Consider the following 144,179-nt stretch of genomic DNA (forward strand, 5'->3'; position numbering starts at 1 on the left):
TGCCCCTCTGCTATCAAATAAACTTGATTATACTTTATTGTCAAATTATCCATATTAGATCGGTATTACTTGGCAAATCCAAAAAGGTTAACTCAAAATGAATCAGAGTTTGAAATATCAGCTATGAAGCCATAGAACTTCTAGAAGTCAACAGGAAATTTTCTTGACTTTGGTCCTGGTCATTACTTTTGGATGTGTTATCATAAAAACAGGGCATGGAAGAATCAAAAATAGAAGGAATTACATTAGACGAGCTAAAAGTTTCTGTACCCCAAAGGTAACACTCAACAAAGTGAAAAGACCATTCACTGAGTGAGAAAATTAGTTGCAAAGCACATGCTATGTTAGGATGGAGGTGGAATATATGTTCTCTAAGAGTTTGTGTGCTGGAAGCTTTGCCTCCAGTGCAAGTGGCATGGAAGTGACAGGAACTAAGACTCGAAGTCTAGGCATTATTGCCTTTGTTAAGGCATAGAGCTATTTTTATGGAGTAAGGGAGCTCTCACGAAAGTGAGTTATCAGGGAAAGAAGTACCTGACTACTGGACCCTTTTGTTGGCTCATCTTGTCCTTAGTGTTTTCATATGTACTCCAGTCATTTGATGTCATCTGCCAGGAAGTCCTGACTAGAGTCAGTCAGGGCCAGTGCCACACTCTGCAACCTCTAGACATGTGAGCTTCATAAATCTCTTGTTTTTTCACCACCCATATTTTGTTTTGTTATGCATCAGAAAATAAAACACTGCACTGTATTTCATAAAGAATCAATGTTTAAGCATACTGTGAGCTCTTTTAACTTGATAGCAGAAAGTCAAATAACCTTATGCAAATGGATGACACCGAATACAGATATTTACAGATAAGGAATTGCACTGGTAGAGGGTATGAAAAGGTGCCCAATGCCTACAAGACTATCAAGATGCAAAGCAATACAGTGGTAAAATATCAACTCATCCTTGGGTGCCTGCTATGTTCACAAAACCAAAAGGAAAACGTTGGTAAAGATGCACCAGTGAACAAATTAGGATGTTATTGGTAGGAATTTCAATTGTTTCTACAACTATGAGAAATAGTACAAAAATCTTTAAATAGACAAACTATTTGATCCACATATCTATCTCCAAGGTATATGTACAAAGGAAGTAAACTAAGACCTTGAGCAAATGTCTGCAAGCTTTTGTTAATAAAGCATCACTCACAACAAGCAAGGTATAGGAGCAGTCTAGATATCCCTTGACTGATGGGAGAAGACATGAGGCATATTTATATGATAGGTCAGTATTCACCCAGACAAAGAAAGAAATCCTGCCACTTAGAACAACATAGAGGAACCTAGAGGGCACTGGGATAACTGAAATGAACCAGACAGAGACAAATTCTGCATAATGAACCCAAAGTTGTCAAACTTACCAAAGTAGAGGGATGATGCTGGTTTCCAGGAGCAGAGTGCAGTAGGGATAGGGAGGTGTGATCAAAGGGCTTGCTTTGGTTACACAAGAGAAGTAAGCAATTGTGCAGGAGATCCACCATTTAACCCGGCTCCCGTAGATAAAAGCATGTGCTTAAAATTTGATAAGATGAGAGATTCTGTACTAAGCATTTTTTCTTATCCTACAAATAATATTCAAGTAAGGTAGGAAGCAACTTTTGTGATTTATGTCACAGATAATCACGATTCCTATGTTGAAACTGAAACTCACCCAGTTGCTTTTCTTCTTTTCTTTTCTGAGATAGAGTTTTCTATAACCCAGGTTGTCCTTGAACATGCTCTAGCGGCTGAAGGTAATCTTGAACTCTTGATCCTTCTGCTTCCACCTCCTCAAATGCAGAATTCTGCAGGGATGGGACCAACTTACTTTTCCTCACACCCTAATAAAGCACTTTAAAATAGTGCTTCACTAATACAGAATTTGCTTATCTTGGGAGATGGGTATGATTGCTGTTTTACATTCACGGATGATAAATAACTTTCTATGTATCACAAAACTGTAAAAAGAAAAAAAAAAGAGTGGAGTTTTAAACTAAAATCTCCCTGTAAAACCCTCTACAGCTTGTCGTGCAATATAAGGGAAGCAATCCCTATAAATGGTCATTTGAAGCAATCACTCACTCACTGGCTTCTGACTGAAAGCTTAGGCAATTTTAAAAAAAAAGTATACAAAAACAAATGAGCCCAGTGTTTTCAATTCTTTGCTTGTTCTTTGGCCTCTAGATTCATGGGTCCTTTGAGAGCCTATAGCATACACAGTCTGTTGCATTAGTGGGTCTGCCATTCAGACTGCATCTGGCAAGTGCTTCTGCCAAAGGGAATTTGAACTCATGGGGGTTGCTGCAGGCTGTTAAGCTACCTATTTGTAAGAGCTTTCTGAAGTCATTTTCGTTTCATCCACATTGCCAGAGGCGGGTAATCCTTTAGTTTCTGTATTGTTTTTCTAGTCTTAGAATGACACCTTCACACTATGGCTGCCCCAAAATATCGCAATCTCCTGTGATTTTAACTCTGACTGTTCCTTGGTGATGTTGCAAGAGAAGCTGACACATGGGAAGCCGACCTACTAACATATGAGCTAGCTTAGGTGGAGTTTGTTTCAAACAAGTGTCCCATAGTCTTTTAAGAATTATTATATCATCCATAGTTGTTTTCTCTAGTTTAGTAACAAAAACTGAACTCATGTCATTTTTCTAAGAATATTTTATTTTATTGCATTTAACTTATTTTATGTATGCTCTCTCACACACAGAGGAGAAGTTGAAGAAGTTGATTTTTCCTTTCACTGTGAGGGGTAGAGTACAGGTCTCTTACTTTATCAGCAGGTGCTTTTACACATTGACCCATCTCTCTAGCCCTCATCTTTAGTCATTTTTGTATATATTCACTAAGCACCCATCAACATTTCAATTTTTCTTTACTTCTTTCCTCTATTCTGGATGCTTCATTCTATAAATGATAAGCTGTTAACTGCCTTTTTCAGTGCAAGATGTCTGTGGCTTCTTATAGTGAAAACCTATGTAGTGGAGAAGGCACTTCAAATAATGATTACTCAATGAGGGATAAGGTTATACAACATATTATGATTAGTGTGAATATTGCTACTTTGTGGCAAAAGGAAAGGACCACCTGTATCCTAACAAGAACTGCTTCCCAAACTTTCTTGGATGTCTGAGTTACCCAGGGACTTGTTAAAGCACTGGCTTTAAGAGGTAGGGCAGGGCTGGAACTCAGTGTACTAATGAGCCCCTGAACTGTGTTCACTGCTGTTTCCCATGCTGAAGCAACCAATCATTGTAAACCTGTCACACAGCTATTAATAGCTTAACTGGCCTTCCATCGGTGACTCATTAAGCCATCTCCGAACAACACATTTTTGTGTCTATTCAGCATGGGGCACATAGCATGGGTACTTCTCTGAGAAACAGCTCAATTGTAAGTTATCGCCTTCAGTTTAGAGGACCTGTCCTTGTGACTTCTGATTTAGGGCTCATCACTGATATCCCCATTTATTTTCTTTGTGTCATCCTCTTAATACAAATGGTACATCTCTCCTGTCAGCAGGCACTCGAGTCTGGCATTTTACATTATTGTCAGCTGTTTTGAAGGACTTTCCAAAATAAAACTTGTGAGTGTCTGACACAGCTCATGTTTTAGGTCAGATGATTCTTGAAATATTCTGCTAGATGTCAAAAAAAATGTGTGTAGATATTTTATAGTAATGTGAACATGATCAAAGGGACTCATAGAGGCAAATCTCATATGTAGGGAGGTTCCTAGCTCTCGGGACAGATGTGCCAAATCTGTAGCTATCTTCAGAGCTTACTATGAGGAACTGGGAGAAAGTGCAGGGGAAGGAGTTAGCTTAGCTGTAGGAAAAGAGCTCACAAAGGAAGTAACAGAATACTTGAATTATAGGTACTTATATTACTTTCACCTTAAAGTGAACCTAGTACCACACAATTTGGACATTTACAGATTCCAATTAGGCAAAAGAATCCTTTTAATTGTGGATTATGAACCAATTGGAAGTCTGAGTTTTATCACTAACCCCTTCCCTAATTTAGGCTATTTACTGATTACTTTTAGTTTTATTTTTTTTATTAAAGCCATTTTCATGTGTATGAGTGTTTTACCTGTATGTATGTCTATACACCACACACATTCAGTGCCTAAAAAGGCCAGTAGAGGATGGCAAATCCTTGGGACAGGAGTTATAGAGAATTGTGAAACATATTGTGGGTTCTGGGAGTCAAATTAGTGTTCTCTGGTAGAAAGGTCAGCACTCTTAACCACTGAGCCATTTATAATTTAATTTTAATAGAACAAAAGCTCCCATCGTGGACCTCCACTGAGGCTTTTGTTAGCTTTAAAAAATAATTAAGTATTTTCTAACTTCTATCAACCCTCTTTTCACAGCTATCTACTCTTTAGACAGTTTTAATCTTTTCTTGTTTTGATATTTACTTCACTTTCATCATCTTTACTTACCTTAATTTACCTATCTTGTACTTAATGTTAGGTTATAATTTTTCTTTTTTTAAAAAACATTTCATCATTGAATAGCATTAAATCAGGATGTTCTCTTTTCTTTTCTTACTATAAAACCCATGAGATTGGATAATAAGTGTGTGTGTGTGTGTGTGTGTGTGTGTGTGTGTGTGTGTGTGTGTGTGTGTGTTTCATAAGCTTGGATTCATTGTCTTGCATCCACAGGAGCAAGCAAGTTTTTGCACAGTGAATGTGGAGGACAAAGCTGTAGTTTTCTTTACTGTTTGAGGGCTTTCTCTAATGCTAGAACCAAATATAGGAAATATGGCCTTTCTCTGTGTACATGCCCTCAATCTGAGAACCCATCATTAGACTTGTTTGATTTGGACAGTTTCCAGCAGACATCTGCCTGCTGTGAATTCCTGTGGTTTGAAAGGAGACTGTTGCTGACATTTCTGTCATGCTCCAAGTCTTGTACTGCCCCCCAACACGCTCTCCTTCTGCAGACCCTCCAGTATGCTTACTAATTACTTCACTGGGAAGATCAGTGAAGCTTGGGAAGCTCTTAAAACCACTGTAGTTCCCCTTGTCTCACTACTTTTGAAGGCTGCAAACCTATGCAGGTTTGGAATTCTTTGTTCATATTCTAGATACTCTGTCAGTCTTTTGTTTTTAAGGATGTTTATTTATTTTGGTGTGTGTGCATGTTTGTGTACATGTGTGTGTGCGTGTATGTGCATGTACACACATGTGCATGAACATGTGCCTGTGGAGGCCAGAAGGGGGCGATAAATCCCTGAAGATGAAGTTACAGCTACTGTGAACCTTCTAATGTGGGTCCCGGGAACTAAATTCCTTGTCTGCAAGACCAGCAAGTACTCTCAACTGTTCAATCATCTCCTGATCCCTTCTGTATTTACTAAAGCACATAGTTATTTAGTATATATGCGATGTTTAGAAGTTAAATTTACCTTCTATTAGATTCCAGCTACTCTACAACTGAGGAAATGTGGTTAAATTGCATAGATTTTACAGACAAAATCAAGAAAAAATTGTGCATCAAAGAAGCAAAAATTTAAAGGTTTATGAAAAAAATTAAAAATTCAAGAACATGCAGAAATTAGTGGGATTCTTCGGAGAGTGTGCTTTACTGTCCAGCATTCAGTGCACTGTTCAGACTGCTGTGACCTTCCAATATTAACTAACTGGTAAACTTTTACCTCTTTATCTGGATTAGTATATGTAAAGATGCAAATTTGTGTATAAATGTATGCATAGCTGTGATATAAATATCCTCATAAATTGTATATTGGGAGATAAGTTGTAGAGGAACCAGTATGCGTCACACTTCCAGCCTTGCTTTAAGGCACAGTACAATGGCATCTTTCAGTTAGTCAAATAGTTCTCCGTTTCTTGTGAGGTTCAATAATCAAGACCAAATGAACTGACCCATCTGGAAAAGTGAAAATACATTTAGCATTTAGGAAGCATTATTTACTTTGAAATAGGAGGCAACACACCAGCTTTTCAGAAGGCTTTAGTACTCTAAACCTCATGGAAGGAAGCATTTCGACTTGATGAATAGTCTTTCAGTATGAAATAAATCCTCTCGAGTTGATAGAGGATGGTGACTGTATACATTCACAGGGATGAGGAAACATCACTCAGATTGTGTATCATTTTTGCGAACCATGAGTTTAAATGCCATATCAATATACGTAGGTTTTTATTGCATAACTATAAATGGGGACAGTTTAAGTGGGGATGGGAGGGTATTCAGGACAGAGGAGGGAATGAGGAAGGGACAATTAACACTAAGGATGTCTGAAAAGGCTATATTGAAACCTAACTTATAAGCTTTCTAAAATATGCATATATGTATTTACAATTTAATATACAGATTTAAAAAAAAAAACAAAACAAAACGTTGAATTCCCTTACATGGGGTGATGTCCCTCCGAAGCCTTATGTTGCCAAATGAAAAGCTCAGTGCCTGGTAAGGAATACTTCTTGAGTTGTTGGTCAGGGATGTCCTGGAGACCTCCAAACAATATGGGCTGATGGTTGCTCAAAATTTGGCAGGAGTATCCTATTGCTGGAGGCACCACACACTCTGGTCACAGGATATGGAGAAGTCAAACTGGTACTGACCTGAAAGTTTCCTCTCTGCTGGATATCTTTCATAGTCCCAGAAAGTGGTATTAAATGTACTTGGGGACTAATGTCATCAGGAGTCTTACCCAGCTGTGAACTCTGTGAACTCTGAACTGCAATAACAACTAGCTTAACAAGCTAAGCCTACTGCACAGACATTGTGTTACCAACCACTTTCTGATTGAATTTAAGAAGTACTCCACAGAAGTGAACTCATAAATCAGGCCAGGTCGTGTGGCTGGGGAGTTCATAGGCCCTAGGGCCTACTAATATTCTTTTGCCAAATAAACTCAATGTCAAACTACCTTCTGAGTCTGTGTTTTTATACTCATAGATTAATGCTACTCTCACTCTTCAAAGAAGCTTCTTTGTGCAGTGCTTGGCAGTTAATGTAGAGACTCAAGCTTGTCAACAGTACAGACAATAAGTCATAATTGGGTCATCAAAGCTACATCTGCATTGCCTTGTCTGGCATCAATGGGAAAGGAGGCCCTGGGTCCTGTGGAGGCTTGATACACCAGAGTAAGGAGGATGATAGAGTGGTGAAGTGGGAATGGGGGTGGGGTGGGGCACCCTCATAGAGGCAAAGGGAAGGGAGGGAAGGGGTGGGGGAGCTGTGGAGGGAAACAGGGAAGGGGGACATTTGAAATGTAAATAAATAAAATACCCAACCAACCAACCAACAAACCAACAAATCCCATATTGGCTACCTCTAAGTTTCAGGAACATCTCAGCAGGGAGGGAGAGGGAAGATTGAAGAAATTGGGAAAGACTGGGTGAAACAATTCCTGGACTGCACTCATGACCTCAAAGCACCTATGACTGCTGTAATATGATCTGTACAAGATCAACCATTTAACATTTCAGCATGGGTTGGCGTGAGGCTCACTTTTAGCAGAAGAGAAAATGACAGTTGATGGCTACCTGCAGAGGGAGAGAGTCAATTTTCTTTAGGGATATGGCCCATGTCAGGTTGACCAAGCTTCAGTGGATAGCCTCAGAACTCCGTATAGATGGATATCATTAATTGGACCCAATGAGAACAAGAATTTGAGAGGATGACCTGGAGTATACAGAAGGGCATAGGTGGGGGGCAGTGAAGGTTAAAATGTCCAAAATATATTGCATTCATGTATGAAATTCTCAAAGAATAATACTTTTAAAAGGGCACGGAGTTTATCTTTACATATTTTTAAAATAGTGTGTAAATAGGCCTTCTGCATAATTTAGATTTTGGCTCAGTACATAACAGGTGAGGTGCCAGAGGATTGGAGCAGTTCGTTATTGAAGAGTGGCCTTCTGTGCTGGTATAGAGTGTGAAGCTGTCCTCTTCCTCTTCCACACAGGGCTTAACAGAGAGCACCCACACTGGGAGTGCTGTGTTTAAGGAAATGCTAAAGGGACCTTTACTAAAACTTCAGAACACTGTATTAGAATTGATCATTCCAATGATTTTAAACACAAGATGCCTGGCAGAGGCCCCGGCAAGCCACAGAATTTATCAGAAAACAAGCAAATCACACAGATCTGCAGCAGTGAGGTCTGGTCTTCTGCAGGGGAGAGATAAGATTGATTGCTACAACCTTTCACACCTGTTCTGAGGAAGAGACGGACAAAAGGCAGCGTGTGGGGGAGCTGGCGTGCATGTGCAGGTGGGGACTTTCACTGAGAAGGGAAATCAGTGAGAGGACTCTAGGGAGGAGGACGTGGCAGATGGCATACTGAGTAAACAAGACCTCTTGTCACTTGTCACAGCCTCCATGATTATCTCCATGCCTTGCTTGCCATAATTAGAAAAGAAAAAGAAAAGAGGCTTTTTCTCCTTTCTGGAAAAACGTTCTTATTTCTCAAACACCTGCCGTATCAAGCAGGTTGTACTTATTGATTAACATCGCATGTGTTTCCCTTTCACTTCTTTTTCTGGGAGATCTTCATCATAGTTATGTTTGTCAATTGATCACACACTCACTCAAAAATTTGACTCAATCAATCTAAATTGAGCAGAATGCTACAGTATATATTTTGATTAAACCACTTGAGGAATAAAGGGGAGCATGGGAATATACTTTTAAAATACTACTTAAAAAAAAACACCCTCTAAACACTGCAGAACATGGCATCTTAAAGCTATAAAAGGAACCAGTCAGGATTTGTGTGTAGCCAGAGGACTTTGCCCTCTGGAGGAAGAATAATCTATGCACCCTAAAATTGCAATTCCTCGAAGCAAGGTGATCATAAAGTTACCTGAATTGAATCAATATTTTAATTTTCAAATACATTATAAATGTCTAGGAGATATATGTTTAGGGAAATTATTTTAAAGACATATTTGTAATGCAGTCCCAAAGACATCTATCAGAGTTGTCACATAAATTGTTAGATGGAAAGGTGATGATTAAATCTAGTTCAGACACTTCTTTCCATTAAATAAAATAGGAAACATCAATTCTCGAAGCGCATTTACTCACATTACTTAGGAAAACTGCTGAGAGGCACATCACATAGCAGATAACAACCTGAGCCTGGGATTCTGGTGAACTTTGGGCCAAATTACAGCCTAGTCATTGCACAGCTGAGTGACTTTGTGCAGTTGTTAAGTTGCACAGTCCCTGCATTCTCTGAAAAACTGGCACAGGCAATTCCAGCCTCATGAAGCTTAACTGGGCTAATGCATGTGATGTATTTAATACAATACCTGGTCATAGTAGCTCTTAAATAATTGCTTTGTCCCTAATATATTATCTAATAGTGTTATGGACAGTTTACTTGCTATGCAGCATAGCTTTTGTATCTTCCAAAATTGAAGCTCTACATAGGGAAGATAAATTGTGCATTTCTTTTATTTTTTGAGCTTATAATTGTATCATTTCCTCCTTCCCTTCCCTCCCTCCAAATCCTTCCATGTAAACCTCTTTCAAATTCACAGACTCTTGTTTCATTAATTGTTGTTACACATGTATATACATATATATTTTAAAAATGCAGAAATATACCGTGTTCCATCTGTAAAATGTTACTTGTATGTATGTTTTTAGGGATGGATATTTGGTATTAAATAACCAATTGGTGTTTTCTTCCTGGGGAGGACTATTTCTTCAACTCTCAGTATTCCTCAGTGACCTGTAGTTCTTTATGTAGGATTGAGGCTTTGTGCTCTTTTCTCTCATCCATTTGGGAATGGCCACTATTGTTTTAGTTGTTTAGGTTGTGTTTAATTAGTCCTGTTAGTGATACTTTCTGGGGTTAGTGTTTGTCTTTCTTAGGAGACTGTGGTGGTTTGAGTATGTATGGCCCAGGGAGTGGCATTATTAGGAGGTGTGGTCTCCTTGGAGTATGTGTGGCCTTGTTGAAGGAAGTGTGTCACTGTGGGGGTGGGCTTTGAGACCCTCCTCTTAGCTGTCTATGAAACAGTCTTCTGTTGGCCTTTGGAAGATGTAGAACTCTTAACTCCTCTAACACTATGCCATGCTTTCCACCATGATGGTAATAGACTGAACCTGTAAATCAGGCTCAATTAAATGTTGTCCTTCATAAGAGTTGCCTTGGTCATGGTGTCTGTTCCCAGCAATGGAAACCCTACCTAAGACAGAAGTTGGTACCAGTGATTGGGATGTTGCTGTGATAGATGAGCCTGACCATGCTTTTTGTTAGGAGGAGTATGGATTTTGGGACTTTGGATTTTGGAAGGAGTACAGTGCTTTAAGTGGGGCTTAATGGACAATCCTGGTAGGACTATGAAGACATTGGTGCTGAGTGTGATTTGAACTATGGAGGCCTAGCCCAAGAGGTTTCAGAGGAGAAGATTGTTAGTATGTGGACTAGAAAAAGTTTTTGTGATATTTTGGTGAAGAATATGGCTGTTTTTTGCCCTTGTCTGAAGAGTCTGTCTAAGGCTAAGGCTAGGTAAAGTGAAGAGAGTCAGATTAATTGCATTGACAAAAAGTCTCAGGAAAGACTAGTGAGATGCTAAATCTTTTAACTTCAGATTCCATTATAGAGAACCTGATCTAAGTTTAAACTCAGGTAAACTAACAGGTTGGTACCTAGCATTAGTTTCCAAGTTGCCTCTACCAACAAAACTTGAGCATAGCTCTAGTCTCTAGGCTAATCCCCAACAAGACTAGCATTTCCAGTTTGCACGCTCAACAAGACCAAAGTCTCTAGGTTATTCCCCCAACAAACTTGCACTCCTAGGTTGCAAGCCCACCCCTGCCTAACAACCACCAAAAGCAGAGGAGAAGAGAAATTAAGTTTATGTTATGACTCCTAGCACCGGCCAGTTATATTTAAAGGCCACAGTAACTTTCCAATTAGGTACTTGCTCATATACTCCCTGCTTGCTGTTTACCATAAAGCCTTGCTCTGATAGACATTCAGGGCTCCCACACCACCAAAACCATCCTGCATGATCTCACTGGGGGAAGGGGTAGTAGCTTGAATAGGATAAAGACCTGCTGTGAGTTGCATCAGATAGGATCCTGTCTTTTTTTTTTTTTGGCGGGGGTTCATTAACATTTCCCTGGTATTACACTAGCATAGACTTTGTCCTCTGGTTTACTGTCACAAAGAACATTTTGATCAAGCATAGAGAGCATAAAAAGAAAAAAGTACAAAAATGTGTGGTTCAAGTATTAAAGGGGTTAGAATGAAGTTAAATCCTGTGTTCAAGGATATTAAGTGGAATTAAGGGAGTGGTGACTTTGGGACAAGATCCCACCCAGCTAAACATTGTTTATGCCTTTGTAGTTGAATAAGGGATAACTATATTTAGATGTTATTATTACCTAGTTATTGTTATCATTTGGACTTTTAATCTGGAATGAACTACAATCTAGAAATGGAGGTCATATCTGTAATTTAGATTTGAGGCTGGAAGACACAGACTTTTGGTGCAGATCTTGTGGAATAGTGGCCATGAAAAGCTTCCAGTATGATAGCACACACCTTTAATCCCAGGAGACAAAGGCCAGGAGACCTCTGAGTTCAAAGCCAGCCTGGGGCAGAACAAATTCTTGGTGAAGAAAAATCTTAAATCCAGGCATGGTGGTACATGGTTTTAATTCCAGCATTCAGGAAACAGAGCCATGCACATCTCTGAGTTCAAGGTGTGCTTGGTCTACAGAGCAAGTTCCAGGTCATCCAAGCTTAGGCAATGAAGGATATCATCAAACCCAGAAAGGTAGTGAAGATGTAATAGAACAAGGGGAACAGGGGGCATATTCCAGCCCCAGCAATCAGCAGAACTCAGCATTTTGGTCATGTGGCTCTGGCTTTAAAGTCAAGAGTAGAAGTGGTTACTAGGACAATTGATGCTGGTTAGCTGGAACTAAGGAAATGAGCTGTGAGTTAGAAGATTGATTCTTCTGGAAAGTGTTTTCGGAGAGCACAAAGAAGCTGTATTCCAGAGATAGCAAAGTTTGCAGATTATGTTGCAACTCGATTTGGTCATGTGTAAGAATAACCCAGGTGGTATTTGTTTTGAAAGTATGATGGGGTCATAGGGAGCAGTGAGAGGCCAGGAAAGTTCATTGGTGAAGGTGCAGCCTCAGCTGTAGTTGACAGCCTAGGACTCAAGAAGTCATGCAAAGAAATTGAGGTTTGACACCATGAAGAGCACCTGTGAAAGGGTATTAGTGAAACCTAGTTGTAGCAGAAGATCCCAGTATATTGGAGATGCCAGTATCATGGGATGATCACTAATAGCAGCAGCAATTGAGTGGAATCAATCAGACCCTGGAGTGTTACAGAGCTGTAGATGTGACCCAAGCCTTTTCGAGCATCCTCGAAGATCATGTGTAGATCTCAGACAATGGAACAAGAAGCTGTAAAGTTGAAGTTGCCTTAGACACCCTAAGATGTTCAAGATACAAGAGCTATAAAATACCTGCTGCGTAAAGCTGCTAACAGGGAGTGTAACCAGCACAGGAGAAAGAATTGTGCTGTAATCAACAAAGCTGAAAGAAGTGGACATTACAAATGGAGATGCAGAGTTTGTAGTTTGACCAGCTGGCTTTTGGTCTTGCTTTTGTCTAGGATTTCCTCACTATGTTATTCAGAATGGTAATGTATATCCTATGATATTAGAAGCATGTGATCTGCTTTTTGAATTTGATTTTATAGGGGATTACAGTTAAGTGATTGGATGAGTCTCAGAAGAGACTTTGAATTTTGGGCTTTTAAACATTGTGATAGAGTATGGGGATTTTTGAAGTTGGACTAAATATATTTTGCATTATGCTATGGCTAGGCATGATCCCCATAGATTCATGTGTTTGAACAAGCCTGTGAGTGCCAGGGAATAGAATTTAGTTGTTTGAATATGCTTGGACCAGGGAGTGACTGTTAGGAGGTGTGGTCTTTTTGAAGTAGGTGTGGCCTTGTTGGAAAAAATACGGCACTGTGTGTGTGTGTGTGTGTGTGTGTGTGTGTGGGTGGGGGTGGTTGAGACCCTCCTCCTAACTGCCCATAAGACAGACTTCTGTTGGCCTTTAGAACAAGATGTAGAACTCTTATTTCCTCTAGCACTATGTTTGCCTGGATGCTACCATGCTTCCTGCCATGATAGTAGACTGAACCTCTGACCTGTAAGCTATCCCCAATTAAGTGTAGTCCTGTGAAGTCCAAATCAAGACTTCCCAAATCTTCTGGGACCCCTTGAATGAGACTCATGGAGGCCACGATAGAGGAGCTTTATTGTTCCAACGCACTGGAGTTGCCCCACTTTGGGAGAGAGATGACCCCAGGCAGACTCTAACAGGAAGTTATATACCTTTGATAGAGGCAGATTTCAAACAATAGGGCAGAATTTGAACAACGGTAACTATGCAGGGTACTATTGGTGGGGCAAAGCAACCTTCAAACTGACTTGTGGTCAGTGGACCATCCAGGACTTTCCAAGGGGATTGGTTGGGGAGTCACAGGTGGCTTTGTCCCATAGTTGGCTTGCAGTTGTTCCAGGAACTAAGTTGGCTCTACTCCTCCTGGATGGGAGGGTGTTGTTGTTGTTTTTGTTGTTGTTGTTGTTGTTGTCGATGATGATGATGATGATGATGATGATGATGGTAACTTTGTGCGTGTGCTCAGAACTTTGTGATGGAATTTTCCCACTGGCATTAGATTGACCCCCAACTCTGGCTCTTCCTTTCCCCACTTTTCTTTTAGCATAGCATCAATCCTGAAGCGTATCGTCCTCTAGCTGTACTCTTAATTCTTTGCTCCCAGTCGCATATAGTGTTGCCTTAAGATCATTAACTGAACTGTATTGATTCGCCCTTTTATAAAAGCTACTAAGTAGGGCCCAACAGTCAGAAATAGAAGTAAAATTATGAAGGGTTCCAGCAAGGTGGAAATCAAAGTGTTAAACCAGGGGAAGCTTTTAAACCAGGACTCAAACCATCCTTGGACCTGTTCTTTTTCTCTTTTTCTCTTGGAAAGTCCTTCTCTAATTTTGGCCATGGAATCTTTAACTGCTCCTGAGTGGTCTACACAAAAATAGCATTCTTCCCGGAGGGCTGCACAGAAACCTCTTTACTTGAGGAACAAGAGGTCTAGACAACATCACTTTTATAAGACCACTTCAGAGAGAGAGGTCAATGACTCTTGTAAATGAGAGATGGAAGTTTCAATTCCTTAAATATCTGCATCTATAGCTATTCTGAATTCTTGATATCGCTATCCCTGGAGTACTAAGGAGGTGGTCCCAGAGGCCACACCTGTTGCACCCAGACCCAGCACCAGTAGCAAAGACACAGTTATAGCTGTAGGTTCTGTTTTGACTCAGTGGTCTCCATCTCATCTATCTAGCATTTCTTTAAAAGGGTGGTTTATAACCCTGAGATTTCACCTCACACCAGTGAGAATGGCTAAGATCAAAAACTCAGGTGACAGTAGATGCTGGCGAGGATGTGGAGAAAGAGGAACTCCTCCATTGTTGGTGGGATTGCAGACTGGTACAACCATTCTGGAAATCAGTCTGGGAGGTTTCTCAGAAAATTGGACATTGAACATCTATACCTCTCTTGGGCATATACCCAAAGATGCCCCAACATATAAAAAAAAGACACGTGCTCACTATGTTAAAAGGCCTTATTTATAATAGCCAGAAGCTGGAAAGAACCCAGATGCCCAACAGAGGAATGGATGCAGAAAATGTGGTACATCTACATAATGGAATATTACTCAGCTATCAAAACAACGACTTTATGAAATTCTGAGGCAAATGGTTGAACTGGAAAATACCATCCTGGTGAGCTAACCCAATCACAGAAAGACATACATGGTATGCACTCATTGATAAGTGGCTATTAGCCCAAATGCTTGAATTACCCTAGATGCCTAGAACAAATGAAACTCAAGACGGATGATCAAAATGTGAATGCTTCACTCCTTCTTTAAATGGGGAAAAAGAATACCCTTGGCAGGGAAGAGAGAGGCAAAGATTAAAACAGAGACTGAAGGAACACCCATTCAGAGCCTGCCCCACATGTGGCCCATACATATACAGCCACCCAACTAGACAAGATGGATGAAGCAAAAGTGCAGACTGACAGGGCCGGATGTAGATCGCTCCTGAGACACAGCCAGAATACAGCAAATACAGAGGCGAATGCCAGCAGCAAACCACTGAACTGAGAATAGGACCCCGTTGAAGGAATCAGAGAAAAGAACTCCGAGACCCCCCATATGTACAGCAATGCCAAGCAACCAGAGCTTCCAGGGACTAAGCCACTACCCAAAGACTATACATGGACTGACCCTGGACTCTGACCTCGTAGGTAGCAATGAATATCCTAGTAAGAGCACCAGTGGAAGGGAAGCCTGGGTCCTACTAGACTGAAAAAACTAGACTGTGGTGGGGGGGGGCAATAGGGGAGGTTGGGAGGAACACCCATAAGGAAGGGGGGGGGGAGGGGATGTTTGCGAGCAGGAAAGGAATAACACTCAAAATGTATATAAGAAATACTCAAGTTAATAAAAAAAAAAAAAAAAAAAAGAAAAAGAAAAAAAAAGGGTGGTTTATCAGCATTGGGATTAGTAGTACTAGGACGCAAGAAATCTTTTGTCTGGTCTAATACTTGTGTGTGAACTCAGGGCATGAGCAAACCCACCATACATTTTGGGGCAGTATAATATATAAAGCTTGGTAACCTGGGGAATAGGTAGAGTTGCACAAAGACTGGTAGGACCGTGGGACCTTCCCTAGGCAGAGTCCAGGCCCTTTCACTACCTGTAAGGTAAGACCTTTTCCCGATTTCTGAGCCCACCAGCAGGAAAATGATGCATTAGACAGGGTGATATTTGAGGAGGTAAAAGCAATGCCCTCCTAATAAGGGGGTGCTATCTCATAGCAGAGCAAGAGTTAGTGGCCCCAGGGTTAGATTCATTCAGCACATGGAGGGTTTTCTTGATGAGATCAGTTAAGGGACCGGGTTAGTTGGATATAGAGTCAGTTTCTCTAAAGTATGAGGGATACCGTATGAGCTGACTGAATCATCAGTGGAGGGGGAGCTCAAGCGCTTTTGGTGGCACAGTGGCCATTTCTCTGTTGGGTGCCATTGAAGTAGTGGGAACTTCTATCAGGAACTGGACAGTGAAAAAGAGGCCATCATCATACCACATTTGTAGAGTCTAAGACCCCAGGTTTTTCCCTTGAGTCAGCTACTATTATCCTGCTTCCCTGGTTCAGTGAAGTCTACAAGTAGGGGATTGCAGGCCCTGGATTGACAGGGAGAGGTTGTTAGACCTGAGTTGCAGTTAGTGGCCTTGGTTAGGTTCCTCCTGATTGTAATCAGGTCCCAGAAGGAGGATGGGCCTCAGTAAGTATCTCCAGTAGTATTGTATCTCCACTGTCATAGTAGAAGGAGTCAGCTCCCTTACCCCTAAACACACCTGTGCTAGTATCTTCTGGTAGGCTTGTCCTGGGGGTGGGGGCAGACATAGATAGACTGGGGTATTGTGAAGGCAGCATCGGGTGTTGGGTTGAGTACAGCAAGCTCCCAATCTCCCAGACCCCGGATTGCCCTTGGTGTATTTAAGGGCACAGGAAGGCCATTTAATGCAGTCCCATCGGCAATGGGTATATCCCAAAAGTCTAGTCCCACAGCCAACTGACACAGGTCAAAGGCAAGCATTGGCCACTGAGTGTAGTGGGGTGCTTCTCAGTTATCATAACCACCTTATTTCCCGTGAGGGTGGAAATCACACTCCAGGTCAGCTTGCTCAGCTGATGGGGGCTTGTCCCTCTGGCCATCCCCTTGGCTGAGAGCAGGATCAGGATGAGGATGATTCTTGGCAGATAAAAGAGTTCCATTTTTCATAGGCCATCGAGTGAGCTTGATCTTTAGAGGGTTCTTTGTTCGGGAAATGCTCCAATCTTTGTTCCAGGAGGGATGGTCAACCAGGAATGGGCAGGTAACTGGCTTTACATGAGAGGCTATATCCAGGCTACAACTCCATCTACCTTTATGGCTGTTGGTGTGGTTAGGAAGACTATATAGGGGCCCTTCTACTGAGGTTCTAAAGACTGGGACCAGTGCCAGCAGATGTATACAGCATCTTTAGTTTGAATCCAATGGGGGTACTACAGTAGTCCCTGGAGCATAAAGAGCAGACAAATCTCCCTCTGGGACCAGATCTCCCTCTGAACTGTCTGAAGAGCTATCATATCCACCTTTTTATGAGTTCATGGTTGCCTCAGTTGGTAATTTCAAGGTCAGGTCCAGAAGGCCCGCAAATAGAGAATTTCAAAGGGGTAAAATTCAGCTGGTAAGGGGTGTTCTGGGCTCAGAATATGACCAGGGGAAGAAGCACCACCCAGTCACTGGCAGTCTCTAAGGTCAATTTTGTCAAAGTCTCTTTTAGATTTCTATTTATCCTTTCTACCTATCCTGAACTCTGGGGATGCATACAATGGAATTTCCAATTAGTTCCCAAGACTTTAGAAGCCCCTGACTTACCTGAGATATGAAGTCAGGCCCATTATCTGATCCTATTACCTTAGGTGCTCCAAACCTGGGAAAAATCTTCTCTAGTATCACCTTTGCCACCATTGTGGTGGTCTCTTTTTTGGTGGGGGAAGGCCTCCACCCATTCTGAAAATGTATCTATAAAAACTAGTAAGTATTTGTAGCTATATTTTCCAGGATTGACCTTAGTAAAGTCTACTTCCCAAAAGACATCTGACCTGTTTCCTCTGGGTCTTTCCCTTTTCCCCACATTGGTGTGGTAGGCATTTACTTGTTGACAAACCTGGCATCTTTCTACTACTTCTTCTGCCAAGTACCTCAGGTTTATGATAAACACTCCAGAAAATTTGACTGATTGCATTAGTTTCTTGGCACCCAGATGAGTCCATTGGTGCATCTGGGAAAGCAAGTCTCTTGCTTGGACCTGAGGCAAGATAACTTTTCTTTCTTGTGTCTTCCATTGACCATTTTTTAAAAGGTAATAGAGGGGTAACCAGAGATTTGAATTATTTCCTCTGGGGAGTACTGTAGAAAGGGTCAGCCCTTAGTCCAGTCATTTACCCCCCACCCTTTTCTTTGTTTATTGGTTGGACCATAACTGTGGCTGGGTCTTTAGTAGCAGCCTCTTTCACTGTTTTATCCACAAAGTTGTTTTCGCTAGCTTTGAAAGTCTCTCCTTTTTGGTGGCCTGGGCAATGGATGATGCTCACCTTTAGTGGTTTAAGGAGAGCTTCCAAGAGTGCCTTGATCTTAACTTTGTTCTTAATTTCCTTGCCTCTGGATGTCAGGAGCCCTTACTGCTGGGATATTGCTCCCTGCATGTGAGCAGTGGTGAAAGCATACCTGTTATTGTTGTAGATGTTGATCTTTTTGCCAGCTCCCAGATCTAAGGCCTTGGTGAATGCAATCAGTTCTGTTCTTTTGGCTGACGTTCCAGGGGGCAGTTATTCTGCTCAGAGCACTCGTTGCCTGTCTACCATGGATACTCTGACCTTGCACTGTCCATCTAGGAGATAGCTGCTGCCATCAGTGAACCAGAAGACCTCAGTATCAGGCAGTGGCTGGTTGGAGAGATCTTTCTGCCACCCCTGTTCCTCTGCCAGGACCTGCAAATAGTCATGGGCAGGTACCTCAGGATCAGGGTCAGGTAATGGAGTAGCCAGGGTGAGGGTCACCAGAGATGTGAAAGTGACTCGATCTGAGACCAGCAACAATGTCTGGTAGTGGGTCATACAGGTATTAGTGAGCCACCAGTCAGGGGGCTGGCATACCACATTTTCAAGGGTATGGGGGCTGTCACAGTCAAATCCAGTCCCAAGGTCAGCTTATCTGTATTCTTGACAAGGACTGCCACCACTGCTATTATCCTTATACAGGCAGGCCATCTAGCCACTACTGGGTCTAGTTTCTTTGACAGGTAATCAATGGGGCATTTCCATGGGCCCAATAATTGGGTTAGCAACCCCTTAGCCATCCCTCAGTTCTTGGCCACAAAGGGATGAAAAGACTTGCTGATGTTAGGCAGCCTGAGCACAGGTGATTCCAAGAGAGCCCTCTTAATGGCACCAAATGCTTGTCGTTCCTCTTTACTTCAGTAAAAGGGTGTTCAGTTTAAGTCAAGGGGTAGAGGGGGACAGCCAGCTAGGCAAACCTGGGAATCCAAAGCCTACAAAAGCCAGCTGTCCTCAAAAATTCTTGCACTTGTTTGGGGGTCTTAGGGGCAAGGATATGAAGGATGGTTTCTTTCCTGGCCTTTGATAACCAGCACCTTCTCTCCTCTAACAGGTACCTCAGGTAGTTTACCTTATGTTGATAGATTTGTGTTTTCTTGACTGAGGCTCAATAACCCAACTCACTTAGTTCTATCAGTGGCTGATTAGTGCCCCCGAGACAGTCTTCCTCAGTCTATGCTGCAATTAAAAGGTCATCTACATATTGCAGAAGGGTCACTTGCAGTTTAGACTTATGATAGATGTCAAGGTCATGATGTAGGGCCTCTTCAGAGAGGGTTGGCGAATTCTTGAAGCCCTGGGCAGCCTGGTCCAGGTGAGCTGTCTTGTGATCCCTCTCTTGGGATCTTTCCATTCAAAAGCAAAGTACTCCTGGCTTTGGGGAGTCAAGGTTAGACTGAAGAAGGTATCTTTGAGGTTCAAAACTATGTACCAGGTCTTGGTAGGTGGTAATGATCTCAGTAGGGTGTAAGGATTAGGTACTGTGGGGTGTATATTAGTTGTTCACAGATTTACTTCACAGAAGTCCTGTACCGGACTATAGTCTGGGTGTCAGGTTTCTTGATGGGTAGGAGAGGTGTGTTCCACGCTGACCAACATCTCCTCAGGATCCCCAAGTCCAGGATCATGTTCATGTGAGGCCAGATCCTTTTCCGGGCTTCCTGAGACGTGGGGTACTGGCACACAGATATTGGGGTAGCCGAGGCCTTCAGGTCTACATGAATGGAGGGCCTTCCCCATGCCTGCTGTTTCAACCCAGGCCTGGGAGTGCATTTGGAGCCACTAGCCCATGTTTTGGGGCATCTCTTTGATATCCTTAAATAGTTTGTATTCATGTTCAAATCTTATGGTCACTACCTGTATAGGTTCTTGGGACCCATGATGGTAGGGCCCTCTGGGAGGAAGCAGATCTGAGTGCCTATTTTAGAAAGTAAGTTTTGGCTAAGGAGGGGTAAAGGCATTCAGGTATGACCATAAAAGAGTGGGATACCCAGCCCACTCCTAGATCAACAGATCTTTGAGTAGTCCATGAATATTGTTTAGTCCCTGTGGCTCCTTGGACCCAAGACTTTTTCTTGGAGAGGGGCCCCTCTGTTTGGAGGAGGACAGTGTTGTACCCTTATGTCCACCAGAAACTGGGTGGGTTTCTCATCCACTTGTAGAGTTCCCCTGGTTTCGGGGAGGGGCTCCAAACTCCATTCTCCCTAGTCACTCTCTTCTCCCAGAGTTAAAACTCTTCAGGTCTGTGAGCCATCTTCCTTCCTTCTTGTCCCTTCTGCCTGCTTTTTCTTGTTGGGACAATTTCTAGTCAGTGGCCACATTCTTTGCAATAGGCACACTGGTCTTTCTCAAGTGGAGCTCTCTGTCTCCTTACTTGCGGTGGAGGCTCAGGTCCCCTCCTGTTTTCTTTAACCATCACTGTCAGGATCCTTTCTAAGTTTCTATCCTGGCACTTTTCTCTTTGCAGTTCCCTTTCCTCCTCTTCTTTCTGTTTTCTCTCTTTATTTTGTTCCTCTGTTTCTCCATTATGGTAAACTTTCTCAGCTACCTGTACTAACTCTCTCAAAGATTTATCTTGTAATCTTTCTAGCTTCTTGAGCTAACTCTTTATGTCCCTTGCAGTCTGATCTATAAATGCCATAGTCAGTGTAGCCCTATGCTCCTCAGTGCTAGGATCATAGCGTATATATTGGTGGAAAGCTTCCATAAGTTGTTCTAGGAAGGCTGAAGGAATCTCATCAGGACCCTGCTTTACCTCTCGTACCCTAGTAAAATTACTGGGTCATTTTGCTGCACCCTTGAGACCTGCTGAAAGAGTCTGGCAATAGACTTTTAAGCACTCCTACTTGCTACCTCATTGTAGTCTCAATCAGGTCTGGGGGGAAAGGGGGTGGGGGGATTCTTTGTTTCTGTCAGCAGGATTCAGGGTTGGGACCCCATTATTCCTGACGTTCTTCCTGGCCTCTAGGAGAATTCATTCAGCTGCTGTCAGTCATCCCAAGTAGGCTGGTGTGTGAAAAGAATGGACTCTAGTGAGGCCCTTGAGGTTATCTTAGAAGGGTGGATGCTGAGCTTTCCAGTTATAGAGGTCAGAGGTGGAGAAAGTCCAGTATTGCATGGCCTGATTCCCTGTTGCATCTACAGGCCCGATGGTCTGCAGGGGGAGGGCCACAGTAACTTCAGGGAACGAACCTCTCCGACTTTGTGTCCCCATGTCAGGATCTGTGTCCTCCTCCAGGGAGCATGGGTAAAGGGGCTCAGGGACCAAAGCCAGTTGAGCCTCAGCCCCTACTTGGGGCTCCCGTGGTGCACTCAGGACAAGAGCAGGTGAATATGGGGGAAGGCAAGTAAGAGAAGGTCTGCAGCCCCTAATTCCTGGAGAACCTCAGTCTTCTTTCTGGAGCCAGTCAGAGGCTCAGACTGAGCCTTGAAAGTCAGAACCCTGCTAGAAAGAAAAGGGCAGACCCAAGCAGTAGGATTAGTTATGATCTCTTTCCAAACAGTTATATAGATTTGGTCTGGGTGACTGGCAGATCCAGATTCAAGTCTCAGGATCTTACATTTGACTGCCATGGTTATGGGGAGGTCGAATGTCCCTTCCTGGGGCCAATTGACCCCAAAAGCTGGCCACTTAGGTGTGCACAGGATCTGGAGTTTCTTTTTCTTTATATCTACTGACAAATTGTGTGCGTATCCCTGGACTTCATCCCAATGCTCTAGGACCAGGCCCCGAGGGGTGGTGGAAAGTTTCTGTCCCATGTCCAAAAGTTTCATAACGAAGAAACACAAGGACACAAAGAAAAACAAGAACACAAGAAAGAACAAGTAGCACACAAACCAAGTGCCCTTTCTGTGGGCATTGTACACAGACCAGTTCCTCCCTGCCATGGATGGAATGACTCAGAACATCTGCCACTGCCACAGGCAAGATACATACAGTTCTGCCCCTGCCATGGGCAAGATAACATAGATTCTGGTGACCTTGCTGGCTCATGCCAGAACCAAAGTCCTGGTGACCTTGCTGACATCAAGCCGGAACCAGTCTAGTTACCAAGGTCCTCGGAGCCCTACTGATGTTTGCAAGCATGAATCAAACCAAAAGTAGAACACAAAGAAAGAAGCTAGATGGAGGAAACACAGATAACTGTGGTACCTGTTGGAGTCGCCATTCCTCTGATCCACTGCTTCCCACTGGCCTTAGATTGACCCCAACTCTGGCTCTTTCAGCCCTTTATAAGAGTTGCCTTGGTCATGGCATCTCTTTACAGCAATAGAAACCCTAACTAAGACAGAAGCACAGGCTCACAGCAAACTCCCTGATGCTCTGGGTCTTACATCATTTCCTTTTGAAAACTGCAAATATATCTTTTTCTATACAACATATTCTGATTGCGGTTTTTCCCCTCTCATTTTCTCCAGAGTACTTCCCACTTCCCCACTGACCCAAATCCTTATACTTTCCTTTTCTCCCCTCCTCATTAGAAGACAGACACACATCAAAAATAATGAAATAAAATAAGAAGTCAGAAAAGGACAAAATATACATATCAAAGTAAAGAAAAAGATCAAGAATCAGGCACACACATAAAAACTTATAAAAAACAAAATTGAAAACATAATATATAAGTAAAGAACCCATAATGTTAATAAAAAGGTACACAGACAAAGCATTATGAGATACAAAAACAAAATTAAAAAAAAGTACCATTAAGTTTGTTTTCTGTTGGCCATCTACTCCTGGGTATGGGGACTGCTCTTAAGTGCAGTTTGTATACTCAGTGTGACACCATTGGAAAACATCAATTTTTAATTTGCAAGTGGTAATAAATTAGAGAAAGCTTCTGGGTGATGGATGGGAGCTTGTAACTACTTTCTCTCAGGAATGGGACCCTATCTGGCTTAGACCTTTGCAGGTCATGTACATGCTTTCAGTATCTATGAATTTCTATAGGCAACATTCATTTTGTGTCTACTTTTATTTCTTGGTGTCTTCAATGCTCATTCACTATGACAATCTGCTTCCTTTTCTGCAGAGTTCCCTAAAGTCTGGGGATAGGGATTTGATGGATGCATCTCATTTAGGATTAAGTGTACTAAGTTCTCTTACTATACATACACCATCAATTTGTGCATCTCTGTATTTATCCCATCTGTTGCTTAAGAAAGCTTCTCTGATGACAACTAAGCAAGCACTAATCTATGTCAGATTGTCCTAACGAGTCATTTTGTTGCCACAATTCTTTAGTAAAATAATGCTATTATCTTTCCTTCTAGATCCATGACCTATCTAGCCCTAGGTTCTAAGCCACCTGGGAAGTACAGGTATAGGCTCCATTTCATGAAGTGAGCCTTAATTTCCACCAGGTAGTACTTGGTTACATCTATTACTATTCTACCAGTGTACCTTGCAGGCAGGTCAACATTGTAGACCAGAATATGTAGTTTGGCTGTCATTAACATTTTTCTTCTGATAGCATTCAGAGTACCTTTAAGTAACATGAACACTAGTTAGTAGGGGTGAAGGCTACACATAGGTAATAGCTTGACTTCTCCATGTTTAGTGAGTTATGTAGGTGTTGTCTTTAGCAATAGGGTTTACTATCAGTTTGTGGAACCAAGCAATCACCTTGGCAATACCTTGGTTTTAGAGGTGGGATTTCCATAATGTCTCGTTGGACAACAATTCTATTAGATGTAACTCATTTTCTGCATTGACGATCTCATTTGGTTGTGAGAGATGCCTAGTTGGGGTTTTGTTTTCCTCTGAATTGGTGATACCATTAGGCTTTCTTTCATAAATGTGTATTTTTAAAGTTTTTACTGCATTGTTTCCATATAACCCTCAATGGCTTTTGGTTTTAGTTATATCTCTACATATGCACTTCCTCAACACCCTTTTCTCCTCTCTTACATTTTATCCTCTTATTCCTCCCTACCACCATACCATCCATCCATGTTTTATGATTTCTATTTTTGTGAATAGATGCCATGACCACATCAACTCTTATGAAGGAAAATACTTAATTTGGGGTGGCTTACAGTTCAGAGGTTCAAGCTATTGTTATCATGGTAGGAAACATGGTGGCATGTAGGCAGATGTGGTGCTGGAAAAGTAGCTGAGAGTTCTACTTGTCATTGGCAAATAGCAGGAAGAGAGAGTGATACTGGGCCTGGCTTGGTTTTCTGAGACCCCAAAGCCTACTACTAGTGACAAACTTCCCCTAACAAAGCCATACTTACTCCAACAAGGCCATACTTTCTAATTGTTCCACTCTCTATGGGCCTGTTGGGTCATTTTCATTAAAGCCACTATACTCCATAACCATTTATTTGATTTTCCTTCCCTAGGAAGATCTTTTCCTTCCTATAGTCCCTTATTTTATATCTAGCCTCTGTAATTATGCAGATTATAGCCTGCTTATGGAAGACTTATCAAGATCCATTTCTAAGCAAAAACATGCCATTTTTGTTTGGGCTGAATCTATGGTCTCTTAGAGATTGTATTACATTCTTCACTCAGTCCCTTTTGGGTTTTAGAGCTCTATTTAGACGTTGGGTGTTAGTCTACAGGATCTTTCTATATGTATTACTTGGTCTTTTTTCAATTTTATCTTTTAATATTCTATTTTTGTTCTATCCATTTAGTGTCCTGCTTATTATGAATTATGAGGTATAGCTTATTTGGTGTTCTGTGTGCTTCCTGTGCCTTTATAGGGACCGCCTCTAGGTTAGGTAGATGATTTATGATTTTTTTTTGAAAAACTTTTCTGTAACTTTGAGCTAGGTTTTTTGTCCTTCTTCTAATCTTATCCATAGATTTAGTTTTTCCATAGTTTTTCAGATTCCTTGCATGTTTTGTTCCTGATTTTTTCTTCTTATATATTTCAACTGTTGTATCCATTTCTTCTATCTTGTCTTCAATGCCCGAGTTCATTCTTTCATATTTTGTACCCTGTATGCTTTTTTGTTGGACTTTTAAAGATTTTTCACTTCCAGACTTATTTCAGCTTATTATTTGTTTTAATTAATAAATAAATGAATCAATTTACTCTATATCCTGACTGAAACTGCAGTTTCCCTTCCCTCTTCTCCTCCCAGTACTTCTCCTTGTCTCTCACAACTTCCATTCCTTTTCCCTTTCTGGAGAAACCTTCCATGAATAACAACCACCTTGACATTTTAAGTTGCAGTAAGGCTAGGCACATCCATTAAGGCTAGATGAGGTAGGGAGAAGGGTTCCAAAAGCAGGCAACAAAATCAGAGACAGCTCCTGTACCCGCTGTTAGAAGTTCCACTTGAAGGCCAAGCTATCTACATCTGTAACTTACATATAGAGGGCCCAGGTTTGACCCATACATACTCTTGGTTGGTTATTGAGTCTCTGTGAGCCCCTATCTGCCAGGGTTCATTCTATATGTTTTCTTGTGGTGTCTTTGACACTTCTGACTCCTACAATTCTTCCTTCCCCCTTTCTACAGGACCCAAAACCCCACCTACTTTTTAGCTGTGGCTTTCTGCATCTGTTTCCATCAATTCCTCAATAAAGACTCTCTAATGATGGTTATGCTAGGCTCCTGTCTGCAAATGTAGAAGAATATCGTTAATAGTGCCCATGTCAACCAATGAATGGGCCACTCTCTTTCCAGTCCTCTTTTACCCCTGTACATTATGTAGGCAGGACCCGTTGTAGGTCAAAGGTTTTGAGGCTGGGTTGATGTCCAATCCCTCCATTGAAAGTCTTTCCTGGTTACAGAAGATGACTAATTCAGGCTCCATATTTCATACTGTTAAGTGTCTCAGATAAGGTCATCCTCAGATTCATGGGAGTTTCTATTGCTCTAGGTTTCTACATTGTCCCAGAGATGCCCCTCCATTACAGTTGTCTTTCCCAGTATTCCTTTTCTCCATCCTCCCCTACCTAATCCTTCCTGTTCCCATCCCCATTCTATTCCATATCTCCTTCCCACCCCCATCCACCTACCAGGTCTATTCTATTTCCTTTTCTCATTAAGATTCATCCATCTCACCTTGAGCCCTTCTTGTTACTTAGCTTCTTTGGGTTTGTAGATTGGAGCATGTGCATCCTTTACTTAACAGTTAATATTCACTTAGAAGTGAGTACATATGTTTGTCTTGCTGAGTTTGGGTTACCTTACTCACACTTAGTTCTATCCATTTGTCTGCAAATTTTATGATGTCATTGTTTTAATACTCCACTGCTTAAATGTAATACCTTTTCTTTATCTATTTATCAGTTGATGGACATCTAGGTTGTTTTCATTTTCTGGCTATTATGAATAAAGCTTCTATGAACAAAATTAAGCAAATGTCCTTTTGGTATGGTGGAGCAGGAGTGATATAGATAGGTCTTGGGGCAGATATGTTCCCAAATATCTAGGAAACTGTCAAATTGATTTCCACAGTGGCTGTAGAGTTCTTATTCCCATCAATAATGGAGGAGTGTTCCCTTTACTCCATGTGCTTGCTAGTATGCACTGTCACTTGAATTTTTGACTTAGCCATTCTGATGGGTATAAGATGGAATTTCAAAATCATTTTTAGTTGCAGTTCCCTGATGGCTAAGGGTGTGAAGCATTTCTTTAAATGTCTCTCCACCATTAGAGATTCCTGTGTTGAGCATGCTTTGTACTCCATTTTAAAAACTGGATTTTTTTGGTTGGTTGATGTCTAAGTTCTTTATATATTTTGCATATTAGTCCTTTGTTAGAAGACTAACAACCATATGGTTGGTGAAAATGGTTGCCAATTCTGTAAGCTGCCATTTTGTCCTTTTCACAGTGTCTTTTGCCTTATAGAAGCTTTTCAGTTAAATGAGGTCCATTTATTACTTACTGATCTTAGTGTCTGAGCTATTGTTCTGTTCAGGAAGTTGTCTACTGTGCCAATGTTTCTTTTTTTTTTTTTTTTTTTTTTTTTTATTAACTTGAGTATTTCTTATGTACATTTTGAGTGTTATTCCCTTCCCGGTTTCGGCAAACATCCCTTCCCTCCCCCTTCCTTATGGGTGTTCCCTCCCCCCCTCCCCCATTGCCGCCCTCCCCGGACAGTCTAGTTCACTGGGGGTTCAGTCTAGCAGGACCCAGGGCTTCCTTCCACTGGTGCTCTTACTAGATATTCATTGCTACCTATGAGGTCAGAGTCCAGGGTCAGTCCATGTTAGTCTTTAGGTAGTGGCTTAGTCCCTGGAAGCTCTGGGTTGCTTGGCATTGTTGTACATATGGGGTCTCAAGCCCCTTCAAGCTCTTCCAGTTCATTCTCTGATTCCTTCAGCGGGGTCCCGTTCTCCAGTTCAGTGGTTTGCTGCATTCTCTGTATTTGTTGTATTCTGGCTGTGTCTCAGGATCGATCTACATCCGGCTCCTGTCGGTCTGCACTTCTTTGCTTCATCCATCTTGTCTAATTGGGTGGCTGTATATGTATGGGCCACATGTGGGGCAGGCTCTGAATGGGTGTTCCTTCAGTCTCTGTTTTAATCTTTGCCTCTCTCTTCCCTGCCAAGGGTATTCTTGTTCCCTTTAAAGAAGGAGAAGCCTTCATTTTGATCATTAAGTCTTGAGTTTCATTTGTTCTAGGCATCTAGGGTAATTCAAGCATTTGGGCTAATAGCCACTTATCAGTGAGTGCATACCATGTATGTCTTTCTGTGATTGGGTTAGACTACCTCAGGATGATATTTTCCAGTTCCAACCATTTTACATTTAATTTCATAAAGTCGTTGTTTTTGATAGCTGAGTAATATTCCATTGTGTAGATGTACCACATTTTCTGTATCCATTCCTCTGTTGAAGGGCATCTGGGTTCTTTCCAGCTTCTGGCTATTATAAATAAGGCTGCGATGAACATAGTGGAGCACGTGTCTTTTTTGTATGTTGGGGCATCTTTTGGGTATATGCCCAAGAGAGGTATAGCTGGATCCTCAGGCAGTTCAATGTCCAATTTTCTGAGAAACCTCCAGACTGATTTCCAGAATGGTTGTACCAGTCTGCAACCCCACCAACAATGGAGGAGTGTTCCTCTTTCTCCGCATCCTCGCCAGCATTTGCTGTCACCTGAGTTTTTGATCTTAGCCATTCTCACTGGTGTGAGGTGAAATCTCAGGGTTGTTTTGATTTGCATTTCCCTGATGACTAAAGATGTTGAACATTTCTTTAGGTGTTTCTCAGCCATTCGGCATTCCTCAGCTGTGAATTCTTTGTTTAGCTCTGAACCCCATTTTTAATAGGGTTATTTGTCTCCCCAAGTGTCTAACTTTTGAGTTCTTTTGTATATTTTGGATATAAGCCCTCTAACAGTTGTAGGATTGGTAAAGATCTTTTCCCAATCTGTTCGTTGCCGTTTTGTCCTGACCACAGTGTCCTTTGCCTTACAGAAGCTTTGTAGTTTTATGAGATCCCATTTGTCGATTCTTGATCTTAGAGCATAAGCCATTGGTGTTTTGTTCAGGAAATTTTTTCCAGTGCCCATGTGTTCCAGATGCTTCCCTAGTTTTTCTTCTATTAGTTTGAGTGTGTCTGGTTTGATGTGGACGTCCTTGATCCACTTGGACTTAAGCTTTGTACAGGGTGATAAGCATGGATCGATCTGCATTCTTCTACATGTTGACCTCCAGTTGAACCAGCACCATTTGCTGAAAATGCTATCTTTTTTCCATTGGATGGTTTGGGCTCCTTTGTCAAAAATCAAGTGACCATAGGTGTGTGGGTTCATTTCTGGGTCTTCAATTCTATTCCATTGATCTATCTGTCTGTCTCTGTACCAATACCATGCAGATTTATCACTATTGCTCTGTAATACTGTTGAGTTCAGGGATAGTGATTCCCCCTGAAGTCCTTTTATTGTTGAGGATAGTTTTAGCTATCCTGGGTTTTTTGTTATTCCAGATGAATTTGCAAATTGTTCTGTCTAACTCTTTGAAGAATTGGATTGGTATTTTGATGGGGATTGCATTGAATCTGTAGATCGCTTTTGGTAAAATGGCCATTTTTACTATATTAATCCTGCCAATCCATGAGCATGGGAGATCTTTCCATCTTCTGAGGTCTTCTTCAATTTCTTTCTTCAGAGTCTTGAAGTTCTTGTTGTACAAATCTTTTACTTGCTTGGTTAAAGTCACACGAGGTACTTTATATTATTTGGGTCTATTATGAAGGTGTCGTTCCCTAATTTCTTTCTCGACTTGTTTCTCTTTTGTGTAGAGGAAGGCTACTGATTTTATTTGAGTTAATTTTATACCCAGCCACTTTGCTGAAGTTGTTTATCAGCTTTTTAGTAGTTCTCTGGTGGAACTTTTGGGATCCTTAAATATACTATCATATCATCTGCAAATAGTGATATTTTGACTTCTTCTTTTCGATCTGTATCCTTGACCTCCTTTTGTTGTCTGATTGCTCTGGCTAGAACTTCAAGAACGATATTGAATAAGTAGGAGAGAGTGGGCAGCCTTGTCTAGTCCCTGATTTTAGTGGGATTGCTTCAAGTTTCTCTCCATTTAGTTTAATGTTAGCCACTGGTTTGCTGTATATGGCTTTTACTATGTTTAGGTATGGTCCTTGAATTCCTATTCTTTCCAGGACTTTTATCATGAAGGGGTGTTGAATTTTGTCAAATGCTTTCTCAGCATCTAATGAAAGGATCATGTGGTTTTGTTCTTTCAGTTTGTTTATATAATGGATCACGTTGATGGTTTTCCGTATATTAAACCATCCCTGCATGCCTGGGATGAAGCCTACTTGATCATGGTGGATGATTGTTTTGATGTGCTCTTGGATTCGGTTTGCCAGAATTTTGTTGAGTATTTTTTGCGTCGATGTTCATAAAGGGAAATTGGTCTGAAGTTCTCTTTCTTTGTTGGGTCTTTGTGTGGTTTAGGTATAAGAGTAATTGTGGCTTCATAGAAGGAGTTGGTAGTGCTCCATCTGTTTAATTTTTGGAATAGTTTGGATAATATTGGTATGAGGTCTTCTGAAGGTCTGATAGAATTCTGCACTAAACCCGTCTGGACCTGGGCTCTTTTTGGTTGGGAGACCTTAATGACTTCTTCTATTTCCTTAGAGTTATGGGGTTGTTTAACTGGTTTATCTGTTCCTGATTTAACTTGGTACCTGGTATCTGTCTAGGAAATTGTCCATTTCCTGCAGATTTTCAAGTTTTGTTGAATATAGGCTTTTATAGTAAGATCTGATGATTTTGAATTTCCTCTGAATCTGTAGTTATGTCTCCTTTTCATTTCTGATTTTGTTAATTTGGACACCTCTCTGTGTCCTCTCGTTAGTCTGGCTAAGGGTTTATCTATCTTGTTGATTTTTTCTCAAAGAACCAACTTTTTGGTTCTGTTGATTCTTTCTATGGTCCTTTTTGTTTCTACTTGGTTGATTTCAGCTCTGAGTTTGATTATTTCCTGCCTTCTCTCCTCCTGGGTGTATTTGCTTCTTTTGTTCTAGAGCTTTTTTAGGTGTGCTGTCAAGCTGCTGACATATCTCTTTCCTGTTTCTTTCTGCAGGCACTCAGCGCTATGAGTTTTCCTCTTAGCACAGCTTTACTGTGTCCCATAAGTTTGGGTATGTTGTACCTTCATTTTCATTAAATTCTAAAAAGTTTTTAATTTCTTTCTTTATTTCTTCCTTGACCAGGTTATCATTGAGTAGAGCATTGTTCAATTTCCACGTATATGTGGGCATTCTTCCCTTATTGTTATTGAAGACCAGCTTTAGGCCCTGGTGGTCCGATAGCACGCATGGGATTATTTCTATCTTTCTGTACCTGTTGAGGCCCGTTTTTTGACCAATTACATGGTCAATTTTGGAGAAAGTACCATGAGGAGCTGAGAAGAAGGTATATCCTTTTGCATTAGGGTAGAACGTTCTATAAATATCCGTTAAGTCCATTTGGCTTATGACTTCTCTTAGTCTGTCTACATCTCTGTTTAATTTCTGTTTCCATGATCTGTCCATTGATGAGAGTGGGGTGTTGAAATCTCCTACTATTATTGTGTGAGGTGCAATGTGTGTTTTGAGCTTTAGTAAGGTTTCTTTTACGTATGTAGGTGCCCTTGTATTTGGGGCATAGATATTTAGGATTGAGAGTTCATCTTGGTGGATTTTTCCTTTGATAAATATAAAGTGTCCTTCCTTATCTTTTTTGATGACTTTTAGTTGAAAATTGACTTTATTTGATATTAGAATGGCTACTCCAGCTTGCTTCTTCCGACCATTTGCTTGGAAAGTTTTTTCCCAGCTTTTCACTCTGAGGTAGTGTCTGTCTTTGTCTCTGAGGTGTGTTTCCTGTAGGCAGCAGAATGCAGGGTCCTCGTTGCGTATCCAGTTTGTTAATCTATGTCTTTTTATTGGGGAGTTGAGGCCATTGATGTTGAGAGATATTAAGGAATAGTGATTATTGCTTCCTGTTATATTCATATTTGGATGTGTTATGTTTGTGTGCTTTTCTTCTCTTTGTTTTGTTGCCAAGACGATTAGTTTCTTGCCTCTTCTTGGGTATAGCTTGCCTCCTTATGTTGGGCTTTACCATTTATTATCCTTTGTAGTGCTGGATTTGTAGAAAGATATTGTGTAAATTTGGTTTTGTCATGGAATATCTTGGTTTCTCCATCTATGTTAATTGAGAGTTTTGCAGGATACAGTAGCCTGGGCTGGCATTTGTGTTCTCTTAGGGTCTGTATGACATCAGTCCAGGATCTTCTGGCCTTCATAGTTTCTGGCGAAAAGTCTGGTGTGATTCTGATAGGTCTGCCTTTATATATTACTTGACCTTTTTTCCTTACTGCTTTTAATATTCTTTCTTTATTTTTGTCGTTTGGTGTTTTGACTATTATGTGTGGGGAGGTGTTTCTTTTCTGGTCCAATCTATTTGGAGTTCTGTAGGCTTCTTGTATGCCTATATGGGTATCTCTTTTTTTAGGTTAGGAAGTTTTCTTCTATGATTTTGTTGAAGATATTTACTGGTCCTTTGGAGCTGGGAGTCTTCCTCTCTTCTATACCTATTATCCTTAGGTTTGATCTTCTCATTGAGTCCTGGATTTCCTGTATGTTTTTGGACCAGTAGCTTTTTTCCGCTTTACATTATCTTTGACAGTTGAGTCAATGATTTCTATGGAATCTTCTGCTCCTGAGATTCTCTCTTCCATCTCTTGTATTCTGTTGGTAAAGCTTGTATCTACAGCTCCTTGTCTCTTCTTTTGGTTTTCTATATCCAGGGTTGTTTCCATGTGTTCTTTCTTGATTGCTTCTATTTCCATTTTTAATTCCTTCCACTGTTTGATTGTGTTTTCCTTTAATTCTTTCAGGGATTTTTGTGTCTCCTCTCTATGGGCTTCTACTTGTTTATTTATGTTTTCCTGGAATTCTTTTTCAGGCATTTTGCGATTCTCTCTGAGGCTTTACTTGTTTATTTACTTGTTCTCTGGGGTAGTTCTTCATGTGTCTTTCTTGAAGTTCTCAACATCATGGTCAAATATGATTTTGAATCTAGATCTTGCTTTTCTGGTGTGTTTGGATATTCCATGTTTGTTTTGTTGGGAGAATTGGGCTCCGATGGTGCCATGTAGTCTTGGTTTCTGTTGCTTGGGTTCCTGCGCTTGCCTCTCGCCATCAAATTATCTCTAGTGTTACTTTGTTCTGCTATTTCTGACAGTGGCTAAACTGTCCTATAGGCCTGTGTGTCAGGAGTGCTGTAGACCTGTTTTCCTCTCTTTCAGTCAGTTATGGGGACAGAGTGTTCTGCTTTCGGGCCTGTAGTTTTTCCTTTCTACAGGTTTTCAGCTGTTCTTGTGGACCTGTCCCTTGAGTTCACCAGGCAGGTCACTTGCAGCAGATAAGTTAGTCTTGCCTGTGGTCCCGAGGCTCAAGTTGCGTTCTCGGGGTGCTGCCCACGGGCTCTCTGCGGTGGCAGCAACCAGAAAGATCTACACCGCCCTTTCCGGGGGCCTCCGTGCACCAGGGTTCCAGATGGCCTCGGTGTTTTCCTCTGGAATCAGTAATGTGTGCAGAGAGCAGTCTCTTCTGGTTTCCCAGGCGTGTCTGCCTCTCTGAAGGTTTAGCTCTCCCTCCCACGTGATTTGGGTGCAGAGAACTGTTTATCCGGTCTGTTTCCTTCAGGTTCCGGCGGTGTCTCAGGCAGGGCTCCTGCTGCTCCTGGGCCCTCCCCCACAGGAACCCAGAGGCCTTGTACAGTTTCCTCTTGGGCCAGGGATGTGGGCAGGGGTGGGCAGTGTTGGTGGTCTCTTCCACCTCTGCAGCCTCAGGAGTGCCCCACCTGACCAGGCGGGTAAGGAATCTCTCCCAGGGGCCTGGGGAGCAGAGAGCTGCCAGGGCCGGGATCCGCCCGGCCGGGACTCTTCAACACAGGAAGTGCCTGGTCCCAGAGGGATTCTGCCTCTGTTGACCTGGATTCCACCAGGCAAGTCGTTTGCAGCAGATAATTTAGTCTTACCTGTGGTCCCAAGGCTAAAGTTTGATAGCGGGGTTATGAACACGGGCTCTACGCGGTGGCAGCAAACAGGAAGATCTGCGCCGCCTCTTCAGGGGGCATCAGTGAACCAGGGTTCCAGATGGCCTCTGGTGTTTTCCTCTGGAATCAGTAATGTGTGCAGAGAGCAGTCTCTTCTGGTTTCGCAGGCGTGTCTGCCTCTCTGAAGGTTTAGCTTTCCCTCCCACGGGCTGTGCCAATGTTTTCAAAGATATTTCCCACTTTCTTGTTTATTGGAATTAGTGTATCTGGTCTATGTGGATATCTTTGATCCACATGAGGTTGTATTTTTCACAGGGTCAAAGATATGAATATATGTGCATTCTTCTATATAGGGACATCCAGTTAGATTAGCACAGTTTGTTGAAGGTGTTTTTTCCTATTGTATAATTTTGACTTATTTGTCAAAAATCAAGTCCATAGATGTATGGATTTACTTCTGGGTCTTCCATTTGATGCCATTCATCAATTGTCTGTTTTTACACCAATATCATGTGGTTTTCATTATTATTCTTTTATAGAACAGTTTGAAATTGGGAATGGTGATACCTCAAGATAGTCTTTTATTATATAGCATTGTTTTAGAAAGCTTGAGATTTTTGTTTTTCCATATTTTGTTGAGTATTGTTATTTTAGGATCTGTAGAAACATGTGTTGGGGTTTTGAGGACAATTGCATTGAGTCTGCTGATTGGTTTTGGAAAGACAGCCAGTTATATTATGTTAATCCTACTGATCTATGAGCAAGGTGGATATTTCCATCTTCTGATATATTCTTCACAGAATTGAAGTTAATTCATACCAGTCTTTCACTTGCTTTGTTAAAGTTACAGAAAGATAGTTATACATTTTGTGGCTATCCTAAAGGGTGTCATTTCCCTAATTTCTTTCTTAGCCCATTTATCATTTGTATTTAGGAGGGACACTGATTTTTATTAGTTCATTTTGTACTCAGCCACTTTGCAGAAGGTGTTTTTCAGCTGTAGGAATTCCCTTGCTGGATCTGGCATGGCTTTGTAGGGGGAGGTATGACACAATTCTTGCTCCTGGAGCTTCACCAGGCCGATGATCCCCAGCATCCCCTGATGATTGCTGTTGGCCTGAAACTGATCTGCTGTTTCTTTTATTTTATTTCCAAAGTTTCTTTCTGAGGAATATAGTTCCCCTGTTACTCAGAGCTCATCACCCCATAATAAGTCAAATGTGAGGTTCTCAGGAATGAGGAATAGAGATGGTTATGAGACTGTGGAGGAAGAAGAAAAGACCCTCTGCTTAGCCTTTAGGGATATGGGAAAGTATCTAGACAATATAACTGCAGAGCTCATAAAAGCCTACATGGACTTTTGTGGAAATAGTTTATTGCCAGACTTGGCTTTCAATTTGGAATTATGAAGAGATACATGGGCCCTCTGGTCCAATGATTGCTAATTGTTAATTATTCAAGGTGAACATGGGGACACCAAGAATGGAGAATTAAAATAGTCTCAAGAAGAAAACACATGGATAGGAAAGAAGGAATCTATGAAAAAGAAGCAAGTGATAGATGACTTTATTTTATAGAAGCAAGGTTTGCATATGACCTAGAAACAAATAGTATTAGAAAGAAAGTATGTGAGGCCATGGAATTGAGAATAAGTAAACAAAGATTAGAGGATTAAAACATGATGTATAAGCATATGAAAGTTAGTCCTTTGTTCTCCTAGCTACCTGAAGGATCAAAGATGACAATGCCTACTTTATTTGAACAGATTTATAAATTTTGTAAGAAATCATTTGAACCTTACGTGTCTGTCACTAAAACAGTTACTAAAGACTAAAGACTGCTATCTACTCTACCAGGAAACCAAAAGAACTGTACCTAGCTACCCATGAAAAGCAGGGTGTGTAAAAACTGTAAGGAAATGGGGTTTTGCTTTGTGTTTAGTTTCTGTTTTAAGGAAGCAGGAGTTGGAACTAGTGATTCAGCATTCATAAAACTTATGTACATTTAAGAATTTCTTAAAAATATTAATACTGTTCAAAGGGAGAAGAAAAAAGAATGAGAAAGGAGAAGGCAAAATAATGAAAATGGAGACTGAAGATAGAGAAGTAAGAAGAATGATGAGAATCTTTGGGCAAGGAAACAGTACTTGCTCTAGCTAAAACTTCAAGCACTATATTAAACACACATGGAAAGAGTGGACAGCCTTGTCTTCTCCCTAATTTTAGTGGAATTACTTTGTTTCTGCTTATAGTAATATTTGTTATTTTATTGCTATATATTACCTTTACTATGTTTAAAATATGTCTTCTATTTCTGCTCTGTTCAAGATTTTTATAGTGAAATGGTTTTTGCTTTTGTTGAAGGCTTTTTTAGCATCTAATGATATGATCATGTGGTTTTTGTCTTCTGATTATTTATATGGTAGATTACACTGAATAATTTTTTTGTTTTTATGTTGGATTACACTGATAGATTTTTATATGTTGAATTCTTCCTGCATCCCTAGGATGAAGCATAATTGATCATGGCGGATGATCTTTTTGATGAGTTCTTGGATTTTATTTGTGAGTATTTTATTGAGTATTTTTGCATCAATGTTCATGAGGGAAAATGGTCTGAAATTCTCCATCTTTGCTGAATATTTGCATGACTTAGGTATCAGGGTAACTGTAGACTCATAAAGTGAATTTGGCAGTGTTCTGTTTCTATTTTATGGATTAATTTGAGGAGCATTGGTATTAGCTTATACTTGAAAGTCTGACAGAGTTCTGTGCAAATCTAGTTTAGAGACGTTAATAACTACTTCTATTTCCTTAGTGGTTATAGGTCTATTTGGATTGTTTATCTAATCTTGATTTAACTTTGGTAAGAGATATCTATCAAGAAAATTGTCCATTTCTTTTAAATTTTCCAGTTTTTTTAGTACAGGTTTTTGAAGTAATACATAAAGATTCTTTGATTTTCCTCAGCATCTCTTGTTATTTTTCCCACTTTATTTCTGATTTTGTTATTTTGTATGTTCTCTCTCCATGTTTTAGTTTGGCTAAGGGTTTATCTATCTTGTTGATTTTCTCAAAGAACCAGCTCTTAGTTTCATTGATTATTTGTATTGTTATGTATGTTTCTATTTTATTAATTTCAGCCCTAAGCTTGATTATTTCCTGCTAGCTATTCCTCTTGAATGTATTTGCTCCTTTTTGTTCTAGAGTTTTCAGATGTTCTGTTAAGTTGCTAATAGGGAATCTTTCTAATTTCTTTTTAAAGGCACGTAATGATATGAATTTCCCTCTCAGTACTACCTCTATGGTGTCCCATAAGTTTAGGTGTGTTGTGCATTAATTTTCATTGGATTCTAAAATGTCTTTAATTTTCTTTCTTTTTCATTGTCCTAGTGGTCATTGTGGTATAGAAAGTTGGTCAGTTTATATGAATATGTAGGCTTTCTGTTGCTTCTGCTGTTGAAGTTCAGTTTTAATCTATTGGGGTCTGATAAAATGTAGATGATTGCTTCAATTTTCTTGTGTCTATTGAAACTTGCTTTGTGACTGGGCATATGATCAGTTTTGGTAAAGGTTTTATGAGGTATGGAGAAGGTTTTTTTTTAATGTTTGGGTGAAATGTTCTGTAGATATCTGTTAGGTACATTTGAGTCATAATATCTGTTACTCTCATTCTTTCGCTATTCATTTTTCTACTGGATTAGCTGTCCATTGTTCAGAGTTCGGTGTTGAAGTCTCCCACTACTAATGTGTGGAGTTCTATATGTGATTTAAGCTTTAGTAATGTTTCTTTTACCAATGTGATGCTCTTGCCTTTGGGACATGGATATTCAAGATTGGAATGTCATCTTGGTGGAGGTTTTCTTTGATGAGTATGAAGTGTCCTTCCCCTTCTCTTTTGACTAATTTTGGTTGAAAGTCTATTTTGGTAGCACCACTTTCCTTCTTGGGTACATTTCCTTGGAAAATCTTTTTTTTAGACCTTTATGCTGAGGTAAAATTTATTTTTGTTTCTGAGGTGTCTTTATTGTATGCAGCACAATGATGGTCTCTGTTTTCATATCCATTCTGTTAGTCCAAGTCTTTTAATTGAGGAATTGAGTCCATTAATATTGAGGGATATTAATGACAATGGTTATTAAATCCTGCTATTTTGATGTTTGTGGGGGTAGTGTATGTGTTTGTGTGCATGTGCACATGCACATGCTTCCCTTCTTTTGAGTTTGCTGATCTGAGATTATTTATTTCCTGTGTTCTCTTGGGTGTAGCTAATTCCCTTGGGTTCGAGTTTTTCTTCTATTACCTTTTGTAGGGCTGGATTTGTGGATAGATATTGTTTAAACTTAGTTTTTTCTTTTTCACAGTCTATCTTGCTTTCTCCATCTATAGTGATTGAAAGTTTTTTATTGGATTTTTTTATTTACACTTCAAATGTTATTCCTGGTTTCCTGTCCATAAACCCCCATCCCATCCCTCCTTGAAAGTTTTGTAGGATATAGTAGTGTTCTGACATCTATGATTTCTTAGAATCTATAAGACATCTACTCGTGCCCTTCTGGCTTTTTAAAATCTCTGTTGAGAGGTCAGGCACAAGTCTAATAGATATGGCTTTATATGCTACTTGGCTCTTTTCCCTTGTAGCTTTTAATATTCTTTCTTTGTTCTATACATTTAGTGTTTTAGTTATTATGTGGCATGGGATTTCTTTTTCTATGCTATTCTCTTTGGAGTTCTGCAAGCTTCTTTTAAATTTACAGTCATCACTATTTTTAGGTGGGGGATTTTCTTCAATGATTTTGTGGAAAATATTTTCTGGATCTTTGATCGGGGAATCTTCTAATTCTTATTATTTTTAGGTTTCATATTTTCATAGTGCCCTATATTTTCTGCATGTTTTATGTCAGGAACTTTTTAGATTTAATATTTTCTTTGACTGATGTGTGTATTTTGTTTATTGTATTTTCTATGCCCCAAGATTCTCTCATCAATCTCTTGTATTCTGTTGGTGATACTTTTGTCATACTCCCTGTTCAATTATCTAGATTTTCCATCTCCTGGATTCCCTCAATTTTTGCGTCTTTATTGCTTCTATTTTCATTTTCAGGCCTTGAACAGTTTTATTCATTTTCTTCACCTGTTTCATTTTATTTTCCTGTATTTTAAAAAGGGATTTATTAATTATCACTTTAATTGTCTCTATTATCTCCATTACATTGGGTTTAGGGCTAGGTTTTTGGCTTTAGCTCTATTGGACTGTGCAGAGGTTGGTGTGGTAGGCCAGCTGAGCTCTGGTGGTGTCATATTGCCCTGGTGGTTGTTGGTTGTATTCTTATGCTGGCCTCTAGTCATCTGGGTCATTTGGAGTTTTTATAGGTTTAGGTGCTAATTTTTGAGTTTGTTACATGGGTTTTAGATTTCCCTTGGCTTCAGTTTCCTCTTTGGTCTGAGTGGCCTTAGCTCTGGTGACTAGAACATCTTCAAGTCCACTCAGGTTTCTTTGATGTGATGTGATTTTTAAAATGATCTTTCTCTTCTTTCTTTCTTTCTTTCTTTCTTTCTTTCTTTCTTTCTTTCTTTCTTTCTTTCTTTCTTCCTTCCTTCCTTCCTTCCTTCCTTCCTTCCTTCCTTCCTTCCTTTCTTTCTTTCTTTCTTTCTTTCTTTCTTCCTTTCTTCCTTTCTTTTTTTCTTTCTGGCCTGTATGATCTTTAGGGTTTTGGGTGCCAATGTTACCTCTGACATCACTAGAATAGAAGAGGTCTTTTGTCAAATTTGTGGGTTAGGACATGGAGTCAAGAGATGGGGTATATTTTACAGTTGTTGGATGTACTTGAAGGGGAGTTGGTGAGCATAAGAAATATGGCAGGGCCTTACCTGGGCTTCCTGATGGTGGTGTAGCCTCTGAGTAGTTTTTGTTTTCTTTAGTTATTCTATTTCTGCTTTTGTGTCTTGAACTATTTTCTTCATTTCATTCCACTGGTTGTTTTCTTAAATTTCATTAATGGATTCATTTATATCTCCTTTATAGTACTTGATCATATTCATAGTTATTTTTAAGTTATTGCTTCATCTATACTTCATTTTTCATGGCATACTACAGTAGGGTTACTGGGCTCTGTTGAAGACATATTGTGTGGTTATAATTGTGCTCTTATGATGATGTCTAACCATCTGGGTTTGGGATGATGTAATTTTAGGTGTTAATATCTGAGGTCTTTGTTGGGTGGATGTTCTCTACTTTGTTGATGTTGCCCTTTCTGAAGCTTCTCCTAGCATGAAGTGCTTTTGGGTTTCTTCCAATAGTGAGCGCAAGAAGTTTCAAGTAGAATGTCTTTATAGGTATTAGAGGCTGACACAAAGAAATGGGGGCAGGCAAAAGGGATGACAGGAGGAAGGAAATCTGGATCTGCCATAATAATTTGAGTCATCCTCAGGAGTGAGTCAGAGAGGAAGAACAGGTCCTTGTACGTGGTCTTCTATTAGGCTGAGGACAAGACTGGGTAGTTAGATAGAAATGGAGGATATGGAGGAAAGTAAAGACCCCCTACTTGATTCCCACATTGTTTTAGCTAGTGGATTCTCAGGTAGAGAGTGCCTCCAGGTTGGGACTTCAGTCTTTCTGTCCCTCTTCTATGATGTTCCCTGAACCTTAGGTATAGGAGTTGTCTTATAGATGAATGCTTTGGGACTGGGCTCCACAAGTGTGCATTTTCATTGGTTGTGGTTTTCTGTAATAGTTTCCACCCATTGGAATGAGAATTTTCCTGGATTATGGGTGAGAATTACACCTTTCTGTATGTAAAACGATGCATATCTAGAGAATATTTATGTATTATGTTGGTTTAATATAGTGGTTGTTTTAGATTTTCCTCCAATATCCATTATTTCATTCTCCCTAGATGTTTGGTTAGGTTTCCAATACCAGGCATGTTTTACCTCATGTTTAGCGAGTTTTAAGTTCAAGTAGAGAGCTGTTGGTTGTTGCAAAAATATTTATAACAGTATTGTACTCTTAGAGTTATTGTGCCATGCTAGTTGTTGTAGTTCATAGATATCAGATCTGTGTAGAACTCTTTCCCTCCATTTGAAGCTTGCATGGTACATTATGGCACCATGAAAATGAATCCCCAGGGAGGAGTGTTTTAGGTTCATTCCAGCTAAGGGGTCTTTGAGCCCTATTTCTGAAGTATATGGTGTCTTCAGCAATAGGGACTTACTTTCTACCACTGAAATTCAAGGATGATAACAATAGTGTGTAATGTTTAGTGAGTCTCTTGGACAGCCTTGACCAACAACTCAAAAGACTTCTCATGTGTTTTTTGTTTTTATCTTTTGTGGGTTTTGGTTTTTAGAGGGAGCATGGTTAGAACAGAATAGAAAATGTGATTAAAACTTTATATGTATGTTTATACACAGACTTATATGTATTACAGGATTTTTGGGTAGGCAGTTTATAGAATATAGTTTATATAACTTTTCAGACATACTAATCGTTATTTTACTTTCTCTGTTATGTATTTATATTCACCTTCCTGCATAATTAGATTCCCCACAATCAGATCACACCTATCACACTACTCCCTTCTCTATTTCTCTTTCACCTTCCCAAATCAGCAATGGTCCCTTTTACTCTTCTACATTCTCTACAGTTGATGAAGAACATCATCCAGATGTTCATCGTCTGAAGATTGTGCTAGGAGCCTCAGATGTGAGAAAACCTGTAGTATTGTCTTTTTGGGGCTCATTTTCATCATTCAATATGATCTTTTCTAGTTCAATCCATTTACCCAAAATGCTTATTATTTCATTATTCCTTACAGCTGAATAGTATTACATAGTGTATATGTAACACATGTTCATCAATAGAAGGATATTTAGTTTATTTTCTTTCCTGGCTTTTCTGAATACAATAGCAATGAACACCAGTGAGTAAGTCTCTATGGAGTAGGCTGTTAAGTTTCTGACATATGCTAAGAAGAGACATAGCAGGGTGAATGAGGGTTCCCTTCTCCCCATATATGTTCTCACATTTGTTGTCCACTGTTCTGTTGATCTCTACAATTTTTACTAGAGTAAGATTAAATCACAATGTTGTATGGATTTGATTTCTCTAAATGCTTGGGAAGATGACTATTGTAAAGATATTTCTTAGGCACTTTCCCCCTTCTTTTAAGCACTCTCTGTTCTGTTCCCTCACCCTTCTTTGCAGTAAGCCTTTTTTTCCCTGAATTTTTGCTTTTGTAGGTTCTTTATATATTGTGCATATTATTCCACTGTTTGATATATAGCTGGTAAAGATTTTTTCTTTTCTTTTCTTCTTTTTCTTTTCTTGGTTGATTTTTTTAAGCTGTGCAGAAACTTTTTAGTTTTATGAATTCTCAGTTACCAATCCTTGGCATCATTTTCTTGAACAAACAGTGCCCTAGTCCTTTCCTCCATCTAGATCTCATAGGGTACTATCCAAGTTTTCTTCTAGCAGTTTCAATGTTTCTGGTTTAGAGTTTTGATCTACTTTGAGTTAATTTTTGTGCTAGGTGTTAGTTACAGATCTAGTTTTATTCTATTCCATGTGGATTTCCAAATGTCATTTGCTAAAGATGGTTTCTTTTATGTTTCACGTTATGCTTTTGAAATTTTTGTCAAGTATTAAATGGTTGAAATTATCCATACTCATATTAGAGTCTTTGTGTTCTGATGGTTTATATGTTTGTTTTTATATCAGTATTATACTTTTTAAAATTGGTAGTTCTCTATATCTTAAGATCCAGAGTGCTAATCCGTTCAGCGTTGTTCATTTTACTCAGGATTGTTTTCTTATTTGGGGTCTTTTATTATCACATATGAATTTAAGACTTAAAGCACACTCAACATGATTGAAATTGTGCCTGATACTGGAAATGTAACCAATACCAGAGGCTAAGGAAGTCACAGATCAATACCACTTTACTATACCAACATTTATATACTAAATTTTTTTTGTACTCACGAATAAGTATAGTTTTTAACCTCTCATCAAAAAACAAAAACAGACAGAATATAATTTCTCTTTGCTACAGATACTACTACAGAAAACCACAAAATATCAAAACACAGAGAACAAGAGTTTGTGCACTTCCCAATCCCAAGTGATGCACCTAGAACACAACACTTGTATTTAAAGCTTACAGATCCTAGAGGAATAGGGAGCAAAATGATTGTAAAACCCAGAGGAACAAGAAGTTTGATGTGAAATCGTGTCATCTATACATGCCAGAGAAAGTGTATTTGTGAAGTCTCATTAACATGGCTGATAAGATCTGAAGTGTGTGTGTATGTGTATGTGTGTGTGTGTATGTGTATGTGTGTGTGTATGTGTGTGGTGTGTGTGTATGTGTGTGTGTGTTTTGTATGTGTGTGTGTGTGTGTATGTGTGTGTGTTTTGTGTGTGTGTTGTGTGTTGTATGTGTACGTGTGTGTGTGTGTGTTTTTGGTTTGTGTGTGTGTGTTGTGTGTGTGTGTGTGTTGTGTGTGTGTGTTGTGTGTGTGTGTGTGTGTGTGTGTTGTGTATGTGTATGTATAATGAGCAGTTTGTATTTATATATTTAGGAATATATGTATGTGACAACAATTAATGAAAAAGAGGCCATGATTTTGAGAAAGAGAGAGGAGGTATACATGAGAAAGCTTGGAGTAAGGAAGTGGAAGGGGAAAAATAATGAAATTAATTTCAAAATATTTTTAAAATAAAAATCTAAAACTTTCATGTTGTCAGACTCAGCAGCGGATGCCTTAACTTTTATTTTATTTTATTTTTTTAGTGTTAAATCACTATACTTTCATTTTAAATTAAATTAATTTTAATTGTCTTGTAAAATTATAAAAATGTACACAGAATTAGGACATTGAATTAGTTAGAGCCACTGGAGGAGGGAAGGGTTTATTTTGATATAGTCCATCATGGTGCAAAGGTGTGGTTGTTAGAGTGGCTCCAGCTGTGGTGGCAGGAATGTGAGTTGAGGAGTAGAGAGATAAATGCTGTACCATGGTGGCTTCCTGTTTTTATCCTTTCTATTTAGCCTGGGACTTCAGGTTGCTATCATCGACATTTAGGATGGGCTTTCATTCCTTAGTTAAGCCTTGCTGGAAATACACTCACAAATTTATCCAGAGGTATGTTCTCTCCTAAAGTGACTCCAGATCTGGTCATATTGACAATGAAAATTAACCATTACAGGTGTCCTGTGGTACTTTCATTTGTAATGCATATTGTGACATGATCAAATTAGAGTAAACATATTTATGGCCCCAGACTTTACATTTCATGGCACTTAACAATAAATTCTGTTTTTGTAGGAATCTTACATGGTATTTGGTATACCATGTGTCCCCATTTCAACTGTTGTAAGTGGAATAGTTAAGTCAGGCAGAGTAAAATGTTACTGAGGATTATATTACAAAATGCATATGGGTAGAGGAGAAAAGCCTCAAATGAAATTTGTAGTCAAACCAAGATAATGGGAATTGTTAAATATTAGGATTATTACTGCTAAATTAACTTGACCTAGGTAACACATTAGGTCACACACATTTGATGGTTTAGGACAAAGTCCAATAATCAGTGGGGTAGTTAATAAGCATCTGTTTTGTGTAAAGCTCAGTAATGGCACTGGAGACCTGTGGAAAAATACAATGAGGAATTAGGATTGGAGAATAACAGTAACTAGCCATGATTACAGACAGCTGAGTTGAGGTAAGTTTTGAATCCTAGGGAAGGAAAATAAGAGAATAAAATGTAAAATGATTGATAAAGCGACCAAGTGTGGCTTGCTAAGGGAGAAGCATCTTAAATAATTGAAGAGCGAAAGGAAAGATGGGAGAATGCCCATAGTCTCTGTGAGACTTAGGCTGAAGACTTATTTGTCCTTAAAGTATTTCTTCTCAATAAGTACATGGATTAAATTATTTGGAAGAAAATAATATACTAAAACTGTCAGCCTAGTGTACAGAAGTCAGTATTCATACTCTGTGCTGAGAAAAGCTGCACATGTTTGTCCTAAGTGATCTATTGGACTTACGATTATTGTTCACAGAGCTGGATAACCCACATAATCTGTTTCTTTGAGACAATGCTGTGGACAGTGGCACCAAGAACTATAACTGCAGACACATCTGGTTCTTAGAGGGGATGGGTGAGTGAGAATAAAGACTATGTTGGATCTTTTATTTCTAAAAATGCCTTAAACATACTATATGCTTTTGTCACTGTACAGTCTATACTCTCAAAATTATAAATCTTTAATATGAAAGTAGAGGAGAGGTTATCTGAACAGAAGTTGGGTACAAACGGGAATGGGAAGAAGAAACAAAGGAAATGAGGGTCATATGATCAAAGTGCACAATGTTAAAGCATGACAATTTCCTAGTAATAACTCACTATTTTGTATAATGAGTACTAGTAAATACTAACAAATCTAAAGAAAGAATGAGCCATCAAGTTGTAGAATGGAGGAAGGCCATCCTTTGACTTTGACTTAGAAGGTTTATCTTCCATCTAAATGATTTTAGGTGCCTCTTTGTAAAGGAGTGTATCAATGCAAATGCTTACAGAAGACTAAATTCCATTGAAGTTCAGAAAAAGCTAAATTAACACTGTTCACAGTGGATCTACTCTCTGCTGTGTTCAAATACAAGGCTTCTGCCAAATGCTTTTACTACCATATGGGCACCCATTAATTACTTTGTTGTAAATGTGTCCACTGTCCCCCTGGGTTTGCTAAAGTTTGCTGTGGGAGCATGACTTTTGCTGCAAATTCTGATGCTCCTAATTTTAAATATGGACCTTTTAGTGATCTAATAAATAGCATACTCTCAAGCCTGTCACTATTGAAAGGATAGAAATATAGATTAGGTAAATAGAGAGCTACATATCCACATTGATGAAGATACTGAAGAACATGGTTTATTATAAAGACCAAAGGAGACTCATTAATGTTTATTTCTTAAACAAGGCAAGCTTACATTCCCTGTGCAGACAGTTCTGTCCAATTCCCATCTTTGGAGAAGATGAGCTATGGATCTAGAGTATGACAAAGAAAACAGAACAGACCCCAGGATAAAGGGGACAGAAAGGTACTAAGTTGTTTGGTTGCTTGGTTGCTTCTCTAAGATTAGTTCATCTTATTTATCATTATGCACCAAAGGAACAACTTAGCAGAGTCAAGACTACGGAACTAATATTCATGAAACACTTTCTTCTGGATGTAAAGTGTACTCTCATCTCTATTTGTTCCAATCAGAAGTATAGGAGACTCACAGGAAACAAACTCAACACCAGGGATTTGGAGAAAACTCACTATTCTGTTAAGACCTGTGAGATAGGTTAATGTTTAGCACTAACAATGTTATCTCTTGTATTACGTATAATTATTACAAAATATTTAACAACACTAGAGAGATTCCTTGTGAACAGAAGTGATTATTTTATTTTCAGTAAAACAAGAAATTTTTTCCCTTTTACTTTTTGGAGAAACACATTGCAAATCATTGTAAAACAATCAAAAGACTCAAAACATCACTCAACATCATAGATTAGTCTATTGTTAGCAGCAGCAGAACAGGTCCCTTTGCAATATAACTTATTGACCAATATTTTATTAAAAGTGTTATGTCATGAATTCAGAGATGCTGCTGTTTTTCATAATCTCATGATTCTTTCCCTGGTTTGGATAGAGTGTATGCCTGACAAGCTTGAGTTTAAAATCAATTCATGTTCATGTACCTACCTGATTAATAGGAACCTATTATAAATTAAAAGGCATGATGAAAGCATAATGTATTTGTGCACTGCTAGATTGTTTAAATATCTTTGCATCAGTGTGTATCAGTGGTCCTCAATACACACCTCTGGGAGGAACTGCTAACCATGTTAACTACTAGTGTAAATTAATTGCTTTCCATTGAATAGCTTGATCTTAATGGGTGTTTTTTGCTGAAGGCATATATCCATCAGCTTGTTTGATTTGTGGACTGGAATAATGCCTCATGCTTGACTCCTTACTTTGAGACAGTGATTCCCTGAGATGGGTTGCAAACTCAGTTTTATAAGATTCATGCCGCACTTTCTCCAGCTAGTTCTTCATCTTTGCTTGGTTCTTCATCAACAAAACAGAATATGATTCTATTAAAGGTGATAGCTCATAAGATTACATATGTTGTTCACACAAAAAACCCCCACACTTATTAAGCACCCAGAAATTAGCCATTATTGTCCTGTTGATTACCAGAGGGGCAGGCATCTCTCAAATCAGCTCCTATTATTTATTTAGTTGTTTGTTCACATTTATTTTAGTTCTGTGTTTTTGTGTTTATAAAAATTAACTAATTAACTTTACACTCTGACAGCGGTTTCCCTCTCCTCCCAGTCCTTTCCCCTTTAACCTCCCCTTTCCTATCTACTCTTTTTCTCTTCAAAAACTGGGAGTGCTCCCAGGGATATCAACCAGCTCCAGCATATCAAGTTACAGTAAGATTAGGTGTGTCCTCTCTTATTGAGGCTAGACAAGGAAGCCCAGTTAGGGGAAGGGTCCCAAGGGCAGGTAACAGAGTCAGAGACTGCCACTGCTGGTAGGAATCCCAGTTGATGACCAGGCTATATAATTGTAACATATGTGCAGAGGGCCTAGGTCAGTCCCACACATACTCGTTGGTTGGTAGTTACATCTCTGTGAACCCCTATGGGCCAAGATTAGTTGGTTTTGTATGTTTTCTCAAGTGGTCCTTGACACCTCTGGTTTCTACAATCCTCCCTCCCTCTTGTTCTGCCCGATACACCAAGCTCTGCCAAATGTTTGGTTATGGGTCTCCTCATCTGATTCCCTCAGTTGCTGCATGAAGACTCCCTCATGATGCTTATCTTGGGCTCCTGTCTGCAAGTGTCCCCTTGTCATGGCATGGGTCTCATGTTGGACCAGTCATTGGTTGGCCAGTCCCTCAGTTTCTGCTCCATCTTTACTCCTATACACCTAGTAGTCAGGACAAAGTGTAGGTCAAGATTTTTGTGGCTGGGTTGGAGTACTAATCTCTCCACTGGAGTCTTGCCTGATTAGAGGAGATGACTAATTCAGGCTCCATATTGCTAGAAACTCTATTATTTATTTTGTTTTTTTCTTGTGACTGTCTTGGATTCTGAATTGGAACAGATACAGAGAAGGTGCTTTGGGCCATCATGGACCATTCGTTTATTCTTTTCTCCATTCCCAGTGATTTTACAACTTCTCTAAATGTAATTAAACTTCTCATGTTATTTCTTAAATATGGAGGCAGAATCCTTTCATTGATGCTTTGTTTTCTGTGTGAATTTATTATATTTCTTACTCACTTTAGGGTTTGGACACTGTTTATCTTTCCTTACTAATTATTCCCTTTTAAGCATTTAACCATATTTTCACAAATATTTATACTTGACACTTTAAAGGATATTGTAAATGAAAAATATTTGGACTTTGCCCCCATGGGAATTCAGACTAATTGTTCTCCAGAATGTTAGGGCACTTATCCTGTTCAAAGATCCAGTGATAGTGATTCTGTCTGGTAAGTTAGCAGAGTCCCCCCCCAAGAGACACAGTGATGTTATGCCTATGTGGCTTTCATTCCGTGCATACCATCTCCATCAATGTCTGTGTTTTCCTGTATTCCAGCACTTCCATATTACTTTTCCATTTTATTTTATTGCACATGCAATGTTTTCAGAAATTCCACCTTGTATTCCCTCAATTAGGATCTTTTGAATGGGCTTTTTAGTATTTTACAAAATATTTCAGACTGTAAAATCCAAAAACATACCAAAGCCACCATTTAACTGGTTAACCGTCTCAATGTCTTCTTAATATTTCTTTGCATCGTATCCCAAATTCATATAATACTTTAACCTCCAGTTTTATGATAGTTGGAGGTAGGTTCTTTAGGTTTCCATGAGGTTATAATTGCAGAAGCAGAAAAAGAGGAGGAAGAAAAGGAAAAATGAAAAGGAGATAAGGAAGGAGAGGGGAAAAAAGGTTGCTTACTCTCTGCTATGTGATAATACATATAAAGGTGTATGTTTATAAGCTAGGGGAATCTTTAATACAGACTGAATCAATAAATATTTTGATCTATGACTTCTCCATTATTGAACTGTACAGTATTGAACTGTGCTATTTAGATCACGTAGATCATGGTCTACGTAGACTATGGGTCAAGTACCATATGCAGCACACTCAGTAAAGTGAAAGTAGAAGGGGATTTTTGCTTGGGTTCATTGATGGTTGCTTGACAATAACCATGCTTTCATGCCCTCAATTTTTTCAATCTAGAACTCATTATTCCACTTCATCATGTAACATAAGACCCCTGTTCTCTAAGAGCATGCCCATAACTTTGTAACTTCCCTCCATGTCTTTGTGAACATTCCTCAGGCACATAGAAGCAGGGATATTTAGCCCTGAGACATTATGCATTAGTGCTACAGCAATGTCTACATTTATTTTTCCCTGCTTTATAAGTGATCTGTTTAAAAAAGTAAATATTTATTCACTATAATTCTAGAGCTACTAAACTGATATTGAGTAAATATTACTAACTGAAGCAATGGACTAGTGGATAAATGAAGATCATAAATGTTGAACACTTATTCCTAAACCAGAGGTACTAATCAAAGAATGAACAGTTTTCCAAGAATAATAGTCTTTCTATGCTACTATTTACAAATTTATTCAGTGTTATTTATTAAATTGTTACTAGATTGTACAGCTGAATTTATTCTATTAGGCAAGGGGGCAGTGAGTTGAAAGGAAAGGAAATATTTGTTGTAAATAGTTATTTTCAATAATGCATTTAAATCATTATGGGTATAAAAACATAACTATCCATTCTAAGCATAAGACCTCCCAATAACTATTAATATGTCGCCTTTATGTGCCTGAGAATAACAATGGCTTATATAAAACACTTGAAAACTTTGTGCTTTCAATTATCCTGTGCAAAGGATTGATTGTCATAACATAGAGCTGTAACAATGAAATACATTTAGAGTTTAAAATGAGTATTTTCAGAGGCACAGTTATCACCAATGTGACTCTAACTGCAGACATAATATAATTTTAATATTTGTAGCCCTATAATAATGCAGTCAGTGGACATAGTAATGTATTTCAAAATTGGCTTCCAAACAAACCTGCAGTGATGTCTACTCTCATTACATAATGTAATATTATGAACAGGACTGTCAATTAAATCTGTCTACTTTATTCCTAGTGAAACTTGCAACTCAATGCCTGTGTTTTAAAAGTGAACTATTTATATTAATATTATTAATAGTAATAATTATAATTATAAGTAATATAAATATAATAGTATTTATATTAATGACAGTTTATCAAAATTTATATTTTAATTTTTAAATTAAAAATAATGTTGATTTTGATGATGCCTTATTAAGTTCATCTAAATCTCTGTCATGTCAATGATGAATGTTTACATACCCAGGATTCATATAAATTCATGTCATATGGTTTATTCAAATCTTAGGAAAGGTCTTCTAACAATTATAATAATTTTAAAATTGAATATGAATCAAAATATAATAAAATGTATCATTTAATTTGTTCAATTTAAAATTCAACAGTGGGCTTCTTTGCTGTCCAGGATCCTGAGTAAGCACTAACCCCTGTTCCATTCTCATGGCAATGTCTGAGTTAGTGAGGATATGTGTTCCCTTCATCATGGGATTGACAGAGTGTTGCAAAGCACCTGGAATGTAGAACATACTCAGAAAGTATTTGCTGAATGAATAAAGAGTGAAGAAATGTGGTAAATTAAGAGTAGAGTTTAGTGCTGAGGAATTATCACCTTGCACTTATGTCAGCTGGATGGGGGTAACTTTCATCATTGTTTGTACAATAACTTGTTTCAGTGACATTGAAAGAATAAAAAATGCAGCTAAGAAGTCAGAAGTTTAAAAAAAGCCCTAAATACCTCAAATTCCAGACCCTGCCCTCTACCTGTAAGTAAAAGGTCACATTTCTTGAGCCTGCTCTCCTAGGAACTAAAAAAGGACTTAAGTTAAGGCCCTTAGAGAACAATCTTGAGAAACAGGAAGCTCCTCCTTGTGATTTTTCACTGGTATTCTCGACATTTTCCAATGATGCCTTCCCTACCCACTGGGGTTGAGGTTTCTTCCTTTAAATTCCCCTTGTCTTAGTTACTGGGGGTCGAACTCCACTGCCCCTGCGTGGGATATGAGTCTCAACCCCAGTGCACTGGTTCCTATCAATAAACCTCATGTTTATTACAGCAAGGACGGTCTCACGTGAGTTCTTGGGGGGTCGCATCATCCCGAGACTTGAGTGAGGGTCTCCCTGCTCCGGGGTCTTTCAGCATAACATTTTAATCATTGGAGTGTTGTAATACACATTCTGTAGTTATTCAGGGATAATGGAAATCCTCTTATCTGTCTCATCACTTCTTGGTTACCAGTCTCATAAGCAAGCATGTTTGCCCATATCAGGATTTACCATCTTGCTCTGTAATTATATGATGATTTGTGTTCCATGTATGTTGACATGGGTAACAAACCGTCTTCAGCCTACAATGCCAATATGAGGTAATTATGGTAAATAACCAGTTTGCTGTGTTGTTGGATTTGTTTTGTTAGAACTTTGCAAAGAATTTTCATACCCACGCTGACTGGTCTGTAGGTTTCTTTCTCTGTATTGTGTTTGACTTTGCTATCAAATTAATTCTAGCACTATAGGATGAAGAAGGTAAAGATTCTTCCATGTAAGCACTTTGGATACTTTCTGAAACATTGGAGGAGACAACTCAGTGGACAGAGTGTTTGTCATGAAAGTATGAAAATTGAGCTTGGATCCATGGTACTTTCTTAAACTGGGGTGACAATGCATTTGTATAATGACAGAGATAGGAGAGTGGAGACAAGCAGACTCTTACACTTGCAAGCCATCCCACTATTTTGAATGGATGAAATCCAGGATAAATAAAAGACCCTCAAAAAAAATATTAAAAAAATGAAAAGTCAAAAGCAACCAAGGAAAATACCAGGTGTCTACTCCTGATTGCCTCTACCTCATAAATGAATATACACATATATACACAAACAAACACACACACACACACACACACACACACACACACACACACACACCCCCCAACCCCCCCCCCCACCCCCCCCCCACACACACACACACACACACAAACACACCACACACACACACACACACACACACACACACACACACACACACACACACACACACACACACACACACACACACACACACACACATTCATAAAACAAACACAACAAAAACATTCAAAACAAAACAAAACAAAACAAAAGCACCCCAAATCTGGGCAAATTTCAGCTGTAAGTTATCCAGTGGGGAGCTTTCATCAAGGTGAATGGATTTGCTACTGATTCATTTTTGCTATTCATTATTGGAGCCTTAGAGTTTCTCATGTTTTTATGTTTTTATTTTGATATCATATATCTGAAAATGTAATCTTTTCTTTTAGGTTTTCCACATTGCTTAGTTATAGTTTAAACCATAGTCACACCCCTTTGCTTCTGTGGCCTTTCTTGCATCTTTTTATCTGACCTCGTTTTATTTGTTTGTGCTTATCTTTCCATCTATGTGAAGGTTAGTCTTTTGCTTGGTTCTTGTTATGGAGCTAGCTTTCTATCTGGTTGCTCTTTGTAGTTTTCCATCCTTGGTTTCTTTTACTCTTCTGTAAACTTTGTTATTTCTTTCCTTGAACAATGTTGTGTTTAATTGACTGTCATTCCACTTCTTAGTGTAAAAGCACTAAGTGATTTAGATAAATCTCTTAATGCCATCACTGATTCTTATATATTTTCTTTTTTTCCTTGCAGCTCAGATTTGGTACACTGTTTTTATATTTTTATAAAATTTTAAATTTCCTCTCTTTTTTAATCACTCAGTGATTATGAACACGTTTTCTAATTTCCGTGTAGTTGAACAATTTCCACAGTTTCTATAGCTGCACTCCAACTTTCCTGTATAAGCAGTGAGGAAAGAAAGCATGGTATGACTTTGTGTCGCAAACAGTTTGGAGATGAGTTTTGTGTGGTGAGAGGAATATGTATGCTCTAGCTGAGGGATAAGTGCTCTGTAAATGCCTGTGGGCCTATCTGGCCTATACTTGAACTCCAATGTTCATTTCTCTATAGATTATTTTGTCTAGATGATATGTCCTTCAGTGAAAATGAGATGTTGAACTAACCAGCTGCTATTGTTGCAAGTCTCACTATTTAGAGCTAATAATGTCTCTTTTACATAGACACTTAAACATTTGGTAGGTTGTTTTCACAATGGCTGTATCCTTTTGCTGAGTTAATGACTTTGCTATTATATAATGAGTTTCTTTTTATAATACAATTTTAGTTTTACTTAAAACCTAATTTACTGTATACACTGCTATTTTTGCTTGCTTTTGTTTTCATTTATTTAGATTATATTTTTATAAGCTTACTCTTAATCTCTATGTACAGATAATAGAATAATAGAATAGAATGATAATGTTTTTGTTATCTCTTTTAATTGTGGAATTTAATGTGATTACATTCATGATCAGTATTTATAAGGAAGGCTTCAACCTGCCATATTGTAACTTTTCTGGTTGCTTTGTTTACTGCTTGTTCTTTCTCTCTTGTTCATCATCTCGGTTTAGTGTTTTCTGTATTAATAAGGTTTGATGCTTTTGCATTTCTGTTTTATCTCTTGTGCTAGTAATGACTGTGTTTTGTGTGTTTTGTCCACTGTCTTTTACCTTTCAGATGTAGAACTTCATAGAGGATTGGCTGTAAGGCCAATTGAATGATGGTGAATCATCTCTGGTGTCCTTGTCTTTGTCCTTTGTGTTTGAAGGACAGCTTTGCTAGGTCTAGAATATTACTTGGCTTTGATCCTCTTTACACTTTGACTGTGTCATTTCATTCTTTCTTGGTTTGTAACATTCTGCAACACAATCTGTCATTAGTGTAATGATGGTTTCCAGATTCACAGTCCTCTCTTGTTTCATTTTTCTGTCATAAATTTTTGACAGCTTGAATAATACATGAAAGGATCCCTTTGGTTGACTCTAGTTGGAGCTTTCTTAAGTTGTTGGACTTGACCGTCTGTCTCTTTTCCAAGACTTGGAGATTTTTTTGGCTATTTTGTTGTTGTTATTGCATAAATTTTTTATACCCTTTCCCCTCTGTTTTCCTGGAACATCTACAATATGAATATTTGCTTGCATAATGGTGTTTGATAAGTCTTCGTAAGCTTTTTTCCACTGTTTTTCTTTTCCTTCCATCCCAATTCTGTTAACTGAAAGGCCTGTTTCCAAGTATAGAAATCCCTTCTGTTGCTTGAACTTGTTTGTTGAGGAACTCAATTGTGTTTCCATTTTCTTCTGTTTGATCTGATATCTTCAGCTCCAGAATTTTTCATACAAAATGCTTTCTGTATTATTTAGTACATGTTTATTTCCTCCACTTTTGTTGAACTTTCTTTCTGTATTCTCTTATATTTCATTGAATTTCCTTACTGTCATGATCTTGAAATAATTTTTAGGCATTCTATTGGTATTTTGGGGGATAAGGGACTGTTGCTAACAACGTTTTCCTTTGAGGTATTATATTGCATCCTGTCCATGTTTGCTTTCTGCATACAGATTCATTAATCTGGAAACTCATTCGCCTCTACCCATTTTGTACCATGTCTTTCATAGCAAAAGCCTTTCTCCTGGAGATGTATGTTTGGTATGTTTGGTGTTGTTACCTTGGCTTTGGTTCCATGTAGCCACAACAGTATAAACTCCAGGGAAGTCCTTCTGCTCTAACCAGTGCCATCATTAGCTCTATGTTTTTGTTTGTTTTGTCTTCATGTGTACATGTAGGGCATGAAGCTCAAGGCTTTATGCATGCCAGATGAGCATTCTGCTGTTGAGCTACATCCCTAGCAACAAACCTTGTGGAGTCCTTGTTCACTTGATGTCTGTAGATATGATTTGACTTCATTCCAATGGTACTCAAAAGGTAAAGATCAAAATCAATGTCTATCTACAGGCTGCTTATATCAGTATTACAGCAATCTCAAAACCTATTCAAATTTGTAATTTGATATAGATCTCATCTTAGAAAGAATGAACTTTCTAGTAGTCCGCATTGCTTGAGTAGTTGATCTCCCTAAATGGATAACTATGGTGGGGAATGAAACAGAGACTGAGGAACTATTGAAAGCATGAAATGTTCTGATATGTGTTAGGAACTGGCAGAAGCATTCAAAGTAGAAGATAGTGACAGAGATTTGAGTTGATGTTAAAAAGACCATTCTTTGTATTCTGGACATGTGAATATTGTTTGCAGAAAACAAAACACCAAACACCTCCCACCCTCAACTAACCTCTAAAGCAAAACCTAAACCATTAACCAACAAACACCTGAAAGAGAACTGACAAAGAAACAAAAACCCAAAAAAACCAAACACACTTATTCTGACTAAAATTCGGTCAGTTGCAGGAAGTGCAGAAGCAAGGAGACTGAACAATTTTAGCCATACAAGTGGGAGATGCTGCAGGACAGAGGAAAGCAACCAGCAAAGCAAACAAGAAGGGATGGCATTGGAGTCATTCAGGTAGTGGAATCCACTGGATTATGGGGTAGTTGCAAGTGAGAGCTCAGGAGCAGCTGTATATCCTTGAAAATTCAAGGGTATCGGCTCACAAATGGAGTGAATTCCAGCATCAGCTGTTCCTCCACTGAGGTAGATATACTGTTAGGTGACTCAAATAAGTATGGCTGTTTAGCAAGGGAATTATAGGATTACAGGCTGAGTGCATGTCTGTCTGGAGATAGATATTATGAGAGATGACATGTCCAGAATTCCACTCAGGAACAGTCTTTGCAGAACATGACAAGTAACAATGAATTCCCACGACTACTTTGCAATGCTATGATTTAAGATGCAGATCAATATCAACGGCTTGTTGTCATCTCCCCATCGACTGCTTCCTTTTAAGCTCCCGTGTTTGAGTTTGTCATCTAGATATAATTTGACTCATCTTGAGTTCTGGGAATTTTCATGTCTCAATGAGCAACTGATCTGATTCAGAATTGCCTGAAGCAACATGGAATCACTTCTAGCTTCTCTTTTCTATCAAAGCACTCAATAGGCCAAGAGAAAAGACTTTGATGTTTACTTGACAAGCTGAGAAAAATTAACACATTAGAGTTCAACTAAACCAATTCTTACACAGAATTACCCCCATTACACTCAATGAGAAAGGACAACCACTATAACACTGAGTATATACAACTAAGATGACTTGGGCACTAAGCTTGAGGGAAAATAATGCTGAAAATAACCCGTAAAACAACTTTGACGATCACGTTATTATAGCATCAGCAACTTGGGCAAAACTGCGTATTGGTTAAAATTAAGGAAGTCACTCTGAAAAACAGAACGGAACCCCATAGCATTCTCTTTTGTTGGAAATATTAATTTCTGTGTTTTGCTTCAGAGTATATGAGAGTAGTGTTCCTAAGACCTGCAGAATGGGCTGGCAGATGGCTAACATTTCTTTACTTAATTGCTAATTATGTCAATGACTTGGTTAAGGGTGAATGAGGAAAGATTTTTAAACCATTTTTTACATGCATTTCCACCAGTGTGATGTTCAGACTATTCAGTTCTGTTTGTTTGGGGCTTTTGCTTTTTGTGGTTCGATTGCAGAGAATGTAGTATTTTGTCACCTTTAGTAGTACTTGTGTTATAGCTGTTTTTCCACCCTTTTAAAGTTTACTTCTTATTCTTTTTTATTGGTTATTTTATTTATTTACATTTCAAATTTTACCCCTCTTCCTTGTTTCCCCTCCACAAACCTCCTATCCCATTCTTTCTTCCCCTGCTTCTATGAGGGTGCTACCCCACCCACCCAAGCCACTTCAGCCTTACCGTCTAGCATTCCCTTACATTGGGGCATTGAACCTCCATAAGATTGAGGGCTTCTCCTCCAATTGATGTCAGATAAGGCCATTCTCTGCTACATATTAGACTGGAGCCATGGGTCTCCTCATGTCTACCTTTGGCTGGTGGTTTAGTCCAAGGGAATTGTGGGGAATGTGGTTGGTTGATATTATTGTTCTTCCTATGGGGTTGCAAGTGCTTATATCTCCTTCAGTCCTTCCCTTAACTCCTCCATTGGGGTCCCCATGCTCAGCGTGTACATCTGCATTGGTTAGACTCTGGCAGAACCTCTCAGGGGGCAACTATACCAGGTTCATGTCAGCAGTTCCTCAGAAAATTGAACATAGTACTACCTCAGTGCCTAGCTATACTACTCCTGGGCATATATCCATAAGATGCTTCAACATATAACAAGGACACATACTCCAGTATGCTTATAGCAGCCTTATTTATAATGGCCAGAAGCTAGAAACAACCCAGATGTCCCTCAACAGAGGAATGGATACAGAAAATTTGGTACATCTACACAATGCAGTACTACTAAGCTATTGTAATACATGGCTGTTAAAAACAATGAAATTTGCAGGCAAATGGGTGGAACTAGAAAATATTATTCCAAGTAAGGTAATCCATTCACAAAGGAGCACATATGGCATGTACTCGCTGATAAGTGGATATTAGGCAAAAATCTTGGAATATACATAATACAACTCACAGACCATTTGAAGCTCAAGAAGAAGGAAGACCAAAGTGTGGGTGCTTCAGTCCTACTTAGAAGGGGGAACAAAATACTCATGGGAGCTAGAGGATGTGAGGGACTTGGGAGGAAGAGAGAAGGGGGAGGGGAAATGGGGACAGGATCAGGTGTGGGAGGAGACAGGGGAGATGTACAGAGTTTCAGAAAATTAAATGGAGGAATGTAGCAGTGAGGAATGGGGAACTGGGAGTAGCCAATAGAAATTTCCAGATGCCAGGAAAGCAAGAGGCTCCCAGGATCCCACAGAGATGATATTAACTGAAATACCCAACAAAGGGGAAAGAAAATCTGTAGAGACCACATCAGGAGGTTAGGCATAGCCCACAGCTGAGGAATGGGGCCACCCATCCATCTCAAAAATATCTACCCAGAATTTCTCCTTTCTAGAGGAAATGCAGGGAGAAATTGTGGAGCAGAGACTGAAGAAAAGACCATGCAGAGACTACCCTACTGTCCATCTGCAGACACCAAACCAAGACACTACAGCTGAATTTTGAGGTATAACTATTCCCAGTTTTCTGAGAAATTACCAAACTGATTTCCAAAGTGGGTATAAAAGTTTGCACTCCCACCAGCAATGAAAGAGTGTTCCCCTTGCTCCAATCCCCTCCAGCATGTGCTGTCACTTGAGTTTATCTTAGCCATTTCGATGGGTGTAAGACGGAAACTTGGGGTTGTTTTGATTTGCATTTCCCTGGTGACTAAGGACTTTGGACATTTATTCAAATGCTTCTTGGCCATTTGAGATTCTTCTGTTGAGAATTCTCTTTTTAGCTCTGAGCCCCATGCTATAATTGAGTTATTTGGATTGTTGATATTTAACTTCTTGAGTTCTTTGTAAATTTTGATACTAGCCCTCTGTTGGATGTAGGGTGGGTATGATCCTTTCCCAATCTGTAGACTGCCCTTTTGTCCTATTGACAATGTCTTTTGCCTTACAGAAGGCACTACATTGTCTCTTGTCTGTTGCAGTTTCATGAGGTTCTATCTCTCAATTGTTGATCTTAGAGCCTGAGCCATTGGAGTTCTGTTCAGGAAAGTGTCTCCTGAAACAATATTTTCAAGGCTATTTCCCACTTTCTCTTCTATGAGATTTACAGCACTGAGGATATGGAATTTGAAGAGACCACCTCCTATAGCCAAGCAGGAATGGAGCCACATGGACATCAACCTACCCACAAAAAGTTTGACCCAAAATTCATCCTGTCTACAAGGAATGGAGTGACAGGAAATGGAGCAAAGACTGAGGTAATGGCCAACAATTAACTGGCCCAACTTGAGATCCATACCATGAGCAAGCACCAATCCCTGACACTATTAATGGTACTGTGTTATGCTTACAGACAGGAGTCTAGCATGGCTGTCATCTGAGAGACCCCATCCAGCAACTGACTCAGACAGATGCAGACATCCATAGACAAACAGTGGATGAGTTCAGGGACTCTGATGTAAGAACAGGAAGAAGGATTGCTGCCTCTAAGGGGATAAGAATTCCACAGGAAGACCAACAGAGTCAACTAACCTGGACCCTTTGGACTTTCAGAGACTGAACTAGTTATCAAAGAACATACATGGGCTGGACCTAGGCTTCCCTGCACATAAGTAGCAGATGAGCACCTTAGACTTCATGTGGGTCCTGAACAACTGGAGCAGGGGCTATCCCAAAAGCTATCGCCTGCACATGACATGTTCTTTTAGCTGGGCTGCCTTGTATGGCCTCAGTGAAGGATGTATTTCAGAGAATTGATAAGCTAGGGTAGGGGGATACCCAGTCAGGAGGAGAAGGGGAGGAGAGGTGGGGGAAGGGTTGTGGAGGGGGTAACTGGGAGGGGTTAGTGAGCCGGGATGTAAAGTGAATAAGTAAAAAAATAATAATAAAGTGCTTGTGTTAGAAAGTTTGGGAATTGTGAAATGGGTGGGTTCTCTTTTTCTTGTTGCAGACAAAAACTGTTAAACCTTACTATGCTATCCTGTAGATAATATCCTGACAAAAAAGAAGTAGTACATTTTTTGTTTTTTAAATATTCAATTTATATAGGTCTTAAGGGAGAAGAACAAATGGCATTCCTTGATTTTATGGAATAAAAACTTCTGTAAATTCTATTGTTATGTTTTAAGTTGTACAGTTGAAAAGTAATTGAAGGACAATATTCTAATATTAGTAATTTATTTAAAAATTAAGTAGATATAAATGTCTCCCTCTAATTTTATTAGATATAGTATTATTTTAAGGATCATATGTTGAAAAGAAACTATGTATATTAAAAGTATAAAAGATTAGAAGATATGAATAATTCAAAATATTTCTACATTTTGTAAACTGCATAATGTTCTAATAAAACCTATCCTAAAAGCATTCCCTCACACCTTCCAATTATTAGAAAAACTATTTGAAACAAATGGGATATTAAGCATCATGTAATTAAAGGAACTAGGGTAATTTAAATCTAAAGGATAGCACAAGGTATTTTGATTATTGCAGTAGTTTGAATAAGAAATGTTTTCTATGCAGTCAGGCATTCGGTTGTTAGTTGGCTGTACTATGTGGGAGGTTCATGTAGTGTTTCCTGGTGAGGGTAAGTACAGCTTTGATGTACGAAGCTCGGGAGCAAGATCTTAGAGTTACAGTCCCATCCCAATTCCAATTCCCTCTCTGCTTTGTTTTCATGGTTTGCATGTGATATCTCAGCTGCTCATTCATGTTGCCTTGGCATCCAACCATGATAGAATCTTATTTCCCTCACACCATAAGCCGAAGTCAACTCTTTGTTGGTTATAATATTTTTATCACAGCAACAGAAAAGTACATATACAATTATATTGACTCAGCAACAATAATGAAAACACAGTATTTCTGAAACAGCCAAGGGATTCTAGTGTCCCTTTACTCTATGAGCTTTAAGAATCTATGTGTTGGTAGTCTATATTACTTGAAAATCCACAGTGGTTTTAAAGAATATTTCCTTCTTTACAGCAAACGTGAATTTTTCTCACTTTCACTTTTTTTTTTTTTTTTTGGTCCTCCTCTCCATCCTCTGCTGGAACATATCCAGGAGCCAGGCGCACATCCATATGTTAACAGACTATTAATATATTCTTGTTAATATCTCACCAAAGTGCCATGATTTTTTTCTAGTGGAATTTTTAAGTCCTTTGTTACAGTGTTAGCTAAAATGTAAGCCTTAAATATTTCTGTGGCTTGGATATGCCATCTGGTGACAGAGAGACAGTCATTTTAAAACTTGTATGTTTCATGCTATTTCATATTGTGTAAATATCTACCAAAACACAAATCAGGACAGAAGCTTTGTTTCTTTTGACCCCTGAATTTCTAGATTTTCATCTTAGGTTAAAATATATGAGCCTAGACATTTTATAGCAAATTTCATATTAATATGAGGCAATCTAGTACATCACTCATATGTTTGGTAGTGAAATGTCTCCTACTCTTTTAGCAAGAAAACACAGGTCTTAAGGACACAAGTAAGATGTAGTGACTTTCAACAAAGTTGTAGGATGATGGAAAAACCAGTAGGGGATAAGAAAGGTGCTTTTTCTCTCTCTCTGCATTTGAGAAGTGACAGAATAAAAGAATCCTTGAAAAAAATCGTGTCAGGTAGTTCTCCCCTTATCCATTCTCAAGCAAGAAAACAGTCTGATGCTGCAAGGGAAGGCAGCCTTTGTGACTGACTTGCAAACTGTGCCAGCCAGGCTAGCATTTTGTTCATTTCTAATACACTGAGAACCTTGAAGAGTCAAAGAATATTGAGATAAAGAGGAGTGGTATGATTTAATACGAAGTATTAGGAGAATATTTGTGGTAGCTTAATAAATATTCACAATGTTGAAATATTTTTATTACTTAAATTATTTATTTACTTTACATTCTGACCCCAGTTTCCCTTCTTTCCTCTCCTCCAAGTTCTATCCAACCACCATCCACTTCTCAGTTTTTCTTCAGAAAAGGGGAGACCTAGCGTGTGAATACCAACTAGCTCTGGTATATCAAGTTGCAGTAAGGATCATAGCCTCTCCTATTGAGGCTACATGAGGCAGTCTAGCAGGAGGAACAGGTCCCAAAGGCAGGTATCAGAGTCAGAAACTGCCTCTGTTCCTGCTGTTAGAAGTTCCACTTGAAGACCGAACTACACAACTATAACATGCAGAGGGCCTATGTTAGAGCCATGCTGGCTTCCTGATTGACAGTTCTTTCTCTGTGAGACCCTATGGGGCCAGGTTAGTTGACTTAGTAGGTTTTCTTGTGATGTTCCTGACCCCTCAGTCTCCTACGATCTTCCTCCCCTTTGTCTGCATGATTCAGGAAGCTCTACCTCATGTTTGGCTGTGGGTTTCTGCATTTGTTTCCATCAGGTGCTGCGGAAGCCTCTAATGACGATTATGCTAAGCTCCTGTCTGCTTGTATAGCAGAATGTCATTAGCAGTGTCAGGACTAGGCTTCCTCAAGCTGGACCAGTCATTGGTTGGCCACTCCCTTCCCACTCCTCTTTTACCCTTGCATATCTTGTAGGCAGGACAAATTGTAGGTCGAAGGTTCTGCTGCAGGTTTCCTGTTCCAAACCCTCTATTGGACATCTTGTCTGGGTACAGGAAATGGCAGGTTCAGGCTCCATATCCCTCATTGCTAGAAGTCTTACCTAGGGTCACCCTCATAGGTTCCTGGGTTTCTATTGCTCTAGGTTTCTAGCTGGTCCCAGAGATGCCCCTCCCTTCATCCAGTTGTCTCTCCCAAAAAAGTTCTAAGTTGGCATTATTGTGACATTTGGTGGACTCTCTGTATCCTGCATTATGTTTTCTGAACAATGCACTTGTTGCTTCTTCATTTATTTCAAGTTTTTATTGACATATTTTAGGCTGGTCATATTTTCCTACATATCCAACTGAGAGATGTAACAGGCTTCACACCTATTTGTTCATTTTCATGTTGTTAGTGTGTTCTTTACCCTCTCTAAATCTAACATATTAGAGACATTTCATTTATAACATTTGCCACCTCAAAAATCCAAAATATTAAACACCAGGCATGGTGACACATGCCATTATTCCTAGCACTTTGAAGGCAGACTCAGGTTGAGCAGTGTGAGTTCAAGGTTGACTTGGTGTGCAAAGCAAATTATATGCCCACAGTATCTACACACTGAAACCTAGTCTCAAAATAAAAATGCTGTTCATGTAATCTCATTGAACATAGCTTCAATGTCCTACAAAAGGTGTATGGTCAATACACATTTGGGTCAGAGTGACAAGTAGTATATGTGGTAATGGTAATGAGTGTTAACAAAAATTAGCATGTTAATCATATTCAAATGCATTCATTTTTATACCGAATTAATAGCAGTATAAAATCACATTAAAAATAGTTCCAGTTTTACATTCCAGTTCAGCCTAGGTTTTCTTTCAAATACACTGAAGCATAGTAAGAAATACATTATTTGGGTCAATCTCAGTGCTCCATGCCTAGGAAAAACATTCCAGGGTAAGGATTCCTATGGTTTCTCAGAATTGAGAGAGTGAGTACAGATGTTCCCTGGTCATGTTCAGACATGGCCAAGTATTGGTTTTCTTACTGAAACTTCAACCTTACCTCCTAATGATCATGCTGAATCAGCTTCTGGGTCTGTCATTTATTTCCCGTACACTGTATGACATCTTTTCTCCTTCTGGGCTTTATAGGACACCACAGAGTTATTTGTAAACTTCATGCCTTGTTAGTGACACTTAATCCAGATAATGTGTAAGCACGGTTGAGTCTAGCCACGTATCTTCTAAGGTGTCATCCAGGGAGACAAGCTGTCCTTTTTCTTGCCTGGGTCTCCTATAATGGTCACCAACCTGGCTTTCTCACTGGGGATAGGCTTCCGAATCCCTTCCTCTGGTCTCATACTCATTTGAGTCATCACTAATTTTTAATAGTGATGGAATTCTTATACATAGGATACTCAAATTAAGACACATACTTTTATGGGATGAGCATTTTTATCTAAGGGAAATCTGCAATTCTTTTAAATATGCTTGTCAAGACTATGTATAAGAAAGCCATTGTTTTGTTCCTGTATTATTTTAAGTGAGTGAGGAGAAATTTTTTGAAAAGACAATGTCCTAGAAATTAAGAATTTCACATGCAGAGGGTGCCTAGGATCATGGAGTCTCCTGCATAGAATTTTCAATCCCTAGAAAGTTGGGGAAGGGCAGTGCAAACTCACTTGGCTTTTGACCTCTCTTTGAACAGTGGTCTCTTCGGCTACAAAGCATTTCAGGGGCTCTAGAGATGAATCCTCCAGGTAGAATCTTTAGAGGAAAAGTTTGCTTCTGCCCCAGGGCCAGTCTTATGTGAATAGGTCTTTCGGGCATTGTAAAGAAAAGTAGAGCGCCATTTTTAAGTCCTGACAGTGTGAAATGAATAAACAGATCTCTTGAAGGAGAGCGAGAAGTTGGTGCCCTTATGTTAAAAATGAATATATTGCTGAAGGAACCTCAGTGAAAATTCAAGCTGCTATTCTGCTTGTGTCACTTTGGAAGATGATATGTAAAAACATTCAGTGAGAGCTCAAATGAAGTTAGTTTTGTTGTGTCTTACAGGACACATCACTGCTTTGATTAGTTACAAAAATGGCATGCCTATTAGCAATGGCTCTTCTCTTGTGGCTGGCAGGGAGAAGCAGATGACAGTGGTGACTTTTGCTTTTCTTCACTTGACTGAACTCATTCTTAAGTTTTCTATGGCATTCAATTTGTAATTGGTGTAAAAATAAAAGATCCTGGTGCCAAGGAAATCCAGCAGAGAGCAGAACTGGAAGGGCTTTGGTGACACAGCAGTGGCTGTCAGCATTTTGGGAGTTGTCAATAGATGTGTACAATCAGATAAATGACAAAGCCTTCCGTAAGCCATTTGTGGTAAGTTCCTCAGTGTAGAATTGAAGATGGATTGATGATTGGCCTTTTTGTTTCTGAGGAAGTCAAGAAGTATCTCAAACACTCTTGGGTCTTGTGGTAAGTGTTCTTTCTGCGAGCTTGAAGCATAAAAATGTTGAATCACTTAACCAACACTGAAAGAAGAGTGATACTTTAATTTTCTTAACTGTATCAAGAGACATCATATGCTGCTTGTATTAAATGTTTCAAAGGTCATTGCGATGTCTTTTGATGAAGCATTAATGGCCATGTGGAAGATACTCTAGCCATCCAAATGAAAATCTGTGGGGACTTGAACTAAGACACAAAATTAAATAATGATTACTAAAATCTGAGCCAAGCATATTGTTATGAGTTAGTTTAGTGAAGAATAGTCTGGAGTCACTCTGAATTTGGTGAATGTGAACAATGGTACACATGACTATCATCTGAGATCAGATGTACAGGTTTTATATGTATTTGTTTTGCCAGTAAAAATGTGTGTGTGTGTGTGTGTGTGTGTGTGTGTGTGTGTGTGTGTGTGTGCATGCATGCAGGTTTATTGGGGTTTATTGCTCTTAGGTGGGCAAGTTCACTGACCCCAAAGAAGGAGGCCAGACAATTTGCCACTGGAATGGAAAGAGAAGAGAGTGGGAAGAGAGAAATAAACTGTATGTAGAGAGAGAGAGAGAGAGAGAGAGAGAGAGAGAGAGAGAGAGAGAGAGAGAGAGAGACTGTAGATTGGATTATATAGGAAAGAGCCTCTGGGGGAAGGACAGTTCAGTCCCTGGGCTGCAAAGTTCAGAGTTGGGTATAGCGATGCCGTGTAGGGACTGAGGGATGCTGGGAGAATGTAGAGGCCAAATCTGCTTTTTTTTAAATGTAAAATATGTCCCTTGTCCCAGGGTCTGAATCCAAACATCAGATACCTCTTGAGGAAGTATATATTATGATGCCCATAGAATGGACCAGAGACCAAGATGATGCTTTGTGCTGCAGAATGATTTGTCATTCATAAACGTAGAAGTGACAGTTGAGAAAAGCATTCTATATATGTCCAACAGTGATAGGAGAGAGATGAAACACAGGCACAAGAAACTTTAAAGCAGAGGTTCTCGGCTGGGTATAGAAATTTTATCAAGGAAGTTAAGGAAAAAATTATTATTTTTTGCATTTTTTGCATAATCCCCATGGATGGGACTCAGTACCTGTGAGATTCTCATGTTTGGGTTCAGCACCCTGAAGAAGATTCATGAGTGGGGGTGAATCGTTGGAATCTACCAGGAGGATTATTCAAGGAGTTAGTGACAGGGAAGTCAGTTTTTCCCTGAAGTCAGGAGAAGAGAGGCTTACATAGTAGAGTAAGGCATAACATGAATGTGGTACTGTGTCCCTACAGTGCCTCTTACTGAAGAGGTTGAGGCCGAAGAGTAGAACTCACGAGTTGAAGGCCAGCCCAGGACATACAGAATCCCAGACTCTGTGTCTTGGGGGAAAGTTTAGGCATTATCCAATATTTAAATTTTAGAGAGTGATTAACTCCAAGGATGAACTTACTTGCTTTTCCACTAATCATTCGCACCATGTGAGTCCTCCTTCACTCTCTGCAAAATACTGTATAATTTTTTTCAATGCAATGAAAACTTCAGGGCTTTCTTTGACTGAATAAGGGTGCCATTTTACTTAACTTCTTGACACTGGGTTCTAATGAGAAGTTAAGAAAACTACTTCTAAGCAAAAATTACACTGAGTGCTAATCTACTCCCTAAAAGTTGAAACACTCCTCTTCCCAGTACTCACCATTTCTGCCAGTACTCTTCCCAGTTCATCTCTAAATGCAGAAATAGAATGTGGTAAGCACATGGGAACACGGTGTACACTTCAGATATCCCTGTGTTCTTATATGAAATGTACTACTTGAATCCCAGAGATTTCTTCAGCCTCCCAGTGTTTGCTTTAGCTCCCAGGCTGTGAATGCTGTGTCGCTATGTGAAGTTATTCTCCAATCCACCTCCTCTCTGCCTCTCCACACACTGCAGGCTTGTGGAAACTGCCTCTGGGGATTGGAAGTCTGAAGTGTCAGCAAGCAAACAGTAAATGCTCTTCATAAATCTCTAAGTCAAGCCCGAGGCAAACTCACACAGAACACAAAAAGATGAATTTTATTTTAAATCGGAACAGGGATCAGAAGATAGAACTTGGGATTCAAGGATGATTAAATGGAGGATTCAGTGAGGAGGTTTCACCTCTCTGGAAAATGTAAGGCAAACAGTCCTGTGGCTGACCTGAAGCTCTCTGCTGTGTTTGCCAAAATAAAATGACAGATCTGATCATGTATGGCTTTAAGGGGCAACTTGATTGAACTGTCTAATCCTGCTAGCACTCAGACAGGACAACTCAGAGTTTAGTGATGAAGAATTTTGTTTGTTTTTAAGATGAGTTTTAAGATGTTCTTGTTTTCTTAAATGCCAGATTTAGTAAGAATTCTGGCATTTAGAATATTGTTTCTACCATTTATTTTATTGTATGGACAATCTCTTTGGTGCAGAATATTGAAAATGGCCCACTAGTTTATGATAGACAATCTGTTTCAAAGTCATAAGGGGTAAATTTAGAAATCCATTGCCACAAAGAGCCACATGATGCCCACTATGAGAGGCCGGGAAATCTTAGAACACAGAGGTCTGCCTCATGCCAGCCTTTTTCTTGATCTTATCTCCTCCTCCAAGATTCTTGAAAGGTTCACTGGGGCAAGCAATAACCAGGGCAAGCATTAATTAATCTTTACTCTACATTCATAGCCTTGAGTACAGTTTTGTGGGTGAAGCCTGTGCCCACCCATCATTCTGGGGAGGTGTTTTTACTGAGCATCTATTCTTTGAGTAAGAAGTAGTGCATATTGTTGAAAGAACCCATACATAAAACCAAATATTTTTATATTCTAACTCACCACTTTTACATTTTAATAATATGCCTCTTGTGTGTTGAGGAGAGAAAGTCAGTGAATATGTCTATGTAGAGCAGAGAGGCGATGCGTGCCTAGTGCCAGCTTGTAGAATAGCATAGGGACAGCTGCTTTGGATTTTTAAATGATATGCTGGGAAAAGGCATGAACAGGGTGCTAGGAAACACTGTGCTTAGTAACATACTTGTTTTTCTTCCCATGAGATGAACTTTGGCTGAAAAAAAATGAAATTTGATCCATCACCACCCCCAACCCCCACCTCATTGAGCTTTGTGGTATGAAGTTAAGTACAAATATCAAAAGAAATGCTGGATTTCAAAGACATTTGGTATCTAATGGGCTGCCAATGAATGTGTAGCTCTTGCCTGAATTGGTTAAATAACAAAATCACAAAGATTAGAGTATAGAGATAATTATTACTAAAATCATCAGTATATATGTAATATAAAAGAAATATGAAAAATGTCTTGGCTATTTAGAAAGGGGGTTTCTGTCTAATTTTGGAATAAATTAATTGTTCTTATCCTTTTCACATACCTCATTAGCATTATGAATTAGATGAACAAATTAACAGACCTGCTTTGGAAGTCACTGTGTTTTGAAGGTTGATAAAAGTTTGCTTTCAAATCTTTGACTCTTGGATGTGATGAGGCCCCTTCCTTCAGTGTTGATTCAGGTGGGATTGTGTTTACTTCTGAATTTATTGTTGTTCACATCTAAGGAAGCAGCTAATTGCTGCTTCTATGACTCTCAGCAAAACTGGCTGTCTAGATGGCAAGGTGCTGGCATCCTTCTGCTTAGTGAGATACTGTGAGTTTAATGGCCAGATGGGAAATTTTTGAGGCAGTGGCCAGGAAAACAAGATCACAGCGATAAAACGTCAAAGCAGCATGCATCACTGAAGTGCTGTTCTGGAACAGAAAAAGCAGCAGTGTCAGTCAGCAAAGGAGGTTTTACTTTCCAAGCTCGTTTGACAGTGAGATGCTTGGCTTGTCTGAAGTGGAACAATTTCTGAGTATATTATTTATCATTAGCCTTCTTAATATCATATACTTGCATATGAAATGTTGCACATCACCCAAAATAGAAGGAAGTTAGTAATGTTTTGTTATGAATTTTTAACAGTAATCATTAGGAATCTGTATTTGGCTTAATATTAGGGTAAGGTGTGGTGAAGTCAAGTTAACTTGTAGCCTATAAGGGTAATTTTCCACTTCAATTTTTAGTTAGTTTGCCATCACTTGATAATGTAAGTGTTACATTTTCTGAGTGCGGGTGGTGTTTGACATGAAATTATGCTTCCTAATCATCAAGGAGCACTGATGGTGACCTACATATGTTGTGTTTAACCCCTTTATTCTTTCATATCCCATTTTAGGAAGTCTTGGGTCAACCCTCAATATATGTACAGAAGCTATTCATTTCTTTGACTGTAGTTTAGTTGTGTGTTCTTTCTTGCACAGATAGTAAAAGAAATTCTGACTTCTTTGCTTGGCCTCATCGTCCTCTAACCACCACTACCCTCAACCTGAATGCTCAGGCCATCCAAATCTCAACTTCTCCTTTGTCCTTTCATTCTACTTGTCTCAGAGACATTAACTAAACACATCTCTATAATCATGGGTTTATCTAGAACTCTTTTTGAGTTCTGGTTTATTTTATAAAATCACGCATGCACTATTGGGTGAATTCACAACTCATGTTTAGAATTGTATTTTTCCTACTGTATTATCATTATTAATGATCTCTATTTCTAGTAGTGTTCTTTCATGTATTAACCTATTCTTTTAATATAGTCAACACAGCTTACACTGGATTAGCATTTATCTAATATACCTGTTTTCATGTAAGAAGGAAAATTCTTTTTGGCTACTTCAAGCAAGATGTTTATTCTAGCATAAATAATTGTGAATAGGTTTAGTGAAAACACAGAAAGGAATATTTAGGTTAGCCTAGAGTTAGTAACTGTAGGAATAATCACTGGACTTACCCCAGGAGAGCAAAAGACTTGATATACAAAGGAGAGTCCTACAGATGTGACACTATGACACTGGAGAAGAGGGTGCCACTCAAACAACTAGAAATTCCCCTGGGATTGTTGCTCAGACCTCTAAGGACTCAGAATCTCACAGTTCCTAAGTGAACCACTGAGGGACACATGAGTCTGGTTCAGAGAGAGGTGATAGAAGTGGATGGACTTGTCTGCCCAAGATAACAAAGCACAATAGCAAACAGAGTTTGGAGAACACAGATCTAAAAGATGAATAACCACGTAAGTAATAGGTAGCAAAGAAACAAGTAATCTAGTTAGCACACGGGCAAGAGTTCTGATGCATGTGAAACAAGCAAGATTTAGCCTTTCCTTTGGTTCATTAGAAGGGGATTATGTTATTTAAAGAGTCTAGCATGGTAGTTACATTCCTAGCCCAGAGATAGCTTCTACCTTCTGAATGGACACATCACTAATTGCTGAAGGTATTTCTTATCTTTTCGTATATGGTTTCATTTTATTGTATTGATGTCTCATGCCATCATTTCCCTTACAGGGAATAACTGCATCAGTAGTGCTGTCCAAGATACGATCAATGATGTCAAAGGCCAGAATACACCCTGGGAGCTATTTTCCTTATGTCCACTGAATTTACTAGTTCCTAAATGTCAGTAAAGTGACAGAAATGATAAGTGCTACTTAGGTTGAAATGAGGGTGAGATTTTCGCTAGTTTGCAAGTTTGAGAAAGGTCACGGAAAATAATTTTTCATATGCTCAGTAACATTTGGGTGGGATTTGGCTATTTAAGAAGGCTGGCCTTTGAGATCAGGCAGAACATGAGAATGAGTGGAAATTTGCCGAGGTATACTGTGGGGTAAAGGGAGTGAAGTTTGGAAGACTTTGAAGCAGATGGAGTGGGGCATGTTGGGTGAGCATGTGATGATCTTTAAACTGCTTTTGAGAAAAATGAGTACATCCAGCTGATGTAATTTACAGTTATTTACAGAGAGAAGTAGAAGCGAAGCTTTGGACACCTGGGAGAAGAGAGCATATGGTGTGGTGGGCTGGCTTCAAGATGCACACATATTTTGAAAAGCATAAGCTGTGTTATTTGATATCAATTTCTTTAATTAACAAATTTATTCATTCTTCACACTAGATTAATATGCCGCTTTTAAGAAGCAGTTGATACAATTTCTACTGAGTTAAGGATAAGAGCTTCCCTTCTCTTGGAAGTTGTTTCTGTAAGATGAGGTACCAAACAGGTTGCACACCCTTGAGAAGTGAGACTATACAAATCTAAGACCAGAACTCTGGTGTATTAAACCAAACAAACATAGGATGGAAATCACAGAGTAGATAGTGCAGAGATGAAAGCCACATTTTAAAAGTGACAATTGGATGTGACCTACTGGTTCTTTCAGGGCATTAAAAGAGAGAGTTTTGCCTTGCTGTGGAACCAGATGTTAATCAGATTAGCCACAAGTTCTGAATTTGCCCTGCTCCCCTACCTCCACCCCTTCCACTTGGCCTCCTGGAGTTAGGGCTGCACAATTTTCAGCCTTTTCAAGTAGTTCCATACAGTAGAAGGAATCCAGGAATCCTTAAGACCAATGATCTCGCACAGTGCCAACCATCTCAGTCAATTTACGATGCCTGAGTGTGTGTGAGGGGAATATGCTAGTCTTTCACTGTATGACTGAGCTATAACCCTATCATTTCCAATATAAAACTGATAGTCTCTATAGAAACTTTTCTCTGGGATCCTGACTTTATCTGGTCATTGCCTGGCTTCACTAGAAGATGGCCAGAGCTTGATCCAAGACTATCTTATCACCAGTGAGGTATTTACAGGAGGACTTGATGCAAAGAGCTAAAATAGATGAGTCCATATTCACTCTTGAGAGCACACAAGGAGAATATTGGCTCTACAAAATGTCAACAGAAGCACCCTTTTAACTGGGTATTATTCCTGAAGAACTGCAAACTGTCTAGTGAGTTTTCAACCACTGCTTATATTTATATCTTGGGCATTCAGGGTGGTGGGTGATATACATGATACTTGACTTATGAGATAGAGGATAGGAACACATGAGTATTTTTTATTGGATTTTTTTTAATATTTGAAATGTTATTCCCTTTCCAAGCCTCCCCTTCTCAGGCACCCTATCCCATTCTTCTTCTCCTGCTTCTATTGGGGTACTCCCCACACACCCAACCACTTCCCCCTCACTGCCCTGGCATTTGTCTACATTGGGGCATCAAGTCTTCACAGGATCAAGGGCCTTTCCTCCCATTGATGCCAGATAAGGCCATGCTCTGCTACATATGCAGCTGGAGCCATGGGTTCTTCTATGTCTACTCTTTGGCTGGTGGTTTAGTCCTTGGGAGTTCTGCGGGGAGGTTGTCTGGTTACTTGGTATTGTTTTTCCTATGAGGTTGCAAACCCCTTCAGGTCCTTCAGTCCTTTCTCTAACTCCTCCATTGGGGGTCCCTGTGCTCAGTCCAATGGTTGGCTGTGAGCATCTGCCTCTGTATTTGTCAGGCTCTGGCAGAGTCTCTCAGGAGACAGCTTTATCGGGCTTTTGTCAGCAAGCGCTTCTTGGCATCATCAATAGTATCTGGGTTTGGTGTCTATATATGGGAAAGATCCCCAGGTTGGGCAGTCTCTGGATGGCCTTTCCTTCAGTCTCTGCCCCACACTTTGTCTCTGTATTTCCTTTACACAGGAGTAACTCGGGGTTAAAAATTTGGAGATGAGTGGGTGGCTCCATCCCCCATCCAGGGACTTTGACTAACCTCTGAATATGGTCTCTACATGTTCTATGTCCCCTTTGTTGGGCATTTCAGCTAATGTCATCCGTGTTGGGTCCTGGAAGCCTCTTGCTTTCTGGGCATCAGGTACTTTTGGTGGCTACCTCCAGGAACATACAAGTTGTGGAAACATGTGCCTAGTTTTAGCTCCTACAGTCACGTTGGCATTTGGAAATGCAGACTCCTTATTTTCAAGCTGTTACTAACTTTGCAGCTGGTTGTGTTATTTATATGAAATGACAAGACAGACTCTTCAGGACTGAAGCCTTTAATAAATTTATCAATTTACCAACTGTCTCGGGCTAAACTCTCTATGGAGAGTGGTGTTATTAATTCTCTTTTAGATAATTGGTTTGTATGAGGATTTATTTTGTGTTTCAGTGTAGAGTTATTTATGTTTAGTGAAGGAGGTTGGCAAGGTGGGAGAGCATGGGGCTCTAAAACACAGAAACAAAGGTTTAAAATTTAATTCCACTGTGTCTGGGATGCATGGCCTGCATAGAGATACAGAAATGCCCTAAGAAAGTTGTATTTCATATTAGAAACATGAGCATTCAATAATTATTCAAACATTGTGTTGCAGTCAAACAAAGTAAGTCACATAGCATAATTGTTGGCATACAACAGACATTAAAAAACCCGTATTATTTGATGCATTAGTTTTCTTCTAACTTCTAACTTAGATTTTCCCCTCAACTTTTTGATTGCCCCAAATCATAGAAAATAGAAGATGTTAATGCTGGTAACTATCAATTTTCACATTCTTCTACTTTTGTTTTTTTTTTTTCTTCACACTCAAACTCTTTTCCCTAGAGAATTGAACATCAGAGGTAAACTATAGGATAGTTATGAAATTTCACTGCCATTTAATTCCATGCACATCTTTCCTGCAGCTTCTGTTCTGGGAGCTATGTACATGATCAAAAGAGACTCCCCTCCATAATTTCTATATTGCAGCTCAGGAGTACAACACATGTCTTTGCATAGATACACAACAAATAAGTGCCCCCAGCAGTCTGTACATAGGCTGTTGTTCAGGTACACAATTACATAATCATACCAAGGAAAACTGCATTTGGAGATTGAGAATGAATTGGAGAGACTGTGTTAGCTTCCTGATCTAATATGAAAGACATGAGATGTTCAGTTTATAATTTTAAATTACCAAGTGTTAAAGTATGCAAGCTAGGTCATGTATTAATATTTTGCAAGAACTTTTATCTATTGTAAGATGATACTCCATTCAAATTTTTTGCTGTTTTTACATGCAGAAAAGTATGAGGTGAAGGAATGGGACCTAATGTTATTAATACAGAAAGGTAATAAACATCCTTGTATAAGAGAAGATGAATCATACATTATTGAGTGAAGGAGTTGGAAAAGGAGCTGAAAAGTGAAAAAGACACTAAAAAATCACCTATGATTAAAGCTATAGAAGAGTGGGGAAGCCTTTCTCAGCAGAATAAATCATAGGAGGTACCTTTAAAAATAACGATGGCTATTAATTTCAATGCAGAGACCTTTAAGTTAATTACTTAAATCATTGCCACTTTCTTTCATGACCACTTTTTTTTCTGACATTGCTACTGTATTCATTAAAAACAGACCAGAGTCACACAAAGTGACTGTCAGTCATCACAACTTAGACATGATGACCTATAACTCCAAGACAGATGAGGAAGTGAGCAAGAAAAGATCAGAATTGGAGAGCAAATTGCCAGCTGACTTGGAAACTCTGGGATTGCCAGGCATCTCACTGAGCAACTGAATTTATGTGGTTACCATACAAGAAGCCCTGGGTTTTGTGCCTGACATTAAAACACATCTGAAGTGGACATATGCTTACCAGGCAGCCCTGATCAGCAATGTGAGCACACAAAATATGTGCATAAACCAAGAAGCAAAAGCACCAAACAGGTTTTGTGTTGAATCAATCCTAGCTTTAAATTCCATTTCTGTCTTTTCACAGATTTGTGATCCTTGGCAGGGGATGGCTTATCTTTAAGGCTCCCTTAATTTCTGGACTTTGTCAGGGTTTGCCTGTTAAATGAGATTGGGCATAAAGCACTGGAAGGTGTCAGGTGGTCTGTCTGAGCTGTTTCTTATTTTCTTTCCCTAGGATCAGCACTGAGGAGGTGGTTAGCAAATATTGTAGAAAGAAAATTGAACATATAACTCTTGCAATGTGTGAGAACCAATCTCAGGAATACAGAATATATATAAAATATGATTATAACAAATGGTTAATATACATATAAATGCAACTAATAATAACAAGAAAGGCAATAAAAATACAAAACCTGATACATGGAAGGAGTCAATCACCATGGCTCTCTGTTTTCCTCTATCCATAAAAATGGAGATAGTATTAGATGGCCTTCAAGAACTCTTCTTAGCTCTTAAAATTACATAATTTAATAGATTCTGATTCTTCCCACAAGAAGGTGAAGTTTTGTGTGTACTTTCCTACAGAAATACTTAGTTTCAATAGTTCATTCTGTCTGGTTGTACATCAAAGGGGGATCCAGATGCTTCCTCAAACTGATTTTTATGTTTAATAAAAAAGAACCTCTCTTTAAAGCAAGAGCTCAGGGAAAGTTGAGAGAAAATAAACAGAGAGTGTTGCATGTAACTTTTAAAAACACGGTGTCCCTTTCCTGGGAGCTGTGACCCGGGAGCTGCCCATGCTCTGGTCCCTCCTTGTTCCCTTTTGTTCCTCCTGGCTTGCTTAGCTTTGCCAAGCTACCCTCACTGACCTGACTTCTCTTTCCTACCTGCCTTTTCTCCTGGAGGGGTCTTGTCACCAGCCCGGCTGGAGACCTTTGGATCTGCAGATAAAAAGGCCTCCTTAATTGATCAAATCAAAAACCAATGAGGGAACCAGATCTCAGTATCAGCACCTCCCACTACAAGAGAGCTGTTCTGGAGGAAGTGCAAATAATGCTCAAGGTAGCAAGAAGATTGGATGACAATAACAGCATTGGGTTGATCCAGAGGAGAACACATTCTTGAAAAATCAGAAAGAAAATTGCTGTTGTAAAATTATAAATTATAAAATGACTGTCTTTTATCCCCTACTAGGTCCAGCACCATAGTGCCCCAAGATATCTGGTAGATATCTTCATCTCAGCAAAGTGTCTCACCTGCTCTGCTCCACCCCATATCACATTGCCAAAGGCTTCTCTCTGAGCCTGGTAACAATCTCTCTACCTATCTAGTTCCCAAGGCAGATTGCCACCATGCCAAAAATATATATATTATTTCAGTTCCGTGATGGCCCAGTGTCTCCACCACCAAAAACTCTCTTAAACTCAAATTGCCACATGAAAGAACACACAACACAACAACCTTTGATCCAATTGATAAGATATAATTGCCCACCTAGACACACAAAGCCCAGTACACATCCATCCCTTAAGAACATTCATAACAACCTGTAAAGGTACAGCGTGGAATCTTAACATCAGCCTCCATGTTCTCTTGGTGGCTCCTTCGCCTCGTTCCAGTCTCCTCTCTCTGAAACTTTTCTCTTGCCCATCCTTCTTTCTCATCCAATGACAGGCCTCATTCTATCTTCTGCCTGCCTTTGCCTGTATGACATCATCCTACAGATAATGGCAACATGGAGGTCCCAGACTAGAAGAGACTGCATGGGATATGAGAAAGCAGAGAAAGAAAGGGAAATACAGAAAGTGAGACAGAGGCCTCCTTATGAGCTAAAATCACTAACGAAGAGTGAAACGGATGAAGGGCAGGTAGAAACAAAAAAGTAGTGCTTTTTATTTTCTAATGTGGTTTAATGTATAGGATTTAGTTGTTCTTATTTATGTGGCTTTCCTGTGAAAGTTACACATCTTGGCCAATTGTCTTTGGTGAATGTAGATAGTCTGATTGGTCCAATTCCTTGTTTGCTTTGGTTTAGAGCATGGGACCCACAACCCTTTACATACCAGGCACACACCCTGGTACTGAAGTATACTCCAGAATCTGCTTTACTCATGTTTACCTTATATTAAGTTAGCCAGCAAAATCTAGAAGTCATGAAAAAAGGCTACCAATTAATATAACTAAGAGTCACCAGTGAAATAGCTTTTTCTTGTAGCCAAATTGAGGGATCAAGAAACAATGATGGCTTTTAGAGAGGAAAAGTAACTGTACATACTTCTTCCTGTATTTGGTTCAAAATTTTAGAAGACATACATTGTTAGGGAACATGCAGGCAGTTTCCAGGATGGCCCAGGAATATTAAAAATTTATTCCCCCTGGGGAAATGTACAAATATTTATGCTTATGACTTTCTAAAAACCAAATCCAAGCCAAGCACATGTTAAATGATAAAATTAAATCACATTTCTAACTAAGTAGTTTACTACTCTTTGCAGGGAAATTTTCTTTATAAAATATAGTTTTAATAGCAAAAGCTACTCCTTTAAATTTGTGAAATAATTTCTTTAGTTATCTGTATCTTCTGGATACTGACTATTCCATTGCATAATGAGACTATATTCCTGCTTTTCTATGGTTTTCTTTTCAGAATCCACTGCAGTTAAGTTTTAATATAGACAGTAGATTCTCCTAGTGCAGAGCCAAGGACAGCATAGTGCTTCTGGTGGGAGTCTGGAATGATGACAGGTGAGCTGTAGTTTGTGAATATTGGTTTGGCAGTGTGTGGAGAACATATTGGTGTCTACAAATGGAACTTCTGGACTCTGTACCATTGCATTGAGGAGTCTGATTTCTTTTTTAGGGGATTTTAAATCTTAATCTTTTCAGTTTAAAATCCCCAGTCTGCCAGATGATCTCTTCCTTGATTCTTTCTATGATCCAAATGAATTTTGGGTCCCTAGATACCACCCAAGTATCTCACATCTTCCTCACTAGGCTTGAGTGGCAATTAGCTGTTCCAGCACTGATCATAGAAATTAGCATTCTAGATGGCCACTAGTATACTGTGATGGAAGTAGGGGAAAGGAAGACAGAAGGACAGGAAAGATGACAGAAGCAAAGAGGTGGAATGGCGACATGTCTGTTACTCACTCAACTGTCAACCATCATCTCTCAACTTATCCAAATGGTTTTAATTTTTTTATTTTGCCTGAAAATGGGAGTGTCATGTATGGAACATCATGTAACCTAATTCTTTAAATAGAAATACTCCATATATCTTATACATGGTATAGTTTTGGAGACTTATTCTCAGGCATTTCCCCCTTTGGCATGTTGACAGTATGCCTGCAAATTTGAAGCAATAGAATTTATGCCGCTCCACCCCCACCCCTGCTATCCATTTGCTTCACATATTTCAGATCATCTCATTTTTTGAGATCAAATTTATTATTTTTAAATAAATAGAGCAAAATCATGTAGTTGGTAATGATATGCATTCAATATAAAATCTGAATAGATATTTCATCTTAGATTCTTCTGGAAAGGGATTAGTCATTGGGGGATTACGTTTAGTGCTTTTGTTTTATCTAGTTTCATACAGAATGTTGTAAAGATAAATTTGTTAACATGCACTGGCCAAATTTTAGAAAGTACTCATTCATGCTGTGAAAGCTCCTGGTCAATGGAGGAAACCATTCAGTTGTATTCTTCTTTAGCCAATCTCTATCCTCACAGTGAGGGGATGAGCTGTCCTTGTCCCGATTCATCTTCTCTTTTACATTTGAGCTGGTATTTGTGATTACATAATCTTTAGAAGAAACACATTTTTCTCCCTGTGAAAAATAACAACAAAAATATTCCATCAATATCTCCTTGTGCTTTTTGGCTCAGGATTCCTGCCTTATTCTAAACAATGTGTTATTCTAAGATTCTACTTTTTGTTCACTTTCCTTTTCTTTAAGCCCAAGAAGCATCACTTAATGGTCACTGTTAGAAGATTTACCAGAGTCTATTCCTATCAAATCTCTCTGTAAATGTTCTTTCTCTCCCCTTCCCTTCCTTCTTCCTTCCTTCCTCCCTTCCTCCCTTCTTCCCTTCCTCTCTTCCCTTCCTCTCTTCCTTCCCTTTTCTTCATTTTCTACCACTTCTCTCTTCTTTCCTTCTTTCCTTCCTTTCTTCCTTCCTTTATCTATTTTTTTTTTTCCGGAGCTGGGGACCGAACCCAGGGCCTTGTGCTTCCTAGGCAAGCGCTCTACCACTGAGCTAAATCCCCAACCCCATCTATTTTTGTTTTATGATATAGGGTATCATGTAGTCAGGTTGACCTCTAACCCCTGATTCTGCTGCCTCTACCCCAAAATGCTAGGATTATAGACATCTCATCTGACTTCCCTTAAAACACAGCTCAACTGTCACTATCAGTAATATCCTACCACATCCGTACACTAGGCATATTCTTCTTTTGGCTGCCTTATTCCTCTCTAGGGCAGCTAATGCTTGTATGTTATTTGACTTTTACAGTATCATCTTAATTGGCTCTACATAAATTTCAGGGAATATTTCATTCTATTCATTTGTTTATTCATTCATGTTCATTAATTTATTTTAATTGTAATGATATTTAGCTCCAATGTAATTGACTTATTTCTTGGTGTGCAGTTGATGAATTTTAAAATAGTGAACAATATTGCATAGTCATCATCATGTAGAAGTCCAGGAATTTTTCTTTATTCAAAACGTTCTATTTACAGTCAATTTTTTTTTTTTTTTACTTTCGGCACCTGATAATGACTAATCAGCTGTCAATAATTCTGGTTTTACCTGTTTGAGGACTTAATGTTAATAGAATAAGTGTGGTGTGTGTGTGTGTGTGTGTGTGTGTGTGTGTGTTCCTCTTTGCTTTTGAGATTTGCTGTGCATTTGGCATATTCATTGTTATTTCCAATGTTGAATATTCCGTGTCAGTCCAGAAGTTCTTATTACTTTTAAAGAATTTTCAATTGTCTATATCTGGCCTTCCTCTTCCATTTGGAGGAGCCTTTTGGAACCCTGAGAGCATCCTGCCTCCCTGTGGAAAACTAATGTAGAACCCTGACCATCCTAGCTGGATCTGATCACCACCCTATCTGATTCTCCTGGGACAGCCTACAGAATAGGATCAAAGACCAAAACCTAAGAACAATAGGAAAAGGAGGAGGAGGAGGAAGAGGAGGAAGAAGAGAAAGAGGAGGAAGAAGAAGAGAAAGAGGAGGAGGAGGAAGAAGAGAAAGAGGAGGAGGAGGAAGAGGAAGAGGAAGAGGAGGAGGAGGCAGAAGATTCCCACCTCAAAGGCCCAGAAAACATCAACAAAATAATAGAAGAAAATTTCCCTAACCTAAAGAAAGAGAAATCTTTAAGATGTTTACAGAATACCTAACATATTGGATCATAAAAGAAAATCCTCCCACCACATAATATCCAAAACACTAAATATACAGAACAAAGAAAGACTTTTTAAATCAGTAAGGGAAAAAGGCCAAGTAACATTTAAAGGCAGACCTATCAGAAATACACCTGATTTCTCATCCGAGACTATAAAAGTTGGAAAGACCTGGGTAGAGGTCTTGCAGACCCTAAGAGACCACAGATGTCAGTCCAGACTACAATAACTAACAAAACTTTCAAACCATAGATGGAGAAACCAAGATATTCCATGACAAAATCAAATTCAAATAATTCCTCTAATCCAGCTCTAAAGAAGATTCTAAAAGGAAAATTCCAGTGCAGTGAGGCTAACTATACTTAAGGAAACACAAGAAATAATTTCACACAATTAAAAAAAATAGAATAGAAACAGACATACTCAAACATCATCCACATCAAAGTAACAGGAAGTAACAATCGTTGGTCATTACTATTTCTCAACATCATGGACTTAATTACCCAGTAAAAAGACAAAGGCTAATAGAATAGATAAGTAAACAGAATTCATCATTCTGCTATATAAAAAAAATCTCAGAACAAAGATAGTAATTATCTCAATATAAAGAGTTGGGAAAAGGCTTTCCAAGCAAACTGACCCAGGAAATAAGCTTGAACAGCCATTCCAATATCTAATAAAATAGACTTTCATACAAAAGTAATTAAAGAGACAGGGAAGGACACTTCATACTCATCAAAGAAAAAAATATACAAAGAGAAAATCTCAATTCTGAACATTTATGCCCAAATGCAACAAAACCCATATTCATAAAAGAAACATTACTAAAGCTTAAATCACACAACAAATCCCACATATTAAAAGTGGATGGCTTCAGCACTACACTCTTACCAATAGACAGGTTGTCAAGATAGAACCTAAACAGAGAAATAATAAACTAACAGAAGTTATGATTTAAATGGATCTAATGGATATCTATAGAACATTTCACCCAAATACAAAGAATATACCTTCTTCTTAGCAACTCATGTAACCTTCTCCAAAATTGATTATATAATAGGTCACAAATGAAACCTCAACAGATAGAAGAATATTGACATAACCACATGAATCTTATCAGATCCTATGTAATAAAGCTGGTCTTAAACAACAAAAGTAACAATGGAAAGCCTACACACACATGGAAAATGAACAATTATTTATTCAGTAATTTCTGGGTCAGAAATAAAGGAAGGAATTAAAGACTTTCTATAAGTCAATGAAAATGGGGACACAACATACCCAAATGTATGAGACACTATGGAAACAGTGCTAAGAGGAAAGTTCATAACACCGAATACCCCCATAAAGATATTGTAGAGTTCTCATACTACTGGATTAAAAGTACAACTGAAGGCTCTTTCAAAAAGAAGCAACACACCCAGGAAGAGTAGAGATCAGGAAATAATCAAACTCAGAGGTGAAATCAACCAATTAAAAAGAAAGGGAAGAATAAAAAAATCAATGAAACCAAGAACTGGTACTTTGAGAAAATCAACAATATAGACCAACCCTTAGCCAAAATCACTAAAAGGCAGAGAGACAGTATCCAAATTAACACGATAAGAAACAAAAGGGGAGACATTCAACAGATACTAGGGAAATTCAAAGAATAGTTAGTTCTTATTTCAAAAGCTTGCACTTCACAAAATTAGAAAATCTAAATGATATAGATGAATACCAATTACCAAAGTGAAGTCAAGATGAGGTAAACTATCTAATCCTATAACTCCTAAGGAAATAGGAGTAATTAAAAGTTTCTCAACCAAAAAATGTCCAATGGTTTTAGTGCAGAATTCTACCAGGCATTCAAAGAAGAGCTAATGCCAACTCTGCAAAGCTTTCCACAAAAAAGAAACAGAAGGAACACTGTCGAACTCATTTTATGAGACCGTAGTCACCCTGGTATCTAAACCACAAAAAGACTCAACAAAGAAAGAGAACTTCAGATCAACTTCCCTTGAAACACTGATGAAAAGATACTCAATAAAATACTCACAAACTGAATCCAGGAACACATCAAAGACATTATCCATCAAGATCAAGTAGACTTCATCCCAGGGATGTAGAGATGGTTCAATATATAAAAAAAATCCATCAACGTGTTCTACCATATAAACAAACTTAAATAAAATAATCACATGGTTATCTCATTAGACACTGAAAAAAGCCTTTGATAAAATACAACACCCCTTAATGTTAAAGGTATTAGAAAAATCAGAGATATAGAGTACATACCTAAACATAATCAAAGCAATATACAGCAAGCTAATAGCCAAATCAAGCTAAATGGAGAGAAACTTAAAGCATTTCCACTAAAATCAGGGACAGGAAAAGGCTGTCAACTATCTCCATATCTCTTCAGTATAGGACTTGAAGTTCTAGCTAGAGCAATAAGACAGCTAAAGTTGATCAGGGGATTACAAATTGGAAAGGAATAAGTCAAAAGTATTGCTATTTGCAGATGATATGATAATAATACATAAGTGACTCCAAAAATTCTACCAGAGAATTCCTACAGCTGATAAACACCTTCAGCATAGTGGCTGGATACAAAATTAACTCAACAAAATCAGTAACCCTCCTCCACACAAATGATAAACTGGCTAAGAAAGAATTTAGGGAAATGGTACCCTTTACAGTGTCACAAATAACATAATAAAACAATATGTAACTCTAGCTGAGCAAGTGAAAGGTCTGTATAACAAGTACTTTAAGTGTCTGAAGAAAGAAACTGAGAAGGATATCAGAAGGTGTAAAGATTCCCTCTTTTCATGTATTGGCAAGATTAACAGTGAAAATGCTATCATTTTACCAAAAGCAATCTACAGATTCAGTGCAATCCCCACCAAACGTGAAACACAATTATTCACAGACCTTGAAAAAACAATTATCAACTTCACGTGAAAAAACAAAAATCCCATGATAGCAAAATGATCCTGAGCAATAAAAACAACTTCTGAAGGTATTACTAATCTTGACTTCAAGCTCTACTACAGAGCAATAGTAGTAAAAACTACATGGTATTGACAGAGAAATAGACACGTGGATTAATAGAATTAAATAAAGGACCCAGAAATAAACCCGCACAACTATGAATATTTGATTTTTCACAAAAATTAAAACCACACAAAGAAACAGGGAGAGCATCTTCAACAAATGCCACTTGTCTAATTGAATGTCTTCATGTAGAAGAGTGAAAATTGATCCATATTTATCATACTGCACAAAACTCAAGTCACACACAAGATCAAAGACCTCAACGTAAAAACAGACATACTTATCTTAAAGAAAAGAAAGTGGGGAATTGTCTTGAACTCGTTGGTACAGGAGACAACTTCCTGAACAGAATACCTAATGGTTCAGGCACTGAGATCTAGAATTAATAAAAGGGACCTCATTAAACTGAAGAGTTTTTCCAAGTCAAAGGACACCATCCTGCGTACAAAATGATAGCCTTCACATTTGGCAAAGATTTTCACTAACCCTACATCTGACAGAAGATGAATATCCAAAATACATAAAGAACTCAGGAAGCTAGTACTGACAATCCAAATAGCCCAATTAAAATCCAATTAAAATGGGGTACAGAGCTAAACAGAGTTCTCAACAGAGGAATCTTGAAAGGCCAAGAAGAAATATTCAAAGTTCTTAGTCATCAGGGGAATGTAAATAAAAATGACTTATACCTGTCAGAATGGCTAAGATTAAAAACTCAAGTGATAACACATGCTGGTGAGGTTGTGGAGCAAAGGGAGCACTATTCCATTGCTGGTGAGAATACAAACTTGTACAAGCACTCTGGAAATCAATTTGGCTGTTTCTCAGAAGACTGGCACTACTTCTATATCAAGATCCAGCTATTCCACTCCTGGGCATATATCCAAAAGATACTTCACCATCCCACAAGGACACTTGCTCAACTATGTTCATAGCTTTATTCATAATAGCCAGAAACTAGAAACAACCTAGATGTCTCTCAACTGAAGAATGGATAGAGAAAATATGGTATATGTACACAATGGAAAACTACTTGGCCATTAAAAGGATATCATGAATTTCACACGCAAATGGATGGAACTAGAAATTATCATCCTGAGTGAGGTACTGCAGACCCATATGCATGTACCTACTCACTTATAAGTGGATATTAGCCATCAAGTACAGGAGAACCAAACAGACCCAAAAAAAGTCAAATAACAATGATGGCACAAGGGAGGATGGTTGAATCTTTCCCGGAAGAGAAGACAGAATAGATATCTATTGGAGGGTGATGGAAGGAGGGAACTGGGTGGAAACGTGGATAGGGAGAGAATCAGGATGAGGGGTGGAGGTCATATATAAGGAGAGCAGAGGAGAAAGAAGGAGATCGCCTGGGGTGGGGGAGGCAATCTCAAAAACTTGCTAGAGACCTGGTATAGGGGACAGATCCCAGGGGATCTAGGAGGGGAACTCTAGCTGAGATACCTAGCAGTGGGGAATATGGGTCCTGAAGTGGCCACTTCCTGTAGCCAGGCAGTGGAAGCATAAAGACAGCAACCCACTCACTAAGCCTCAACCCAAAATGTGTCCTGCTAACAAGATGTTCAGGGACAAAGATAGAACAGAGTCTGAGGGAATGGGCAACCAATGACTGCCCCAAATTGAGACCCAACTCATGGGCAAGAGCCAATCTGTGATACTATTAATTATACTCAATAATGTTTGCAGACAGGAACCTAGCATAACTGTCTTCTGACAGGCTCCACTCAACAGCCAATGGAAAGAGATGCAGACTCACATTTGAAACATTAGATTGAGCTCCTTAGATAGGAGTCTTACAGAATAGTTGGGAGAAAAATTGAGGGACCCAAAGAGGACAGGAGCTTCACAAGAAGACCAAAAGAGTCAACTAACCTGGACTCTTGGGGGTTTCCAGAGACAGAATCACCAACCAAAGAGTGAGCTTGGGCTGGATCTAGGCCCCCTGTACACATGTAACAAATGAGCAGCTTGGTCTTCATGTGGGTTCCACAAACTACTGGGGGGAGGGACTGTCCCTGAGCCTGTTGCATGCCTGCCTGCCTGAGGATCCAGCACTCCTAAGTGGGCAGCTTTATTGGCCTCGGTGGGAGAAGATGTGCCTAGTTCTGCAGCAACTTGATGTGCAGGGTGAGAGAGTATGGAGAATATAGGAGTGTGCAGCTTGGGGGAATGGGAGAGTGGAGGATTGCAGGGTGGGCAGCATGGGGGATTGGACACAGAGAGCAGGGCTTACCTTTCTAAGAGGAATGGAGGAAGGATTTCCAGGAGGTTGTACTGTGAGAAGAGGAAGGGCTGATATTGGTTTGTAAAGTGAAAAAATAATTTAAAAATTTAATTGCTCATATTTATACATATTTTGAAGTATGGCAGTTTATTATTTGTATACTATGGATAATGATCAAGATAATCAGTATTTCTATTTCCTTGAACATGTATCATTTCCATTATGTTGGGGGCCTTTGGCTACTGCTATTTTTTAAATATTGACTTTGACTATTCTGCTGTATTTGGTATATATATATATATGTATATATATATTATATATTTAATTGTTTTGGTATGTATTATCTAAGTTCTCTTAGTCTCGAGTTCCTGACCATAACATAGTGTGTAAACAGGCCATATTTAACTCATTCATCCACTAACTTATAAACAAGCTGTTTGATTCCATGTTCTTGGCAACTGTGAGCAATGCTACAGGAAGCATGAGTGTGTATCTTTTGATATGTTGATATTTCCTTTCCACATATACAACAGTTTAATTGTCACATCATCTCTTTCTAGTTTTGTGCAGAAGCACTTGTGAGCCCAGGGCCTTAGGCAGCAGATAACGTATTCAAGGCTCCATGGAGTATCCAAGGGCCTGGCTTCTGACAGTGTTAGGCTGTTACCATAGGTCCTACTGAAGCAAGGAAAAATGCATCCACAATATGGCAACTGAGAAGTATGAAGGTCCTCAAGACTGTTGAAATAAAGATTAGTGTTTCAGGGTGGGTCACTGACAGAGGCAGTGTAACATGAGAGCCCCTTCTTGATAGTTCTATAAGTACAATCTAGGCACTGACGTTCAACATGGCACTATCCTTTTGGAATAGAGCCTTTGGGCTGGGATATGGTGGCCACCCAGCATGACATTACTTCTTAGCAAATCACTTACTTACATAGGCACAAGCAAAGCCTATGATTGTAACATTCCTGTGCCCAGGATCACCAGACTGCAGCAATTAGGGTGGTGGGTTCACTGGGGCTCTCTTGCTTATCTTTTTCTGGGAACATAGAGCTTCCCCTGGCCAAGGAAGTATACATTTGCTGTGTTTCGTTCCATGAGTCTCACACCGTAGGCTTCCATCGCTCCCTTGCGGATTCTCCGCATTCTTCCTAAGATAATCAAAATGCAGGTGTTCATTTGGTGCCTCTTCTTTAAGATGAAGGTCAGTGGAGTAGTGTACACCTCTATTTTAGTCATTTTACCTAAGAAGTCTTCTCTCGACAGACATTCATATGTATTGGTAAGGAGTAATTAACTATACAAGAATTATGGCAGTGCATTCAAGAACAACTCTATCATTTACCCTGACTTTCGATTTTTTCGTATCTTTTCTGTATGATCCCTGAGAAAGACAAGGAGCAAGAATCAAGATTCACATCTCTTAAGGTCCCAATTTTATTCCTGAGATTCCTGACCAGTCAAGGAGACAAGGGAAGCAGCTGAGAAAGGAACATTGTGTTGATGATAGATGTCAGTAGGTCACTATGCTCTCTAATGATGGGCCTGGGGCAAGCTAGTGTTAGTTATCTGAAAAAAAAATATTCCCCAAACCCATTAAAGGATCTAGTTCTTAATGTTGTTCATGAAAGAGAAAGCAAGCTATAACAGCTCATGTAATCTAAAATTTAGCAGCCTCCCTCCTCTGCAGTGCATGCTACTGAGTGTGACAAAGCCACTTTGAGTTCAACTCACCTGCAGGGACCAAACAGCACTTATGGAGGTGACTCTTTCCTGTCCTAGGGGAGGTCATTCTGTTACCAACGGACACCTTGCTGAGGTTTCCTGTCCAGGATTGCCCATTGTTTTCTCAGTTCACTTTTACTAGGCTTCTTTTATAGGATCTTTTTTTACCCCTTTTTACCCCCTTTTAATACTCACATTAGAATCTCAGAAGTCTTCAAGCATAATAGTCATTGCACAACCTTTCTTGGCATTAACAACATGATGAGTTGAAGTGCTTATATCCTGTGGGACCCTATGCAGAGAACAGAAGTGCATGCTCTGGAAGTGTGGGATGCTTGGGCAGAAGTCTCCAGTCTCCAGAGACACAGGGTCTACCATCAGTGTGCCAAGAGGAAAAGAAAATGTCAGAGCATTTCTCTAAAATTAAATGTGTAGGATGATACTAAGATAAATTCAAGTGACTTTGAAATGTTCTAATTTTACAGCTTTTGACTCTGAAGCATGATATTTTTGTTTTTGTTTTGTTTTTCAGGAAAGTCTTGGTACACATATATTACATACAATTCCTGCATGAGAAAGTTGGCAGTTCAGTGTGTGTATGGTTCCTATTTGGGAAGTGCAATAGAGACTAATGTTTTATTATCTTTAGAAATGATGCGAAGCCACATTTCTGCAAACGTGATCACAGAGAGATGCGGTTCAGCTTCACTAGCTCCTGTGACAGTTTTGTGGTCACAGCCTGCCTCACTTTGCTAAAAACATTTTATATTTTCAAAGATCAAAAATAGTAATATACTCAAATTAAAAAGAAAATTCTTGTAGCATTTTAACATTCCTGGTTTCCCTGGAGATCTGTGGGTGCAAGAACATTCATGCTCCCAACACATTTTAAACCACATTTGTCTAAGTTGCTAGACTGTTAGTTTTACCCAAACACAAATTACGTTTTTTGTATTCCTAGTGAATGTACCTTCTAGGTTCTCAACAATAATATGTTATGGTGGCAAATAATTGATTATTATTGCTCTTGATCAAAGAAGAGTGCATTAGTGAAATCTGAAGTCTAGATGGTACAAATTTCTTGCAAAGAAATAACCGTTTATCACATTTAGTTAATAAAGTAATTCTGGGGGTAGTAACATAGATTCGTAGTAGAAGGCTTGCCTAATAGACACACTCCCAACCCCTGCCTGCTTCTCCATAAAAGAAAATTTTAATTAAACCGGAATAGTGACGATTAGAAATTAGGAAGGTGGGTGGAGAGATGGCTGGGTTAAGAGCACTGTTTGCTCTTCCAGAGGTCATGAGTGTCAATTCAGCAACCAACAACCATCTGTATGAGATATGGAATTTGGCCTTCACATATGCAGGCAGTATACATAAATAAAATAAATAAATCTTTAAAAAAAAAAAGAAATTAGGAAGGTGTGTATGTGCTTAGTTTGGTCTAAAGGGGCTGAATGTCATCAGCACCAACTCTATGCACATATGGAATCATCGCAGTGAATTTCAGCGATATATACAAGTAATACATGCTAATAGTATACATATAATAAAGAAATAATTTCTGATCTGGTTTAAAATGAAATAATTTCTATTAGTTTGACATATGCAGAAACTTTTAGAGTATGAACCATATAATAAGCAAAAACATCACAGACATACATGCTTAGCAGAAAATATAACTGACTCTAGAACAATACTTTTCAAGAAAGATGAGGATAACAGAATCGTTCAATTAATATCTAGGTTAAACCAGAATTAAAAAACAAACAAACAGGAAACTCACAAGAAACTCTCTCTCTCTCTCTCTCTCTCTCTCTCTCTGTCTGTCTGTCTGTCTGTCTGTCTGTCTGTCTGTCTCTCTGTCTCTCTGTCTGTCTCTCTCTGTCTTACCTAAAACAAAAACAAAACCCATTAAACATAAAATTGGATTCTTGTAGAGACCAGAAGAGGGCACTGGGACCCCTAGAGCTGGGATTACTGAAGTTACCGGTGGTATGGGTCATCCAGTGTAGCTGTTGTGAATAGAACTAAGGTCTCTACAGAGCACTATGCCTTTTTAGCTGATGATCCAGCTCTTCACCCGTAGAGTATATGACTTTATTTATGCTTTCGGGTGCTTAAATTCCTTGCAAACTTCATGACCTGTTATAGTAGACACCGTCATACTAGATAGCAAGCACACTTCTCTCTCCAGCCCTACAGAACCTACCTGTCCATCCTTGCCTTGGCTTCCTGCAGACACATGCTGGGATGTTGGTACTAGAGTGTTTATAAGATCTGCAGCTTGCTTCTACCTGGACACAGAGCAGTGAAAGTATCATGGCAGCTAGTCGTCTCGTGTTTCCAGCTCTCACTGGACTGTGATGACTGTGACTTATTTCTCCTTAGTTACTTTTTTCTGAAGTATTTTGAAGACTTTTACTATTGTTATTCAGCTAGACTTTGGTTCTTGAGTCTATCCCACACCGTACTGTACCTCCACCAAACGTATTCCTTGTCTTCTTTTTCTTTTTTACTGACTTTGGCTACAGTGAGGTGAGGTGGTCTTGCTTCCTCAGCTTTGCTTCTGAGTACAGACACTGTTGCTCCTATTTCTTATCCTCGAGAAGAAAAGGGAAAAGGACAGAATTCTTCTCCTCAGAACTCACTTTCTTACAACTTTCTCGTATACAACAGTTTGATACTTTTCTTTTAATACTTAGGCCATAGATTGTGTCACTCCCCAGCGGATGGCTTTCAAAACATAAGACTTATGCACGAAATGTATAAGGTTTTAGGATGAATCAGATCATCCCAGAATGACTGTTTTAACCATATAAGTATTTAGAAGGGTGAATAAAAGTAAATTATTATTATTATTATTATTATTATTAATTATTACTATTATTTTTGCTGTGGAGCCCAGTGTTATAGTATTATTCGAGAATCAGGAAAGCATAGTCACTCGTGACGACACTGGCACTTTGTTTTAAAGAGAACTAAACATTATTATTTATTTATTGGTAGGCACAGTTTGCTCTGGTCTTTCAAATAAACCCCACATTTTATAAGCTATAAAAATGTACTAGCCCAGTGGAGATTTTGAGAATGAAAACAAATAATTGAATAAAAAATAATTTCATACTTTTCAGATTAGATTTTGGGCAGTAAAAATGAAGTTACTTTATATACTACTAATGCATTTTATATGAGAAAGCGGGTGAAAAATTCTGTATATGGGCTTCAATAAGTGTATATAAGATTGTGACTGTAATATAATGATAAGTTTATTATCATCTGACTTCTGGAATTGGTTTTCTACTCAGACTTCTTATATTTCATTGCTGTTCCTCCCATCAGTGTTGTAAAAAAGTGTTGACAAGAGATGCCACCTTGTATTTCTTGATTTTTGTCAATGTTCTATGTAATTTTGAGTCTTGATAATTTTGGTAGTGCTTTAGTATGTAATTTTCTTCAACTGTGTGATCAGTAGTATAAAATTTTCTAAGCAAACAATCAGTTGCATATGTAAGAGGGATGAATTTTTCTTTTTTAAGGGATGACATTTTTGAAAACAATTTCCAAAGTCCCTGAAGTCTTTTTAAAAAGTATTTTGCAATAGATGGACAGGGTGGTGCTACCTGTAATTCTTTTTTTTTCTTTTTTTTGGAGCTGGGGACCGAACCCAGGGCTTTGTGCTAGCTAGGCAAGCGCTCTACCACTGAGCTAAATCCCCAACCCCGTTACCTGTAATTCTTGTACATGAGATGTCAAGGTAGGAATTTTGAGTTCCAGGACAGCCTGGAATAACTAGTAAACAACAGCAGTGTAACATAGCAATAATCTGGGCAAAGGTAACTTAGTGTGAATATGAAGGGGTGGGGCACAAACGATAGAGATCTGATCATATTAGAGGACAAAGAGATTGATCGATCATATGCAAATGTCTGGGATCTTATTTGGCTTAGGAATGGGATTCTTGGTTCTTGGGGATCCTCTCAGTCCATGTGATCAACACACAAAATTTCCATGGGTCAGGTCAAAAGCAATCTATATGTATGTTTTTTTTTTACCTAAAATGAATATATATGTGCATTTCATATATGAAGGTACGGATACAGTGGTTATGTGCAATCTTAAGGTGAGAGGGTGATTTGAACAGCATGCTTATTTCAAGGCAGGTATCATAACTGTCCCATTGTAGGAGTCTCTCACATTCAAGTCTTCTTTCCCCTTTCATGCTCTGCTTCTGCCATCTATCCTAACATTGCATTCTATACGTTCTCCAATATTTTTGTATTCTTATGTAATTAAAAAGTGTTGGTTTTGGGGCATATGGAGTTTAGTTTATACAAATATTCTAGTCCTCTAGAGTTCTTATTCCATTTAAGGTTTATTTTTTCATTCAACATTTGTCATGCTCTGATGTAATCTAATTTCTGGTAGGAAAATACAACTTGATACCCACCACACTCGTCGAGCACATGTTAGCACTTGTGTCCTTCCTAATGAGTATTGAGGTCTCTCCAGGCCCTAGTCACTGTGAATAATGAGCACTGGAAAGCTTTGGACTCCAGAGAGTATTTATCTGGATTTCTTACTCAAATGAGAGAGCTCTAGGGCAGGCCTCAAACAGCCTTAATCTCAATATGCTCTGCCAGATTGCATTCTACAAGAGCAAATGTGTTTATGCTTATGCTGTATGAAAGCAGACTTTTCATCTCTCTCTTCATGTTTAAAGTTTAATATTACCCTTCATTCTAATTCGACAGTTGTGATATGTTAGTTTTAGCAAATCACATTAAGATATATTTGGGTTGGACTTCTTTAGTTTTCCACTTTTCTTCATCTGTATATTCGTTTGGTTTATAATGAAAAATGTTACAATTACAGGATACATAGATTATCCATGGGTACAGAAGACTTCTTTCCTAGTCAGTGTTCTATTGCTGTGAATAGACACCACAGCCACAGCAAATCTGAAGAAACGGACGCTTGTTTACAGTTTAGAGGCTTAGTCCATTATCATCATGGTAGGGAGCATGATGGCATGTAGGCAGGTTCTGGAGCAGTAGATGAAAGCTACATCCTTATCTGTAGGCCGATCAGGAAGGTGTGGGGGGTGACCAGTGTGGGCTTTGAAACCTCAAAACCCACCCCTCCTAATATACTCTCTCCACAAGGCCACACCTAGCCCAACAAAGCTACACTTCAAATCTTTCTCAAACAGAGCCCCTCCTTGACAACTAAGTTCTCAAATATTTATCAATTTCTTTTAAAAAAGTTATTATTAAAGTACTCATAAACAGAATCTTCATGTGTTAATTTAAAACATGAGAGAACTGGAATGCAAAAAAAAAATACTTTCTTCAGATTTCATTTCAGCTGAAAGTTTGGCTTTTCAAACAACTACAACAACCAAACTAACCTACCTCATGTGTGCATATATGTCTGTTGAAAGATCCCATGATTAAAACAACTCTAGGCCTATATGCCTCAATGTATGAGCAGCCTCTTCCAGTGTTGCTTCTTGTCTCACCATCCAGTGGCCACAAACTTGGCCATGTTTTGATTTAGAGTCCCATTTCACTTGCACATTGACTTGTTGAATAAGTGCAGCATTCAATTTTCAGCTTAGAACCTTTCAATATTCCCATGCCGAGACCTTTTAGGACATCACATGTGATCTCAGTCCTCTTATAGCAAAACCTTCATCATTGTTCTTTTCCCCTAGGAAGTTTACTTTTACCCAGGCAGGCTTCCTGCCCTGCAGTTCCCCATTGAAAATAGTATTTCTTTCTCTCAGATAATTTTCTGGTGACAAGCTTTTATTTGCTATAATGTGTCTTGTCTTAATCATATTGTTCACATCATTCTTATCCCTAGTGCTTTGTTGGGGTTAATCGAAGATGAGTTTATGTGTCCTATTTGTTCAGTAATTACCCATAAAATGTGACTACATTCATGCATTAAGTTATTTGCACACAGATTTTTAGAGCATCATATGTACCTACATAGTGCCTATAGCTGAGGATTCAATGATGAGCATGATGTGTTCTTAGTCCCACCCACACAGAGGGCATATACTATCAGTTGGAGAACACGACCAACAAATACTCTGATGTACAGAGTACCCAGTGCTAAGCAGGAAAGAATGTTGCTAGATACAGAAATCAGGATGATAGCTTCTCTATTCAAAATGTGTCCATTGTGTTGGTCTATATATGATTTGGGTGTGGTTCAGTTGGCCCAACGGCATTTTACCTTATGGCCCAGGCATTTTCTTACCACTTCTCTCCAGAACAGAGCATCTCCACATGTTTGTGCCATTTCTCTCCTTTAAAATACAGCACATTTCTAAGGCAGAAAAGTGGTACTTTAATACATTTCTATTTCTACTTTGAGGAAAGAATTTCTGAAAATAATCTAAGTTTACTTTAGTTTTAAACTTCACAAGTGTAACATATTATCCATAATGTCCTAAGAGTATGATGGAAACCCAAGGTTAGATGGTTTTATTTTTTGGTGGAACATATGAGGGGAAAGAATAGCTAATAATTCTTTTTAAGACCTATATTTCAGTGCACAATTTTGCTTGTTTACTCATTGCTTACAGGTGTGCATGGTAATGTTGATAACATTCCTCTTTTCTCTGGCAAAACACTTAGTATACAATTATTTTAATGAAGTACATGTAATGGGGCCAAGAGACTCCTGGGAACTCATTTAACACCACATGGTGGTGGCCTCGGAAAGGACTCCTGGGAACTCATTTTAACATCACCTGGTAGTGAAGAAGAATAAGAACGAGTTTTAAATGTACCTTTTCCTCACTGTGAATCATCCATATGCAAATAATCTATGTCTGAAGGCTTGAAGAAATATTTCATCTTCAGATGGTTCATTCCTGTCATTAAAACATTGTCAGGGAAGAAAACCCTGCCTCATTGCTAACTTCTACTTATTTACTGTTGTGTTAAGTACTTCTCCCACTGCTGTGGCAAAAACAACTTAAGGCAAAAAAGGCCTATTTGTCTAAGAATCTGAATCTACAGACCATCATGGAAGGGAAGGAAAGATGGCAGCCATATTAAGTGGTCATTTGCATTCCTAGTCAGGAAGCAAAGAGAAGTGCATGTTGGTAATAACCTGACTTTCTCCTTTTTATTCAGTCTGGGGCTCTGGGCTATGGAATGGGATTGCTTACCTTTAGGGCAGGACTTTGATGCTCAGGTCAATCTTCTGAAAGCATGCTCTTATTTACTCCCATAGCAATGCTTCCATGATAGAATTCTAAGTCCCACAAAGCTGGCGGTGGTGAAAATTACCTATCCCAAGTATAGTGATTATAAAATGTCCTGATTTAAGTGATGAACAATATTTCACAATAAATGCTAAATAAACTTCTCTCAGGTTTTGATAGTAAATTTTCCACTTAGAGAATAAAGCTATTATTTAACCTCTATTAAAAACAACCGTGCGGATTTATTATGTGTATTATTTATTGTAACACATTTTTTAGCTAATACTGATTTAATTTAGGTTTTGTGACACTGGGAATATGTTTTCAGTTAACCCTAAGTATTCTGTATGAAAATGGACTGTGAGTGTATAAAGCCCACTTCCTTTCTGTAGCCAGGATGTTGTATTGATTATTGTTATTCACACTGACTTTATGTGTACAGAATGGAGGTCCTCAAAATGAACACCAGGGTTGGCAGCAAGGCTGATAGTGACCTGTATGATTCTTTGCAGCTCTCATAGCAGAGTGTCACACTGTCCAGGGTTGATGGATGCTTGTGTGTCTCAGCATATGTGCACCTGTCTGCTGCAATATCCTGCTTGAAAAGTTCCACCTTATGTGCCAGGACAGCTTGACTCACTTGAAAGTGACAGCTTCATAAAAGAAACGTTGAGCTTTTCTTTCCCTTCTCTTCATTCTCTGATCCTTGCTCCATCCACTAACCCATTCTTTTAATAAACATGCTTAGAATAATATTTGAATATAGCAAACATCTATTATAAAATAGTTGAATAATTGGTGGAAACAGCATAAAGTTATTCATAATCCAAGACTCCAAAATAACTGAAACTACTATATATCATAATTTCATGTTGACAGTGTATGATGCTTTTAAATGTAATGTTCTGCATAACTTTTCTGTTAGAGTTAGACATGATTTTTAAATTCATTTTTGCTTATTTAATTTTTATTAGTAAGGGTTGTTCTCATATAAATACAGTGTATTTTGGTTACTCTCTCCCTATCTTGTACATAACCAAATACTGTTCTCCCTATCCCAGAATCTGTTAGCTTCCAATAGTTTCACGTGGGTGGTATAGAGCCATGAGTCCAGTCCCTTCTTCTTCCAGAGCTCACTGTTAGTCATGGCTGCTCTGAGTTCATGGTTGCTATGGCTATATTAAGCTTTGAAGATGCCATTTTGCAACCATTCTCTCATTTTCAGCTCTTACAGTCTTTTTGCCTCCTCTTCCACAATGTCCCCTGACCGTAAATTGAGTAACATAAGAGCCCTGTTTAAGACTGACCCTTCAACCACTTGTTTTAATCTCAGCATCTTGTACAGCCATGGCTCCTTGTATTCAGTTCTTGTAGTCAATGCAAAGAATGACTTGTCTGTTTTAAGTCTGAGAGCAGGTTTTGTCTGTGGGCATCCATATAGATATTGAGAAGGTGGTTTGATGATGTGTTAATTTAGCTCAGCATCAGTCAAAACCCCCAAACTCAGATTCTCCCCCTTATAGAGAAGGTCTTCAATCCAGTAAAGTGGTTTGCTACCCCATGCCACACTTGCACCTATGGCTGCATTATGCCTGTTGAGGATATGCCTGGGTAACACTGTTGATGCCCTTACACTTTCAGAATTCTGTAAAGTACCCTCTGGGACCATGGGAACAAGTTATTATGGAGGAATTATCAGGCTAAGTGCCAGCTTGCTTTATCTACCTTGCATCCAAAGTCTGTAATATAATTGGGCCCTATCAACTGATTTTGATAGGTTAACAAAATAAAAGGCAAGAACTTGTGTGGTTTGGTGAAGGTTTAGGTTCTCAATGACCACAACTTCTGTGGCGTTGCAACTGGGGTTTCTGTTTAGCGACCATTTCATTCTAAGAGAGGGATTGTCTAACTTGGCAGTATATCTGCCTTCAAACTCTCTTTTATGATTTAATTAGATTACCAGATCTAGCCATCCAGCTTTTGGGCATACATGCTAAGGGATTTATGTCCCATTACAGAGACACTTGTATATCTATGTTCACAACAGCTCTGTTCACTATGGGTAGAAAATGGAATCATTCCAGATTAATTATATCAGTAATCAAATGATGAGTGGATAATGAAGACGGGGTACCTAATAATTCAGGAATAAAGAAAAACAAAGTTACAACATTTTCAGATAAGTGGTTGTAACTGGAAAAAAATGTCACATTTAACGAGGAGACCCAGGTCCAGAAATACAAATATTGCATATTTTTTCTCAAATGGAAATGCTAGTGCTGACTCTTTAGTTATATATCTTTAAATTGGGTACCCCTGAAAGTTAGGTGGCAGTATGTGTGGCTTTTATAATATGAGAGTATGAGAAACAACAGTGGCGATAAGCCAATAAGAGTAGAGAAGTATTATAGTAGGGTAGAAAGGTTCAAACAGGAATGGGTATGATTGGTGATAAAAGGGAATGGTGTAAAGAGTTACTAAAAATAGAATATGAGTAAGCTACTTGGAAACCTATTATCTGGTAAACCAATTAAAAACATAAAAGAGTTTGAAGATGGATAAATATGCTTTTTTTTATAAAATAGTCCAAAAAAGAAATGTTCAGTAATATTTATATAATTTATTTTATATAGTTTTTATCTTTTCCTAGTATTGTAGTTAACATAACCTTAAATAAAACTAGAGTAAGCCTCTCGAATAAGAAGTCTGCTTACTTTTACTTGCTGCTGTGGTATTTATACTCAATGATATTGCTCTTTACTGGGTGTAAAGTTTGCTTACCAAATGTTATCAAGAATGAGGTATGGTTTGGGGTCAGGGTAGAGGATATTCCTTCGGATCAGAGAATAACAGCATCAGGCTCTGTTTCTGTCTACAGATGGTTCTGCTGGCCACTCCAGGAGACATCCAGACATAACAGCCTGGGAGGAGAAGGAGGGGATCGCATGGAAGATGTCTATGGGCTTTGCCTGCAGGTGGCTCTAGGGCCTCTCTTACTTCACAGTGAGGGCACAGCAAAGTACGAGGGGGTTGGGGAATGTCCTTCAGCTGTGTGCTCAGTGATTTTGTATTTTTCCAAGTCACAGTTCCAACCCTATATAAAAGTTTTCCTAATTATTCTAAAACAGAGCAATTATCTAATTTACACACATGGCCCATCATGAGAACTGCCTGTTTTGCCTCAGTGAACATGGCTGTATTTGTGATACTGTTTGATCCTGAGGTGGAGGGATGGCTTCTCCTTAGTGACTTAGATAGCACTCTTCACATTCTCACGAGGTCAGCATTTCCCACGTGATTGGCCATTTTCTTACTCTCTCTGAATGAGGCATTTGTAAAACTAACTGCTGTTCTGCATAGATAAGAGTTTGAGAACATAGATAAGAGGTTTTTTTTTTTGAGAAATTTTAAATGTTCTTTGAAGAAGTTAAGAAAAAAGACACTTTGGTATAATTTTAAAAATACCTTGTATTTCTTTCTTTCTTTTTTTAATTAATTTTTTATTAGATATATTTCTTTACTTACATTTCAAATGTTATTCCCTTTCCATAAGCTCCCATTCCCTCCCCTCCCCACACAGGTATTACCCTCCATTCATCCTCTTTACTCCCCCCATGTTTCCCTGCACTGGGGTCCAACCTTGGCAGGACCAAGGGCTTCCCCTTCAGATGGTGCCCCAACAAGGCTATTCTCTACTACATATGCAGTTAGAGCCCTGGATCAGTCCATGTATAGTCTTTCTGTATTGGTTTAGTCCCTGTAAGCTCTGGTTGGCTGGGAATGTTGTTTTTATAGGGTTGCAAGTTCCTTCAACTCTTTCAATCCTTCCTCTAATTCCCCCCAAGGGGGTCCTGTTCTCAGTTCAGTGGTTTGCTGCTAGCATTGACCGCTGTATTGGACATGCTCTGTATGTGTCTCTCAGGAGAGATCTATATCCGGTCTCTTTCAGCATGCATTTTTTAGCTTCATCAATCTTATGTAGGTTTGGTGGCTGTATATATGTGGGGCAGTCTCTGAATGGCCATTCCTTGAGTCGCTGCTCTAAACTTTGCTTCCATATACCCTCTTATGGATATTTTTCCCCTTTTAAGAAGGAGTAGGAGCATCCGCATTTTGGTCATCCTTCTTCTTCAGCTTCCTGTGGTCTGTGGATTGCATCTTGGGTAATTCGAGCTTTTTGGCTAATATCCACTTGTCATTGAGTGCATACCAAGTGGGTTTTTCTGTGATTGGGTTACCTTACTCAGGATGATACTTTCTAGTTCATTCCATTTGCCTATGAATTTCATGAAGTCATTGTTTTCGATAGCTGAGTAGTACTCCATTGTGTAGATGTACCACATTTTTTGAATCCATTCCTCTGTTGAAGGCATCTGGGTTCTTTACAGGTTCTGGCTATTATAAATAAAGCTGCTATGAACATAGTGGAGCATGTGTCTTTGTTGTATATTGGAGTATCATCTTTTGGATATATGCCCAGGAGAGGTACAGCTGGGTCCTCAGGTAGTAGAATGTCCAATTTTCTGAGGAAACTCCAGACTGATTTCCAGAGTGGTTATACCCATTTGCAATCCCACCAACAATGGAGGAGTGTACTTCTTTTTCTACATCCTTGCCAACATCTGCTGTCACCTGAGTTTTTTACTTTACCCATTCTGACTGATGTGAAGTGGAATCTCAAGGTTGTTTTGATTTGCATTTCCTTGATGACTAAGGATGTTGAACATTTCTTTTGGTGCTTTTTGGTTATTCGGCATTCCTCAGCTGAGAAGGTTCTTTTTAGCTCTGTACCCCATTTTTAATAGGGTTATTTGGCTCTCTGGAGTCTGACTTCTTGAATTCCTTGTATATTTTGGATATTAGATCTGTATCAGATGTAGGATTGGTGAAGATCTTTTCCAAATCTGTTGCTTGCCATTTTGTCCTAATGACAGTGTCTTTTGCCTTGCAGAATCTTTGCAGTTTTGAGGTCCCATTTGTCGATTCTTGATCTTAGAGCATAAGCCATTGGTGTTTTGTTCAGGAAAATTTCCCCAGTGTCCGTGTGTTCGAGACTCTTCACTACTTCTCTTCTATTAGTTTGAGTGTATCTGGTTTGATGTGGAGGTCCTTGATCCACTTGGACTTAAGCTTTGTACAGGGTGATAAGCATGGATCGATCTGCATTCTTCTACATGTTGACCTCCAGTTGAACCGGCACTATTTGTTGAAAATGCTATTTTTCTTCCATTGGATGGTTTTAACTCCTTTATCAAAGATCAAGTGACCATAGGTGTGTGAGTTCAATTCTGTTCCACTGATCTATCTGTCTGTCTCTGTACCAATACCATACAGTTTTTATGACTATTGCTCTGTAATACTACTTGAAGTCAGGAATGGTGATTCCTCCAGAAGTTCTCTTATTGTTGAGTATAGTTTTCGCTATCCTGGGTTTTGTGTTATTCCAGATGAATTTGCAAATTGTTCTTTTATTTCTATAAAGAATTGAGTAGGAATTTTGATGGGGATTGCATTGAATCTATAGATTGCTTTTGGCAAAATGGCCATCTTTTTTATTATTAATTATTATATTCATTTTATTATTTATTATTATATTATTCCTGCCAATCCATGAGCATGGAAGATCTTTCCATCTTCTGAGATCTTCCTCAATTTCTTTCTTCAGAGACTTGAAGTTCTTGCCACACAGATCTTTCATCTGGTTGGTTAAAGTCACACCAAGATATTTTATATTATGTGGGACTATTGTGAAGGGTGTCATTTCCCTAATTTCTTTCTCATCCTATTTATCCTTTGAGTAGAGGAAGGCTACTGATATGTTTGAGTTAATTTTATACTCCGTCATTTTGCTTAAGTTGTTTATCAGGTTAAGTAATTCTGTGGTGGAACTTTTGGTGTCACTTAAGTACACTATCATATCATCTGCAAATAGTGATATTTTGATTACTTCCATTCCAATTTGTTTCTCCTTGACCTCTTTTCACTGTCTGTTTGCTCTGACTAGGACTTCGAGTAATATATTGAATAGGTAGGGAGAGAATGGGCAGCCTTGTCTAGTTCTTGTTTTTAGTGAGATTGCTTCCAGTTTCTCTCCATTTAGTTTAATGTTAGCTACTGGTTTGTTGTATATTGCTTTTACTATGTTTTGATATGGGCCTTAAATTCCTGATCTTTCCTGGACTTTTATCATGAAGACATGTTGAATTTTGTCAAATGCTTTCTCACCATCTAATGAAATGATCATGTGGTTCTTATCTTTGTGTTTGTTTATATAGTGGATTACACTGATGGGTTTTCGTATATTAAACCGCCCCTGCATCCCTGGGATGAAGCCTACTTGATCATGATGGATGATTGTTTTGATGTGTTCTTGGATTCGGTTTGCAAGAATTTTATTGAGTATTTGTGCATCAATATGATTAGGGAAATTGGTCTGAAGTGCTCTTTCTTTGTTGGGTCTTTGTGTGGTTTCAGTATAAGAGTAATTGAGGCTTCATAGAAGGAATTTGGTAGTGCTCTGTCTGTTTCTACTTTGTAGAATAGTTTGGACAGTATTGGTATGAGGTCTTCTATGAAGTTCTGATAGAATTCTGCACTAAACACATCTGGTTCTTAGCCCTATTTGCTTGGTAGACTTTAAATAACTTGCTGTATTCCTTTGGAATTGTAGGGTTGTTTAGATGGTTTATTTGTTCCTGATTTAACTTTGGTACCTGGTATTTGTCAAGAAAATTGTCTATTTTCTCCATATTTTCCAGTTTTGTTGAATATAGGCCTTTGTCGTAGGATCTGATGATTTTTTTTAAATTTCTTCAGATTCTGTTGTTAAGTCTCCCTTTTCATTTCTGATTTTGTTAATTTGGATACAGGTCTCTGTAACCTCTGGTTAGTCTGACTAAGGGTTTATCTATCTTGTTGATTTTTCTGAAAGAACCAGCTCCTGGTTCTGTTGATTCTTTGTATAGTCCTTTTTGTTTCTACTTGGTTGATTTCAGCCCTGAATTTGGTTATTTCCTTTCTTCTACTCCTCCTGGGTGTATTTGCTTCTTTTTGTTCTAGAGCTTTTAGGTGTGCTCTCAAGCTGTTGACATATGTTCTCTCCTGTTTCTTTTTGCAGGCAGTCAGAGCTATGAGTTTTCCTCTTAACACAGCTTTCATTTACCCATATGTTTGGGAATGTTGTATCTTCATTTTCATTAAATTCTAAGAAGTCTTTAATTTCTTTCTTTATTTCTTTCTTGACCAAGTTGTCATTGAATAGAACATTGTTCAACTTCCATGTATATGTGGGCTTTTTTTCATTATTGTTGTTACTGAGAGCAGTCTTAGTGTGTGGTGATCTGATAGTATTCATTGGGTTATTTCTATCTTCTTGTATCTGTTGAGTTCTGTTTTGTGACTGATTATTTGGTCAATTTTGGAGACGGTACCATGAGGTGCTCAGAAGAAGGTATATTCTTTTGTTTTAGGATTCAGTGTTTTATAACTATCTGTTAAGTCCATTTGGTCATAACTTCTGTTAGTTTCTCTATGAGTCTGTTTAATTTCTGTTTCCATGATTTGTTCATTGATGACAGTGGTGTGTTGAAATCTCCTACTATTATCGTCTGAAGTGAAATGTGTGCTTTGAGCTTTAGTAAGGTTCTTTTTATGAATGTAGGTGCCCTTTCATTTGGAGCATAGATATTTGGGATTGAGAGTTCATCTTTGTGGATTTTTCCTTTGATGTATATGAAGTGTCCTTCCTTATCTTTTTAAATGACTTTTGTAGAAAGTCAATTTTATTTGGCATTAGAATGGCAACTCAAGCTTGTTTCTTCGGGCCATTTGCTTGGAAAGTTGTTTTCCAGCCATTTACTTAGCGGTAGTGTCTGTCTTGTCTCTGAGGTGTGTTTCCTACATGCAGCAAAATTCTGGGTCCTCTTTATGTATCCATTCTGTTAGTCTATGTCTTTTTATTGGAGAATTGAATCCACTGATGTTGAGAGATATTAAGGAAAAGTAATTGCTGCTTCCTGTTATTTTCATTGTTAGAGGTGGAATTATGTTTGTTTGTCTCTCTTTTGGTTTCTTTGCAAGGAAGTTATATTCTTGCTTTCCATACAGTGTAGTTTCTCTTCTTATGTTGGAATTTTCCATCTATTTTCCTGTGTAGGGCTGGATTTGTAGAAAAAATATTGTGTAAATTTGGTTTTGTCATGGAGTATCTTGGTTTTTCCATCTATGTTAATTGAGAGTTTTGCTGCATACAGTAACTTGGGCTGGCATTTGTGTTTTCTTAGGGTCTGTTTGCCACCTGTCCAGGTTCTTCTGGCTTTCATAGTCTCTGGTGAGAAGTTTGGTGTAATTCTTATACGTCTTCCCTTATATGTCACTTCACCTTCTTCCCTTACTGCTTTTAATATTCTTTCTTCGTTTTGTGCATTTGGTGTTTTGACTATTATGTGACAGGAGGAATTTTTCTTCTGGTCCAATCTATTTGGAGTTCTGTAGGCTTTTTGTATGTTTATGGGCATCTCCTTCTTTAGGTTAGGGAAGTTTTCTTCATAATTTTGTTGCATATATTTACTGGCCCTTAAGTTGGGAGTCTTCACTTTCTTCTGTACCTATTATCCTTAAGTTTGATCTTTTCATTCTGTCCTGGATTTCCTGTATGTTTTGGGCTAGGAGCTTTTTGCATTTTTCATTATCTTTGACAGTTGTGTCAATGTTTCATATGGTATCTTCTTCCACTGAGATTCTCTCTTCTTTCTCTTCTAATCTGTTGGTGATGCTTGTATCTACAGCTCCTTGTCTCTTCCTGAGGTTTTCTATAATCAGGGTTGTCTCCCTTTGTGCTTTCTTTATTGTTTCTATTTCCATTTTCAATTCCTTCACTTGTTTTTTTTTTGTGTTTTCCTGTAATTCTTTTAGGAATTTTTGTGTTTCCTCTCTGAGGGCTTCTACTTGTTTACTTGTGTTTTCCTGCATTTCTTTAATGGAGTTCTTCATGTCTTTTTTAAAGTCTTCCATCATTATCCAAAAAAATGTGATTTTAAATCTAAATCTTGCATTTCTGGTGTGTTTGGATATCCAGTGTTATCAATGGTGGGAGAACTGGGCTCCGGGGATGCCAAGTAGTCTTGGTTTCTGTTGCTTAGGTTCCTGCACTTGCCTCTAGCCATTGGATTGTCTCTGGTGTTTGCTTGTCTTGCTGTTTCTGAGAGTGACTTGACCCTGCTGTAGGTCTCTGTGTCAGCACTCCTGTAGAACTGTTTTGCTGCTTACTTTTCAGCCTTTTCTGAGAATACATGCTCTGATTTCAGGTGTGTCAGCACTCCTGGAGTCTGTCTTCCAGCTTTAGGACCAGGCAGGAATCAAAGGGTCCTGCCCCTGGTTGCTCCTAGGTCCTTGCACCCAGGGGCACAGTTGGCACTAGGTGATTCCCTCTTGGGTCTGGACTATGTGCAGAGGGTATTCTCCTTTGACTTCTCAGGAGTGTCCATACTTGTGAGGGTCCAGCTATTTCCCCCATGGCATTTAGGTGCAGGGAGCTGTTTGGCTGGTTCAGTTAGGTCCTGGGCGCAGACCAGAACTGCAGGTACCAGTGGCTGTCTGTTCCTGTATCCCTCTGGCCAAAGGCACTGTGCAGTTTCCCCTTGGACTGGGGATGTGGGCAGAGGTGTGCAGAAGTGGCAGTCTGTCCTGCAGTCTCAGCACGTCTGCAGTCCTAGGTGTTCAGCTCTCTTACCCACAGGCAATACCTTGTCTTTCAATTGTGTTTCTGACAGCTATTTTTCATGGAGAAGAATTTTGTTCATATGTGATCGAACGTAAACCTTTTTTTAAAAATTTGGTTATATTTTGCTCTCTTTTCTGCCATGCTTAGCAATTTTTAAAGCCCCTTAACTTCCTTTCCATTTCTGTTGGCCTTTCCTCACTCCTCCTTGCTGCTCCTTGGTTCTGAAGCCTACCTATTGTTTTGCCGATGCCCCTTTCCCTTCTGTGTCCCAGTACAAACAGGTTGCTTTGGAGAATCATCAGAGGGAAACTACTGCACCACTCACGATTACTCTTATTAAAATCCTTAATGTGTGCTAGCACTCACTAGTGAGTCAATACTGTACTTTATTGCTTCTCTTTAAACTTAATTTTAGTTTTTGAATATGGCTTTAATTTAAATAGAATTATATTCTTTTTCCTCATCCTTTTCCTCCACCAACATCTCCTAGCTACTTTCCTTCTAACCCCTTCCCATTATCTCTATTCTCAAATTAATAGTCCCTTTTTCTTTGACTATTATTGTTACATATGTGTGCGCATACACATGCACAAATATACAAATGTAGTCTGCTGACAAATATACAAATATGTCTTGCTAACCTGTTGAGTCCATTTTTATCACGTATGAATATTGTTTTAAAGCCAAACACACACACGCACATGTTTTTTAATCTTAATAAATGAAAAATGTATAGCAAATACACGAATCTCACCATATGCCTTTCCTCAACAAAACAATCACTTCCAAACAAGTAAGACTATATAAAGCATTGCAGGCAATGTACATGTCATGTGAATTGAGGCATTTGTACTTCACGGTGATACTAATGTAGCTTTTCCGTACACTTCATTCTTATCACTTATACCATTAGTCACATAGTCAAGAATCACAATGGTTAGTGTCCTAGTCAAACAGATATAAATCCATGGCTAATCTATTATGAATGCACTTTGGAGTTGGGTTTTCAAATTGAATCTCCTTCTACAAATGGCACCATGAGGATAGAATACTCCCCCAGGCAGTAGTTCTTTGTGTGGATTTCAGTATGTATGGGTAAATAGCATTTTAAACAGAAACATCTATAATAATTGAATTATCATTTTCTGCTTTGAAATGGGTGGTAGCTATAACTGAATCATCAAAGATCATCTAGAGCAGTTTGTGGCTACCCAATAATAACAGAGTTGTGGTGACTGGCTATAGTATTTTCTCATTACTGTGGAGCTAGGTCCAGTAATTTACTTACCTATTGACAAAACCATTTGTCCACAGCCACAAACAAAGAAAAAGATTGCATTTAAAAGGCTTCAGAGCAAGAAATCCACTACTTCCTTTTATGAATACTTTTTCTATCAGGGAAATCTGTAGCCAAGGGCATTTCTTGGGATTGAATCTAAATTATAAGAACAAACAATACACACACAGTTCTTGGATGAATTGTGGGCCCTAGTGGCATGTCTCTAACTCATTCCAGCTTTTATATGTATATATTTCTCTGGAGATAAGAAAATAATTTCTCAAAAACATAGAAGATGTAATCACTATTTATAATGACTTTAAAAGTATGAAACAAAAATTGTTTAAATTGGGGGACAAATGACACCTGTGTGAATACACATATTCCTTCTGTTAAGTGCATTGCTGTCAGGAGCAGCCTCCTGTGCAGACATCATTTCCACTACAAAAACAAAATGAAGCGCAGTAGCCACTGAATCACTTGCATTGCCTTTCGTCAGAAAAAAAATCTTAGTTTCTGTATTGCTTTTCCCTTCTTGGGTGTGTTAATAAGATTCCTTAGATACATAACTGTCTTTCTGATATGTGATATAGGGCAAATTATAAACACTAAGTGCAGTATCTGCAAGAAATCATTGATAAGAAACAAGGTTGGATGTAATGTTTGCATATTAAAAAATCTAAATAAGTTGAAGTTGATAATTTTTAAGAATATGACTTTTACACAATTATTTTATTTTGCAGACTTATTTCTTAGAATACATTGGTTAGAATAGTATGAATTTAAGGTAGTTGGAATGGATAGAAATTTTGAAATGTATATTTTTTTCATATAAATTAGTTCTTAAATGTATAAGAAAGCTTGCGGTGTTTTGTGAGAAATATTTTGTGCTTCAAGTGTGAAATATTTGTTCCTGTGAATATGCATTTTGGAGAGTTCAGACTGAGTCTGTTGAATTGTGCTTGTTAGTATATCAATTTAAAAACTAGGTTATTGGGTATACCTGTATGATCTGTTCAGACTTTGTTTATCATATATTCCAGTTGTTTATCTGGGGTGGCTCAAATATTTGTGTTTTACTGTGGTAATTACAGCTCATTGGAGCATGTGAATGTTACTAAATCAAAGCCAGATTTTTTTCAGTTTCTGGAAATTTGATAATAAAATACTGAATGTGAACATCTCAGTTTTAAAGTTTTGATAATATGAAAATTGCATTTTTATAACCTAGTCTAGGCAGCATTGTATATTCCCAAAGACTTTGGTATATGATTCTTCATAATCCCTAAAATTCTCAAGAAGATGGTGGGTTTTTATCTCTGTATTCCCACAAGGTTGCATGTTTTTATATTGTTGAAAGTTCTTAGAAATATGATTATAGCAATTCTCATAAGAATAGAAAAGGATGTTGTACAGAAACTTCTTAAAAATCTATTCAAAAAGTTTGTCTGCCAAACCACATTTATAGCATACTCAATAGGGTTATGCAATGGTACGAGGATGAAATATTTAAATTAGTTATTGCTAGTCTTTTACACAGCTTTCCCAAACCTTATTAACATTTCTGAATTAAAAATAAAAAGCAGAAAACCTGATGGCCACTCACTGGGGATCAGGCAGGTGATCTTTAATACCCCTCCACTCCTCCAGTTCCAATCCCTCAGTCTTATCCCCAGGCCTGCAGAATCTCACCTATCTTCTTCACTATCTCCTTTTCCAGACTGTGGTATAAAAGCTTCCTCCTAGATTAAAAGTTTCTATCCTGTAGAAAGCTCCTCTAACATGAAGATAAACTACTCAAAGTAGTTTCAGGAAGTCCCCAAACTGACCAGATTCACTAGGCCTCTCCTTTTCAGAATAAGTAATAAAGCTGTGAAGAAGCCAAGGTACATGGAGGAGTGAGAGAAAAGACTGAAGGAGCTGAGGGGGTTGAAACCCCATAGGAAGAATAACAATATCAACCAACCAGACCCAACCAGAGCTCCCAGGACTAAGCCACCAACCAATTAGTACACATGGAGGGACCCATGGCTCCAGCCACATATGTAGCAGAGGATGACATTGTCCATCATCAATAGGAGGAAAAGCCCTTGGTCCTATGAAGACTCATTTCCCCAATGTAGGGGAATGCTAGGGTGTTAAATTGGGAGTAGGTGGGTGGGACTGGGAGCATCCTCATAGAAGAAGGGGGAGGGAGTATGGGAGAAGGGAGGAAAGTGTATAACATTTGAAATGTAAACATACAAAATTAAAAAAAAAAAAAATGAAGCCAAGGTACAAAGACAACTCCAAGACAACACCAGCTTTCTGGAGGAAGCAGAGACCAGTTGAGCTGACTGCAATCATTAGAGACTCTGCAGATCCCAAGCTCTCACAGCTAAGACTAGAGATACCTAATAGTCTAAATGACCCTTACATTTTCTGAATAGCCAGAAACTCTTTCAAGTTATCACAACCAGGACCAGGCATGCTTCACAGTGCGAATGACCTCTAACTTCCAGTATGATTGAGACAAGGCCAGTTCCTTTTGCTAGTAGAGCCAGTCTTGGAAGAAATTACTTATACCCTGAATTGAATTTCCATATAGTTATACTTTATTGTATGCCAGGTATTGAATTACATCAAGAAACTTATCTCCAAATTACTTTGTTTTTAAATTTGTTGGAAATAAACTGCCTGGCATCAGACTACTTGAAGTCTTGATCCAGATTGAGGAAGTCAATCTGAAAACGATTTTCATTCTTATTTTCTGGTTTGGTTCCCTGTCTACTGTGACCTCCATCAGGGTTCTGCTCAAAAAGACATTTGTAATACAAAATTTAAGAGGATGAAGAAAGGGATTGAAGATATCAGAAGATGGAGAGATCTCACATACTCATGGATGGGTAAGATGAATAAAATAAAAGATGCTTTCTTATCAAAAGCAATCTATAGATTCACTACAATCCCAATTGGAACAATTGCAACACAATTTTTCACATAACTTGACAAGACAATTCTCAATTTTGTGTGAAAATATAAAACAAAACAGGAGATGTAAAACAATCCCAAATGATAAAAGAACTACTAGAGATATTGCCACGTTCAATCTCAAATTGCACTAAGAGCTGTTGTAATAAACATAGAATTGTATTGTCTAAAGAACAGACAAGAGTCTATAAAACTATGGACATTTGATCTTTTTTAAATAAGGAAGCCAGAAATACACAGTGGGAAAAAAGACAGGTTTTATACAAACGATACTGGTCAAGCTGGATATCTTCATATTGAAGACTACAAATAGATCTATACTTTACCACCCTACACAAAACTCAAATGCAAATGTATCCAAGACCTCAACATCAGAGAGGTTAGATTTACTGAATGTGATAGAAAATAAAATGGGGAATAATCCTGAAGATATTGGGACAGAAAAAGACTTTCTGAGCAGACTACCATTGTTAGCACGGGCATGAAAACCAACAGTTAATATCAAAAAATAAAAAAAAAAACTAGGATAGTGAAAACTATCCTCAACAATAAAAGAACTACTGGGGGAATCACCATCCCCCAGTAGTGTATTGCAGAGCAATAGTGATAAAAACTGTATGGTATTGGTACGGAGAAGGGAAGGTAGATCAGTGGGATAGAATTGAAGACCCAGAAATGAACCCACATACCTTGATCTTTGACAAAGTAGCTAAAGCCATCCAAAGGAATAAAGATAGCATTTTCAACTAGTGGTGCTGGTTCAACTGGAGGTCAGCATGTAGAAGAATGCAAATCGATCCATGCTTATCACCCTGTACAAAGCTTAAGTCTAAGTGCATCAAGGATCTCCATATCAAACCAGATACACTCAAAGTAATAGAAGAAAAAGTGGGGAAGAGTCTCAAACACATCGGCACTGGGGAAAATTTCCTGAACACAACCCCATGGTCTCACACTCTAAGATCAAGAATTGACAAATGGGACCTCATAAAGCTGCAAAGCTTCTGTAAGGCAAAGGACACTGTCATAAGGACCAAACATCAACCAACAGATTGGGAAATGATCTTTACCAATACTATATCTGATAGAGGGCTTATATCCAAAATATACAAAGAACTCAAGAAGTTAAACTCCAGAGAGCCAAATAACCCTATTAAAATTGGGGTATGGAACTAAATAAAGAATTCTCAGGTGAGGAATATCAAATGACTGAGAAGTACCTAAAGAAATGCTCAACATCCTTAGTCATCAGGGAAATGTAAATCAAAATAACCTTGAGATTCCACCTCACACCAGTCAGAATGGCTAAGATCAAAAACTCAGTTGACAACAGATGCTGGCCAGGATTTGTAGAAAGAGGAACACTCCTCTGTTGTTGGGATTGCAAACTGATACAACCACACTGAAAATCAGCCTATAGGTTCCTCAGAAAATTAGACATTGCACTATACCTCTCCTGGGCATATAACCAAAAGATGCTCCAACATACAACAAAGACACATGCTCCACTATGCTCATAGAAAACTTATTTATAATAGCCAGAAGCTGGAAAGAGACCAGAAATGAATACATAAAATGTGGTACATTTACACAATGGAGTACTACTCAGCTCTCAAAAACAATGACTTCATGAAATCCGTAGACACATAGATTGAACTAGAAAATCTCATCCTGAGTGAGATAACCAAATCACAGAAAAAAAAGTCATGGTATGTACTCACTGATAAGCGGATATTAGCCCAATATCTCGAATTATCTAAGATGCAATCCACATGAAGGTCAAGAAGAAGGACGACCAAAGTACAGATGCTTCACTATCCAAAATATACAAAGAACTCACGAAGATAGACTGCAGGGAGACAAATAACCGTATTAAAAATGGGGTTCAGAGAGCTAAACCTTCAGAGAGGCAGACAAGCCTGGGAAACCAGAAGAGACTGTTCTCTGCACACATCTCGGACGCCAGAGGAAAACACCAGAGGCCATCTGGAACCCTGGTGCATTGAAGCTCCTGGAAAGGGCAGCGCAGATCTTCCTGGTTGCTGCCGCCGCAGAGAGCCCGTGGGCAGTACCCCGCGAGCGAACTTGAGCCTCAGGACCACAGGTAAGACCAATTTTTCTGCTGCAAGTGACCTGCCTGGTGAACTCAAGACACAGGCCCACAGGAACAGCTGAAGACCTGTAGAGAGGAAAAACTACACGCCCGAAAGCAGAACACTCTGTCCCCATAACTGGCTGAAAGAAAACAGTAAAACAGGTCTACAGCACTCCTGACACACAGGCTTATAGGACAGTCTAGCCACTGTCAGAAATAGCAGAACAAAGTAACACTAGAGATAATCTGATGGTGAGAGGCAAGCGCAGGAACCCAAGCAACAGAAACCAAGACTACATGGCATCATCGGAGCCCAATTCTCCCACCAAAACAAACATGGAATATCCAAACACACCAGAAAAGCAAGATCTAGTTTCAAAATCATATTTGATCATGATGCTGGAGGACTTCAAGAAAGACGTGAAGAACTCCCTTAGAGAACAAGTAGAAGCCTACAGAGAGGAATCACAAAAATCCCTGAAAGAATTCCAGGAAAACACAATCAAACAGTTGAAGGAATTAAAAATGGAAATAGAAGCAATCAAGAAAGAACACATGGAAATAACCCTGGATACAGAAAACCAAAAGAAGAGACAAGGAGCTGTAGATACAAGCTTCACCAACAGAATACAAGAGATGGAAGAGAGAATCTCAGGAGCAGAAGATTCCATAGAAATCATTGACTCAACTGTCAAAGATAATGTAAAGCGGAAAAAGCTACTGGTCCAAAACATACAGGAAATCCAGGACTCAATGAGAAGATCAAACCTAAGGATAATAGGTATAGAAGAGAGTGAAGACTCCCAGCTCAAAGGACCAGTAAATATCTTCAACAAAATCATAGAAGAAAACTTCCCTAACCTAAAAAAGAGATACCCATAGGCATACAAGAAGCCTACAGAACTCCAAATAGATTGGACCAGAAAAGAAACACCTCCCGTCACATAATAGTCAAAACACCAAACGCACAAAATAAAGAAAGAATATTAAAAGCAGTAAGGGAAAAAGGTCAAGTAACATATAAAGGCAGACCTATCAGAATCACACCAGACTTGTTGCCAGAAACTATGAAGGCCAGAAGATCCTGGACTGATGTCATACAGACCCTAAGAGAACACAAATGCCAGCCCAGGTTACTGGATCCTGCAAAACTCTCAATTAACATAGATGGAGAAACCAAGATATTCCGTGACAAAACCAAATTTACACAATATCTTTCTACAAATCCAGCACTACAAAGGATAATAAATGGTAAAGCCCAACATAAGGAGGCAAGCTATACCCTAGAAGAAGCAAGAAACTAATCGTCTTGGCAACAAAACAGAGAGAATGAAAGCACACAAACATAACCTCACATCCAAATATGAATATAACTGGAAGCAATAATCACTATTCCTTAATATCTCTCAACATCAATGGCCTCAACTCCCCAATAAAAAGACATAGATTAACAAACTGGATACGCAACGAGAACCCTGCATTCTGCTGCCTACAGGAAACACACCTCAGAGACAAAGATAGACACTACCTCAGAGTGAAAGGCTGGAAAACAACTTTCCAAGCAAATGGTCAGAAGAAGCAAGCTGGATTAGCCATTCTCATATCAAATAAAATCAAATTTCAACTAAAAGTCATCAAAAAAGATAAGGAAGGACACTTTATATTCATCAAAGGAAAAATCCAACAAGATGAACTCTCAATCCTAAATATCTATGCCCCAAATACAAGGGCACCTACATACATAAAAGAAACCTTACTAAAGCTCAAAACATACATTGCACCTCACACAATAATAGTGGGAGATTTCAACACCCCACTCTCATCAGTGGACAGATCATGGAAACAGAAGTTAAACACAGATGTAGACAGACTAAGAGAAGTCATGAGCCAAATGGACTTAACGGATATTTATAGAACATTCTATCCTAAAGCAAAAGGATATACCTTCTTCTCAGCTCCTCATGGTACTTTCTCCAAAATTGACCATATAATTGGTCAAAAAACGGGCCTCGACAGGTACAGAAAGATAGAAATAATCCCATGCGTGCTATCAGACCACCACGGCCTAAAACTGGTCTTCAATAACAATCAAGGAAGAATGCCCACATATACTTGGAAATTGAACAATGCTCTACTCAATGATAACCTGGTCAAGGAAGAAATAAAGAAAGAAATTAAAAACTTTTTAGAATTTAATGAAAATGAAGGTACAGCATACCCAAACTTATGGGACACAATGAAAGCTGTGCTAAGAGGAAAACTCATAGCACTGAGTGCCTGCAGAAAGAAACAGGAAAGAGCATATGTCAGCAGCTTGACAGCACACCTAAAAGCTCTAGAACAAAAAGAAGCAAATACACCCAGGAGGAGTAGAAGGCAGGAAATATTCAAACTCAGAATGGAATCAACCAAGTAGAAACAAAAAGGACCATAGAAAGAATCAACAGAACCAAAAGTTGGTTCTTTGAGAAAATCAACAAGATAGATAAACCCTTAGTCAGACTAATGAGAGGACACAGAGAGTGTGTCCAAATTAACAAAATCAGAAATGAAAGGGAGACATAACTACAGATTCAGAGGAAATTCAAAAAATCATCAGATCTTACTATAAAAACCTATATTCAACAAAACTTGAAAATCTTCAGGAAATGGACAATTTCCTAGACAGATACCAGGTACAGAAGTTAAACCAGGAACAGATAAACCAGTTAAACAACCCCATAACTCCTAAGGAAATAGAAGCAGTCATTAAAGGTCTCCCAACCAAAAAGAGCTCAGGTCCAGACGGGTTTAGTGCAGAATTCTATCAGACCTTCATAGAAGACCTCATACCAATATTATCCAAACTATTCCACAAAATTGAAACAGATGGAGCACTACTGAACTCCTTCTATGAAGCCACAATTACTCTTATACCTAAACCACACAAAGACCCAACAAAGAAAGAGAACTTCAGACCAATTTCCCTTATGAACATCGACGCCAAAATACTCAACAAAATTCTGGCAAACCGAATCCAAGAGCACAGCAAAACAATCATCCACCATGATCAAGTAGGCTTCATCCCAGGCATGCAGGGATGGTTTAATATACGGAAAACCATCAACGTGATCCATTATATAAACAAACTGAAAGAACAAAACCACATGATCATTTCATTAGATGCTGAGAAAGCATTTGACAAAATTCAACACCCCTTCATGATAAAAGTCCTGGAAAGAATAGGAATTCAAGGCCCATACCTAAACATAGTAAAAGCCATATACAGCAAACCAGTGGCTAACATTAAACTAAATGGAGAGAAACTTGAAGCAATCCCACTAAAATCAGGGACTAGACAAGGCTGCCCACTCTCTCCCTACTTATTCAATATAGTTCTTGAAGTTCTAGCCAGAGCAATCAGACAACAAAAGGAGGTCAAGGGGATACAGATCGGAAAAGAAGAAGTCAAAATATCACTATTTGCAGATGATATGATAGTATATTTAAAGTGATCCCAAAAGTTCCACCAGAGAACTACTAAAGCTGATAAACAACTTCAGCAAAGTGGCTGGGTATAAAATTAACTCAAATAAATCAGTAGCCTTCCTCTACACAAAAGAGAAAAAGCGAGAAAGAAATAAGGAAACGACACCCTTCATAATAGACCCAAATAATATAAAGTACCTCGGTGTGACTTTAACCAAGCAAGTAAAAGATTTGTACAACAAGAACTTCAAGACTCTGAAGAAAGAAATTGAAGAAGACCTCAGAAGATGGAAAGATCTCCCATGCTCATGGATTGGCAGGATTAATATAGTAAAATGGCCATTTTACCAAAAAAAAGCGATCTACAGATTCAATGCAATCCCCATCAAAATACCAATCCAATTCTTCAAAGAGTTAGACAGAACAATTTGCAAATTCATCTGAATAACAAAAACCCAGGATAGCTAAACTATCCTCAACAATAAAAGGACTTCAGGGGGAATCACTATCCCTGAACTCAAGCAGTATTACAGAGCAATAGTGATAAAAACTGCATGGTATTGGTACAGAGACAGACAGATAGACCAATGGAATAGAATTGAAGACCCGGAAATGAACCCACACCTATGGTCACTTGATTTTTGACAAGGGAGCCAAAACCATCCAATGGAAAAAAAGATAGCATTTTCAGCAAATGGTGCTGGTTCAACTGGAGGTCAACATGTAGAAGAATGCAGATCGATCCATGCTTATCACCCTGTACAAAGCTTAAGTCCAAGTGGATCAAGGACCTCCACATCAAACCAGACACACTCAAACTAATAGAAGAAAAACTAGGGAAGCATCTGGAACACATGGGCACTAGAAAAATTTCCTGAACAAAACACCAATGGCTTATGCTCTAAGATCAAGAATCGATAAAATGGGATCTAAAACTGCAAAGCTTCTGTAAGGCAAAGGACACTGTGGTTAGGACAAAACGGCAACCAACAGATTGGGAAAAGATCTTTACCAATCCTACAACAGATAGAGGCCTTATATCCAAAATATACAAAGAACTCAAGAAGTTAGACCGCAGGGAGACAAATAACCCTATTAAAAAATGGGGTTCAGAGCTAAACAAAGAATTCACAGCTGAGGAATGCCGAATTGCCGAGAAACACCTAAAGAAATGTTCAACATCTTTAGTCATAAGGGAAATGCAAATCAAAACAACCCTGAGATTTTACCTCACACCAGTGAGAATGGCTAAGACAAAAACTCAGGTGACAGCAGATGCTGGCGAGGATGTGGAGAAAGAGGAACACTCCTCCTTTGTTGGTGGGATTGCAGACTGGTACAACCATTCTGGAAATCAGTCTGGAGGTTCCTCAAAAAATTGGACATTGAACTGCCTGAGGTTCCAGCTATACCTCTCTTGGGCATATACCCAAAAGATGCCCCATCATATAAAAAAAGACACGTGCTCCACTATGTTCATTGCAGCCTTATTTATAATAGCCAGAAGCTGGAAAGAACCCAGATGCCCTTCAACAGAGGAATGGATACAGAAAATGTGGTACATCTACACAATGGAATATTACTCAGCTATCAAAAACAATGACTTTATGAAATTAAGTAGCAAAATGGTTGGAACTGGACAATATCATCCTGAGTGAGGTAACCCAATCACAGAAAAACACACATGGTATGCACTCATTGATAAGTGGCTATTAGCCCAAATGCTTGAATTTCCCTACATCCCTAGAACAAACGAAACTCAAGATGGATGATCAATGTGAATGCTTCACTCCTTCTTTAAATGAGGAAAAAGAATACCCTTGGCAGGGAAGAGAGAGGCAAAGATTAAAACAGAGACTGAAGGAACACCCATTCAGAGCCTGCCCCACATGTGGCCCATACATATACAGCCACCCAATTAGACAAGATGGATGAAGCAAAGAAGTGCAGACCGACAGGAGCCGGATGTAGATCGCTCCTGAGAGACACAGCTAGAATACAGCAAATACAGAGGCGAATGCCAGCAGCAAACCACTGAACTGAGAACCGGACCCCCGTTGAAGGAATCAGAGAAAGAACTGGAAGAGCTTGAAGGGGCTCGAGACCCCCCATGTACAACAATTCCAACCAACCAGAGCTTCCAGGGACTAAGCCACTACCTAAAGACTATACATGGACTGACCCTGGACTCTGACCTCATAGGTAGCAATGAATATCCTAGTAAGAGCACCAGTGGAAGGGGAAGCCCTGGGTCCTGCTAAGACTGAACCCCAAGTGAACTAGACTGTGGGGGGAGGGCGGCAATGGGGGAGGGGTGGGAGGGTAACACCATAAGGAAGGGAAGGGGGAGGGGATGTTTGCCCGAAACCGGGAAAGGGAATAACACTCGAAATGTATATAAGAAATACTCAAGTTAATAAAAAAAAATGGGGTTCAGAGCTAAACAAAGAATTCACAGCTGAGGAATGCTGAATGGCTGAGAAACACCTAAAGAAATGTTCAACATCTTTAGTCATAAGGGAAATGCAAATCAAAACAACCCTGAGATTTCACCTCACACCAGTGAGAATGGCTAAGATCAAAAACTCAGGTGACAGCAAATGCTGGCAAGGATGTGGAGAAAGAAGAACACTCCCCCTTTGTTGGTGGGATTGCAGACTGGTAAAACCATTCTGGAAATCAGTCTGCAGGTTCCTCAGAAAATTGGACATTGAACTACCTGAGGACCCAGCTATACCTCTCTTCGGCATATACCCAAAAGATGCCCCATCATATAAAAAAGACACATGCTCCACTATGTTCATAGCAGCCTTATTTATAATAACCAGAAGCTGGAAAGAACCCAGATGCCCTTCAACAGAGGAATGGATACAGAAAATGTGGTACATCTACACAATGGAGTACTACTCAGCTATCAAAAACAATGACGTTATGAAATTCATATGCAAATGGATGGAACTGGAAAATATCATCCTGAGTGAGGTAACCCAATCACAGAAAAACACACATGGTACGCACTCATTGATAAGTGGCTTTTAGCCCAAATGCTGGAATTACCCTAAATGCACTGAACACATGAAGCTCAAGAAGGATGACCAAAATGTGAATATTTCATTCCTTTTTTAAAAGGCGAACAAGAATACCCTTGGCAGGGAATAGAGCGGCAAAGTTTAGAACAGAGGCTGAAGGAACACCCATTCAGAGCCTGCCCCACATTTGGCCCATACATATACAGTCACCAAACTAGATAAGATGGATGAAGCAAAAAGTGCAGGCTGTCAGGAACCCGATTTAGATCTCTCCTGAGAAACACAGCCAGAATATGGGAAATACATAGGCGAATGCCATCAGCAAACCACTGAACTGAGAACGGGATCTCTGTTAAAGGATTCAGAGAAAGGACTGAAGGAGGTTGAAGGGGCTTGAGACCCCATATGAACAACAATGCCAACCAACCAGAGCTTCCAGAGACTAAGCCACTTCTCAAAGACTATACATGGACTGACCCTGGGCTCCAGCCTCATAGGTAGCAATGAATATCCTAGTAAGAGCACCAGTGGAAGGGGAAGCCCTTGGTCCTGCCAAAACTGAACCCCCAGTGAATGTGATTGTTGGAGGGAGGGCAGTAATGGGGGGAAGATGGGGAGGGAAACACCCATTGAGAAGGGGAGGGGAAGGGTTTAGGGGGATGTTGGCCTGGAAACCAGGAAAGGGAATAACATTTGAAGTGTGAATAAGAAACACCCAATTTAATAAAGGTGGAGGAAAAAAAGGGGGAACAAACATATTCATAGGAGGGGATATGGAGGCAAAGTTTGGAGCAGAGTCTGAAGCAACCGCTGTTGAGAGCCTGCCCCTCATAGGTATACAGCCCATATATACAGCCACCAAAACTAGATAAGGTTGATGAAGCTAAGCAGTGCAGGCTGACAGGAGCCAGACATAGCTATCTCCTGAGAGGTACAGCCAGAGCATGTCAAATACAGAGGCGAATGCTAGCACCAAACCATTAAACTGAGAACGGGGTCCCTGTTGGAGGAATTAGAGAAAGGACTGAAGGAGCTGAAGGGACTTGTAACCCCATAAGAACAACAAAGCCAACCAACCAGAGCACCCAGGTACTAAACCACTACTTAAAGAATATACACTGACTGACCCATGGCTCCAGGTGCACATGTTGCAGAGGGTGACCTTGTCGGGCACCAGTGGAAGGAGCAGCCCTTGGTCCTGCCAAGGCTAGACCCCCACACCCCCAGTGTAAGGGAATGTCAGGTGCTGGGAGGAGAGTGGTTGGGCAGGGGAACACAGCAGAAGGGGAGGGGGATAGGGTAGGAGACTTATGTCCAGAAAACCGGACTAAACCGGGAAAGGGAATAACATTTGATATGTAAATAAAAAAGTCCTATTTTAAAAGAAAAAAGAACATTTACTGGGGAAAAAAACCCAACAATTAATAAATGGGAATTCATGAAATGGAAAATCTTCTGTGTAGCAAAGGACGTACTGTGAAATGATTTTTCTTCAATGGAGTTTCCCTGGGTATACAAACCACTCTTAAGGCCAGGCCCTATTCCCAGTCATAGGTGACCAACACACAGTGATCTCAATAGCACGTTCCAGTTTCCTTCTCTCATTATGCTTTGTCTTGGCATTATTTTCTATATTCCTTCTTTTTGCTTTTCTTCATGGTTTCTTTTGTGTATATATTATGGTTTTCATTGTGTGTGTCTATGGGATTTCTTTTTATATGAATGCATGTGCCTTTGTGTATATTTATGTTTCTTATGCTTTTTATTTCGTTTGTTTTCTTCTGATTGTTTGTTTCATGTATTAATTAGGAAGTCTCTTTGTGGAGGAATGAGTTATAACATTAAGTTGGTCTTGAAGAAAGGGCCATTGAGTTACTTCTAAGGAAAGGAGAATCGTGGCAACTGCCATGGAGAAAGCAGAAAGAAGGTGCTTATTGGTGAACAGTATTTTCAGGCAAAGGGCTCCATGGCTGCCAGAGCAGAAGGAAACTGGTGAACTCCTACTTATGGTCACACAAAGCACATCCCTTTAGTTAGGGTGCCAGTGGAAAATGGCACAGAGAGGAGAGAATTGTGTGATATCAGATTTGGGAGAGGAAAGGTTAGGATTCTCTGGGACACGCTAAGTGAGGGAAGTAACTGCTGTGACCTCTGACTGCTGCTACCCAAGATTGTAGCCTGGAGCTGCACTCCTGAAATGTGACTTCCTCAAGCAGCAACATGCTATAAGATTAAGATACACTGAGTTTTAAAGGTTTAGCCTAAAAATATTGTGGTAAATAATAATATTTTGATACAGTTGGTTAAATGAATTATATCATCAAAACAAAAAACCATAAAACTTCATACTCTTCATGTGCTTAATATTTGGGAAAATACTTACAAAATGTTTTTTACTCAGTGGTAGTATTAATTATAAGTTATCTTGATTTTAAATTTAAGAATTAACATTCAACTCTCTGTAGCACACAGTACAAAAATGATTCAGTATGTGTTAAGTTATAATAAAAAGCCAGCAACGGGCACTGGCATTATTCTGATTTTGTGATCAATACTATCATACTTATTATTGACATGAGAAAGTTCAAAGGCTACCAAACTTCTTTGCTGTATAACAAGATTAATAAAGAGAGTTTGTATAAGCATGGTGGGAGAAACCAAGCACTTCTATTTTTACTCATGGCCTACTTTGGCCATATGAAATAAACCTACATCCTGCTATTCCCAGGATATTCAAGTTAAGTGGGGTTAAGTTACAAGAGAAGAGTAAAATCGGTTGGCCCAGAATACAGGTCTTCATTTGTTTGACATTATTCAATAGCACTCCTGGTTTGAATTACTTTGAATTAGGGCTTGTCTTTGGACAGAACTGAACTGTGTATTTCTTAATATTTATGTGATTTTCGGGCAAGCCGTAAACCTTTTATGTTATGTGCTTTCTTCTTTTATACATTCCTTGGTGAATTTTATACACAGGACAAAACCATCTCCCATTGTTGCATGGTGTTTGGGAATCAACATTAACTTTTCTTTATTTTCATTAACTTTTCATTTTTCTTTGACAGTCATTAGTTCACAGTCGTGAAGCCTGTTGCCAAGGGCTTCCTGTGCATTTTTAAGTTTCATGCTTAATTCATATGTCATTTATCTACAATTGAATTTCTAACACTTATCTAAAATTTACTTCCTTTAAATGATTGTTTTTAACTACAAGGAAATCATCCCTTTTTTATTACTTCTACTTTGCTTCAAGTGAAAATGCTAAAATCATTAGTAAGCATGATTATTCAACCTCAGTCCAGCTGCATCACTGCCGTGTTAATTGACTAGTTTCTAGATTGCCACTGTGGTCTGAAACCCATCTCCTCATTCACTGTCAGCCCTATCTAGTGTTCACACAATTACAGCTCTGACCTCAGCTTTATAACTGGATCACTTCTTTTTTTCACCTTGTGTATCAGTCAGCTTTTGGTTCTTGTGAACCAACGCATGAAATAATTGATTTACAAGGAAGAAAGTTTTATCTTGGATCCTGGTTTTAGAAGTTTCGAGTCACTGCAGTGAACATTTGCAAACAAAAAGTATGGACAAAAGGACATACTACAAGTTCTACAAAAAGATTGTTTTCTCTGCTAGGGGGTTGCAAGTGTGGAAGGCTTCCACAACCAGATCTGTTGTGTGGGTGCAAGTGTAGAGGGTAGATACAAGGGGAGGTGGGAAGGGGAATGAGTGAGACCGAGGTGGATGATGTGAAGTTCACAAAGAACCAAGAAAAATTTAAGATAAACAAAGGGAAGTTCCTTTGGCCTGTGGGGAGACAGTACATCATCATGGTAGGGAGGGTGTGATAAAGTGTAGATGCTCACTCGTAAGGAAAGAGAAAGAAGAAGATGACTAATCCTAATATCTGCTTTGAGAGGGTGCCCTCAGTGCCTTACACCTATTGTTTGCTGAGCTTTCCATTATGGCACTGCAGGTTAGTGACCAAGCCTGTAACATTAACAGTGGGAACTATCAAGCCTCTCCAAAAGATGGCTACTAAGCTTTTAATAAAGTATGCGTTTCTTCAGCGCAGCCCACAGAGTGGCATCAGATGATCATTGGTGCATATCTTGTAAAATTGATTTTGCGTTGTACTCCTCTTTCTAGACCACCTCAACTGCCATTTTCTTTTCAGTTCTGGGACCACTTCAAGCACCTTCTGCCTCTTTCTCGTTGGCAGAGAACAACCCTTAAGCTCAGCACATTCCCGTATTCCCCACTTGTTTCTCGGCTTTGTGTTCTCGTTTTGAAGATCTTTCCCAAGTGCCCTAAATAGAGAATATATTTCTACTTTGAGTTGATTGACTTTTTGTGTTTTCCTGTGGTGGTGTTTATTTTATTTTATTTATTATTTTTCAGCTTACATTCTTCTATGTCTTTATTCTTCATGAGAGGTTGAACTAAGCAAGAGAAGTTAGATCAAGTCCATTATTCTTTACCTAACATAGTTTTCTATACTATATATATGTGTTATATAAATGATATATTGTACTTTATGAGAAGATGTGTCAAAAGCACAACATACAGTGATATTAAGTGTTTTGCAGGAATGTTTTGTGTTTTCTGATGAATTGAACTTGTATCTCACATACTGGTTGGCCTTGTAGAATTAGGAGAATTTGGGAATATAAAATATTCTGTTAGAATATAACTGATTGATGTTGATGTTTTTTCCCTGCTCTTATAGTCTGTTTTTTTTTTTTCAGTGAAGGTACTTTTCTTTCTTGTTTATTTCCCTGCCAAGAAAATTTTCATGGTTTTTATATAATACTCCTGTAGTGATAATGTGAATGAATGTTCTTCAAATAGAATACTAGACTACAGCCTTTTAATGTGACGTTAATTTTTTCACTAACAACAATAGATCATTAAAAGAGTATTAAGTTTGTATATTCAGAAATTACAAAAAAGAATCATGAAGAACAAATGCTAATAGGAATATATGAGTGTGGTCAAGGAGAGAACTCATAGTCTTTGCCGATGATAATGCAAAGCAGCACAGGCAGTATAAAAATCAACAAGGTGATTCTGCAAACAGCCGAAAATAGCAGGATATGGCGGCACATGCTTGTAATCCTAGCATCAGGAGTCTGTGACTGAAGGATTGAGATTTCAAACTACCATGGGATACATGAGCAAAATGTTTTTTTAAAAATTTTTATTAGCTATATTTCTTTACTTACATTTCAAACATTATTCCCCTTCCTGGTTTCCTGTCCATAAGCCCCCATTCCCTTCCCTCCTCCTCTCCCATACTGGTATTCCCCCTATCCATCCCCCTTATTGTCCCCCCCACCATATTCCCATGCACTGGGGGTCCAACCTTGGCAGAACCAAGGGCTTCCCCTTCCACTGGTGCCCCAACAAGGCTATTCTCTGCTACATATACAGTTGGAGCAAAATGTTTTTTAAAAGAATATTGAAAGTAGAATTTTCATATGCTGCAACCATAACACATTTGGACCTATACCTCAAAAGACTCAAAGTCAGATTACTATAGAAGCCACAACATACCATGCTGACTTCAGCACTGCTTATACTGACCAAGTTATGGAATCAGCGTAGATGCCCATCAACAGATGAGTCAGTACAGAATATGTAGTGTGTGTGGTAATTTGAATGACAGTGGTCCCGATAGGCTCCTATGTCTGAATGCTTGATTTCCAGTCAGTAGAAATATTTAGGAAGTATTGTAGGGTGTGGTCTTGTTAGAAGAGGTGTGTCACTGGAGTAGATTTTGAGGTTTCAGAAGTGCTCTCCAGATCCAGTATCTCTGCCTTCTACCTACGAATCAGGATGTAAAGCTCTCAGATACTCCAGGGCCATGCCTGTCCATTAAGGCCATGATGATCATGAACCAACTTTTTAAACTGTAAGTTCCTAATTAAATACTTTCTTTTATAAGAGTTGCCTTGGTCACAATATTGCTTTACAGCAATAAAGCAGTAACCAAGACAAGATACACACACACACACACACACACACACACGGTGTTTTATTCACCATAAGCAAATAAAAATATGTCATTTTCAGGAAAATGAATGGAACTAGAGATCATCATGTTAAGCAAAATAAACCTGATTCAGAAATGTAAGTATTAATAGAGGGGGATTCATTTAATCAAAATACATTACACAATGTACTGGTGTGGAAATATTACAATGAAACTCCTTATACTGTACAATTTGCATGTGATAAAATAGTTTCATTTAATTATAAATAGGTGACTTTTTTTGGGGGGGGGCTCAATCAGTGATGGCTAGGTGATCTGTGGAGAGAGCCTGTGCTTTAGTTCAAATGGCACAGTGTAAGGCAGCTTGCCGTCTTCCTCCTAGACTTAGTTCACGTGCCTTTGCAAATCAACTGCAAGGGTTAGAAAATGGATTTCTGGCTACTTTCAATGTGTTTCAAATTCTATCTCCTCTCAGTCATGTACTTATACTCAGTCCAGGTCTACATGAAGTAGCATATCCTGTAAATAACTGTCTTTTTAAGTGAACTCTATGTCTACCACCTTAACTAACATTGCTGGATTTCATCGATATTAGAGAATCAAACTGATATTCCTTGGATGGGTTTAGAGCAGGTCCCACGGAAATTCTTCCACATTCCCAGCAGCAGAAAGAGGACACCCCTGCCATAGAGCACCTTTTCTTTATGTAGAACTGCAGAGAATTGAGCTGTAGAACTAAAAATGGAGGCAGTGTCTTCAAGAAAGAATGATGTGGAACTTCAGGGAAGAAAGCTCCCAGAACTTCAAGAAGTTTGCTGTGGAACTCTGTTGAGGAAGAACATCCAGTGCAGGCACCTGTCCATTTTTTCTTCCTGGTCTCTTTCTATCCTTTCCTTATCATCTCCTTAGGCTGAGAGCCTTAGTCTTTACTTCAGTTGCCCTACTTTGTAATGTAGCATAGACCTCTTCGCACAAGAATGAAAGACACTTTTTCCTATTTTATTATCACTCTTGTTTCCAGTTTAGTTCTTGCTTTACGTTTGAGGGCAGAAGGGAATAGGGACAACTGAGAAATCTTTTCTCCAAACATCAACCTTATTTATAAAAGATTTTCTTTTCTCTAACATTTATCTTGCAGAAAAGATAGAACATTACTAACTCTTCTCATTCTCCCTTTTATTTTCTTACAATGTCATAAACCTATCTCCCAGGCAAGTGGATGCCTTTCATTGAAAAAATGGAAGATCATATAAAATGAATATAGTCATGAAGGCCAATGATAACTACACTCATATTAGTCTATGTAGGCTCTCTTCTATGTAAGAAATTTGCATAGATAATAATACTGGATAGAGGAGTAGAAACAATTGTGTACAGATGATCACATACTCATAAGACTAAGAAAATATGGAAAATCTCTTAGAAAGATGGATGCTAAAATACATTTCTATGCATCTTGGACTTTTTGTATATCTACCAAGAGAGATATACTGGCCTAGGCCAGGAATAATGTGTATTACTCATGAGTTCGCAGTATGGCCCACTTAGGCAGGCAACAATGAAATTTGAAATCAACCGTTCAAGCTTCCGAACTTTGAATTCTTCAGTGCACCATTTGCACAAGTTCTATTCCTCCCTGAATTTTAATTGTCTAGATGTGGGAGCAGCAAGGTCTGTCTCAAGACAATGCATAGTCAGCGCTTAGGGAAGGGAGTAAAATTTGTAGGGTTGGCTCTGCTAGTAGATAAGCTGTAAGGAAAGATTGCAGTTATTAAAATAAGATAGTGACTGCTGGCTGCCTTTGCCAAGAGGTTTATTATAATGGGATATGGATCTTGTTAATTAACTCAGTAAAAAGTACTAAATCCAGAAGGTCCCCTCTGGATAATATAGAAGTGACAATTTATATGCTCCAACGAATGTTATTAAAACCATCAACTTTTTGCTCAAATGTGCATAGTGCTTACAACATACCCTGTATTCGACCAGTTTGAGTTAGTCACAAGGAAATAACATTTAAATTTTGATAGTTCTAATTTATCTGAGATCATAATATAACAAAGAACAGATATTGAAATAGAAAACTTATGAAGATGCTGGCTACTGGGGATAAACAGGGCCTTGTGTTTATGTTCCAAGCTCCTTTCTGACTGAACTATTTCCCCATCTCAAAGATGGCTTTAAACATATTGTAAGAATAATTTTAAAATTAATAACTTAAATAGTAATTGCATATGCTCCATTGATTGATTATGACCACTTTGTTGCTCCAAGTTTACTTCTTACTATATACTTCTGAATATAGTCATATGAAAATATGTAGGTATTAATTAAATATGTAATTATTAATCATATTAGCTAATAAACCCCATATAATTGGTACTTCCCCAGAGATTTGGCAAGTGCTATATCAAATGGATATGTTCAGCAAGAATGTTATAATTCTGTGTTTAGAAATATATATATATATACATATATATATAAATATATATATAATGTGTGTGTGTGTGTGTGTGTGTGTGTAACAACAATAATTAATTTTTTTTCTTTTTTTTGGGAGCTGGGGACCGAACCCAGGGCCTTGCGCTTGCTAGGCAAGGGCTCTACCACTGAGCTAAATCCCCAACCCCAATAATTAATTTTTAAAAAGACCATGCATTTGAAAGAGAATAAGAGGGATATTTTGGAGGGTCTTGAAGGAGAAAAGAGAAAATGATGTAATTATAATCACAAAAAGTAAATTAAAAAATAATACAGCACGGAGTAATCTGAAGTCACAGTAAAAGACAGGCACAAACAATAAAAGGGTTGTATAAGTCCTCAGACTCGTCATGGGATGCAACCTCTTGGATTTATGAGAAAATAAACATATCTATCTATCTATCTATCTATCTATCTATCTATCTATCTATCTATCTATCTATCTATATCTATCTATATCTATGTATCTACCTATCTGAAGATCTTGCTTTTTCAATCCTCTCCCTTTGCGTTCTAGAACCCCTTACTGATGGACACTCAGTTCTGTACCAGGGCTGCATCTCTTATAATATTGCCTTCCCATCTCTTGCTAAATGACTGAAAAAACTCAGTTATTTTCTCTTGATGTATATTGTATATCTGAAAAAGTGCCTTTACATTTCAAATACTGTCTTTAGAATCAGAATTCATTTGGTTTACACTGGAAAATACCATACATATACTTATTAGTTTGGAAATAAACGTGACTATAAACATTCCTATAAGAGCTCTGGCGATTAGAATTCTTTTTATTTCTCACAAATTGTATATCTTTGGGAAGATTATTTGATTTCTCTGTGTGTCTGGCCTTGCACATTTATTAGCATTATTGGGAAGATTATATATTAGGTTGATTTCCAGTTGAGGTATTGATATATACATATAGTATTTAAAACAATACCAACTATTTATTAATAGTAAAGTTCTTTCTCAATGATAGGAGTGTTTTCTGGGTGCTGAACTGATAAGCTATTTTATCATTATGAAAACATCACCTAGTATTTTCACCAAGATCATGTAGCTACAGTATCATTAGATGACTTAGCTTTTTGGGAGCGTTCTCATGTGTTGTTTGTCCTTGACCTTTGCAGTCACACACTATGTTACTATGATATTACTTGTTATCATTTTTAATCAGTTTAGATCTTCTATCCTTCCTCTAATTATTTAAGACAAGAGCTGCAAGACTGGATAGTCCTGGTCATTGTGTCTAACATTTTGATTTGGCCTTGTTTCCATATTGCTAATTAAAAAGGTAGACACACTGAGCTGAATTGATCATCCAAACATTCTTGTTATTATGATGTTGGTTTATGTTTCCTTATTGTTTTGTTGCTAGCCATTCTTTGCATGTGAATTTCTGCAGTGTGCTGAGCCTTGGCTTACCATTAAACTCTTTTTTTTCAGTACTGGGAATTAAATTTGAGATCTTCCTATAAGCCAGGCAATCATTGTGGAACTGAACTAAACCCCTGCCCTTCACCCTCATACTCTTGATAATAGTTCTCATAGGGGTTCTTTTCTGGAGATATTTGAGATCACTTGAAAATAGAATTTATCATAGATTTTGATTTCTTAACTCTGAAAACATGACAGAAGTTTTATTCAAAAAGTGTACTTGCCCCTGTTTCTGCATTCTCATCAGAAAGACACATAAGGTGCTAATGTTGGCCACTCCAATTCTAATTGCTCTATGTTACAAGGTACATGGTGTCCTGCCTTATCTGGCCTATAATTCCTATGGGGATATCATTTCTCACTAGCATAACTGGAACTAAACTGAAAATGATTCATGTGAGCAGTAATTATCAGGTTAGTTGTTTATACCCTTAGCAAATGAAATAAAATGAAATGAAATGAAACCAAACCAAAACAAAATAAAAACATATCAAACAAAATGAATCGAACAAAGATATAAACAAAAATAACATATCTTCAAAATTGGACCAAATTCGATTTTCTTGAATGAAGTGTGATCTAACCATTTGTTGGGACAGCCTCCTCCTAAATGTAATTAAAATACAACAAAAAAATTGCAGAACTTCATTTTGTGCTAGTCAACAACAGATTGCCCCATGCTTAAGAAATTACAGGCCCATATTCCACTATACTCTTAGGTTGTGAGGTCTTAGGCTCCTTGAGTGAAGATTTTTAAGGTATTTGAGAAGGTGTTTTTACAGCTTCTCAAGACAATGCCTTGTAATCAAATCTACTTATAGCTCTGTCAAGACACAAGCAATTGTCAAGCTTAACGAAGAAACACCATAAAGCCACAAATTCTTTCAGGTTAGCCTTTTCTTCTAAACTCAGTTATCTTATGCCAAGCATTAATGGGACATATGTTACAAAAACAATTTTGGATTTCAGAAATTGTAGATCATGAACCCTCTCATAAAAACTGATGAATCTTGAGTTTAAAGCATGATCTACTAAGGTATAAGATAATGTCTAAAAATTTCTGATTTTGAAAAAATATCATGCAAATGCTTTGGACTAATTCAACTCCAGGAAGAATTTAAGCGACATAAGCTGAGCGAAGGAAATTGTCTTTGTGTGTTCTGCTATGACAGAATTTGGTGGACTTCTTACAGCCCTGGGGATTGGGTGTCTATAATCAAAGCGGCAGTAGCTTGAGGGCTTGGGCTCTACTTCAAGGTGGCTCTTGGACACCAAATTCTCCAGCAGCAGGAGCAGGTATGGAGATCTTCTATAAAGACATTTATCTTTCAACAGGGAGACTCTCAAGCTGTGGTTTTAGTGACCCATTCCCAGGGGCTGCATATCAGATATTTAGATCATGATTGAGAACAGTAGCAAAATTACAGGAATGAAGTGGCAACAAAAATGATTTTTTGGTTGGGAGTACCACCACATGAGGAGCTATCTTAAGGGTTCCCATCATGAGGAAGGTTCATAACCACTCTTCTAGAGTTAATCACTTTTGGAAACCATGCCCCTTCATTTTGGAAGAATGTCATGTAAACCAAAACGTAGTTTATTTGAGAATTTGGACAGCCAGTTTCCTCAGCATACCCTTCTTAGGTAATGCTAACACAAAATTTAAAAATTTCAGCCTCAGCTATTTATGTTTTCTCCTAACTCCTGGTTTTGCAGTCGTACTGCAGCACATACTGTCTTCATCTAGCCATTCTTAGAGTAGTATTATTTGTTTCTGCTTCTGTTCTTCCTGATTGTTTTCCAAGTCTCACTCCATGATTATTTAGTACAATGTTGAACTAAACTGTTTCTTTATAAACATTTTATGCTGTGTCCATGAATTGCTTAATATGCCTTGATGAACACCCATTACACTTAGCAGAAAACTAATGTCTCATTTGATCTGCTACCTACTCCTCTCTCCTCTCTCCTCCTCCTCCTTCTCCTCTCCCCGGAACATGAGGGGATTCTTTACCTTATGTTACTCTCTTTTATTTGCTTTTTATTCAAAGTTATTTCTTTCAAGATAATATGCCTTATGCTCTTTCACAGGAATAGTTTTCTCCACTGGATTGTCCATGTTGTTTCTTTATTTTCTTGTACTTCTTTCTGTTCTTGTTCTTTTTTGTTCTCGTTTTTTGTTCTTCCTCCCCTCCTTCTTCCTTCTCTTCCTCCTCCTTATCTTCCCCTAATCCTTCTCTCTCCCTTTCACCACCTCCTTTTCTCCTTTCTTTCCTTTCTTCCCTTCTCCACCCCTCTTCCTTCTCTTCCTCCTTGTCCTGCTCTCTCTCCTCCTCCTTTTCTTCCTTCTCCTCCTCCTTTAAAAGTTAACTTCCTGAGTTCAAGGTAGGCTTATTCTTTTGTACAGTATTCATACATTCCTTTTTTGATTATATATGTCTGTATTTTCTATGTCTCTTTTAGGCTTTGAGATCAATTATCTATATTTTTGAGTCATTTTGATGTGCTTAATGCTTAAGATTGAACTGTCATAAGCTAGAAGCTCAAAAACATTGAATAAGTAAATAACTTAATTGACAGTGACAGACATCAAGGAAAGCAGTCTCACACTCATTATCACTTTTACTCTGAAATCAACCATGTGAGATAAACAGAACAAGTGCAATTATCTTGAGGTTACAGATGCAATCCTAGTTGAGAAAAGATTAACTGATTTGATTAGAATTACATAATATCAAGAACAATGTCTTAGTCATGTGTGGTAGTATGTTCCTATAAAATGTTAGTACTTGGAAGGTATAAGCAGAAGGATCAGAAGTTCAGAAGTCTAAGGTTATCCTTAACAACACAGAGAGCTTGAGGACAACCTAGGCTATGAGAAAACCCTGTCTCAAAAAACAAACAAACAAACAAACAAACAATAAAACCCTCAAAAACTGGCTACCAACCAAAACAAACAAAACGAAGCAAAAACCTTTAGCAATAATAACAGAAATAACAACCACAAAACAGGTGGGGTTATATCTTGAGTTTTGTTTTGTTTTTTGCTTTTTTATTTTTTTTACTCTCAGCCCATCTCTTTTTATTACATCTTTCCTATTGATGTATATACCAGTGTCAAAAATGAAAGTAGATCCTAAAGTCAATCTCAAAACTTCCAGCAGAAAAATTCATGTAACATATTTAGGTAGCTAAATTCCAGAAAGGAATCTTTCTCCTCATTACTTCCTGTACCAAGTGGATTTTGGCAAGTTTTATGAGGAAACAGAACAAAGGGAATTGACTTGAAAACTGAGAAAGGCATTTTTAAAGTGGAGAGAGTATACTAGATCTGAAAGGTGTTCTCAAGGAGAAGAAACAAAGGGACAAGAATCTGTCTGTCCTCAACAAAGAAGGAAGCATTCATTTGAACAAAATAAGTGTCCCTTCTTATTGTTTGTGTGGGAATTGTTTCAGAGGTCTTATCTGTCAATTAATCAATACTCTTTATCTCCCGTCCTTGCCAAAACTTCAGATAAAAATGAAGAATGCAATTGCTCGAAACCTGTCGTGGACAAAGACACAACACGTACAGCAATGGAAAGGCTGCAGAAGCTTTTAATGCCACTGGTTTCTCATCTCTATAAAATTAAAGGTCTTCACTACGTTTCCTACTCATCTCAGTTTTAATACTACTAATATAGAGCCTGAAACTGACAAGGAATGGCGGAACAGTATTTATTATTAAGCAGGTAAAGAAGAATGAACTTTTCTCAAATACACATCATTTTGTCTTAAAAGGAGTCTCTAGCAGATGTGTTTTGTCCTTGTCCAGAATTCCCAGAAATTCACTTCCCATGGTTCTATAAACTCTCTGATGAACAGAACTGTTTACAGAGTGGCTCTGAGTACATGTGGTGGTTTGGTAGTGGTGATGGTATTATTTGTTCACAGTCCAGTCAGGAGAGAACTTCATCACAATGTTTAGCCAACCAAGACCTCTGGCTTTGAATCCTAGCTCTAGATATGGTCTTTCTGTGGTGTCAGAGGTATAGTATTCTTTCTATGCTTCATTTTATTAAATTCTACAAATCTTTTTATTAACGAGACAATGCATGTACAATGTTTATGCCCCCAAATGTTACTCTGTTGTACAAGCTATTCCTTATTTAATAAAATTATGGATATTTTAGTGTAACTTATTCACACTTTCATGTTATGATTAAATTGAGGGAGAAGAGAGAACAGCATCTACCTTGTTAGCCTGATTACTCAGAAATATATTTCTAGGCTCTGATTATCATAAATTATTTTATTCATACAGAATGATAATGCATTTATTTTGAGCTAAGAGAGGCCTTCCTTAACTAGCAATATCATCCCTCTATCACATTAAGAAAGGTATTTTGGATAATGCATCTCTATTTCTGTGAATCTACATGAAGTACTTCCTCACGTAAGCCAGGATTTCTTTGGCTACTCTTTCTGGTCACACTATTATGTTTGTCTGCAAAGCTCCCAGACTGGAAAGCAGCAAATACAGTGTGGTGGTTGTGCACAGTTGTAAGTCCTCCCTGTCATCTTCTGCTTCTGTTCATTGTATGTTATTGTATTGTCGAATTCAGCTGGATTGAGTCCTGTACATTTACTGGCACTGAGGTTGCTCTTGGCTATAGTTTTATTTTGAAATTGTATTTAAAGCACAAACACATACATCCCAGTCCAAGACTTTCAGTTATTTAAAATATGTGTGTTTAGTTTCCAGAGAAAATATGCCCAGGTTTTTACCTTTCTCGTGATTACCTTGATGTGGTGAGAAGCTGCTTGCAGAGGAAGTAACTTGAAAACCTTCCATTTTGCAGCAGTTGTAGAATGAGGTATTTTGTGAGAAGATGGAGAGAAGTGAGAACAGATATAAATACTTTTAAAAAATTCATTTAGTTCATGTACATATGTGTTTTACCTACATGTATGTATGTTCATTATGTGCCTGCCTGGAGACAGAGGGTCCAAATCCCCTGGTCTGGGGTTACGGATGCTGCTCAACATTATGTGTGTGCTGGAAACAAAACCCAAGCTTCTAAGAAAGTAACAAATACCATAACCTTTGAGCATTCTCTCCAGCTCTAATAAAAAGCATGTTTAGAGAAATTCTTACATTTTGAGTACTTACAGTTAGAAAGTGAGTGATGGTGTATGGCTTAGTGATTTGGAGAAAAAGATAGTTTCATGGCTGAGAATGTAGATAGATAATTTACAAAATCCTGATGTACTTATTTGTGCATTAAAGCCTAGTTGAAGAAGAAGCCTAACAAGAAGGTTGGAAATAACCTAGAAGCGAGAAGAAACACCGAGCAAGAGATTCTGATTAAGGCTTCACCATTCTTACTTTTAGATGTATTAGGATTTCTCTAGTATGTATCAGATAATTCAACATCTTGAAAATGGCGGATGATCCAATAGATTTCTCAATATTCTTTTCCTAGAACAATGTATATGGCCATATTAAAACATTTAAGAATTAATAAAGAACCCCTTTCTTATATATTCATATTATAAACAACATACTTGTGTATTATATATAAATAAAATGTTTATATAATTTATATACAAGTATATAATGAACTTATCACTTTTACCCCATATAATCATCTACAGTTTCCTTCTCACATTCTATCCCATCTCTTTCCCCCCATTACCACTTCTCATTCCTCCTCCATCTATTACTAAGACCCCCTCCTTCCAAACACATCTTTCTTCTATTTGCATGTCTTTTCATCTCTGTGATGCTCTGATTTTAATTAAGGTTACTTGTTTAAGGATGAGCGAAAAGTTATTTACTGGTATATCAGTGAATATACCATGGAACCATAATGAATTATGTATGGTTAAGTATTATCTATGGAAGGCAGAACCATTAGTTGCAGAAATATATAACTAATACTCAACATGAATAAAGTTTACACAACAAACAGTTCATGTGTATCTTTATGAATAAATTACTAGTGCATAGTATCATAATAATGATTATACCAATAACTATTATTTTGAAAAGTTACTATAAATCTACTTACATACCTAATACTAAATGTTTAATTTTATTTAACCTTCAGTATTAACTTTCAAAAAAATGGATTTTTTTCACATTTTAAATGTTATTCCCTTTCCCAGTTTCCTGGATATAAGCCTCCTATCCCATACCCCTCCCCATCTTCTATAAGGGTGTTCCTCTCCCCATCTACCCCCCTTCCTGCCCCCAACATTCCCCTACACTGGGAGTCCAACCATGGCAGGAAAAAGGACTTCTCCTTTCATTGGTGCCCAGAAGGCCATCCTCTGCTACAGATGCATCTGGAGCATAGGTCAGTCTATTTATAGCCTTTGGATAGTGGTTTAGTTCCTGGGAGCTATGGATGATTGGTATTATTGTTCTTATGGGGCTGCAAGCCCTTTCAGCTCTTTCAATCCTTTCTCTAATTCCTTCAAAAGGGACCCCATTCTCAGTTCAATGGTTTGCTGCTAGCATTTGCTCCTGTATTTGACATGCTTTGGCTGTGTCTCTCAGGAGACATCTATATCCAGTTCCTGTTAGCATGTCCTTCTTAGCTTAACCAATCTTATCTAGTTTTGGTGGCTGTATATATGGGCTGTATACCCATGTGGGGCAGGCTCTGAAAAGTGGTTCCTTCAGTCTCTGCTCTGAATTTTGCCTGCATAACCCCTCCTATGAATATTTTTGTTCTGCCTTTTAAGAAGGGGTGAAGAATCCATACTTTGGTCATCCTTCTTGAGTTCCATGTGGATTGCATCTTGAGTGATTTGAGATTTTGGCCTAATATCCAATTATCAGTGAGTGCATACTATGTGTATTTTTCTGGGATTGGGTTACCTCATTCACGTTGATATTTTCTAGTTCAATACATTTGCCTATGCATTACATGAAGTCATTATTTTTGATAGCTGAGTAGTACTCCATTGTGTAGATGTACCATATTTTCTGTATCCATTCCTCTGTTGAAGGGCATCTGGGTTCTTTCCAGATTCTGGCTAATATAAATAAAGCTGCTATGAACATAATGAAGCATGTGTCTTTGTTGTATGATAGAGCATCTTTTGGATATATGTCCAGGAGAGGTATAGCTGGATCCTTAGGTAGTGCAATGTCCAATTTTCTTTGGAACCTCCAGACTGATTTCCAGAGTGGTTGTACCAGATTGCAATCCCACCACCTCTTTCTCCACAACCTTGCAAGCATCTGTTGTGACCTGAGTTTTTGATCGTAGCTTAGTTTTTCATCTGACTGGTGTGAGGTGGAATCTTTGGGTTGTTTTGATTTGTATTTCCCTGATGACTAAGGATGTTGAGAATTTCTTTAGGTACTTCTCAGCCATTCGATATCTCTCAGCTGAGAATTCATTGTTTAGCTCTGTATGCCATTTTTAATAGGATTATTTGGCTCTCTGAAGTCTAACTTCTTGAGTTCTTTGTATATTTTGGATATAAGCCATCCATCTATCAGATGTAAGATCTTTTCCAAATCTGTTGGTTGCTGTTTTGTCTTAACAGTGTCCTTTGCCTTACAGAAGCTTTGCAGTTTCATGAGGTCCCATTTGTCAATTCTTGATTTTAGAGCATAAACCATTGGTGTTTTGTTCAGAAAGTTTTCCACAGTGCCCACGTGTTTGAGACTCTTCCCCACTTTTTCTTCTATTAGTTTGAGTGTATCTGGTTTGATATGGAGGTCCTTGATCTACCTGGACTTAAATTTGTATAGGGCAATAAGAATGGATCAATTTGTATTCTTCTACCTGCTGACCTCCAGTTGAAGCAGCACCATTTTTTGAAAAATGCTATCTTTTTTTTTCCATTAAAACCATTTTTAGCTACTTTGTCAAAGATCAAGTAACCATAGGTGTGTGGGTTCTTTTCTGGGTCTTCAATTCTATTCCACTGATCTACCTTCCTGTCTCTGTACCAATACCATACAGTTTTGAATAACTATTTCTCTGTAATACTGCTTGAGATCAGGGACAGTGATTCTCTCAGAATTTCTTAAATTGTTGAGGATAGTTTTTGCTATCCTGGGTTTTTGGTTATTCCAAATGAATTTGCAAATTGCTCTTTCTAACTTTATGAAGAATTGAGTTGGAATTTTGATGGGGAGTACATTGAATCTGTAGATCGTTTTTGGAAAAATGGCCTTTTTTACTATATTAATCCTGCCAATCCATGAGCGTGGGAAGTCTTTCCATCTTCTGAGATCTCCAATTTCTTTCTTGTCATACAGATCTTTCACTTGCTAGGTTAGAGTCACACCCAGGTATTTTATATTATTTTGGACTACTGTGAAATGTGTCATCTCCCTAATTTCTTTCTCAGCCTGTTCATATTTGAGTAGAGAAAGGCTACTGATTTGTTTGAGTTAATTTTACACCAAGCCACTTTGCTGAAGTTGATTATCAGGTTTAGTAGTTCTCTGGTGGAACTTTTGGGATCACTTAAGCATACTATCTTATCATCTGCAAATAGTGATATTTTGACTTCTTCCTTTCCCATTTGTATCCCTTTGGCCTCCTTTCATTTTCTGATTGCTTTGGTTAGGACCTTGCGTTACTATATTGAATAAGTAGGGAGAGAGTGGGCAGCCTTGTCTAGACACTGACTTTAGTGGGATTGCTTCAAGTTTCTCTCTATTTAGTTTAATGTTAGCCACTGGTTTGCTGTATATGGCTTTTACTATGTTCAGGTATGGGCCTTGAATTCCTGATCTTTCCAGGACTTTAATCATGAAGGGGTATTGAATTTTGTCAAGTGCTTTCTCAGCTTCTAATTAAATGATCGTGTGTTTTTATTTATTTGAGTTTGTTTATATGGTGGATTAAGTTGATGGATTTTAGTATAGCAAACCACCCCTGCATCCCTTGAGTGAAACCTACTTATCATGATGGATGATCATTTTGATGTGTTTTCAGATTTGGTTTGTGAGAATTTTATTGACTATTTTTGCATTGATATTCATAAGGGAACTTGACCTGAAGTTCTCTTTCTTTGTTGGGTCTTTGTGTGGTTTAGGTATAAACATAATTGTCGCTTCATAGAAGGAATTCGGTACTGCTCCATCTGTTTCTAATTTATGGAATAGTTTGGAAAATATTGATTTGCAGTCTTCTATGAAGGTCTGATAGAATTCTGCACTAAACCCATCTGGTCCACGGCTCTTTTTGGTTGGGAGACTTTTAATAACTGCTTCAATTTCTTTAGGGTTATGGGTTGTTTAAATGGTTTATATGTTCCTGAATACCTTTGATACCTGATATTTTTCCAGAAAATTTTCCATTTCCTCCAGATTTTCCAGTTTTGTTGAATACAGGCTTTTGTAGTAATATCTGATGATTTTTTGAATTTCCTCAGATTCCGTTGTTATGTTTCCCTTTTCATTTCTGATTTTGTTAATTTGGACACACTCTTTGTGAACTCTGGTTAGTCTTGCTAAGGTTTTATCTATGTTGTTGATTTTCTCAAGAACCAGCTCCTGGTTTTGTTGATTTTTTCTGTAGTCCTTTTTGTTTCTACTTCATTGATTTCAGCCCTGAGTTTGATTATTTCCGCCTTTTACTCCTCTTGGGTGTATTTGCTTTTTTTTCTAGAGCTTTTAGGTGTGCTGTCAACCTGCTAGTGTATACTCTCTCCAGTTTCTTTGTGCAGTCACTTAGAGCTATGACTTTTCCTCTTAGCACTGCTGTCATTGTGTCCCAAAAGTTTGGGTATGTTGTGCCTTCATTTTCATTAAATTCTAAGAAGTTTTTAATTTCTTTGTTTGTTTCTTCTTTGACCAAGTTATTGTTGAGTAGAGCACTGTTCAACTTCCATATATATGTGGGCTTTCTGTCATTTTTGTTGTTATTAAAGACCAGCCTTAGTCTATGGTGATGTGATAGGATGCATGGGATTATGTCTATCTTCTTGTATCTGTTGAGGCTTGTTTTGTGGCTGATTATATGGTCAATTTTGGAGAAGGTTCCACAAGGTGCTGAGAAGAAGGTATATCCTTTGATTTAGAATGAAATTTTCTATAAATATCTGTTCAGTCCATTTGGTTCATAACTTCTGTTAGTTTCTGAAATTTTCTATAAATATCTGTTCAGTTCATTTGGTTCATAACTTCTGTTAGTTTCTCTCTTTAATTTCTGTTTGCATGATCTGTCTGTTGATAAAGGTAGGCTGTTGAAATTGTCTACTATTATTGTGTGAAGTGCAAGTTGGGATTTGAGCTTCAGTAAGGTTTCTTTTATGAATGTAGTTGCCCTTGCATTTGGAGCATAGATATTTTGGATTGAGAGCTCATCTTGGTGACTTTTTCCTTTGATGAATATGAAGTGTCCTTCCTTATCTTTTTTGATGACTTTTGATTGAAAGTCCATTTTATTCGATATTAGAATGGCTACTCCAGCTTGTTTCTTTGGACCATTTGCTTGGAACGTTTTTTTCCAACCTTTTACTCTGAGGTAGAGTCTATCTTTGTCTCTGAGGTATGTTTCCTGTATGCAGCAAAATGCTGGATCCTCTTTATGTATCCTGTCTGTTAGTGCATGTCTTTTTATTGGGGAATTGAGTCCATTGTTATTGAGAGATATTAAAGAATAGTGTTTGTTTCTTCCTGTTATTTTTGTTGTTAGAGGTAGGAATATGTTTGTGTCTCTCTCTTCTCTTGGTTTTGTTGCAAGAGATTACTTTCTTGCTTTTTCTAGGGTGTAGTTTCCCTCCTTGCATTGGAGTTTTCCATCTATTATCCTTTGTAGGGTTGAGTTTGTAGAATAATATTGTGTAAAGTGGGTTTTGTCATGCAGTATCGTGGTTTCTCTATCTATGTTAATTGAGAGTTTTGCTGATATAGTATTCTTGGCTGGCATTTGTGTTCTCTCAGGGTATGTATGACATCTGCCCAGGAATATCTGGCTTTCATAGTGTCTGGTGAGAAGTCTGGTATGATTCTTTTAGGTCTGCCTTTACATGTTACTTGATATTTTTCCTCACTCTTTTAATATTCTTTCTTTATTTTGTGTATTTGGTGTTTTACTACTATGTGACAGGAGGAATTTCTTTTATGGTCCTATCTATTTGGAGTTCTGTAGGCTTCTTGTATGTTTATGGGCATCTCTTTTTTTTAGGTTAGGGAAGTTTTCTTCTCTAATTTTGTTGAAGGTATTTACTGGTCTTTTAAGTTGGGAGTCTTCACTCTCTTCTCTACCTCTTATCCTTAGGTTTGATCTTCTCGTTGTGTCCTTGATTTCCTGTATGATGTGGGCTAGGAACTTTTTGTATTTTACATTATCTTTGACAGTTGTGTCAATGTTTTTTTATGGTATCTTCTGCCCCTGAGAGTCTCTCTTCTATCTCTTGTAACCTGTTGGTGATGTTTGCATCTATGACTCTTGATCTGTTCCCTAGGTTTTCTATCCCCTGGGTTGTCTCGCCTTGTGCTTTCTTTATTATTTCTATTCCATTTTAACTCTCGGATAGCTTTGTTCAATTCCTTCACCTGTTTGGCTGTGTTTTCCTGTAATTCTTTAAGGGATATTCGTGTTTCCTCTTTAAGGCTTCTACTTCTTTACTTGTGGTGTCCCGTATTTCTTTTAGGGAGACATCTATATCCTGCTTACATCCTCCACCATTATAATAAAATGTGATTTTAAATCTAAATCTTGCTTTTCCAGTGAGTTTGGGTATCCAGTGTTTGCTTTGATGGGAGAACTGAACTCTGATAGTGCCAAGTAGACTTGGTTTCTGTTCTTTAGGTTCCTGAGATTGCCTCTCGCCAACAGTCTGTGGTGTTAACTTGTCTTGCTTTCTCTGACAGTGGCTTGACCCTCCTATAGGCCTATGTGTCAACACTCCTGCTTTCCTATTTTCTTTCAGTCAGATCTGGGAACAGAGAGCTCTGTTCTCAGGTGTGTAGGCACTCCTGGTGACTCACTTTCAACTCTTGCCATAGCCAGAAACCCGAAGGGTGCTGCCCCTGACTGCTCCTAGGTCCCTGTGCCCAGAGGTCACAGATGATACTTGTCGATTTCCTCTTGGTTCAGGAATGTGGGCAGAAATTAGCTGCGTCCTCTGAGTTCTCCAGAGTATCCACACTTCTGAGTATCAAACTTTCTCCCCCATGGGATTTTGGTGCAGGGAGCTATGGGACCAGTTCAGTTCAGTTCTGGGCACAGGCAGAAACCTGAAGGTTCCTGTTGCTGACTACTCCTATATTCACGTATCCAGAGGCACTATGCAGTTTCCTCTTGGGCCAGGAATGTGGTCAGAAGTGGGCAGAAGTGGCCATCTGTCCTGACTTCTCAGGATTGTCTGCAGTTCTGGGAATTCAACTCTCTCCCCCATGGGATTTGGGTGCAAGGAGGTGTGGGATCAGTTCAGTTCCCATTATAAACTTAAGAAATCACACAGTCAATTAATGAAATCTAAAAATCTCTCTGTATCTGCCTCTTACCTAGACCAAATATCAGAGAGGAGTGAGTAATAATGTATAAAGGGAAAACCATGCTCCCAGAGATTCTTTACAGCTAGAGACAGAGGTCAAAGTGAAAGATGTCTGGTATCTATATATGATTGGCTGATGAAGTGTTTGACAGAAGTAAAGACAAAGATATGTCTGTGTTCATAGTTCATTCATCCTTGTGCTGATTTGAAAACTACAAAGTTACGGAACACCAAAGGTTTTGCAAGCTTAACTTTTAATAAAATGACTTCAAAAGCCATCTTAGGTCTCAGTAGTTCTGAGGGATTCTCTCCTCCTAACATCTAATTTTGCAACAATCGGATAGATGATAATATAATGAATTTTGCCCAAATGATAATAGGTTTATGATAAAAAGCACTCATACCAATGGAAAATGTATAATTGCTATTCTTTGTGTATATTTCTAAATCTCATTTTAAGAAATTCTGGGACTAATCTTGCAATAATAGTTGCTAATATGTCAATAAAATTAATAGAGAAAAGTGCTTTATCATTTATTAGTTAATTCAATGTGGTAGGAATTTAATTTTACATTGGAAGGATAAAATTAATCAGACATGTCCCCTACAAAGTGTCGAGATGAGGAAAAGATATAACAAATATAAACACGTTACTCTTTCATAGTATTTGTTCATTTCCACAATAGGCCATTCCATAAAACATATTGTGTTTGTCTATGGAAATGTCACCATGTGTTACTTCTTTAAAGCCTTGATGTCTTAGGGTCACTTTTGTGGGTTATTTTACCTGAGTGGTCATTGATTTTGGTATCAGGACTTCTTTTGCTTCATCTCTAGTGTTGCTTCTAGAATGATAGGCAAGTGACCCTTGAGTAATGGTTTGAGTGTCTCATTGCCTACTTACTCATTTTAACATCTCAGTGACTCATGCCATCTTCATTCATACATGGTCTAAACTTCTGGACTCATTTTTCAATATTCTCTGAGTTCCAGTTGTGTTTCCACCAACAAAAGCACCTTCATTGCATAAATATAAATGTACTGTTTTCTCAATTAACCTTCTCAAACCTCTTCCTCAGTATTCTCCTTTACTGGGTAGATATGACTGATTTTCAATTTCTTCCTTCATGCCATCTCCTCTAGGAATTAAACATCCTTGGAGCTGATTGTATGTTTTTCAGATAATGTTGCACAACTGGATGCAAATGTTCTTGCTGCTCTCTACAGTACCAGGGTGAAAGACTTCCTTATTTATTTCTGAAACACAACTTGTTGAATAAACAAATATCTAATAAGGTTTGCAAGTACAACCAGCACTAGGTCCTGGACGCCATCACTGGATCCTGGTCACTAGCAAATAATTTGTGATACAAAGAAAAATCATAATTTAGTTGATAACCAGAGACATAAAGCCAATTCCAGTAACATAAAGTAATATGGTAGAAAATCCAATATCATTAAAATATAAAAGGGAGACTCAAATTGAGTGTGAAAGTGTGAGGGTTGTTCTACGATTAACACCTCCCACCCAGAAGACCAAATATGTTGATATTGACTACATCCATGTTTTTTTATTTAAGATATAGATAAACAACAGTTCTTTGCCCATCACAGGTAGTACGTGATAGTTTCTCCGGTTTACAAATTAAATAACTCTGAGGTATTTTTAGAGAAAATGGAAGATTTTCCTCTACATAGAAATAAAATAAATTTTATGTAAATGGAAAGCAATTGGTTCTGACTCTCTGGAGGCTATTGACAGTGGATGCTACAATGACAGTTTCTGTCAGAAAGTAGATGAAAGCATTACAAATGACAGTGTATTCAAATGATCATTTCATTAGATGCTGAGAAAGCATTTGACAAAATTCAACACCCCTTCATGATAAAAGTCCTGAAAAGAACAGGAATTCAAGGCCCATACCTAAACACAGTAAAAGCCATATACACCAAACCTGTAGCTAATATTAAACTAAACAGAGAGAAACTTGAAGCAACCCTACTAAAATAAGGGACTAGACAAGGCTGCCCACTCTCTCCCTACTTATTCAATATAGTTCTCGAAGTCCTAGCCAGAGCAATCAGACAACAAAAGGAGATCAAAGGGATACAGATTGGAAAAAAAGAAGTCAAAATATCACTAGTTGCAGATATGATTGTATATGTAAGTGATCCCAAAAGTTCTACCAGAGAACTACTAAACCTGATAAACACCTTCAGCAAAGTGGCTGGGTATAAACTTAACTCAAATAAATCAGTAGCCTTCCTCTACACAAAAGAGAAACAAGCCGAGAAAGAAATTAGGGAAATGACACCCTTCATAATAGTCCCAAATAATATAAAGTACCTCAGTGTGACTTTAACCAAGCAAGTGAAAGATCTGTATGATAAGAACTTCAAGCCTCCGAAGAAAGAATTGAAGAAGATCTCAGAAGATGGAAAGATCTCCCATTCTTATGGATTGGCAGGATTAATATAGTAAAAATGGCCATTTTACCAAAAGCGATCTACAGATTCAATGCAATCCTCATCAAAATTCCAGCCCAATTCTTCATAGAGTTAGACAGAACAATTTGCAAATTCATCTGGGATAATAAAAAACCCAGGATAGCTAAAGCTATCCTCAACAATAAAAGGGCTTCTGGGGGAATCACTATCCCTGAACTCAAGCAGTATTACAGAGCAGTAGTGATAAAAACTGTGTGGTACTGGTACAGAGACAGGCAGATAGACCAGTGGAATAGAATTGAAGACCCAGAAATGAACCCACACACCTATGGTCACTTGATTTTTGACAAAAGGGCCAAAACCATCCAGTGGAAAAAAGATAGCATTTTCAGCAAATGGTGCTGATTTAACTGGAGGTCAGCCTGTAGAAGAATGCAGATTGATCCATTCTTATCACTCTGTACAAAGCTTAAGTCCAAGTGGATCAAGGACCTCCACATTACACTAGATACTCAAACTAATAGATAAAAAGTGGGGAAGAATCTCAAACACATGGGCAGTGGAGAAAACTTCCTGAACAAAACACCAATGGCTTATGCTCTGAGATCAAGAATCAACAAATGGGAACTCATAAAACTGTGCAAAGGACACTGTTGTTAGGACAAAACGGCAACCAACAGATTGGGAAAAGATCTTTTCCAATCTTACAACTGATAGAGGGCTCATATCAAAAATATACAAGGAACTCATGAAGTTAGACTGCAGGGAGACAAATAACCCTATTAAAAAATGAGGCCAGAGCTAAACAAAGAATTCACAGCTGAGGAATGCCGAATGACTGAGAAACACCTAAAGAAATGTTCAACATCTTTAGTCATAAGGGAAATGCAAATCAAAACAGCCCTGAGATTCTACCTCACACCAGTCAGAATGGCTAAGATCAAAAACTCTGGGGACAGCAGATGCTGGTGAGGATGTGGAGAAAGAGGAACACTCCTCCATTGTTGGTGGGATTGCAGAGAGTTACAACCATTCTGGAAATCAGTCTGGAGGTTCCTCAGAAAATTGAACATTGAACTACCTGAGGACCCAGCTATATCCTTCTTGGGCATACACCCAAAAGACGCCCCAACATATAACAAAGATACATGCTCCACTATGTTCATAGCAGCCTTATTTATAATAGCCAGAAGCTGGATAGAACCCAGATGCCCTTCAACAGAGGAATGGATACAGAAAATGTGGTACATCTACACAATGGAATACTACTCAGCTATCGAAAACAATGACTTTATGAAATTCATAGGCAAATGGTTGGAACTGGAAAATATCATCCTGAGTGAGGTAACCCAATCACAGGAAAACACACATGGCATGCACTCATTGATAAGTGAATATTAGCCCAAATGCTCGAATTACATGAAACTGAAGAAGGATGACCAAAATGTGAATGCTTCATTCCTTCTTTAAAAGGGGAACAAGAATACTCTTGGGAGGGAATAGTGAGGCAGAGTTTAGAACAGAGGCTGAAGGAACGCCCATTCAGACCCTGCCCCATGAAAGACCCCCTTCCGGAAAGGGAATTGTACAAGCCTAAGGCCCACAACTATAAAAGTAAAAAGTAAAGTTTTTAGATACACAGACTCAGAACTAAAACAAGCCTGGGAAAGTCCAATATGTCCAAGCTTTGTGGGACAAGCTGACCCATCATTTAGACAAAACAGACCATAAAAAGAAAACAAAATGCAGAAACCAGTCTAAATTATTGGTATTGCTTCATGGGCCACCTGGCAAGAGAAGATAAACCCCTGACTTCCCGGACACCCTGACCAGCATGAACTCTTTTGCCAACTCATTGTTATGATTATAGCCAAATTAGGCAACATACACTTATGCCTCATTTAATCCACCAATCAAGTATCTGTTACCATGCATTTGCTTCTGTAAGATTGCTTCTGCTCTTCAGAATCCTATAAAAACCCATCCCTAGCTATGCTAGGCGCGCCAGTCTTCCGAATTGACTGAGACGCCCACAGATACCTGTGTATCCTGATCAATAAACCCTCTTGCAGATTGCAGCCTGTGGACTCGGACTGGTCATTGGGCTTGAGGATCTCTCTCCTGAGGGAAGATTCTCTCTGAGGGTCTTTCACCCCACATGTGGCCCATACATATACAGCCACCAAACTAGATAAGATGGATGAAGCAAAGAAGTGCAGGCTGACAGGAACCCAATTTAGATCTCTCCTGAGAGGCACAGCCAGAATATGGCAAATACATAGGTGAATGCCATCAGCAAACCACTGAACTGAGAACGGGACCCCCGTTGAAGGATTCAGAGAAAGGCATGAAAGAGCTTGAAGGGGCTTGAGACCCCATATGAACAACAATGCCAACCAACCAGAGCTTCCAGGGACTAAGCCACTACCCAAAGACTATACATGGACTGACCCTGGGCTCCAACTGCATACCTAGCCATGAATTGCCTAGTAAGAGCACCAGTGGAAGGGGAAGCCCTTGGTTCTGCTAAGACTATACCCCCACTGAACAGAATTGTTGGGGGGGAGGGCGGTAAGGGGAAGGGAATACCCATATAGAAGGGAGCAGGGGCGGTGTTGGGGAATGTTGGCCTGGAAACCGGGAAAGGGAATAACATTTGAAATGTAAATAAGGAATATCCAATTTAATAAAGATACAGGGAAAAAAAAGGTAGAGCAACTGGCTCAAACTTTATCCATAAAAAATGAGACAGGGGGACTTTAAGTAAGTTGGTCAGATGGTAAATAAACATCACAAATAGAACTAGATCACCAGTATTTTGTTTCGAAGACTAGTATACTTTCTCCTGAACAGAATTTCTATCATACTTATCACTGTAGTGTAATGTTGAAGTCTTGGTTCTTTTCTCAACAGTACAGTGAAAGTGCAATGAAGACTCTGTCAATGCTTCTGGTCAGTACAATATCACATTTATTTTTCCAAACCTAGTGACAATA

Source organism: Rattus rattus, chromosome 3, assembly GCF_011064425.1.
Source record: "Rattus rattus isolate New Zealand chromosome 3, Rrattus_CSIRO_v1, whole genome shotgun sequence".
Lineage (NCBI taxonomy): Eukaryota > Metazoa > Chordata > Mammalia > Rodentia > Muridae > Rattus > Rattus rattus.